The sequence below is a fragment of the Coptis chinensis genome, chromosome 7, assembly GCF_015680905.1.
Source record: "Coptis chinensis isolate HL-2020 chromosome 7, ASM1568090v1, whole genome shotgun sequence".
Classification (NCBI taxonomy): domain Eukaryota; kingdom Viridiplantae; phylum Streptophyta; class Magnoliopsida; order Ranunculales; family Ranunculaceae; genus Coptis; species Coptis chinensis.
The window spans coordinates 72,180,812-72,324,990 of record NC_141462.1 but is presented as its reverse complement, the minus strand read 5'-3'; the positions used below and the strand labels follow the sequence as shown (position 1 = coordinate 72,324,990).

General features: G+C 38.3%; 8 protein-coding genes, 1 long non-coding RNA gene and 1 pseudogene across 10 annotated transcripts; 3 read left to right on the top strand and 7 right to left on the bottom strand.

The window, feature by feature from the left end:
• Positions 1-3,982: 3,982 nt before the first annotated feature.
• On the bottom strand, positions 3,983-4,384 carry LOC147488728 (uncharacterized). Its single transcript, XM_086574474.1, has one exon. The coding sequence runs from the start codon at positions 4,382-4,384 to the stop codon at positions 3,983-3,985; it is 402 nt and encodes a 133-aa protein (XP_086430600.1).
• A 19,973-nt stretch (positions 4,385-24,357) lies between these two features.
• LOC147488727 (uncharacterized) lies at positions 24,358-24,756 on the bottom strand. The gene has a single exon (XM_086574473.1). It carries the CDS (start codon positions 24,754-24,756, stop codon positions 24,358-24,360), a length of 399 nt encoding a protein of 132 aa, XP_086430599.1.
• A 22,249-nt stretch (positions 24,757-47,005) lies between these two features.
• LOC147488726 (polygalacturonase-like) lies at positions 47,006-48,457 on the top strand. Its single transcript, XM_086574472.1, has 3 exons — positions 47,006-47,164; positions 47,497-47,547; positions 48,242-48,457. Exons 1-3 carry the CDS (start codon positions 47,006-47,008, stop codon positions 48,455-48,457), a joined length of 426 nt encoding a protein of 141 aa, XP_086430598.1.
• Positions 48,458-58,222: 9,765 nt separating this feature from the next.
• On the bottom strand, positions 58,223-59,299 carry LOC147488725 (uncharacterized). The gene is made up of 2 exons (XR_015201613.1): positions 58,751-59,299; positions 58,223-58,538 (listed from the first exon to the last, which is right to left on the bottom strand). It is a non-coding gene; the product is annotated as an uncharacterized LOC147488725 (long non-coding RNA).
• A 4,621-nt stretch (positions 59,300-63,920) lies between these two features.
• Positions 63,921-86,684, bottom strand: LOC147488722 (LEAF RUST 10 DISEASE-RESISTANCE LOCUS RECEPTOR-LIKE PROTEIN KINASE-like 2.4; annotated as a pseudogene). Its single transcript, XR_015201852.1, has 3 exons — positions 86,077-86,684; positions 85,938-86,003; positions 63,921-65,886 (listed from the first exon to the last, which is right to left on the bottom strand). The product of XR_015201852.1 is annotated as an LEAF RUST 10 DISEASE-RESISTANCE LOCUS RECEPTOR-LIKE PROTEIN KINASE-like 2.4 (transcript).
• LOC147488724 (uncharacterized) lies at positions 71,763-72,401 on the bottom strand. Its single transcript, XM_086574471.1, has one exon. It carries the CDS (start codon positions 72,399-72,401, stop codon positions 71,763-71,765), a length of 639 nt encoding a protein of 212 aa, XP_086430597.1.
• LOC147488723 (uncharacterized) lies at positions 73,863-75,182 on the bottom strand. The gene has a single exon (XM_086574470.1). The coding sequence runs from the start codon at positions 75,180-75,182 to the stop codon at positions 73,863-73,865; it is 1,320 nt and encodes a 439-aa protein (XP_086430596.1).
• A 469-nt stretch (positions 86,685-87,153) lies between the features above and the next one.
• Positions 87,154-87,519, bottom strand: LOC147488721 (uncharacterized). Its single transcript, XM_086574468.1, has one exon. It carries the CDS (start codon positions 87,517-87,519, stop codon positions 87,154-87,156), a length of 366 nt encoding a protein of 121 aa, XP_086430594.1.
• A 1,143-nt stretch (positions 87,520-88,662) lies between these two features.
• Positions 88,663-102,502, top strand: LOC147488720 (Pentatricopeptide repeat (PPR) superfamily protein). The gene is made up of 4 exons (XM_086570950.1): positions 88,663-91,558; positions 92,502-92,652; positions 101,925-102,009; positions 102,161-102,502. Exon 1 carries the CDS (start codon positions 88,700-88,702, stop codon positions 91,307-91,309), a length of 2,610 nt encoding a protein of 869 aa, XP_086427076.1. The 5' UTR covers positions 88,663-88,699; the 3' UTR covers positions 91,310-91,558; positions 92,502-92,652; positions 101,925-102,009; positions 102,161-102,502.
• Positions 102,503-134,007: 31,505 nt separating this feature from the next.
• LOC147488719 (uncharacterized) lies at positions 134,008-134,763 on the top strand. Its single transcript, XM_086574467.1, has one exon. It carries the CDS (start codon positions 134,008-134,010, stop codon positions 134,761-134,763), a length of 756 nt encoding a protein of 251 aa, XP_086430593.1.
• Positions 134,764-144,179: the final 9,416 nt, after the last annotated feature.

Here is a 144,179-nt window from a genome sequence, read left to right as displayed (position 1 = left end):
AAAATATAGCCTTAAAGCCTTATATGAGTGAAATATTTGAGTAATGACACAAGGGAGAAGTAAATTCCGAATAGAGAAATCACATGTCCACTTGCTTGATCACTATACCATATCCTAAGCGAGAATTTAGGCCCTTTTTGGATCGATATAGCTAGAAATTCAAACCTGCTATATGAAATTATTTTTCGCTAGTCGCCCCTCTGAGCCTTTCTTTAGCCTTTTCATAAACCACCATCCTTTACCCTTTTACAAAAACAAAATAAAAATAAAAACACCCTACCCATTTTTGAATGAGTCTGAGAAGTAGGATGAAATGAAGAAAAGAAAAGAGAAAGACCTGTGGAACACTAAGAATTTGTTAGTTGCTTCAAATAAGAAAAGAAAAGAAAGTTTTCATCCAAAGAAAAGAAAAGAAAATATATAAATAAAATAAAAGGTTAGAACTCCAAAAATAGAATCAAATAAGTCAAAAGCTAAAAGAAAAAGAAAAAAAAAATGGCTAAGGATATAAACAAAGTATAGAATCAAAGTAAGAACAAGGTTTTCTCTAGTTACATATTTTGAAAACTCTATTATCTCAGACTTGTCCTTTTGAATATCCATTTCCTTTCTTCTTAAAACCATCGCCTAATCCCCGCAACACCTAATAAAGACCTCTAGCTTAATTATGAATAGGTTAGTGTGATAGTTAGTGGCAAATGTGTTTGATCGACTTCTGGCTTCCTTGTACATCATTGAGTTTGTAAGGTAAAGTGTGCCCATTGCACACTGGAGTGAGCGAAACTTGAGTGGAAAAATCAGAGTGTTTTTGTCTTGACATATTTCTGAGGACCTACAAAAGGACGCTATTCCAAAGTTTCATAAACGGACTTGTTATTGCATTTCATAGCATAGTTCATTATATATATGTTTATCCATAAATTATTAATTATTATGCACGTATTAGCTTAGATTTCGAATTAATTATTTTGTTTTCATTGCTAGTGAGATATATAAATCTCTGAGAATAAATAAGGAAACAGTAATTTTTTTTTTAGTCGTTGTAATATAGATAAAGTTTGTGAGTACCTTCTCTGAAAAACTCTCACGAGGCTATAACGGATCCACTAGGGAATTCCTAGTGGTTTAAGGTCTTATTGCATATGGTCAATGCAATCGCACTCGATGAAACGAGATTAGTTATAACTCTATTTTTCGTCACTTATTTTAATTTCTCATATTTGCTTAAGGACAAGCAAAATGTTGTTTGGGGGTGGTTTGATAAGAGCCCAAAACTATAGTTTTAACCCTTTAATAATATTACATTTAGACCAATTATGCTTATAATAAATAAAAGTTTGTACTGTTTACGTACGTTTGTGTATTTCAGGTATTGGAGTTAAATATGTGAAAAAATATTTCACTTTTGCAAGAAAAATGAGTAAAGGTTAGTTGCTAAGAAGTTATATGATTAAAGCCCAAGTATCAAGGAGAAAAAGCCTTTTTAAAGTCCAGTCAAAGCTGAAAAGTCAAAGTCAACGCGGGCAGAAATAGAGCATAAAAGTCAACAGAACTTCCGCAGGTCGTATCTTTGGACTCAAACCTCAGAATGGGACCTACTATATGCCAAAACGACCGGCTCAGAAAGAGCTTTCTAATGGTTTAGACCTTGATCAAATCAGAGGAGCAAAAGTGGACGAAACTATTGTTGCAGGAATTTCTAATAGATAAACTATTTTTGGATTAATTTCTAATTTTTAGCATATTAAGAATTAATCAAGGTGGAATCAAATCCCCCTAATCTCTTCTTCTCATTCACATCTTCTCATTAAATTACCATAGAATAATTTAGAATATCTTAATTAGTTATTTTTACCATTTTAGTATAATTAAACCATTGCTCTCATTGATATTGTAGAATTGTTTAAATTAGAGAAATTGTTACGTCTAAGTAACTAGGAGTGGAACGAATCTTTACTCAAGTTATTACATGATAATCGAGAGTAGAAACTTTGATCTAAACTTTGATCTAAACTAGCTTTATTATTCCTAGCATAAATCATTATTCATAGGTAAGAAACGTTTATTTTCATATTATCACATACCGCCATCACTGATGATGGCTTTAGGGATACCAAAACGAGAGAAAATGTATTCCTTAACGAAAAACACAACTGTCGTATGGTCATTGCTATGACAAGTCACAGCTCTATCCATTTGGAAACGTGGTCCACGGCAACAAGAATATAAATAAAACCATGGGAAACGATAAAAAGACCCATAAAATCAGTGCCCTGTACATAAAAAATTTCCACTACCATACAAGGATTTAAAGGCATCATATTACGTTTAGTGATACGCCCAAGTTGTTGGCAATAAATACACTTCTTACAGTGTACTTGGGCATCCTTAAAAAGGGTAAGCCAATAAAAACCACATTAAAGAACTTTTGCTGCTGTTTTCATACCACTAAAATGGCCACCAAACGCTTTATCATGGCAGAAGGATAAACCCTCATTATATTCCCACTGGGGAATACAACGATGAATAATCTAATCCACACGATACTTAAAAAGGTATGGCTCATCCCAGTAGTATAACTTAACTCTAGCCAAAAAATTCTTACGTTCGCTTTTTGACCAAATATCAAGAATAATATTAGAAGCTAAAAAATTCACAGTGTCGACATACCAAGGTGCATAAAAAATAGAATAAAGGTGCTTATCAAGGAAAGAATTAGGTATGGACTCATAGTCACTATCAATGTCACTAGTTAGTCTAGATAAATGATCAGCAACTACATTTTTTACCACTTGTTTATCCTTAATTTCTAACATAAACTCTTGTAGGAGAAGGATCCATCAGATCAATCTCTGTTTAGCATCCTTCTTGGTGAGAAGGTACCTAATAGCTGCATGGTCAGTATACATTAAGGTCGTTGAACCAACCAAGTAAGGACAGAACTTATCTAAAGCATAAACCACAACTAAAAATTCATTTTCCGTAGTAGTATAATTTCTTTGAACATCATTTAAAATCTCACTAGCATAATAAATAATGGTGGACTTATCATCTAGTGTCTATCCTAAAACAGAACCAACAACATAATCATTAGCGTCACACATAAGTTTGAAAGGTTTAGACCAATCGGGAGGCTGTATAATCGGTGCAGATGTTAAAGCGGCTTTTAATGTTTCAAAAGCCTATTTGCAGTCAAGATTGAAATCAAAGATGGCATCTTTTAAAAGCAGATTAGTTAAAGGCCTAGCTAGTTTGGAAAAAATCCTTAATAAAACACCTATAGAAATCTGCATGGCTTAAAAAGGCTCTAATGTCATGGATAATGCGTGGTATAGGTAAAGACGCTATTTTATCTAATTTGGCCTTATCTACTTCTATGTCATCACTAGATACAATATGAACTAGAACTATCCCTCTTTTAACCAAAAAATGATATTTCTCCCAATTTAAAACCAGATTCTTTTTCTCACACTGTGTCAACACCTTAGAAAGGTTAGATAAGCAGTCATTGAAAGAGTCTCTATAGATAGAAAAATCATCCATGAAAACTTTCGTAAAGCGCTCCACCATGTCACTAAAGATATGAAGCATACACCACTAGAAGGTACTAAGAGCATTACAAAGGCCAAAAGGCATTTGTTTATAGGCATATGTTCCAAAAGGACATGTGAGGTAGTCTTGTCTTGGTCGTTAGGATCGATAATGATCTGAAAATAGCCAGAGTAGCTATCTAAAAATAGTAATAAGCATGACCAGCTAGACGTTTCAGCATCTGGTCTATAAAAGGTAAAGAAAAGTAATCCTTTCATGTCATGGTGTTTAAGTGTCTGTAGTCAATACAGATCCTACATTTCATAGGAACTCGTGTGGAAAAATAGTCACCATTTTTTTTTTGAAGTAGCTAGGGGTTAAGGATACCCCAACCTTTCATTAAGCCAAAATACGCAAGTACAATTTTCCGTCCTTATCCCCTTTGATCAACTCACTGAGTTTTTGATCCATGGGGTATAAAGAACGTAGAATCATTACATAAAGATCTTGTAGCTTTCGCTAGGTAATCTGCCACTTGATTACCTTCTTGAAACACATGCTTAAACTCAATAACTTCATACTGCATAGTCAATCTTTTGATATGGGAGACTAGATTCCTGCAGTACCACAGCGGTTGCTCTTTATTGCTCATGATCTGGACCACTCTTAGTGAGTTTAACTGAACTTGTAGCTTCCCTATCCTCATAGCGATACCACCTTCCATCCCTTTCTTGACCCCTAGCAGCTCATGTTGCAACACCGATCTTCTTGAGGAAGCTCCACTATACGCTAACAGTACCTCTCCTCTCTTGTCCCTTAGTACTCCTCCAAATCCAGCATTATCAGCTTGCATCGACCCATCAGCATTAAGAGTTACAGTGTCAGAAGGTGATGCATGCCACCTAACCTATTATTCCACCTTCTGCTTATACCTTACTTATATACCCAACTTCGACAGGAGCAAACACAGCACCGCATCTTCCTTTACTGATTCCAACATTTTCCCCAAATAGAGTTTCATTTTATTGAGAGCTCGTTGGCTTACCACTTCAGCAGTTGTATATCTTTTCTTCTTTATCCTCCAGTTTTGTTCATTCTAGATGGCTTGAACTGCCGCACTGATGAGAGCCCTCATTACTTCAGACGCCATGGTGTTTTCTCTACACATGCGCATGAGTCGATACCACTCAACATGGGATTCACGAATCAGTTCAGATAAGCCTATAGCCTTTTTTACTCCTTGCCACACAATTTTTGAATAAGAACAATCAAAAAATAAATGGGCCGAACTTTCCTCAGAGGAATCACATAGACAACATCGAGATTGACCAAGCACCTTTTTCGCCATTAATCGGTTCTGCGTAGGCAAAGCTCCAGAGAATAACTGCCACATAGTGAAGGAGTGCTTTGGGACCGATAGCTTACCCCAAACAAGTTTGAACCACTTTACCTTACTTCGCACATTCTTTATAGCAGCATAGGCAGATGAAATAGAGAACTCCCCAGTGCTCGTCGGGGTCCAAATAACTCTATCTTCATCCAGATATGAGTTTATTTCAGTACCCATAATCCACTTCTTAACATCAGACTCAGGTAACTCAGAGATGGTTCTCGACCAACAGCCATTTGTTATCACTTCGGCCACTTTTGCTTCCTGAGGTACAAGATGGGCTAGCAGACTTTTGGTTTGATTATCTAAGGAGAGAGGTCCTGAGCACCAGGGATCATGCCAAAAGCTCGTTTCATTACTAGTGGCTATACTATGTCTCACAAACTTCCAGGAAAGTTCCCGATATTTCAAAATCCCTCGCCAAACCCAGGAACAGTCCTGTGGAATCTTCATCGTCCAGAACTTGTTATGCTTTATATTATGTTCCCATGACCACTTTACCCATAAGCTGTCAGATCTTTGTGCCAATTTGAATACTAATCCACAGTACGCTGCTTGATTCCAACACTTTGGATCGATCAGACCAAGACCACCTTGTTCTTTCTCCATTCTGAGGGTTGCATGACTCGAGTGGTGCATCTTCCTTTCCATATTTGGTCCTGACCAAATAAATTTATTACAAATCTTCCCCACCTTTTCCAAAACTGTTTTTGGCAACACAAAAGTCTTTTCCCAATAAGTTTGAAATGATGACAAGACTGATTGGATTAATTGTACTCTTCTCGCTCTATTCAAATCTTTGTTCTTCCAGTTGGAGATACGACTAGTGATCTTCTCTATAAGAGGTAGACAATCTCTTATACCCAATCTTGATGTTGTCAGAAGAAGCCCAAGGTAGGATACTGGTGGTGACACTATCGAGATGTTCATGGCTTCTGCTAGCTCACGGCCTTCCTCTTCATACATACTTCCAGTTAGGAGAGTAGTCTTGTCATTGCTCAGACACAGCCCCGTAGCTTGAGAGAAAGCTGCTAAGACATCCTTGATGGACAGGATAGAGTTCATGTTTCCTTTATAAAACAGCAGGACATCATCAGCAAAAAAAAGGTGGGATATCTCCAGCTTTTTACACTTTGAGTGGGCCTGAATCGTGTTCCTCTGAAGCCCTTGTTGAAGAAGAGCACTCAACACTTCCATGACAAGAACAAATAGATACGGGGATACTGGGTCACCTTGTCCCAGCTCTAGTTTGCTTCTAAAAAACCCTTCCGATGTGCCATTAACCATAACAGAATATGAAGGAGAAGCATAACACATATAGAGCCAATCAATGAAAAGCGGCGGGAACTTGAACTTTTGTAGAATTGTTGTTAGAGCTTGCCAAGATACTGAGTCATATGCCTTCTTTATGTCCAATTTTATTGCACATCTTTTCTGCCCTTTCTTCCTTGAATACCCTCGGAGCAATTCATGGGCAAGGAGAAGGTTATCCTGAATAGACCTCCCGGGAACAAAAGCAGATTGGGATGTAGAAATCAACGACGCTATACAAACCTTCATCCTATTTGTTAGCACTTTAGAAACACATTTATATATGATATTACAACAGGCAATAGGTCTAAAGGCACTAACATTTGAAGCATTCTTCATTTTTGGAATAAGACATAGCATCGTAGCATTTATCCCTCCAGGTAATTTGCGTATGAGTAAAAATATACTTGATAGCTCGTATGAAATCCTCCCTAATAATTGACCAGCACTTTTTGAAAAAGCAAGCATTAAACCCATCAGGACCCGGTGACTTATTATCCTCCATGCCAAACATCGCCTCTTTTATTTCTGAATCAGATATATGGGCTTCTAACAACTAACTAGTAGCATTGCTTATCTCCGCCACCCTAATGTTATTAAGGAACTCAGTACCACATGATGCACTAGATGGCTTCCCAAGCAACTCTTTATAGTAGTTAATGAATGCTTCCGCTACTAGTTATCTTCCTTCCATGCTAACTCCTTGCTCATCTATAACACTCCATACATAATTTCGCCTCTTTTTCTCCTTTAAAGAATTAAAAAAGAACTTGCTACATTTATCCCCAAAAGCCATCCAATCTATATCTGTTCTTTGATAGATATCCGCTTCCTCAAGTCTGATCAAATCACATAATTTCCCTCGAACGAGGAACTCTTGTGCACTAAGATAAGGATCTGATGGGTTCTGCTGGAGTCTTCCTTGAATAGCATCCAACTCCTCTCTTGTATCCTTGACAAGCCTCTGATTATTACTGCAGACTGACCGTGCCCACCCTTTCAAAACAGTTTTCAAGCTCTTCAATTTCTTAGTTAACATAAACGTAGGGCAACCATGATCTGCTACTGTCCAGCATTCTTTTACCATCTCAACAAAGTCCTGATGAAGCATCCAGAAATTACAGAACCTAAACGGGGGATAACTTCGGGAGGTAGAGAGAAAAGACAACACCAACAGGCTATGGTCAGAGCAGCCTTGATTGAGGAATTCCACCTTTGTAGCCATCTGTATAGAAAACCAAGCAGAGTTGACTAGGCATCTGTCTATTTTTTACCACTTTCTAACACTGTCCCCTCCACTATTCCAGGTAAAGAAGCAACCTAATGCCGAGTGATCAACTAACCCGGCTACATTCAAACTATTGGCAAAAAAGAGGATTTCCCTCGGGTGCACAGCTCTATCACCTATTCGTTCATGAGAGAATAGCACATTATTAAAGTCCCCCATAACACACCAAGGTCCCTGCACACTAGCACTGATAGTCTTCATCTCCTCCCACAAAATCAATCTTTCATGTCTTTTATTGCTCGCATATATAATAGTAACAAAAAAAGAAAACCCATATTGGAGAAGGGTAACCCTACAGTGTATAAACTGACTGCCCTCCACTTCCTTTTGTACATTCAAAAAATTTCGGTCCCAAGCAAGCCATATTCTACCATACTCATGACTCGAGTAATTGTGTACCACTTCCCACGCTGGGCAAACCATCGTTGTTATACTTCGGAATCTATCCATCCTCACTTTCGTTTCCAGAAACCCCATACATGTTATATTTTGCTCTATAATAAACTTATTCATCTGTTTTGCTTTTGTAACCTCATTCAGTCCCCTAACATTCCAGCTACATATCTTAGTCATTTTATTTGAGTTAATGGTTCCTCCTCTTTCCCCTTCCTCTTGGTCTACCCTTACTCTGTTTCCCTAATGACGTTGCTTGCTTTTCACTTTGCTTGCTTTGGGCTCTAGTTTGTACAGAGGAACGCACTGGGGCATCCCTTACAGGAGCAGGAGTAGAGCTATTATCTCCAAATAACTCTGGTTCTGCATCAGAGAGGTCATCCTCCATGTCAACTAAAGCCTCAAATAAATTTCTCTCCACCTAAAACAGTTCTGCATCTGGGTGAGTCAGCCTTATCTGTTGAAGAGGAGTCACTAAAGAATTCTCTGCCAGTGTCTCTGCCAATCCTTGGCCATCTTCAACATACATACACTCCACTCTTCCAGGAGATACCGTATTAACTTGCCTGATCTCAGACTCTGCACTTTCTACCCTTTATGACCATATACCTTGCTAGTTTGTACTATCCCCTGTAGCAAATATAGCAAGATTTTCTTGGTTCTCAACAGGCCTCATGATCATCTCGTGGCTATTAGCAACCACCATTGCTAAAGGTTCCACATAACCCCCAACTACTTGTTTTGTCCCTCTAACCTCCTCCTGTTCTGTTTGGCCCTCAGCTGCATTTGGGTTACTCTGCACCTCCTCATTTTGGCTTTTTGTGTGCACCTCAGCTGCATTTTGTAGTGTAGTTCTTCTTCTCCACACCCGTGTAGTCATTCCCGCACATTTGTCCTCAGTATGCCCAAACCGGTTGCACTTACTACAGGACACAAGCTTCCATGGGTATTCAAGTGGTATTACCACCTCCCGATTTCCTGCCTTCACTTTGATAGATTCCTTATACACATGATTTACAGGAAACTCTATGCAAAATCTCACAAACGATAACCTTCTCCGTTTAGCAGTCGTATCATCCATAAACATAGGAGTTCCTCCAACCAAACTAGCAAAGTAAGACAACCCATCAAATGTCCACATCTCCTTTGGAACATCCATCAACTTTACCCAGACTGGAGCTAAGGCCACCTTATTTCTGTAATTATCTACCTCAACCGTCCATGGTTTCACAACAAACACTCTACCCACAATGAATACAGGCCCCTCTTCGAGTACCATCTGGCGATCCTCTGAACTCGTAAAGGTCATATAGAATAGCTCCTTGTCTGTGGTAATATCAAATGATCCTTTAAGCTTCCATTTTTTCTCCAGGAAATCCTTCACCATTGGATACGAGAGCCTCGAGTCCAAAAAATATCCCACCAGGTACTCATCCCATTGTTAGATACCTTGCTCAAGCAAATCTTATGGAAACTAAGCTACTTCTCCTACATAGATCGGAGTGTATTCTTTGAAAGCTACTGTCGCTTCCTGAGCCCCATTTCGACCGAACAGTGCACTCCAAGAATTAGTTTGTGCATTTGTTCGTACACCAGCAGCAGCGTTATTTAGTACTGATGACATCGGAGGAGGGTGTGGGTTACTCATAGATGCCATATAGAAACTAGACTAACAACCTTTCCCCTATTGAACTCTCACTATAAACCAGTGAAGGATTTTACCAATAGAGGGAGAAGAAAAACACGATGGTTTAGAAAACTCTGAATGTTAGATATGCACAGAGCGGCTTCCTTAGTTGAACTCACACTGTTACTCAGTGTAGGATTTCACCAGAAGGAAAGGCAACTTCTATCTCTCTGAATTCAAACTTGACGATTTACCAGAGAGATCGAACTTGAAAGATTACATAGGTGAGAACGAAGTGGTTGAGTTCCTTACCTGTTTCGGATAAAAAAGGAGGGAAGATTGCGATTAGAATTCTCACCTACTAAAATATGTTATATACGGTAACTTTGGAGCACTAGATACAGGAATTATGATCGCCCACTTAAGGTCCCCATTTCTTAGGAACTACATGAACGGGGCTTACTCATTCTCAATCGGAGATGGGATATATGATACCCGCATCGAGTAACTATAAGACTTCTTCCCTGACCACCTCTTTTATAGCAGACGATGTTGAGGTTCACGTGAAGTTTTTGTATTATCCTCTAAATGTATGCGATGTGTGCATACGCTAGGGTCAATCCCCTTAATGTCATCTAGGGACCAACCAATCGTGGAACGATGTTCCCTAATCACCCTAATCAAACGTGCCTCTTCATCAGCAAACAACTGAGAAGATATGATCACCGGATGACTACCATCCGGATCAAAATAGATATATTTCAACTCATCAGGAAGAGGTTTAAGCACTGGGGTAGGAGGAATGGGTAGAAAGGCTTCTGGAGGGTCTTTATCCTGAGTAGTAAAGACTTGTTTAGATAAGAGGTCTTCAAACTCAGAAGATGGAGCTATATAAGGATCTAAGATAGGAGTAGACTCAGAAAGGGCGTTGACTTCCTCTACGAAGGAGTCATCGTCGAAGTTGGAACTTCCAAAGGAAAGGAATTTATGCAACTGATTCTCAGGCAACGTGTTGTTAAAATAATCTTGAGCTAAGCTATCGATCATGCTAACTTCTCCATCGATAGTCGTATCGGGTAATTGTTGCATCATTTTGAAAACATTCACCTCAATAGAAAGATGTCCAAAGGACATGGACATCGAACCATCGCGGTAGTTAATGAGCGCGTTGGCGGTTGCCAAGAAGGGACGCCCTAAAATGATAGGAATAGAGTCATTAGCGACTTCTGTGTCGAGGATAACAAAGTCAGCTTGGTAGTAAAAATCTTGAACTTTAGCAAGCACATTTTCAACGACACCCTTGGGATACTTAATAGAACAGTCAGCTAATTACAACATCATTTTAGTTGGTTACATCTCATGTAGACCAATTTGTTTATATAGGTGATAAGGGAGTAAGTTAACACTCACCCCCAGGTCTAATAGAGCAGTTGTTGTGTGGGTATCTCTTAAGGTACGTTATATAGTAGGACGACCAGGGTCCTTGTACTTAACGATCCCATTATGTTCAGATAGAGTAGGAAATTGTTCCATTAAAAATGCGTCTTTTGGAATGTTTGTTTTCCTCCTAGTAGTGCACAATTCTTTTAGAAACTTAGCATGTTGTGGTAATTTTTTAATAGCTTCAAGAAAAGGTAGGTTTATCATTTTCTAACATAGCTAGTATTTGGTGAAAAGGTGATTTATCTTTATATTTAGCATATGGGTCAATAGGATTATTAACCTTATGTTTATCCTTGGCTGCTTTCCTCTTGGGTTGTGGTTTAACTAGTACCTCTACAGGTGCAGGATCTTCAATTTCTATTTCAGTATCTAGTAAAGTTTCATTTTCAATGACCACTTGTGGTGCATCAACGAGCATAGTTACGGCGTTATCAACCACTCTACCAAAACAGAGGGTGGTGACGGCATTTAACTTGCCTACGTTTAAATTTTCATTACTAGGATTATCGGTTACTTCAAAGGTTGTGTTTGGCATTTTAAGATTAGGTATAGCTTCACCTAGAAATACACCTTTTGGGTGGGATTTATCTTGGGTTAACTGTTGTATGGATTGGTGAATGGATTGTCGAATTTGTTGTTGAGCTTGCATGTAGGCATCAATATGATCCGGTTGTGAAGGTATAGTGGCCACAGGTGGTGTGACAAGAACTATCTCATGTTGATTATTAATGAGTGGGTTGTGATAGTTGTTATTAACCGGGACGATACCTCTATTATTATTATTATTATTATTATTATAATTACATGGTCCTTGTACTTGTCTTGGTGGAACTGTGTTGTAGTTGTTTGCTGGCCTAATATTTTGATTATTAAACCCCGGAGGTGTAACTGGTTGATTATTACACAACTGAAGTTGGAAATTTGTCTCCAAGGTGCGTTAGGAAGGCTATTAAAGGAGTAGACATTTTCCGGATGTGTGGGTGGTTATTCATAGACAAGAGGACAATAGGAGTCGGTATGCTCAAGACTAAAACATAAATTACATGGAAGAGAGTTGATGTTCATGACATGAGTAGGCTTATGGTAAACAGAAATGGCTTCTACTTTTTTTGTGAGGGATTCAATTAGAGTTCTAAGCTCAGGATCAGGTTTAACCTCAAACATACTTGCAGCCTTTGCTGTTGAAGAAGACGAAGCTGAGCGGGGGATATCGTTACCCAATTATTAGTATGCTAGGATTGATCTTCTAAAAATCTATAAACCTCTGAGGCTCCTTTACTAAGGAAACTACCCCTATTCATTATATCAAGAACCTCCTTATGGTGATGTGAAAGCCCCTTGAAAAAGGTACGAACAAGCGTGTCTTTCACAAAGTTATGATGTGGACACTCTATAAGAAGATCAGTGTACCGGTTCTAGGTCTCTGAAAAGGATTCAAGAGGGTTCTGGCGGAAGAAATGAATCTTTTGAATCATTTCATCTGTCTTTAGTGGTGTGTAAAACTGTTCCATGAACAAGTGAACAAGTTTGGCCCATGAGTCCACGGAATTAGGCTTTTGGGCAGTTAACCAAGACACCGCCTTGTCGGCTAGGGTGAAAGGAAACACCCTAAGTTTAATTTGTTTAGAACCTACGTTACGATGATGAAATATAGTGAGAACTTGTTCTATCCTACGCATATGCTGATAAGGCTTTTCATGGTCTAAACCATGAAAAACTGGTAACAAATTAAAAATATTCGGGGGAATTCGAAAATCCCCCACTGGGTCTGCAATAACGATGCATGACTTAGGGCCATTGTTTAGGGCATTGTAAAAATCAAAGAGAGGAGTCTCTGCTTCTTCAGCCATTGATGCAGGTGTAATGTGTGATATTCTAGATAGACATGTTCATTGACGTTTACAATAGATAACGTTAGATGGTTTTTTCTTACCAAACCTTAACCTTATGTAAGGCTAAGTCCAATATGAAAAAAACAAGAACAGCAGTCAAACAACCCTGATTATACTAGAATTAAACTCTTCTCACAAAAGAAACAAGGATTGAAAGAAGGAGAACCTGAATGCCTCCTTGGTACGCTTATGAATAGCGTCTTCAATATGAACTCACTATTTTGTAGAAGCTTGGAACAATGGACCAGCACATAATTTGAACTAAAATATGACCTGTAACTAACTTGGAAATCAGGCTTACTTCAGAGGGCATGGGCGCGCTTCAATTTAAGGTAACGAGGGTGCGTGCGCGCTCTGTAAAATTATTAGAAATAGTCTTTCACGCGTTATCCTGATTGATTGGGCCTTAGAACTAGAAAAAACACAAAACAAGGTTACTGGAGGTCAGGGCGCGTGCACGCTCTAATATCATGTAAATAGGGCGCGTGCGCGCTCCGAGTTTACAACTTTGAAAATTTCCAGTAAGCTTTTCGTGAGTCCAGGAGCTGTTGTGAGACCTTGTATTGAGAAACCTGTTTGCAAGAAATAGAAACACAGTCAGGAATCGAAGAATAGTGGCGGAAATAACCAAACACGTGCAAACAGTAGGGTGGATTGGATGGGTGAATTGGCCGAGATGTTTGTAGAATTGAAAAACTAATGAAATTTATTTCTAAAGGCAACTATGATGGCAGCGGCGCCATTTGATAAGATGAAAATAATACTTTTACTCTTACATACGCTAAAGACACTAGGAAGAAGTAAACTATAATTTCTAACTTTTGATATCAAAGTTCTACTCTCAATTAATCATGTAATATAACTAGAGTAAATAATTCGTTCTACTCCTAATTGCTTAGATATTAACTAATTCCACTAATGGTGAACAATTAAACATCATAAGAGTAATGATTTTCAAAATTGAACTAATATAGTGAAAACTAATATTGAATATATTCTAAATTAAACTAGGGCAATTAAATATTAAGTTGTGAATATGAAGAAGGAATTAGAGAGATTTGAATCCACCTTGATTAATCCCTAACATGCTAGTATAGAGTTTGTTGCAAACCCTAATCTTTATGTTTTCACACAAGGTTCAACATAAAGGTTAGGTTTTTATTATCCCTAATTATTCATGGTATCTCTAGCCAACTAATAATTAGCATAAGAGGAAGTTGAAACCTATTCTCATGGTGAATGAACTACCCTCTAGTCTAGGTTTATTTTAATTATTGCTAAATAGAAAAACTTAGAATTGAATCTCTTTAATACAACTACTCTATACTAAAATATCAAGTCTTCATCAAAGCTTCAATCAAACCCCTCTAATGGAGGTTTAACTATGAATCATTAGACTATCATGGAATAAATAATGAGAAGAAGAAAACGTAATTAACAGAATATTTGTATTAAAATAACTTGAAGTGTTTTAATGGTGGTTAGGCTAAGAACATAAACCCTAAAAATTGTATTGAACTAAAGAGAAGAGGTAGGAGAGAGATGGTTAGAGTTTTGCCTTAGTCCTATTTATATAGGAGAAGGTTAAGTTTACAATTTCATGTATAGGCTTTGGAGCTGTGTTTTGGGCCACTAAATCAAGCCCAAAACCTAATTATTTAAGTCCAAAATGTATTTCTCTATTGGAAATTGCTGCAACACCCATTTCATCCACTTTTACTACCCTGATTGGGTAGAGGTCTAGACCATTATAAATCGTTTTCCAAGCCGGTTGTTTTGACATATAGTAGGCTCAATTCCGAGGTCTAAGTCCAAAGATTCGGCCTACAGAAGTTCTATTGACTTTTATTCTCTATTTCTGTACACGTTGACTTTGTTTTTTCAGCTTTGACTGGGCTTTAAAAAGGTTTTTTCTCCTTGAAACTTGGGTTTTAACCATAAAACTTCTTTAGCAACCAATTTGACTCCTTTCTCTTGCAAAAGTGACATATTTCTTCACATAGTTGACTCTAAAACTTGAAATATACAAAAGTACGTAAATAGTATTAACTCTTATTTATTATAAGTATAATTGGTCTAAATATAATATTATTAAGGGGTTAAAACTACAATTTTGGGCTCTTACCAACCCCCCACATTTTGAAGCATTTTTGGATAGGCCCAAGACCTTTCCATACTTTGTATAGGTCAGTGTCTTTCCAATTATCTTGTGAGATAAACTATGATTAAACAGTGTCATGCATATGGGTCATAACCCCCCACAGTTCAATGGTTACTCAACCTAATCAAACTTATATGCAAAACACATTATACCGCAAACACTAAAAGAAACTACAACAATAATATGCACTCTTATGACAAGAATATACATTACTCAAGTCTATGATTATGGATTATATTAAACATAGTCATATTATATTCATTCTATCTATATGAAAGAAAATCCACAACTAATTCTAATGAATCTTAAGTAATAGAATAATTAGATGAAAAAGTTTTCTTCAAGATAATACCATTATCAATCTTCTTTTCATCGTTCAACATTCCAATTTTCATAGTGAGACAATCTACGCACTTGTACATCACCTTGTCTATTTATCCATAGTCAAAGAAAGATAATGCCTAATAAGACAATCCACAAGTGTTACATCTCCTTGTCTAAAATAATCACATGAGGATATTGTCTAATAAGACAATACATAACCTTACATCTCCTTGACTAAATTAGGTTTAGCAGGATATTGATTGTTTCACATATTGTTTCCTCTTGTAGACAACGATGTTCATTACTTAAAAATTATAAGACATATATGATTACGCTTCATGGCAAAGGTAAAGAATGCATTCATACCGGTAACATTGCGGTTCTGGAAAAGTAAATTTTAACTATACCATTCACAACAAAAGGTATACGATATTAAGCAAATCCAGCCACTGAATATGCAAAACAATAAAGGACTCCACCTCTTCTTCATACATGAGCTCAAGTAAGATAGAATATCATATCAACAAGACCTCAAGTGCAACCACAACATCTAATGGCTCAACCCATTAATATCTTCAACTAGAAAAAATTTACCAATAAACTATCATCAAGTTCAAAGTAAATCCACGATGATTAACATCTAAAACTAACATGCTACACAACATTAACATATGCTATATTAGATATAAGATACAAGTTAATTCATCTAATATGTATTCTCACAACATTACAATTATAACCATCGTATAACAACACGTACACTCAATAGACAAGGTAAGCAATTATGTATTGAATACATTATAATTACCAACCAAGATTTGAATGTGGTTTATATTAACTATCTTAAGGTCTCTCTTAGACCATCTGCATACATCTTCATATGTACAAAGAAAATTAATATCACACTTGTAAAGAAAAAAGTTGTTTTCTCATTTTGGTGTGAAGGGCGTGACCCGCGCTCCATTTACACCTGGGCAAGGCGTGACCCGCGCTCATACCTTTGGTGACTTACAAGCTCTTCAGCGTGACCCGCGCTCCACCTTATTTCAGCACAAATTTGCCTTTTTTCGGAAGTTTTCTGAAATAGTATAAATATAGGTTTTTTCAGTAGAAACCTAACTTTTCCAAAACAAAGAAAGAGACTTATAAGTGAGCAATTATTTGTGAGTTGAGTGTTCATTCTTTGTGAGTGAATTAAGAGACTTGTAATCTGTTACTACAGACATCTAGTAAAGCTTAGAACCCGTAGTGTGGACATAGGCAAATTGCCGAACCACGATATATCTCGTCTTGTGCTTTGTTCTTCTTTTACATTAATTGTTTTACTTTAGATACTTGTTATTTGATATTGAGAAGTGTTGGGATTACTTTGGAGGGTGTTGAAGTCTTGTCTAGTGAGAAGGATCAATCATTGTGTAGGATTGATCTATTGTAGTGGGTAACGTTGTTTCCGCAGTGTTATATTCACAACAATTGGTATTAGAGCGTAGGTTTACGACCTACGAATTTGTGTAGACAAGGTGTTCGATTAAATTCCTGAGTTAAAGTTTTTTTTTGGTTATTGTGTGTAACTTGAAAAAAATGGCTCCCAAGATGTCAAATGCTAAGTTCGAAGTAGAGAAGTTTAATGGGAAGAATAATTTTGGGATTTGGAGAATCCAAGTAAGGGACATCCTCATCCAACAAGGTTTGCATAAGGCTTTAAAGGGGATTAAATCCAAGGTGGCGAGTATGAGTGGTGATGATTGGGAAGAGTTTGATCTACAGGCTTGTTCATCAATCCGGCTGTGTCTTGCTAATGAGGTTATGTATAGTGTGATAGGAGAAGATACTGCTGCCGGCATTTGGCTCAAGCTAGAGTCTATGTATATGACTAAGAGCATGACTAACAAGATGTACCTTAAGAAACGTCTTTATCGGTACATGATGGTGGATGGTTCAACAATGCAAGAGCACATTAGTGAGTTTCGTCGATGCCTAGCGGATTATTTGAATGTTGGCATGAAGATGGATGATGATGATCAAGCGGCATGTTTAATATTCTCTTTGCCAGAAAGCTATAAGCATCTAATGACTAACTTTATGAACATAGAAGATGTAGATCTTGGCAAAGTTCAAACTGTGCTTCTTTCTTATGAGTTGATGAAGAAGACACGAGTTGAGAATAGCATTGATGCAGGACAGGGGCTAGTGGCAAGAAAAAATTTGTATGAATAGAATTCTACAAGCAATGAGAATTCTAGGTCCAAGTCAAAGAAGCCTTTAAAATATGTACAGTGCTACAATTGCGATGAAAAGGGACATTACGGAAGTAATTGTCCTCACCCGAAGAAAGAGAACAAGAGAGATGGTCAGAAGAAAGGTAAGGCAAAAATTGAGGCAAGTTATGTTTCAGGCTCTGAAGGGGATAAGTTCAGTCTTTGTGTGTCCACACAAGACTATATGACCGAAAGGTGGATTCTTGATTCCGGATGTTCCTATCATATGTGCCCGAATAGAAAGTGGTTTACTTCTTATGAGAGCATTGATGGTGGTTCCGTTTTGATGGGTAACGACGTTGATTGTAAGATGGTAGGAATTGGAACTATACTGGTCAAGATGTATGATGGTGTAGTGAGGACTTTAACCGATGTGAGACATGTTCCTAAGCTAAAGAAAAGTCTTATTTCTCTTCGTACCTTGGATTCCGAAGGCCACAAGTTTGTGGGCGAAAGTGGAGTTCTAAATATTGTTAATGGCTCTTCAGTTGTTATGAAGGGTCAAAAACTTGGAACCTTGTATACTCTAATAGGTAGTACGGTGATAGGCGATGTAGCAATGGGTGCATGTAGTAATGATTCTGAGCACTAAGATATGGCATATGCGTTTAGGGCATATGAGTGAAAAGGGTTTGTCTGAGTTGTGCAAGCGAGGGTTCTTGACGAATTTGAAGAAGCCAAGTATGGGGTTCTGTGAGCATTGTGTCTATGGAAAGCAGTGCAGAGTCAAGTTCAAGTCAAGCAAGCACACGACAATAGGCATCCTTCACTATGTGCATACGGATGTTTGGGGACCCTCCAGGGTGGCTTCAAAGGGAGGTAACCATTATTATGTCTCATTCATTGATGATCATACTCGCTATATGTGGGTGTATATGATGAAATCGAAAGGTGAAGTGTTTGAGACATTTAAGAAGTGGAAGGCAAGGGTTGAGAATCGCACAGATAGAAAGGTAAAGACATTACGGTCTGACTATGGTACTGAGTATACCTATGGACCTTTCCAAGAGTTTTGTCTTGCTAATGGAATTGCCGGACAATCGATACGATCGGTACACCACAACATAATGGAATGGCAGAAAGGATGAATAGAACCTTGCTTGAAAGAGCAAGATGTTTGTTGTCTAATGCCAGTTTAGGCAAAGAGTATTGGCGAATCACGATGTCCATGGCGTGTTACATATAATAGGTCACCGTTCAAATATATAGATTGCAAGACACCTTATGAGGTGTGGTCAGGTAACCCAGCTGATTATAGTATTTTGCGAGTGTTTGGATCGACAGCTTACTACCATGTGAGGGAAAGCAAGCTAGATTTTAGAGCTAAGAAGGCCATATTCTTAGGCTACGCAAATGGGGTAAAGGGATACAAATTGTGGTGTCTAGAAGACCACAAGTTCCTAGTCAGCAGAGATGTTACCTTTGATGAGACTTCTGTATTATCTTTCAATAAGCCGGAAGTAGCTGGGCAGAATGGTGAGTCGATAGAAGTTCAAGCTACTGAGCTTGAGTTGTCTGATGTAGCAGATGACTGATTAGATCATGATGAGGTACCAAATCATGGAACCACACAGCAACAGGAAAAAGAGCAAGAGCATCCGCAACTTGTAGTGGCTGACCCTAGGCCAAAGAGACAAATTAAATAAGTGCACAAGTATGGGCATGAGAAGCTGATGAAACACTATGGTCAGGTGGATTTAGTGGCATATGCACTGAATATCAAAGATGATAGGCCAGATAGCTTCAAGGAAGCTGTTAGAGATGCTCATTACAGAGATTGGTTGGTAGCTATGCAAGCAGAGATGGAATCTTTTGATAAAAATCACACATGGGACCTAGTTTTATTGCCAAAGGGCAAAAGGACTATCGGCAGTAAATGGGTGTTCAGAAAGAAAAAGGTCCTTCCTGAGTCCAACAGTACTGGGTACAAGGCAAGAGTGGTAGCAAAGGGTTTTCACAGAAGGAAGGAGTCGACTACAATGAGGTATTTTCCCCGGTAGTCAAACATACGTCCATTCGTGTGTTATTGAGTTTAGTTGCTCACTTCGACTTGGAGTTAGAGCAGCTTGATGTGAAAACTTCTTTCTTGCATGGGGACTTGGAGGAAGAGATCTATATGAGACAACCTGAAGGGTTTGTCGTTGCTGAGAAAGAAGATCATGTATGCAAATTAAATCGGTCACTGCATGGGTTAAAGCAATCGCCCAAGCAATGGTACAAGCGCTTTGACACGTTCATGATGTAACATGAATACACCCGAAGTAAGTATGATTGTTATGTTTACTTTCGTAGGCTTCGTGGTAATGACTTCATCTATCTCCTGCTTTATGTGGATGACATGCTTATTGCTTCCAAAAGCATGGTGGAGATAGACAAGTTGAAATCTCAACTTAGCTCTGAGTTTGAGATGAAAGACTTAAGTGGAGCCAAGAAGATACTAGGCATGGAGATTGACAAAGATAGGCAGAATCGACGGATAGTTGTATCTCATAAGAAATACCTTCAGAAAGTACTTTCGCGTTTTGGTATGGAGAATGCAAAGTTGGTTTCTACACCTTTGGATGGGCATTTTAGGTTTTCAGCTAAGTTCTCTCCTAGTTCGGTGGAGGAACAAAAGCATATGGCACATGTTCCTTATGCTAATGCAGTGGGCAGTTTGATGTATGCTATGGTGTGCACACGCCCAGACATTTCACAGGCAGTTAGTGTTGTAAGCAGGTATATGGCTAATCCTGGGAAGCAGCATTGGGAGAAAGTGAAATGGGTATTAAGGTACTTGAAGGGTACCTTGGATGTGGGATTAGTTTATGGTGGAGGCACTTGTTATGTCAGTGGATATGTGGATGTAGATTATACAGGTGATCTAGATAGACGACGATCGACTACTGGTTATGTGTTTATGATGCATGGTGCACCGGTTAGTTGGAGGTCTGTGCTACAGGCTACAATTGCTTTATCTACTACTGAGGCAGAGTATATGGCAGTGGCAAAGGCAGTGAAAGAGGCATTATGGCTTCGAGGTCTTCTGGATGATATGGGTATTGAGCAGAACAGTGTTGCTTTGCATTGTGATAGTCAGAGTGATATTCATTTGGCAAAAAACTAAGTTCATCATGCTCGGACCAAGCATATTGATGTGTGTTATCACTTTATACAAGATGTCGTTGAGGATGGTGATGTAGCACTTGAGAAAGTGGACATCCATGACAATCCTGCTGATATGCTGACTAAGGTTGTCACCGGAGTTAAGTTCCAACACTGTTTGGACTTGCTCCAAATCCTACATGTTTGATAAAGCCCTTTGTGGGCATGGCCCTTAGGGGCAGATGGACTGGAAGTTTCTGGATGGATGTGTTCTTGCTGAATGTGTTCGACTCGGTTTTATGTGTTAAAACCTCACTGAGGTGGAGAATTGTAGAGAAAAAAGTTGTTTTCTCATTCTAGTGTGAAGGGCGCAACCCGTGCTCCATTTACACCTGGGCAAGGCACGACCAGCGCTCATGCCTTTGGTGACTTACAGGCTCTTCAGCGTGTCCCGCGCTCAACTTTGCCTGGTCAAAGGCGCGACTCGCGCTCCACTTTATTTCAGCACGAATTTGCCCTTTTTCGGAAGTTTTCTGAAATAGTATAAATATAGGTTTTTTCTATAGAAACCTAACTTTTCCAAAACAAAGAAAGAGAGAGACTATAAGTGAGCAATTCTTTGTGAGTTGAGTGTTCATTCTTTGTGAGTGAATTGAGAGACTTATAATCTGTTACTCCAGACATCTAGTAAAGCTTGGAACTCGCAGTGTGGACGTAGGCAAATTGCCGAACCACGATATATCTCGTCTTGTGGTTTGTTCTTCTTTTACATTAATTGTTTTACTTTAGATACTTGTTATTTGATATTGAGAAGTGTTGGGATTACTTTAGAGGGTGTTGAAGTCTTGTCTAGTAAGAAGGATTGATCATTGTGTAGGATTGATCTATTGTAGGGGTAACGTTGTTTCCGCAGTGTTATATTCACAACAACACTACATCTAGTCAAACCAAATAATATCATTAATGATAAATAAAGCTCACGTATAACTTGCTGACTAGGTTATTAATAGTCAAAGGTTTAAGCTTAGGGATTTCCCTCCTAAGAATTAAAACTAGCATGCAACTCTAGGTAAGAATATCATCATATAATCAAACCAAAAGAATTGCAAGAGAGTTAAAGAGTACGATACATATCCGATTGAAAAATCGTATTACCACATTTTCCTCCATCCAGAAAAACAATCCCAAAGAACTGTGAAACCGAACTAGATCAGGACGAACTAGATATCAAGTCATATACCACTGTAAAGCTCTTTGATTTAGCTATCCAATCCAAAACGCGGATTGCAAAACCGAGCTTTGAGATGAAAGTTATAGCATTTTTCGTAACGTGTGACGGAGCAGTCCAAAAGACGAACTTTGATGCTTTCTTGATTGAAAGACCCATATTTGACTCTCACAAACGTAGGAGAAATATATACAATCATATAGGGTTTGATAAACTAGGAAAGATAAAAAAAAAAAACTCAACCTTTAAATAGTTTCCCTAGCAAAAACAAAATTATTAGAAAATTTCTAAAGCCATAACTTATTAAACCAAACAATAATTAAAAATAAAACACTTATCTTTTTTATTGTCGTCTGAAAGCACTATCCTTTGTTCCAGGCCGGCCAAATCCCAATCACACTATTGCTTGGCAGCCACATCAATCAGCGAAAGTAGTATGCCTTGCAACCAAGAGGTGTGGTTGCCGGCTTGCCCCAAACAAAAACTAAAGGTGGACATGGACCAGCAAGCAGGAATGCAAGGTCAACAGTTGGTTCGGGACTTCGCCAGCAATTTTTATATTGAGTTGGTAATTTGTTGTAGATATATATATCCCCTGTCATTAGCCCATAGTCTAATGACTCGAGCTCATTCTGCTGAGAAGATCGAATATCCAGTCTTAGAAGAATTTCTGTTCGGCATAACACTTCACTTTAACAAGCCAGAGGCCTGAGCATTATCAGTGGTCATCCCAGTGTAATATATACCCAAAGATTTAATCCATGTATCCTCCTCAATCAGCAGGAAAGTACCGGAAATTAAACTTCGTAAATAAATATTGGTTTTTTGACTTGCTGGGATTTCAAAATTTTCTAATTAGTAAACTATGATTGGAGCATATTCAAATTATTGCCGGCCTGGCTTGCAATCTATGTTCTGGCCGGACGTTGTGAGCAATCATACATCACCCCCCAGTTTAGATCTTGGCTAGCTCATTTGCAGCCGATTGATACTTTTGAATACCTAGTTCTTAACGAACTTGGGAAGCAAGTTTTGATCCTAATGAAATACGTGCTCCGTCCCCGAGAAGGATTTGGAGTTGTTCCCCTATATATATATATACACACAACCAAAACTCATGGTTTCATTAATTAAAAAACTGCTTCCCTAGCTTCAACTCAAAATCCCCTACTTTCTTCATATTCAACACTCATGCTTCGTCATAGGCTTTGTTCATCATTGAAGAACAAACTAGGTTTTACCAACTATACCCATCTCACTAATATTACAATAAACAATTTGCGTGAACATCTCCTAGAAGGTGACAGTATTGCAATTCCAAAAGGTTATATTCCAATTTACGTGGACGAAGGAGATGAAGAATGCTTCAAAAGATACGTAGTTCCGCTCGATTACTTTGTGGAGTTCCAAGAATTATTAAAGAAGACAATGGAGGAGAATGAGGAAGACTATTTTATGGATATCAAGATTAATGGACCAATTGTCATATCTTGTACCACGCAAGTATTTGAGCACACACTTAAGCTGTTGATCAAGTCTAAGAAAATAAATTAGATAATAGATGGACATACCAAGAGATTGAGGAATTGCACAAGGTGAATTATAGATTCAACTTGTTTGGGGGACTGCCTTAGGGATTTGCGTAGTCCAAAATCTACCAAGATCAAAATTAATTTTGTGTTGAGAAATTTTGTAGTCTTTAACTTTCTTGATTAATCAATGTTTGACTTTCGCTTGAATGTAATATATGAATTGGATCCTGTTCTTAAATATCTTTTTGGCAGTATAATTATTAGTTTCGATATGTATGTGTTCTCCCGTTATTTTATCCACTTTTCTTCAAATTTGCTAGTTTGATACCTTGATCGAGCATGGAGGCATGGACATACTAGCAGCAAGCAGTGGCGGAGCCAGGAATGTAAGTGAGGGTGAGCCACCCATAAACCAAGCATTAAAAAAAAAAAAAAACACTAATTTTTTTTTAACTAAAAATTCAAACCCGGTCACAAAACAAATATATTTCGAACATAAAAAAATCATATAAAATAATTGCAATAAATGTAATATAAAAAAAATAAGAAAAGAAAAAATAATTCAATCTAAACAAATACTTATTCATAGTTGTCCTCGGCGCCCTTCTTTTTTGTCATCCTTCTTCATCTTTTGGAAGCGTTGCAAGATCAACTCGGTATCAATACTATCAAAAACTTTTTTTTCAATGTATGTTATTAAACAATCATTCAACCATTCATCCGCCATCCGATTACGTAAACGATTCTTTATGATATTCGCCAACTTAATCAACAAATACACAAGTAGGTACACAGTGTCTTTCTTTATCTCAACCATTATTTTGGCTAGGCTGCTAATTCCGTTTACTTTACCAAACTTAGTATTGGAACGCACATCAATGATATAATTCTCAAGCTAATCCGCTAATTCCATCTGATCTATCTCTGAAAAATCATCGGGATAAAGTCTAGCAAAATGGATCAACTTTTGCTTATCGAAAGCAGCAAACGACTCACAAAGATCAAGACATGCCATGCAAAGAAGTAATTCTGTGTTTGCTTCATTAAACCGGTCGTTTAACTCTTGAAGTTGCAAATCAATACAGTGATAGAATAATCCAACACGATAGTAATATAAATTGGTACTTCCTTCCGCTCTTCGTCGATACCTCCCTCGAGCCACATACCTCTCTTCCATATTTGGAACAACCACATCATGTTTGGCACATAGTGAAGAAACTTCAATCAAGAGACTATCCCACCCATCATCTCTCATCGTCTGTAAGTGTACCTTTGTTATTTTAACAAGAGCCATAGCATTGACAATGTCTTGGTCTTCACGCTGCAAAGCCTTTGACAAATCATTGCTAATTCCTAGTATCACTTTCATCAAATGCAAATTTAAGATAAATTCAAAAGACTGCACTGAACTCAATAATCCGTAAGCCTCACCTCTTTGTTCCGAGCTTGAACTATTTTCCGCTACGTTATCAAGCACATCAACTACTGAACCATAAGTGGTTATCATGCCAAGAAGTGTATAATAGTGTGCGCCCCATCAAGTGTCACCAGATCGTTTAAGACTAGTCTCTTGATTCAACCCTTTACCACTTGAAATTTCTCCGCTTTGTAAGGCTGCAACAACTCTAGCCTTCATTGCTTCGCGTAACATATCTCGTTGCTTAAATGATGCTCCAACAATATTTACCACATCAGAGATAACACTAAAAAGATTAGCAGTTGACTCATGGTTCTTTGTAACTGATACAAGGGCTAACTGAAGCTGATGAGCGAAACAATGAACATAAAATGCAGACTCATTCTCTTTTATTATAAGTGTTTTTAGGCCATTCAAATCACCTTGCATATTGCTGGGCCATCATACCCTTATCTACGCAGTCTAGATATGCTTAACCCATGCTTAGTGAACAACTCATCAATTCCCTTTTTAAGTGTTACTGCACTAATTTCCTTAACATGCACAACTCCAAAAAATCTCTCAATCACGCAACCTTTCTTGTCGACATAACGCAAAACAACTGCCATTTGCTCTTTAATTGATATATCACATACTTCATCGACTAAAATAGCAAACAATGAATTTCCATAATCCTTTAAAATAGCATTTGTAGTTTCCACAGCAGCTACATTCACAATCTCTTTTTGTATATCAGGCGAGGTCAATTTCCAATTTTTAGAAGAATTATCAAGAACGTTCTTAATGACTTCGTTATGATCTTTCAAAAATCGTATAAGTTCAAGAAAATTGTCTTTACTGATCGACTCCTCTAATTCATCATGGCCATGGAAATCTAAACCTTGTCTCAAAAGAAACCTAATACAATCAGTTATTGCAGTTAGATGTATTCGGTAATCCCTTCGAACTTGGTCAGATTGTCTCTCAAGAAATGTTTCGATATGCTGCTCTTGATTTAGCAATGCTCGTGCTGCCCTGTAAGCAATATTATGAGCACTATTTGGTCCTCCAACATGCTCTTTTAATTTGGTTTTCCTTTCCCAATTAGTAAACCCCTTGTAAGAAAAAAACATATCCTCCTCCTTGTGCCCCCTGATCAGATTTAAAGAGATAACAACAGTGACAAAACGTGGCATCTTTATGAATACTATATTCCAACCAACTAAACTCTCCATACCACTCTTTCCGAAAGCGACGGTTCCTCTTGCCTATTGTCCTTGGAGGAAAAGTATGATTAGGCTGGCAAGGACCCCTAAACAAATATGTTCTTCTCACTGAGTCACGATCATTAGGATGATAATATGAAATCTTGTTCCTCAATCCAGGGTCTCCCGGAAGACTAGACAAGTCAAGTTCTTCACGATTTCCATGTTGAACCCACTTTGACGTAGGTTGTTCAACACCACCATCCTCAGTTTATTGGTGACTTCGCTTTGAAGAGGATCCTACTTCAACACTAACAACATGATATGTGTTACTAGCTGGTTGAGCGGGCAACGGCTTTTCTTTGATCAAATACTTTAGCATATCTATTTAAACAATTAAAATAAACCACCAATCAATTTAATTGAAATTGCACGAATTAAAATAAACCACCAATAATATTCACAAAATAAAATAATAATCACAAACATATAAATAATATAAATAATATGGTTTAGGAATCAATACAAAAAGACGACAAAAAATTAAATAATATAAGGGTTACCTAGTTACCTCCACAAAACCGGTAGGTGTAAAGTTGTTTGTTTGGGTAGAAAAGTAGAAGACTTAAATTTTAATATAGGGTAATAGAGAATGGAGGAGAAAAGAAGTAGAGTAGGTGAGAGGGATTTTTTCTTTCTATTTTTTTTTAATAGATACATAATGGTTTCTGTTTGGGTTTATATATGGGTGGATAAATACGAGATAAAGAGGAACACAAGTAGTATTGGGTTTTCTATTTGCTTTTTGGTACTATTTGCTTTAACCGAATCAAATTTGTACATCAAGTACATCACATGACATCAGCACATCTCTTTTGTTTCCTCTCTCATAACTCATGAGCACATGCCACTTTTCTTTTTCTGTTTTGTCTTTTACCTGTTACCACTTAGCAACTATAACTAGTTTTTTTTTTTTTTTTTTGGATCAGGTGAGGGTACGCCTACCACTTAGCAGTTAACAGCCATAACTAGTTTTTTTTTTTTGTTTGGATCAGGTGAGGGTACGCCAGGTGTATGCTGGGCCCCCCTGGCTTTGCCACTGGCAGCAAGCACCAATATTATTTAAAACTTCATAGGTCCAATATGTGTATCTACCAGACTATGTGGATAATTCAACTTATTGGTTGCAAGGCAGGTTTTTTTTTTGGTGGTTGGAACTTGGAACCAGACCCCGGCCTGGAGGCCACCACCCAGGCCCGTCAGAGACAGATCCGCATGATCCCACTTCACGAGACTGAGACCTCATGGGGGGTATTTTCTTGTATTGCATCGTATCGTATTGGAGATTGTTTTTTTATGATTATGTTGTTGATTTGAATGGTGATGCCACCTTGTTTTCAATGCTTGTACGTGTTATTGCCTTTGGCATGAGTGTTAGATTGTGGAATCTCAATCACGCATATTGACACTGAATGTAATAAGAAATATCAGCGATCGAGGTATATAACCATTGCTTCTAACCTAACCTCATCCAAATGATGCCAAGGTAAATAAATTGTATTAGTAACATTCTACTATACCTTACCTGATGTGTTATGTTCTGAATATCCAAATCGAGTTTTACTTCTAAATGAATGTTGGTAGTCAACAAAGTATTAGACATGGGTATATCCATGTGGTGAACAATAACTACACTCATTAATAGATGTACACCATTGGTAGAAATCCATCTAAAACCATCAACAGCCAAGGCAATTGATACCTTGGCCCAACCAATCCTTTGGCAGGAACTTGATTGGTGATCATTTATTAGAAGTAACGCCTCAGTTTCTTTGTTATGTACATCGTATTGATTATTCAATGAAGTTCAAATGTAGCTTAGGCAAAGTAGTGAGTTGCTTAATTGCAAAAATCTGCTCGCGTGTCTTTTAAATTTTCAAGTAGGTCAGAATAAGAACCTTTAAATCTATCAGTTTGATATATCATTAAAGTTGAGCTAGGTGGGTAGGACATATAAGCAAATAACATGACAAATACACTCTTTTTATGTTGTATATATATAGTGTTTGTTTTTTTTTTTACAGGCCACAAATGATGTTTTTGCTTTGGGGATCACTCTTGAGCTTCATCAAGTTTTCATACTACACCTTAAGTTGTTATGTTTATGACAACCATATGGATTCTCTGATGAATGGTACTTTTGGTTATTTTTTATGATTATACCTTAGACAAGCTTGTCCAAAGTTTTTCAGTTGGTTAGTGAGTTAATGAATTCATTTGATATATTCGTTTGTTTATATTATTTATTTTTTTCATTTTGGTTTTTGTAGGGTCTGGAGATTCTATTGGTTTTTGTGGATCTAGAGTTTCCTACTGTTTTCTTAAGAAAATGTTATCCAAGTAACTTTATAGCTAGTTTCTTACTAGATGTAATTTTTACTTTTACTCATATTTGACTTATAAAATGACTTTTATATATCTAAGTAAAAAAATTTGTACTCTTGCAATACTTGTGTATGTTATTAGATTGCTTTTGTTAATTAATATTGATTTTTATGGGATACGATGGTTATGCGATTGTTTGGGAAAGATAGTATTTGAATGTTGTCATAATTAAATGAAAACAATATAGGCATATTTTTTAAAATTTTGGGTACAAATAAACATGTCGGCCAATTGCAAAACAGAGTAAGAGATTGGACATGTGACACACTGTTTAGATCATTTTGCCACGGTTTTGTGCAATATTATGTCGGTTTGTTCAATATTATTTTCACTCTTCAATTTTACTCACAACTTCAAGAATCTTTTTATTTAATAAGTTAATAAGATCAAATCTCAAGAAGGTTTTAATTTTGTTAATTATTACTTTAGCAGCTAGTATTTGAAGCAGATCTAAAAATATTGAGGTTAGCTGTCAATATTTCTTTTTCCATATAATGTATGGTGCTAGTTAGTTTTGGAGTATACTCGATCATTATGGGTATGAAGTACTTAAAACAAACAGAGAAAAAATAGTTAAAATCGATCTGTAACAGAAAAATATGTATTAATCTATAAAAGCTAACAACTAGATACTAGCCTGCCCACCAAAAAAAGGCAAACAAAAACAGTTGGTCTGGTAAAAATAGTTATAACTTAAATAACTCCTTCATAAATTTATCAAATTTTAACCCAGCGTGTTCTAAGTTGAGTACTGAGGATCAATATAAATATTATACCATTCCATATATTCCCTCCAAACTCAATTTGAAGAAAAATGGCCTTGAGCAAGAATTGTGTATATGTAATATGCTTAACATGTTTGTTTGCTTACTCGCTAGCATTCACTTTAGCAAATGCAAGACATAATCCATCTCCTGCCCCGGAAGTTTATTCACTAACTACGGCTCCAGCCCCAAAAGTTGATTCACCAACTGCAACTCCAACTCCTACCAGAGATGGTTTGCTAGGAGCTTTTGACGTTACAAAGTATGGAGCTGCGGCAGATGCCAAGACCGATAGTAAATTAGTGAGTTTTATAATCTCTGAATAATAAGAGAGAATTTATCAGGGTCTTTTTTAGTAGAACTTTATCTACGTGGGATAATAGTTCATTCTCTCACAAGGTTGATCCTCAAAGTGCATTCACATATATATTACCGAACTGTACAATTGTGCATGTGCTTAAAAAGCCAAATACCAAATTAAAATTAATCTAGCTTAATAGTGAGCACATTTAACAAAAAGAAATATACTTCAATACTTCACCACTAAAATTAAACACAAGCTTTTTCAATTTCTTTGTAGGCATTTCAAGCTGCCTGGACTAATGCATGCAAGCACGCTGGGGATTCAACCTTCATTGTTCCTAGAGGAGAATTCTTAGTAGGCCCAGTATCTTTTTGTGGACCTTGCAATAAGTCCCTAAATGTTGAAATAAGGGGAACATTGAAGGCTCCTCCAGATATGAGTGCCTTTGAGGACTCAACCTGGCTTGAATTCAGGGACTTGTCTTCTATTAATATCACTGGAGCTGGTACTAGAATATTGGATGGCCAAGCAGAAGCATCCTATGGACGCTCTGGTTGTCATAATGTAGGAGGAAAATGCAAAAATTACCCTATTGTAAGTAAAGTTTATATCTCTAATCATTACACCGAAACATCAAAATGGTTGGAACACCCATTCCAAATATCTTGCCACACTCAATGGCCAATTTACATCTAGGGATAATTCATGGTAAACTGACAAACTGTTGTTATTTTCCTATAAAATGACACAAAAGAAATAAAGTAAATACAAAAACACCAAAAGATCACATAACAAAGAAGTGGTACTCCCCGAAATGCTACGCCACACACCACTTCTATTAATATATTTGTGTTACTATCATCTTTATATACTAATTTTGGACTGATCCTAAGAAATATTGCTTATCAACTACATGTGATTTGCAGACTCTGAAAATCTTCAAAGTTTCAAGAGGTACGATTAACAATATTGCATTGGTAAATAGTAAAGGCTTCCACATTAACTTCTTAATGAGCAACGACATCCTTGTCCAAGATTCGAACATCACAGCCCCAAACAAAAGCCCAAATACTGATGGCATTCACATAAGTCAGTCTACAAATATCAATATAACGTCTTCTACAGTTGGTGTTGGTGATGATTGCATCACCATTGGACCAGGCAGCTGATAAGTGCTCAAAAAGTGCTATTTAACCCTCGATTATGCCTCTTGTTTAGCCATCTTAGTGGACTAATAGTATTTATAAGTTGTGTTTTAAGATTCTACAGGTGAAAAAGAGAGTTTTGTAGAATATTAGAGAAAATGGGGTAAAACGAAGCAATTCGGAGCATTAATGATCACATGGGAGGTCCGTGGACAATCATAGAGAAGGCCAAGGAATTGGAGCTATTAAATATGCGACTTGGACCTATTTTAAAGTCTATTTGGAAGCCCAAGGCCAAAGGATTCGTTGCTTGGACCAAAGCCCGCAAAAGAGGATAGAAGGATAGAGCAGAAGAGAGAAAATCGGCTTATGCGTCTGGGACGCATGGATCGAGCATCTAGACGCATTGACTGCATCTGGGACACATAGATCGAGCGTCCAGACGCATTGATTAAGTCTGGGACGCATGGATAATGCGTCCAGACGCATGAATCGACATTAATAGCCAATTCCTTCTCGGTTTGAAGACGGTCGGACTCTCGAAGAAACCTATTTGTATTAGGAAACAAATGACGGTTTGGAATGCTTCTAGAACTCATTGTAACCCCTATAAATAGAGGACCTAAGTGCCTCATGTAAGGGGCCAATTCACTTATATTCTTGTCTCCCAGAACTTGAGGCGCAGAGAGATTAATAATAAAAGATCGGTTTTAACTAGGAAGTCTTAATAAATTAGTCTTTCTAGTCTTATGTTCTTCAACTCTTCTTCTTCTCGTTCTCTTCGTGTTCTTCCTTCTATATGGAAGGCTAATCTTCTCCTTCAAGGGAGGAGATGAAGCCGATCTTAAGGTTTAATGATTCTTCTAGTTCATGGTGTTCTTCAATCAGGTTAGTTCTTTATGTTTGTAGTTATTAATTCCATTGCCCACACCAGGGGATGGAAGTATAGAATAGGGTTTATGTTTTGCAATATTAATATCATGCTAGTGTTCTTTACTTTTCTTCTAGTAGTGTAATTCTTTAGAGTTAGGGAAGTATTCTTTGTGTTGCCTTAGAAGGGGTAGCTCAGGGAGTGGCTGCCTAGGGGAAGTATTCTTTGTGTTTTGCCTTAAGTGGTGATTCATTGAATGGCTGCCCTATTAGGAAGTACTCCTTGATGTTGCTCTTGGTAATACATTGAATGGCTGCCCGAGCTTACATAAAAGGAAAGAAGATATTAATAGCATAAACATAAGAACAACCTTAAGTAGAGTTAATTGTTAACGATGTTTCATCCAAAAGGGCATCGGCACTTTCGCCGATTGCCTAATTGTAGTCTACTTGTAAGAACAACCATGAAGCGTAAGGTCATAGATTAAAAGTATTGGTGGATTCTAATCTCTTGAATTCTCTCTCTTATAAATTCTCAATAGTTTAGTTAGTTTAGCTTAGTTTAGCATTAGAATCTACAATCTCTACAACATTAGTTTTAATCCCTCAAACCCCTTTCCAAATTCCTGTTCTTCACATAACATACACTTAAAAGTGGAACGATACCCTACTCATCCTTTACTTAGTGAAGGATAATTAGGTTTTGATACGCTTCTCTTTTGTTCAACGATCATCATCTATCTACATCATCCATACACCATCTAAACACACAAAAAGAGGTTGGTCAAATGGCGCCGATGCCGCTTTAAGTTGTTTATGTTTAACGTTTTCTTTCAAGATTAGAATTTTGGATCTTGAGGTAATTTTAGCCGCATCATCCATCCTTTTAAGAAAGAAAGAAGCTTGAAGGACATCTCAAAGACAAGATCTACCATCCAGGTTAGTCGAATCTTCATTCTTTTTATTGCTTTCTTAGTATAGTTGCATCATAGTTTAGTTTTATTGCTTTCTAGTATAATTGCATTTAGGATCTTTTCAACAATTGAAGTTGTAAGCCAACACAAAAAATATCGACTCTAGTGTTTCTTGTCCGAATCTTGACAAACGGACTATCGCCTGTAGGCGTGGTACTTAAGCAATCCAAGTGATTCACCATAACCCTAGAAGAGATGACTTTTAGACAACGGGCGAGATACTAGCTGCAAAGCCCAACCCAGTTGAAGAAAAGTAGTTTTACATTCTAGTATAATTTAGAATAGTTGCATAGTAGGATAGTTTTTTTTGTTATTTTTGCATAGAATTTTCTAGTGTATGCCCCGTCGTCCATATCATCGTCCGGTAAGAACACAACAGTGGACAAGGTTTAACAACCGACTCACAAGAATACTAGACGAGATTGATACAATGGCCGCAAGCAATGATGGAGGTGTTTTGGACACCAATAATCCTGAAGCTATCCCACCCATGCAAGCACAACAAAGGAAGAAGCTGAGCGACTTCTATTCGCCAATTATTGGAGACCCACCCAGCAGTATTGTTTTTCCATAGACAAAAGCTTATCAATTTGAACTTAGAGCATCAGTAATCTCTATGCTTCCAAAGTTCAATGGTTTAGACAATGTTCAGCCTTATGTTCACATGAACAAATTTCTATCAGTCCTCAGAACTTTCAATAACCAGAATATCAGGGATGAGAGTATCAAGTTAATTCTTTTTCCACTCTCACTCGAAGGTAAAGCATCCGAATGGTTAACTGCACAGCCGATCAATTCAATCAACAACTGGGAGAAGTTGAGAACAAAGTTTATGAACAAGTTCTACCCACCCCGTAAGACATGCCATGCAGCAAGCCATCGCAATTTCAAAGGGAAAGTGATCAAGAATATCATCAAAGCTGGAGAAATTCAATAATCTGCTAGTCTCATGTCCACATCATGGTTATGATAAGAGCACACCGCTCATTTTTTTCTTTCGAGGACTTTCTACTATGAACAAGCGGATGATACTGATCAATGCATCAAGGTAAGTTTACATCATTGGATGGAGAGGAAGCCTACAACTTTCTCGAAATTTAGTGAAGATACTCAACAATGGAGTACTAGCAATGAGGACGTAGCTAGAGTGGAGGGTGCCAAGAAATTTGGCAACCAAATTCAAGAAGACCCAAATCAAGCAATGCTATCAATTATGGCAAACCTATCAACGGGACTTGAAAATCTAAACAAGAAGTTTGATCGGTTCTCCATGAATCCTCCAAAACCAAACAATTTCCAAGCTAAACCTCACCATCCAAGCCTTGTTATACCATTTGTGAGCTATGTTCGATGAAGGCCACACCAATCAAGAGTGTTCAGATTATCTCGATACTAATGCAGAGGCATGTAGTATCAACTCTTTAGGAAGAAATAACCAGGTTCAATCGGGGGACAAAATTATTGGAAACCACAAAATACAAATCGAGGAAATTTTCCTCCGTGATTCCAAAATCACCAAATCGGTTCGAAATAACCAAGATCGGTTCCAAAACCGCCAAAGAACCATACGTAAATCAACAATCATACCGAACCCGGCAATACCAAGCCAACACAACAAACGAGAGAGTTAGTACCAGATCTTATGAGTGGATATATTGCCCTACTGCCTCTGTCTAGCAAAGCGGTTATCCCAATAACCGGAAGAAGCTATCACCACCATTATCAATGAGTGAAACAGACAAATCAAAGAACCCGAAGTTGGAGAATAACTTTAGTGTCATTCAAGGCCAGATAGGGCAAATCGCTGCCGCCTTGACAGAAAGATCAAAAGGAGCATTACCAAGCCAGCTGGAGCCAAATCCGAAAGGAAGAGGTGTCTTGCGGTGGATAACCGGAGATTACTCGGTCGAATGCCCAAGTTAATTCGTCACCACTCGAGGTCGCAAGAAAGTTGATAACAAGATTGTCTATGAACCAGAAAAGATTCTGTGGAGCCTAAGGTAACTCATGTCCCCACCATCCCACCCAGTTCTAACATCCCAGATATATCTAGTGTTGTGCCACCCACCGGAAATGCTGAGAGAGAAGTCAAGGAACTACCGTGGAAGTAAGTAAGAAGAAGCCATCACGAGTGTCTCCACCTCGCCACCCACTATTTGTTACCAAGCCAACCGGCCGAAAAGAAGAGAACCAATATTGAAGAATCCAAAGACCGCTTCCTTCAAACTAGTGAATACCGAGGAAAGAGATGACCCGATACAAGGAGATTTGCAATGTATTTCAGAATTTACGATTAATATCCCATTTCGACCGCCATCAAGCAAGTTCCCTCGTATGCCAAGTTCCTAAAAGATCTAGTAAAGAAGAAGACCAACATTCCGAAAAGAAGCTTTTATCGCCAAAGATGTTCATCGTACCCTCTGAATCTATCGGTTGTGGAAACCGAAAGATCCCGAAGTCCAACTGCTACATGCGCAGAATGGAGATTCTTTGGAGGAACAAGCTTTACTAGATTTGGGTGCCGCGTGAATCTTCTACCATATTTCGCCTCACGAAAGTTGGGCTTGAAGGATCTAAAACCGACCGATGTTACTTTACGGTTGGCGATAGATCAATGAAGATACCTAGAGGACTCATTGAAGACGCGTCAGTCAAGATCGAAGACTTTTATTATCCGTTGATTTCATAGTATTAGACACGTAACCTACATCCGGTAGGCGATACCAATCATTCTAGGCGCACCATTCTTGGCCACCGCAAATGCACTCATCAACCGGGTCGAAACGGTAATATGACGTTATCCTTTGGTAATATGAGAGTCGAAACCAATATCTTCCATAATGCTACGGCAACCACAAGAGGTGTGTGTGCGTGAACGAGGTTTGTATGATTGAAGCGTTAGCACAGGATTATCTGACTCATTCATATCCTGCTGACAAGTTGTCGAAAGCTCGGACAGACTCAGACTGTGAGGAACTTAGTGTTGAGGCAATGCCTGATGGACCATATAAAGAGCTTAAGAAGGAGCCGCCTAAGCTAGAATTGAAGCCTTTGCCGTCTACACTCAAGTATGTTTTCTTGGGAGATTTGGGAACCTACCCAAGAGTCATTGCATCGATTTGATCGCAGAGCGAGAATCCGTGTTAGTAGCACTTTTAAAGGAACACAAGTCAGCTATAGGTTGGACAATTGATGATATCAAGGGGATCAGCCCTATGATAGTTCAACATAGGATTCATCTGGAAGAGGATTCCAAGACTTCTAAGCAAGAGGTTGTCAAACTCCTTGGCGATTGACATTATCCACCTTACGCTTCGATGGGTTAGTCGATGGGTTCCAAGTTGTGGCGAAGAAGTCCGGAACCACGAGAATCGAGAATGAGAACAATGAGTTGATTCCAAACCAGAATTCGACCGGATGGAGAGTTTGCATCGATTATGAGAAGTTGAATAGCGATCGAGGAAAGATCATTTTCCATTGCCTTTCATCGATCGGATATTTGAAAGATTAGCCGGACAAGCTTCCTACCGCTTTCTTGATGGTTACTTTCGGGATACTTTCAGATCCATATTCACCCCGAGGACCAAGAGAAGACATTCACATGTCCTTTTGAGGATTGTCTCATCATCTCTCCTTAGTCCTTAAACGTTGTTGCAATACCAACTTAGTTCACGAAACTGAAAAGTGTCACTTCATGGTAAAGGAAGGGATATCTGAAGGAATTCTAGTAGATCGAAATTAAAATGTCTACATGAAGTAAGCATGTTGTCGAAAGATCGGTTTTGAAATGGAAACCTAAGTATTCCCCACTGTTAGTTTATGGGATTTACTCCTGTTGACCTTCAAAGGAAGATTATTTGTATGGCTCGTGGGGGGTTCGGTAAAAGTCCATTTGCACATAAGAGGAGAGTCGTAAGCTAGGTTGTTTGTAAAGAATTGTCATTCAAAACTTGTCCCGGTTCACGACCATTAAGAGAAAATTGTTGGTACAAGGTATACTTTTGTCAATCACATCTTTGAGAGAGATCGGAAGAATTCCTACAAAGTGGAACCTAGTGGGTGGGAATACTAGTCTTGAGGATCTGACTATAAAGGACTCAAAAGTCTTGAGGATCTGACTTTAAAAGACTCACATTACGTCTTGGGGATCTGACGTAAAAAGACCTAATAATTTGTTTCTTGAACTAATTCTGATATTCGGCAGCAATGGTAATATCCTACCTTTTTCTCATCCATTTCATTTACTTCTTTATACATTGAGGTCAATGCATGCATAAGTAGGGGGAGGGTGTACTTGAGAAATAAATTTCGAAAATTAGTTTTCAAAAACTAAAATATTTTTGTTTCTATATCAGTAGCATGATATAAATGAATTTTAATGATGAGTCTGGGATATAGATTCTATACTGCTTAGTGCTGAGTTTGATAGATAGTTGATATTATTTATTTCATTACCGCTTAGACTATTTATTATGCTCGGACATAGTTCTTATTGATAGAATTTTTTATCAAGGCACCACCATAATACTTTGTCAGTTTTGTGTACGTTTGCTAGAAGAGAGATTTAAACCCCTAGTAAACTGAAAGTAGAATTTTTAGACTTAGCCCGTGAGACTTGAGCTTTATACTCATTTTTTGGAGAGTTCTTACAAAAAATCCGAGTCTTAGTGACTCATCATCTTTCAGTTCTTTATGTCGTTGTAATATAGTCTCATTATTCTTTAATTTGGTTAATCACGAAGTGACATCAACTGGGGAGATAGCCATTAGGTCTTGTAGTCTATTCAAAACAGAGTATCATACTGATAAGTCAAGTAGTGAACCCATTCAAATTTTTTTATCCCACCTAGTAGGACCATCATGTTAAACCCTTTTGAGCCTTACAATAAGCCATTTTCTTTCATAAAACCCTCTACCATTCACCCTTCACCCAACTCCAGACAAGAAGTATAGCCAAAATCTTTATCAGCCATACCCATATGTTTCTGAGAATACGAGGGGCACAAGGAGGAAGAAAGACCAAAAAAAGGAAGATTACAAGGAAATACCAGAGAGATACAATGAATCCCATCATTCTGTTCAAAGTGAAAGAAGCTAGTGGAAAACAAGCATATCCAGTACTAATCAAGGATATACCACTGAGTTTAAAAAAAAAAAAAAAAAAAAAAAAAAAAAAAAAAAAAAAAAAAAAAAAAAACAGAATGGATGGAAAAGCTAAGATAAAGGAAGAATTTTCTCTGCAATACAGAATTTGAAGAAATCTTCCAAAGAAAGAAGCAAAACCCTTAGTGTTTTCAGAAACAACCTTAGAATCCTTTTTACCTTTCCTTCATAAACCAATACCCAAGCCAAGTTACAACCCATGACTTATCATTACAGTATGGTACGAAGTCTAGAATAGGTGAGAGGATGCTAAAGTGAAGGACCCGACACTTCATATGTGATTGACATTCTCTCCATGAGACTAATTTTATTCAGAAGTCTGTTTTTCAAGGTAGTATGTGGGATGTTCGTATACATTATTCTTTTCCCCACATACATGAGGTAAAATAGTAGACCATCTTCTGAGAGATTCTTTTCTGAGAGTATGACCGGTGAGGATTGAAAGTCGAGATTATCTACCTATGGTAAACTAGGGATTCCGTTTCTTGGATAGGAGAGTATAGGAGATTGACTAAGTACACACATAAGCCTTGATTGAGAATTTTGTCAATTTTTACTATCTCCCATCATAATCTATGAGTCTTTGCAGAAATGTAGTTAGCAATGGAGACTGTCTATTGGGGTAAGCACTAAGTGGGTAAGGAATTTCTCTCTCTGAAAAATACTATCATTCTTAAACATGATATTGATTGATTTTGTGGGTATATCACCTGAAAACCCTCATGAGACTATAACTCGTCCTTTTTGGGGAACTTAAAGGTTTAAAGCCTTGTTGCATATGGTAAATGCAATCGCGATGCCTGCGAAAGTGAGTTAGGATTTTATTTTTGTTATTAGGATATGATTTTGATCACTTATCTATTTTTTATCTTATTTGCTAAGAGACTAGCAAAAGGCTAGTTGGGAGTTGTGATAAGTGCTCAAAAAGTGCTATTTAACCCTCGATTATGCCTCTTGTTTAGCCATCTTAGTGGACTAATAGTGTTTATAAGTTGTGTTTTAAGATTCTACAGGTGAAAAAGAGAGTTTTGTAGAATATTACAGAAAATGGGGTAAAACGGGCAATTCGAGCATTAATGATCACATGGGAGGTCCGTGGACAATCATAGAGAAGGCCAAGGAATTGGAGCTATTAAATATGCGACTTGGACCTATTTTAAAGTCTATTTGGAAGCCCAAGGCCAAAGGATTCGTTGCTTGGACCAAAGCCCGCAAAAAGAGGATAGAAGGATAGAGCGTAAGAGAGAAAATCGGCTTATCGCCCGGGACGATGGATCGAAAGCATCCGTGACGCGATTGATCGCGCCCTGGGGACGATAGATCGAAAGGCCCATACGCATTGATTAAGTCTGGGACGATGGATAATGCGCCCGCACGCATGAATCGATTAATCGTAGCCAATTCCTTCTCGGTTTTGAAGAAGGTCGACTCTCGAAAGAAACCTATTTGTATTAGGAAACAAATGACGGTTTGGAATGCTTCTAGAACTCATTGTAACCCCTATAAATAGAGGACCTAAGTGCCTCATGTAAGGGGCCAATTCACTTATATTCTTGTCTCCAGAACTTGAGGCAGAGAGAGATTAATAATAAAATATCGGTTTTAACTAGCTGAGTCTTAATAAATTAGTCTTTCTAGTCTTATGTTCTTCAACTCTTCTTCTTCTCGTTCTTCGTGTTCTTCCTTCTATATGGAAGGCTAATCTTCTCCTTCAAGGGAGGAGATGAAGCCAGTGCTTAAGGTTTAATGATTCTTCTGGTCCATGGTGTTCTTCAATCAGGTTAGTTCTTTATGTTTGTAGTTATTAGTTCCATTGCCCACACCAGGGGATGGAAGTATAGAATAGGGTTTATGTTTTGCAATATTAATATCATGCTAGTGTTCTTTACTTTTCTTCTAGTAGTATAATTCTTTAGAGTTAGAGAAGTATTCTTTATGTTGCCTTAGAAGGGGTAGCTCAGGGAGTGGCTGCCTAGGGGAAGTATTCTTTGTGTTTGCCTTAAGTGGTGATTCATTGAATGGATGCCCTATTAGGAAGTACTCCTTGATGTTGCTATTGGTAATACATTGAATGGATGCCCGAGCTTACATAAAAGGAAAGAAGATATTAATAGCATAAACATAAGAACAACCTTAAGTAGAGTTAATTGTTAACGATGTTTCATCCAAAAGGGCATCGGCACTCGCTCGATTGCCTAATTGTAGTCTACTTGTAAGAACAACCATGAAGCAGAAGGTCATAGATTAAAAGTATTGGTGGATTCTAATCTCTTGAATTCTCTCTCTTATAAATTCTCAATAGTTTAGTTAGTTTAGCTTAGTTTAGCATTAGAATCTACAATCTCTACAACATTAGTTTTTAATCCCTCAAACCCCCTTTCCAGTCCTGTTCTTCACATAACATACACTTAAAAGTGGAACGATACCCTACTCATCCTTTACTTAGTGAGGGATAATTAGGTTTTGATACGCTTCTCTTTTGTTCAACGATCATCATCTATCTACATCATCCATACACCATCTCAACACACAAAAAGAGGTTGGTCAGCAGCAACAATATCTTTATCTCGAAAATAATTTGTGAGCCAGGCCATGGTATTAGGCAGGGTTCACATACTCACACACGTCTTATTTAGAATAAACCTGAGTATTGCTTTTGCTAAAATATTGTGAAGCTTTTGAATAAAAATTATTGATATTTGGTATAATTGCAACGTAGGAAGTTTGGGCAAGTATCAAAATGAGCAGGATGTAAGCGTGGTGCATGTACAAAATTGTACATTAATAGGCACTGATAATGGGGTTAGAGTCAAGAGTTGGCCAGGATCACCCCCCAACAAAGCTAATAATCTCACGTTTGAAGACATCATAATGACCAACGTCAAAAACCCTATTATCATTTATCAAGAGTATTGCCCGGGGAAGGGTTGTGAAACTAATAAGGTACACCATTTCGTTAATCTGCATATATGTAATCTTTTTGAGTATATATTTATGACTAAAAGAGCTGAAATTGCCATATAAATTACTCTCTTTTTTTGTCCTTTGCAGCCCTCACAAGTGAAGATTAGTGATGTTCTTTTTAAGAATATCAGAGGCATCGCAACTACTAAGTCTGAAGTTATTTTGGTGTGTAGTTCAAGTATGGCGTGGGAGAACATTGTACTTGCCAACATCGATCTTAAATATATTTTGCCAGATGGACTTGCAACTTCAACTTGCAACAACGCGAAAGGAATCTCTATTACTTGCATGGAAAATCCACAACCTTGCTCATAAAGCCCTTCACGTTATGAATTCACCATCAATATATCAAGAGTGTGGCCCTTCTTTTTTCTCGGCACCTCTAAGAAAGACCATCGTTGGAAAAGAACACTTTTGGTCCAACTTGATTAGGAAGAAAAAGTTTTGTTCCGTTGAGCGTTTGCTAATACAAAATTACGAATACATATAAATAGTGGTCTTAAATGGTGGTTGTGAGAGTAATTAGCCACATGTATTCAAGTAGAATATATAAAGGAATATAGAGTTTGTGTTTCGTTTCAATTTCCATAACTTTATCCTTCAACTTCTAGCTCATTGATTGAACATTTGAACTGCACAAGCACCGCAACCTCAATTTAGAGGGAGATAAACTGCAAAACTACTAGATTGCTATATATATTTATAGGAAGTATTCTATTCAATTTCTTTAGAGATCTATCAGTGGGGTTCATGAACAAGACGTGCTACTGAAATGGAAAAGAGGAAATATTCAAAACCCCATACATGTCATAACTAGCTTCTAATGAAAAAGTTGAACGTATGAAGCGGCTAATCAACAAAACTCCCAAATTGTAATTGGCTAGGAAATATTTATGACTAACAAAACTAGGTTTCATCTGTGGGTTTACATCAAAATATATTGGTAAGAATATACTGTTAAATTGGAATACTAAACTTCATAATTTTAGTGGTTAGGTAGATCTTTTCTACACTACTATTATTTGTATTGAAATTATGCTTTTGTTCTTGATAATCTCTCTGTAATGTGAGAATGATTTTTTCAAGGACAATAAAGAAAAAGAGGAAGACAACATAAATAAAATTGGCAAGAGTCAACTATAAGCGGACAAACATGCACTGATCTTCGGAGCAGACAGCATAATCAAAAACTAAACATTGAACATGCGGCGAAAGGAACATATTGAAAGTTGAATCATGTCCTTATTACTAACACCATGAAGACACCAAACTGTGTCTTCAAATTGAAACAAAGTGCAACATTGCCTGAACTTGGTGTTTCGTGGTTTTAAAACAGACCAAGATTCCATCAGCTTCTTTGCTTACACGTAAGATCTCCTAATTTGATCTTCTGGTTCAACCAAAAATTTGACAAAGGTAAAGAGATGATAAACAACTTAAATCTACTAAAATCGAATAGCGAGTAGATAATATGAGCGAGCTATGGGATCAAATCCCAACTTTGCTTAGCTTAAAATTCATAGCCAATTATGTTTGTACTGGTCTAATATTTGGGTAGTGAGGAGGGTACGTTAGCCAGTGCGTGTGGTAGCAGCAGCCTTCCCATCAAGAATCCTAGATCAGCTCCAGCCATTGTCTTGTATACTGTCAACTCATTGTAATTATTTAACAAAAATTCCTTTTTCAATTTTCAAGTCGTCTTCCCAACTGGTCAAGGACTGGATTAATTACTTTAATCCATGCAACATTTTTGAGTCGTCTATAACCGTCTTTCATGCAACTTTAATCCATCCTTTTTCATTTTTCAAGTCATCTATAACCATTGTAATGGTCGATTTAATTCGGGTTTCCTTAAATCTCGGACCTGATATCTCGGTGAAAAAACAAATAGAAGACGCAATCTCTTATTCTCTTGGAATTCTTGCACACTCACTCCACGACCATTTCTCACACTTCCTAAATAATAGACTTCCGTTCACGCTCCAACTGTTGCACTGCTCTTCTACTCTGGTTACTTCATTTTCTTCTTAGCCCTTCCAACTATTGAGTGGTAACAGTCTATCAAATTCAGTTCTTTAATTATTTCATTGGGTTCTAATATTTGGTTTTTTAATTTGGATATCACTTCCTAAACCTGCTATTAGGCTTCAATTAAGACGTTTTTGGAAATGCAGGTTTCAGTTTGAAGAAAGTTTGAAGCAATTGCCTAAATTTCACGTTTCAATAACTCCTGGAATAACGTTAATGCTTTGGTTTACAGCGATATACTGCTTTTGGGTTCTTGGCTAGCTTATTGCAATGTTCAAACTTACGACCAATCACTAATTGGGATTACAATGAATTAATTATATGTTTTAATTGAATTACATTGGAGTAAGTTTTTTAATTTAGATAAGGTTCTCCCATTAGAAGAAAGAAATGTATAATATGAAAAAGGAATTAGTTTAGTTGAAGTGTTTGGAGTGACTTGTCAAGAGGACTAGCTCTTGCTCTTCCTTTATTGTTTGTTTGTTCCAAAACTTGTAGTGCTCGTATCTAATACCCCTGTATACATCATTTCCTCATGTGATATTTTGTTAGTGAGGCAGGAGGCTAAGACTACTGAGTATTAGTTTTGGAGCAGCAAGGGGGAGGGAGAGGGGGAGGGGGAGGGGGGTTTGTATATAATATATATCCACATAATTTAGACCTCATTTTGTTTTACAGTGAAGCCACCTTCATATCCAGATACTTCACATATAGAGGAAGTCTTTCTCAGTAATTTCTTTTACTTCAAACCATGAATATTATGGTCTTGGTTAGCAGGCCAGTAGCTTATTTTAAAAGGTAGGAGGAAGCGAAGCTTCTTGTCTGTACGCAGCATGGAGGCTACTGCTTCTGGAATGAATGAGGTAGGCCAAAAAGACTACTGCAACAACAATACAAGTCATGAGCGATAGCAAAACCAAGCTTATTGACCAAGGAAGGAAACCAAGCCGATACGATAGGTGGGCAAGGGTGACCTTGTGCTCATCCAATGCTATTGGGTCACTATACATTTTCTAATTGCTATCTATTTTTTTGTTCTCTTAATGTATTTTTCTACTTGTTATGTGTAGATTCGAGATCTCTGAACAGACAAGAATTTACATGTGAACCAACCGGTTGTTTGAAATTCTTAGTGTGTGTGTTTTCTTGATATTCTAAATTTATTTTCTTGTATTGTATCGTATCGTATCGTATTGGAGGATTTTTTTTTTGATGATTATGTTGTTGATTTGAATGGTGATTGCACCTTGTTTTCATTGCTTGCATGTGTTATTGCCTTTGGCATGAGTGTTAGATTGTGGAATCTCAATCACGCATATTGGCACTAAATGTAATAAGAAATATTAGCAATCGAGGTATATAACCATTGCTTCTAACCTAGTCTCATCCAAATGATGCCAAGGTAAATAAATTGTATGAGTAACATTCTACTATACCTTACCTGATGTGTTATGTTCTGAATGTCCAAATCGAGTTTTGCTTCTAAATGAATGTTGGTAGTCAACAAAGTATTAGACATGGGTATATCCATGTGGTGAACAATGACTACACTCACTAAGAGATATACACCATTGGTAGAAGTGCATCTAAACCCATCAACAACCAAGGCAATAGATACCTTGGCCCAGCCAATCCTTTGGCATGAACTTGATTGGTGATCATTTATTAGAAGTAACGCCTCAGTTTCTTTGTTATGTATATCGTATTGATTATTGAATGAAGATTAGATGTAGCTTAGGCAAAGTAGTGTGCTGCCTGATTGCAAAAATCTGCTCACATGTCTTTTAAATTTTCAAGTGGATCAGAATAAGAAGCTTTAAATCTATAAGTTTGATATATCTTTAAAGTTGAGCTAGGTGGGTAGGACATATAGTAACATGACAAATGCACTCTTTTTATGTGTATATATAATCGCCTTGGCTAGAGTGACATCCTTATTGTACATCCTATCAAAAAGTGCATTTCAACAATGAATTAGTGGTTGATTTTTTGTAGATATATTCTACCCACCATGGATTATATCCCTACAAAAAATTAGCTCAATCAAATATGTGGAACTTTGTCAAAAATAGTGTTTTAAGTTTGCAATTTTATCTAACGGTCTAGAAATAATTTTAAGTTTGACAAGGCTAGAAATATCGAATTGAGCTAATATTTTGTAGAGATATAATCCATGGTGGGTAGAATATATCTACAAAAAATCAGCCACTAATTCATTGTTGAAATGCACTATTTGATAGGATGTACAATAAGGATGTCACTCTAGCCAAGGCATATATATATATATATATATATATATATATATATATATATATATATATATATATATATATATATATATATATATATATATATATATATATATATATATATTTTTTTTTTTTTTAGGTCACAAATGATGTTTTTGTTTTGGGGATCACTCTTGAGCTTCATCAAGTTTTCATGCTACACCTTGAGTTGTTGTGTTTATGACAACCATATGGATTCTCTGATGAATAGTACTTTTGTTTATTTTTTATGATTATACCTTGGACTAGCTTTTCCAAAGTTTTTCATTTGGTTAGTGGGTTAATGAATTCATTGGATATATTCGTTTGTTTATATTATTTAATTTTTTTTTTGTTTTGGTTTTTGTAGGATCTTGAGATTCTATTGGCTTTCGTGGATCTAGAGTTTCCTACTATTTTCTTAGGAAAATGTTATCTACGTAACTTTATAGCTAGTTTCTTACTAGATGTAATTTTTACATTTACTCATATTCGACTTATAAAATGACATTTATATATCTAAGTAAACAAAATTGTACTCTTGAAATACTTGTGTATGTTATTAGATTGCTTTTGTTAATTAATATTGATTTTTTTGGGATACGATGGTGATGTGATTGTTTGGGAGAGATAGTATTTGAATGTTGTCATAAGTAAATGGGAACAATATAGGTATATTTTTTAAAATTCTGGGTACAAATAAACATGTCAACCAATTGCAAAACAGAGATAAGAGATTGGACATGTGACACACTGTTTAGATCATTTTGCCACGGTTTTGTGCAATATTATGTCGGTTTGTTCAATATTATTTTCACTCTTCAATTTTACTCACAACTTCAAGAATTTTTTTTATTTAATAAGTTATTAAGATCAAATCTCAAGAAGGTTTTAATTTTGTTAATTATTACTTTAGCAACTAGTATTTGAAGCAGATCTAAAAATATTGAGGTTAGTTGTCAATATTTCTTTTTCCATATGATGTATGGTACTAGTTAGTTTTTGGAGTATACTCGATCATTATGGGTATGAAATACTTAAAACAAGCAGAGAAAAAATAGTTAAAATCGATCTGTAACAGAAAAATATGTATTAATCTGTAAAACCTAACAACTAGATACTAGCCTGCCTACCAACAAAAGGCAAACAAAAACAGTTGGTCAGGTAAAAGTAGTTATAACTTAAATAACTCCTTCCTAAATTTAGCAAATTTTAAACTAGCGTGTTCTAAGTTGAGTACTGAGGATCAATATAAATTGTCGTTACTTCATGATTGTACCATTTCATATATTCCCTCCAAACTCAATTTGAAGAAAAATGGCCTTGAGCAAGAATTGTGTATATGTAATATGCTTAATTAACATGTTTGCCTGCTTACTCGCTAGCATTCACTTTCGCAAATGCAAGACATAATCCATCTCCTGCCCCGAAAGTTTATTCACCAACTACGGCTCCAGCCCCAAAAGTTGATTCACCAACTGCAACTCAAACTTCTACCGGAGATGGTTCGCTAGGAGCTTTTGACGTTACAAAGTATGGAGCTGTGGCAGATGCCAAGACCGATAGTAAATCAGTGAGTTTTATAATATCTGAATAATAAGAGAGAATTTATTATCTGGGTCTTTTTTAGTACAACTATATCTACGTGGGATAATAGTGAATTCTCTCACAAGGTTGATCCTCAAAGAGCATTCACATATATATTACCGAACTTTACAATTGTTCATGTGCTTAAAAAGCCAAATACCAAATTAAAATTAATCTAGCTTAATAGTGAGCACATTTAACAAAAAGAAATATACTTCAATACTTCACCACTAAAATTAAACACAAGCTTTTTCAATTTCTTTGTAGGCATTTCAAGCTGCCTGGACTGATGCTTGCAAGCACGCTGGGGATTCAACCTTCATTGTTCCTAGAGGAGAATTCTTAGTAGGCCCAGTGTCTTTTTGTGGGCCTTAACTTGCAATAAGTCCCCAAATGTTGAAATAAGGGGAACATTGAAGGCTCCTCCAGATATGAGTGCCTTTGAGGACTCAGCCTGGCTTGAATTCGGGGACTTGTCTTCTATTAATATCACTAGAGCTGGTACTGGAATGTTGGATGGCCATGCAGAAGCATCCTATGGACGCTCTGGTTGTCATAATGTACGAGGAAAATGCAAAAATTACCCTATTGTAAGTAAAGTTTGTATCTCTAATCATTACACCGAAACATCAAGGTGGTTGGAACACCCATTCCAAATATCATGCCACACTCAATGGCCGATTTACATCTAGGGGTAAATCATGGTAAACTGACAAACTGTTATTATTTTTCTATAAAATGACACAAAAGAAATAAAGTAAATACAAAAACACCAAAAGATCGCATAACAAAGAAGTGGTACTTCCTGGAACACTACGCCACACACCACTTCTACTAATATGTTTATGCTACTATCATCTTTATATACTAATTTTGGACTGATCCTAAGAAAGATTGTTTATCAACTACATGTGATTTGCAGACTCTGAAAATCGTCAAAGTTTCAGGAGGTATGATTAACAATATTGCATTGGTAAATAGTAAAGGCTTCCACATGAACTTCTTAATGAGCAACAACATCCTTATCCAAGATTTGAACATCACAGCCCCAAACAAAAGCCCAAATACTGATGGCATTCACATAAGTCAGTCTACAAATATCAATATAACGTCTTCTATAGTTGGTGTTGGTGATGATTGCATCACCATTGGACCAGGCAACAACAATATCTTTATCTCGAAAATAATTTGTGGACCAGGCCATGGTATTAGGCAGGGTTCACATACTCACACACGTCTTATTTAGAATAAACCTGAGTATATATTGCTTTTGCTAAAATATTGTGAAGCTTTTGAATAAAAATTATTGATATTTGGTATAATTGCAGCGTAGGAAGTTTGGGCAAGTATCCAAATGAGCAGGATGTAAGCTGGGTGCATGTACAAAATTGTAAATTAATAGGCACTGATAATGGGGGGTTAGAGTCAAGAGTTGGCCAGGATCACCCCCCAGCAAAGCTAATAATCTCACGTTTGAAGACATCATAATGACCAACGTCAAAAACCCTATTAGCATTGATCAAGAGTATTGCCCGGGGAGGGGTTGTGAAACTAATAAGGTACACCATTTCGTTAATCTGCATATATGTAATCTTTTCGAGTATATATTTATGACTAAAAGAGCTGAAATTGCCATATAACTTACTCTCTTTTTTTATCCTTTGCAGCCCTCACAAGTGAAGATTAGTGATGTTCTTTTTAAGAATATCAGAGGCACCGCAACTACTAAGTCTGAAGTTACTTTGGTGTGCAGTTCAAGTATGGCATGTGAGAACGTTGTACTTGCCAACATCGATCTTAAATATATTTTGTTAGATGGACCAGCAACTTCAACTTGCACCAACGTGAAAGGAATCTTTATTAGTGGCATGGAAAATCCATAACCTTGCTCATAAAGCCCTTCACGTTATGAATTCACCATCAATATATCAAGAGTGTGGCCCTTCTTTTTTCTCGGCACCTCTAAGAAAGATCATCGTTGGAACAGAACACCTTTGGTCCAACTCAATTAGGAAGAAAAAGTTTTGTTCCATTGAGCGTTTGCTAATACAAAATTACGAATACATATAAATAGTGGTCTTAAATGGTGGTCATGATAGTAATTAGCCACATGTATTCAAGTAGAATATATAAAGGAATAAAGAGTTTATGTTTCATTTCAATTTCCATAATTTTATCCGTCAACTTCTAGCTCATTGATTGAACATTTGAAATGCACAAGCACCGCAATCTCAATTTAGAGGGAGATAAACTGCAAAACTACTGGATTGCTATATTTATATGAAGTATTCTATTCAATTTCTTTAGAGATCTATTAGTGGGGTTCATGAACAAGACGTACTACTGGAATAGAAAAGAGGAAACATTCAAAACCCCATTACATGTCTTAACTAGCTTCTAATGAAAAAGTTGAACGTATGAGACGGCTAATTGACAAAACTCCCAAATTGTAATTGACTAGGAAATATTTATGACTAGCAAAACTAGGTTTCATCTGTGGGTTTACATCAAAATATATTGGTAAGAATATACTCTTAATTTGGAATACTGAACTTCATAATTTTAGTGGTTAGGTTTATCTTTTCTACACTACTATTATTTGTATTGAAATTATGCTTTTGTTCTTGATAATCTCTCTGTAATGTGAGAATGATTTTTTCAAGGACAATAAAGAAAAAGAGGAAAACAACATAAACAAAATTGGCAAGAGTCAAATATAAGCGAACAAACGTGCACTGATCTTCAGAGCAAAGTGAAAAGCTAAACATCGAACATGCGGCAAAAGGAACATATTGAAAGTTGAATCATGTCCTTATTACTAACACCATGAAGACACCAAACTGTGTCTTCAAATTGGAACAAAGCGTAACATTGCCTGAACTTGACGTTTCGTGGTTTTAAAACGGACCAAGATTCCATCAGATTCTTTGGTTACACGTATGATCTCCTAATTTGATCTTCTGGTTCAACCAAAAATTTGACAAAGGTAAAGTGATGATAAACAACTTAAATATACTAAAATCGAATAGCGAGTAGATATATGAGCGAGCTATGGGCTCAAATCCCAACTTTGCTTAGCTTAAAATTCATAGCCAATTTTGTTTGTACGATTCTAATATTTGGGTAGTGAGGAGGGTACGTTGGCCAATGCGTGTGGTAGCAGCAGCCTCCCCGTCAAGAATCCTAGATCATCCCCAGCCAGTGTCTTGTATACTGCCAACTAATTGTAATTTTTTAACAAAAATTCCTTTTTCAATTTTCAAGTCGTCTTCCCAACTGGTCAAGGACTGCATTAGTTACTTTAATCCAAGCAACATTTTCCAGTTGTCTATAACCGTCTTTCATGCAACTTTAATCCATCCTTTTTCATTTTTTAAGTCGTCTATAACCATTGTAATGGTCAATTTAATTCGGGTTTCCTTAAATCTCGGAGCTGATATCTCGGTGAAAAAACAAAAAGAAGACGCAATCTTTTATTCTCTTGGAATTCTTGCACACTCACTCCACGACCATTTTTCACACTTCCTGAATAGTAGACTTTCGTTCACGCTCCAACTGTTGTGCTGCTCTTCTACTCTGGTTACTTCATTTTCTTCTTAGCCCTTCCAACTATTGAGTGGTAACATTCTACCAAATTCAGTTCTTTAATCGTTTCATTGGGTTCTAATATTTGGTTTTTTTAATTTGGATATCACTTCCTAAACCTGCTATTAGGCTTCAATTAAGACGTTTTTGGAAATGCATATTTCAGATTGAAGAAAGTTTGAAGCAATTGCCTATATTTCACGTGTCAAGAACTCCTGGAATAACGTTAATGCTTTTGTTTACAACGATATATTGCTTTTGGGTTCTTGGCTAGCTTATTGCAATGTTCAAACTTACGACTATCGATCGAGATACCCAATCACTAATTGGGATTACATTGAATTAATTACATGTTTGAATTGAATTACATTGGAGTAAGTTCCCTTATTTAGATACGGTTCTCCCATTAGAAGAAATAAAGGTGTAATATGAAAAAGGAATTAGTTTAGTTGAAGTGTTTGGAGTGACTTGTCAAGAAGACTAGGGCTTGCTCTTCTTTTATTGTTTGTTTGTTCCAAAACTTGTAGTGCTCATATCTAATACCTCTGTATACATCAATGCCTCACGTGATATTTTGTTAGTGAGGCAAGGAGGCTAGGACTACTGAGTATTAGTTTCGGAGCAGCAAGGGGGAGGGGGGTTTGTATATAATATATATCCACATCATTTAGTGTTAAATTGCATGTTAATGGTGATGCTAGGAGAGTTGTGACATTGATAATTGAGATAAACCAAGAAGAAGAACAATGAAGAATAATATAGATTGATTGATTGAGAGAGAGATTGATTGATTGATTAGGGTTAGAGTGATTGTGAGTGTTTGATCTCTACCCAGAGTTACATATTTATACTAACCTATGGAGATGATAATAGAAACTACTAGATATGGATGTCCACACTTATAGAAACGTGGGACTTTACATATATGACATATTCTAATACTCCCCCTCAAGCTGGAATGCCGCATACTTGCAAATAACAGCTTGAATGGCAGAAAGAAAATATAAGAATACAGCTTCCCCTTTCGCATAGAACTGCCTTTAGTTGAAGAACTCAAACAACTGTTGAGATGAGACGTTCTGGAAAGTGAAACTGTCAATGTAGACAATGGCGTAACCTAAAAACTGAATTAGAATAGTGCAGTGATGATGTGATTGCAACCTGAGAGATGAATCTAAATAGGGCAGTGATAATGTGACTACAACACGAGAGATGAAATAGGGCAGTGATAATGTGACTGCAACTTGAGAGATCGATGAAAACTGAGTACCTGGCATCATTGTGAAATCGGGCTTATTCTGAAAAGGGCGCGGGGTGCGCTTGGAATTAGCCTAATAAGGGCGCGGGGTGCGCTCTTGCCTGACTCGAAGTCCAGGCACTTGAGGGTAAGGCGCGCTTGGAATTGGGCTAAAACGGGCGCGGGGAGCGCTCTTGCCTGAGACAATGTCCAAGCGTTTGGGTGCGGCGGCGCTTCAGAAATAGGCTAATGAGGGCGCGTGGCGCGCTCAAGGTATTTCTGCAAAAATAATAAGTTTCTGAGTATTTGGCATCACTGTGGCATAAAAGGAATCAAAACCTGAAAAGCTGAACCATCAACGACAGCAGCATATGAGAAGCTTCTCAATAAGAAGGCAAAAACAGAAAGCCGGTGAAACACCATAGAACTCAAAACCATGACATGAAAGGGAGTCAAACCCTTATAAACGAAAGAACTTATCAACCAACTAATAATTAGGAATTCTACCAAATCATATTAGTTGTGATGAGGAGAAACTTCTAAAAAATACAAAAAACTGGACCTGATATGTTTAGGCAAGGCCGCAGGTGCGCCTTGAGCAAGACTAAATCGAGCGGATGAGCCCCATGCAACAAAACTGAACAGCTAGCTAGTGCGACAGACAAAAAGGATGGTGCAGGCGCGCCTTGACGAAGGCTATTCTTAAGCGTGGCGCGCCTATAGCGAGACAGGAGGATACAGAGAGAAGGACGCGGGCGCACCTTGACAAAGGCTCATCTAGAGCGTGGGCGCGCCTATACCGAGATTTCGAAACAGAGAGATTACAAAGTCAGAGAGATTGCGGAACTTGAATGCTGACTTCGAACCATGGAGAATAATGAGACAAGAGATTGCAAAACTTTGAAAAGTGTCTTGAACATGAAGATGAACAGTACCGGTAAACAGTACCCGTGAACAGTTCTGGTGAATAGTGCCAGTGAACAGTAAATCCATCTAGAGAAAGATTGAAACTTGAATTAAGATAGAAAAACTTCTTCTTGTGAGAAAGATTGAAACTTGACTTGAATTCTGAAAATTGAAAGAAAAAAAAATTTGATTTTGATTTTGATTGTTGTTGAGGGATTCCTCTCCTAGCATACCACTAAACTTTTATTTGAATTGAACTTGACGCTCTGATACCATGTTAAATTGCATGTTAATAGTGATGCTAGGAGAATTGTGACATTAATAATTGAGAGAAACCAAGAAGAACAACAATGGAGAATAATATAGATTGATTGATTGAGAGAGAGATTGATTGATTGATTAGGGTTAGAGTCATTGTGAGTGTTTGATCTCTACTCAGAGTTACATATTTATACTAACATATGGAGATGATAATAGAAACTACTAGATATGGATGTCAACACTTATATAAACGTGGGACTTTACATATATGACATATTCTAATATTTAGACCTCATTTTGTTTTACATTGAAGCCACCTTCGTATCCAAACACTTCACATACAGAGGAAGCCTTTCTCAGTAATTTATTTTACTTCAAACCAGGAATATTATGGTCCTGGTTAGCAGGCCAGTAGCTTATTTTCAAAGGTAGGAGGAAGCGAAGCTTCTCGTCTGTAGGCAGCATGGAGGCTACTGCTTCTAGAATGAATGAGGCAGGCCGAAAAGACTACTGCAACTAGAATACAAATCTTGAGCTATAGCAAAGCCAAGCCTATTGACCAAGGAAGGAAACCAAGGCAATATGATAGGTGGGTGAGGGTGAGCTTGTGCTCATCCAACGCTATTTGGTCACTATACATTTTCTAATTGCTATCTATTTTTCTATTCTCTAAATATATTTTTCTACTTGTTACATGTAGATTCAAGATCTCTTAACATACTGAAATTTACAAGTGAACCAACCCGTTGTTTGAAATTCTTAGTATGTGTATTTTCTTGATGACCAAAAAATAGAGTGTCATTAGATATGGTTACATATACTAAGAATTAACCACATCTGGTGTACGCAACAATGAATTAAAAGTTTTTTGGCCATCAATTTTGTGAAAAATTTAGAGATGGATTGATTTTTGGATATCATACTTCTAAAGAATTGTAAAATGAGACAATGAAAATATTATTGAATCACTTAATGATTTACACAGTTCATGTTCTATTTATACAAGTGTTCCTACAGTTAGTTACAAACATAACAGATTCAGTTAGAAACCGTTATAACAAACTTTGCTGACTCATCAGTCTTCAGTTTTAGTTCTTCAATCATGCTGAGTTGTCTCTACCATTACCTTCCCTCAAGTTGAAGGGAGATTCATGTACTGAAAGCTTGAAAATTCGTTCCTAAAATCTTGTTCTTGAAAGCCCTTTTGTAAAGACATCTGTAATTTGATCTCTTGTACGTGCATACAAACTTGATATCTAATTGTTTGCTAGTGACCAATTCCTTGACCTTGCATGGAAGATAGGATTACTGGAAAGAGAAATCGCACTGACATTGTCACACCATAACACAGGTACTTCTTGTAAATGTATATGAAGGTCATCCAGAAGAATACAAAGCCAATATATCTCTGCTGTTGTATAAGCGAGTCTTCTATACTCAGACTCAGTGGAGGATCTTGAAACTTTTGTTTGCTTTTTGGCACACCAAGAGATCAAATTTGGACCAAAGTCAACACAAAAACCAGTTGTTGATCTTCTATCTGATGGGCTTCCAGCCCAATCAGCATCAGAGTATGCAGTGAGAGTAGGTGAGCCAATAGTAAAGTAAAGACCTTTATGAATTGTACCTTCCAAATATCGAAGAATTCTTTTTACTGCTGTCATGTGATGAGTAGTAGGAGTTTGCATATATTGGCACACTTGATTTACAGAGAAAGAAATATCTGGCCTGGTCCATGTAAGGTACTGCATTTCTCCAACTATAGAACGGTATTCTGAAGAATCTGAAAGTAGTTCACCATTGTAAGGATCAAGTTTGATTGAAGTAGAACATGGTGTCTGACAGACCTTTGCATCAAGCATCTTGGTTCTGCTGAGTAAGTCATATGTGTACTTCATTTGAAAGAGAAAAAGACAATTGTTGTTTCTTTTTACCTCCATTCCCAGAAAAAAAAATGAAGATGTCCAAGATCTTTCATTTCAAAAGCAAGACTCAACTATTTTATGAGAAGTTGACAATATGAATTGGAGCTGGTGGTGATAATGATATCATCCACATATACCAGAAGATATGTAATGATATTTTCATGAAGTTTAATAAACAGAGAAGGATCTGCTTTAGACAATGAGAAACCAAGATGTAGCAGTACTGTAACAAGCTCCTCATACCAAGCACAAGGTGCTTGTTTTAAGCCATATAAAGATTTCTATAACTTACAAACATGATTAGGTTTATCATAATCAATAAATCCTTTTGGTTGTCTCATATAAACTTCCTTTTTTAGATGGCCATGCAGAAAAGCATTGGTGACATCAAGTTGTCTAATGTCCCAATGTCTTTGAACAGCTATAGCAAGAATCATCCTTATTGTAGTAGGCTTAGCAACTGGACTAAAGGTTTCACTGTAATTAACTCTATAAGTTTGATGAAAACCTTTTGCAACTAACCTTGCCTTGAACTTGTCTATCTTCCCATCAGCCTTTTGTTTTATCCTGAAAACCCATTTGTTTTCCACAATGCTTTGTCCTGATGCAGGTGGTACTAAAATCCATGTTTTTGTCTTCAAGAGACCATTGAATTCAGTGGTCATTGCATCTCTCCAGTGTTTGTCTTTTACAGCTTAATTATAGGTTGTAGGTGTAGGTGGTAGATTCTGAAGTGTAATAGATAAGGCTAATGGAAAAGAATGTTTTGAGGTTATGAGTGTTTTGGGTTGAAACACACCACATTTTGATCTGGTGTTCATTGAATGAGAATTGGAATTTGATGAAATTGAAATGTCAGAGCAAGAAGAAATAGAATGAATAAGAGTAGAATTAGTTTCAGTAGGAATAGAAGATGTAGGAACACTAACAAAACTATCAGATGATTTAGTATGAGAAGGATGAGGTACTTTACTAAAAAGAGGAATAGTAAATGAAGTAGAAGTTTTGAAAGGAAAGCTTGTTTCATCAAAGACATGTCTGGATACAAAAACTTTTCTTGTAATAGGATCAAAACACCTATAACCTTTTTGAGTTAGACTATAACCAATAAAAACACAATGTTTACTCCTCATATCAAATTTATTTTTCACATATGGTCTTAGCCAAGGAAAGCAACTGCAGCCATAAGTCTTTAGAAATGAGTAATCTGGGTTATGATGAAACAATTTTTCCCAAGGGGAAATATTTTGAAGTGTAGAGGATGGTCGTTTATTGATGAGAAACACAGAGGTTTGAATGATTTCTACCCATAGTTCAATAAGTATATGGGATTAGGAAAGCAGTGTTCTGAAGACTTCTAAGAGGTGTCTATTTTTCCTCTCTACCACACCATTTTGTTTAGGTGTGTGAGAGCAAGTGAATTGATGTTTTATTCCAGACATGGTAAGCAATTGAGAAAACTTTAAACTGGTAAATTCCCCTCCACAGTCAATTCTAATGCATTTTATTTTATCACTGAGTTGTTTTTCAATAAAAGTTTTGTATTCAACAAACACTTGGAAGAAGTCTGATTTAGAAGCAATGGGATAAAGCCAACAGTACCTTGTATAACCATCAACAATTGTTACAAAATATCAAAATCCACTAACAGATAAAATTGGAGCAGGACCCCATAAGTCAATATGTAACATATGCAGAGGAGATACACTTTTACAAACAGATGATTGAAAAGGTAATTTGTGACTTTTTCCTAATTGACAGTCATGACATAGAGATAAACTTCTACCGGAGTCTTGAGCAGTAGCTTGTTGGTTTGAAGAACTTTTAACAAAGTTCATTTGAGTTGATGACCCAGTCTATTGTGCCAAGTTGATTGAGTAGCTTTTGAAGTGAAGAAAGCAACTGGAGGAGACTTGGTGATGATTTGAAATGGAAATAGATAGAGTCCATTGTCAGTTTTACCTCAGAGAAGAATCCTCTTCCCGATGCATTGTCCTTCACAAAAAATCCATATGCATCAAAGATTAAGGAACACTTGTTATCTTTCACAAACTTATTCACTGATAGGAGGTTATGTGTCATTTTTGGACAATGAAGAATATGATTCATGGTGAACATAGAATTAGAGTTTTTAGGCATAATCATAGATGAACCAGTATGTAAAATAGATATACCTTGACCATTGCCCACCATTACTTTCTCTTTTCCTTTGTAATCATCCTGAAGAGAGAGATTTGAAATGTCAGGTGTCACATGATGTGATGCACCTGTATCAACATACCAGTTTGTAGGAGCATTTGAAGATGATGCCTAATTGACATAAGGATTCTCAAATGATGATGGAATAGAGTTGAAAGAATATCCTTGAGACTATGGTGCATTAGCTAAAGTTGAAGCATATGAAGCTGATGGTGAAGAGTTGTTGTAGTTTTTTGAATTAGTGATTTGAGCCAACATAGCAAGTTTGGCTGGTGGAATCTTGCCTTGATAGTTATGAGACATTCTATAATGACAGTCAATCCCCAAATGGCCAGTTTTACCACAAATCTGACACACAGGTCTATTGCTATGCTGAAATCCACCACCATTCTGATATCCACCGCCATTCTGATAACCACTATTATTCTGATAACCACCACTATTCTGATAACCACCACCTCTACCAACATTATTATAATTTGCTCTGCCTCTCCCTCTATTGGCATTGTAATTGGGATTGTAGTTGTTTCCTTTGTAGTTTCCACGACTAGTATTACCACGTCCACAATTTGAGTTGTAGTTATGATTTGAATCCCTCATTGAAGCAAATGCGTGAAAAGTTTGTTCACTGACCAAAATGGTTTTATGCATTTCTTCTATGTTTATTTCTTCACTCATAAGCAAACTATACAACTCATCATATGAAACTTCTTCTCTCCTAACTCTTATAGATGTTGCAAATGGTGCATAATCACTTGACAAACCTCTCAATATATGAAAAACAACATCTTGACCAGATAAAGGATTACCTGCAGCTGTAAATGCGCCAGACACTGTTTTAATTGTGTGAAGATATTGAGCCATGGTTTGATTTCCCTTCTTGATTGATTGCAACTGATTCTTCAATTGATTGATGTGAGATCGAGAGATAGTAGCAAAATGTCTTTCTAGCATAATCCAAATATCCATTGAAGTAGGCATGCCAACAACATAGGCAAGTAAGTCAGGATATATAGTGGCATTTAGCCAAATGAGAAGTGTTTGATCTCTTTTTATCCATTCTTGAGTACTCAAATTTCCTCTTTCATCTGTGAGAAATTGAGGAGGACATGGTTCTTAACCAGTAACCAAATTGAGAAGATTGAAGCTTGGTAGAATAGGCAAAAAGATTGATTTCCAGAGAATATAATTATCTTTGTTAAGTTTGATTTGAACCAGATTCGTGATATTCTGTATTGCAAGATTTGGTGAATTTGACGAATTTGTCATCAAAGAAGATGAATTTGTTGTTGTTGTTTCAATATTGATAGGTATTTGATTGAGGTTGTTTGATTGATTTGTAGTTTTAGGTGGTGCCATTTTTGTTTTGATTGAAGTTTTGATGTTGGTTTTGAAGCTTTTGAAGAAGGTTTAATGGCGGATTTGAAGGTTTGATTGAAGGTTTAATGGCAGAATTGAAGCTTTCAGCTTATTGGATCAAGAAATAGATTACAATCGTTTGGTGTAATGCTCTGATACCATAAAGAATTGTGAAATGAGACAATGAAAATATTATTGAATCACTTAATGATTTACACAGTTCATGTTCTATTTATACAAGTGTTCCTACAATTAGTTACAGACATAACAGATTCAGTTAGAAACTGTTATAACAAATTTTGCTGACTCTGCAGTCTTCAGTTTCAATTCTTCAGTCATGCTGAGTTGTCTCTACCATTAACTTCGTCATGAAAAGGTTGTAACGCAACAATTTTAACCACATTCAGTGCCATATTTTTTACTCCAACAATCGTTCCCGCATTTCCTTCGTGCACCAAAGTAAGAAAATTTTATTTGGCACAATGGTACACACTAAAATGTCAACAGGAACAAACAACACAGGAACCAAAATTCAGCCTAATTTCGACATAGGCCAATTAACTTAAACTTTGTGCGTAAGTGGTTCTAAACTATTCGTAGCCATGCTGGAACCATTAACATAAAATGCAAAACTTCAAGAACGGGAAAAAAAAGGGGAAATAACTTGGAGTAGCGCATCAAAGATCTTGTACAGTTCTACTAACCTTCTCGTATATCATTTATCACAAAAATTCTGTATAAGATCCATAGAAAATACACATGTTGACTCCAGAAATTAGCTAGAACACTCGACCGGTTTGATTTTCCCACAAACCGACTGCTCGAACCACACAAGCGGAACCAGCCACGATTAAGGCAGCAAAAACCGTAGGAACAAAGAAATCGATACTAGACCTTTTAAGGAGTTGAGCTGGAAAACATAAGACCTCTCCAGGAAGATCTAAAGGCACCCTAACGTAACCATCAATTTTACACATTTGTGAGAATGAGGATGAGGGCGACACGGCATTTACAAACGCAATCTCAGGTGAAAATGAAGCAAAAGCCACAGTTACTGTTAACATTACCGACCACATTGCTGTGTACACTAGTATAGATCGGTCAGCATTGATTCGACGTAAAACCAAGGGTACAAAACAGAATGGCATTTCCATATGAACATATGAATAATGTAAGTGGGTTATTATGCTGTCTTGGTTGAGGTTTAAAGAGAGAAAAGAGAAAGCAAAAATCAGGACTTAGCAAGCTAGTTTGGTGGGAATGTAGTTTGAGTTGGTGATCAAAAAAGAAGGAAATGGAGGTGGGGGTGGAAGGACTCGTGTTGAGTAAACAATACGAATAAGTCATGGTCTATTTATGTGGTGGCAGTTACTGCTTGCAGTTTGCAGTTTGCATAACGATTACTTCGTGAAGCGAATTTCCCTCTCCGGCTTGTTACACACTTGCGCAATGAGGCCCAATTCACTGATCCAGCCCAAGCCAAATCCAAACTTTCAGCCATTCTCAGGAGACAGTGGGTTGGACTTTAAGCCCCGGATTTTCGATCTGGCCCATAGAATAAAGGCCCCCATGTCCATTAAGTAAGTGGTCAATGACATTCCGACGTTTTAAGTTTGCAAGCCTCTGGATTTCGACATTTAAGTTTGATCATTGATCCATCTCTACACTATATGATAGCCGGGTCTTTAGGTAGCATTCTTATCAACCGAACAATGTATTTTTAATCTCTCTATTTTAAGATTTTATAACCACCTCCTTTAATTATTCTAATCAACTCCCTCTTTTTTAAACAATTTACAAAAAACTCCTATGATAGCTGGGTCTTTAGGTAGCGCTCTTATCAACCGAACAATGTATTTTTAATTTCTCTATTTTAAGATTTTAGAACCACCTCCTTTAATTATTCTAATCAACTCCCTCTTTTTTAAAGAATTTACAAAATACTCCCTCACTTTAGTGAAATTAGAATTTAAAATAATTTAGCTTCACATTATTTAAAATAATTTAGAAAACCTCCTTTAACCCCTCCTAATGTTTTTATATTATTTTTTAGATTAGAACTAGAATTCAAAAAATCATATTATCCGAGAGATGTTAAAGTCCCTGTTGAAACGTCGGCTGTGACGGCTGACAATTGTGATATTCATGTCTGACACCCATTCTGTTAACCGTATGAACGTTGCCTGTACGACCCACATCTGGGAGCAAATGACCAATAGATATAAATCAATAACAGTAATACTGCTCATAAGTCTGCAATGTAACTAGGTCAAAAGCTACTAGCCAACTCCAATCAACATTTCTTTCGATGACTTTATATAAGGTCATGTCCTTAGCCTCTGATACATGGGCAGGCGGATCAGGGGGGATACCAAAACATGGTGTGAGCTAGCTGCCTGTAACATATATCCCCTAAATAGCACTACATATCGCTCCCGCAAGTGAATACCATCCTCCTATGATAAATGAATTATGTATATCTCAGAGTCATTCGCGTCGACGTGCACAAATGTCCGTGCCATCAAGGTCTCCAAACAATAGAAGCCTGTGTGCTAAGCTCGTTCTGGGTTCAGACATAATTTATGTTATGACTGATCTCACTGGTCAGACGAGCTCGACGAGGTCCGTGCCAAACCCTGAGCCTAAGCCTCTCATCAGTACGGTGTACTCTATGAGGATAGGATTTGCAGCACAAAAATACTCATAAAACCATATCTCTAAGAGAATGACAAACCCTCCAACTCATGCAATTCAGGATTTTCTGGTGCCTCTTAAAGACCCGGCTATCATATATGGTGCTACGCATCAGTGTTTTTTCAAATCTTTAAACCTGTCGCTCTAACATCTCTCTGATAGTATGATTTTTTGAATTCTAGTTATAATCTAAAAAATAATATAAAAACATTAGGAGGGGTTGAATATAATTTGAGTGACGTGAATGAGATTTTCTAAATTATTTTAAATAATATGAAGCTAATTCTAATTTCAAAAAAATGAGAGAGTTTTTGGTAAATTGTTTAAAAAGGAGGGAGCTGATTAGAATAATTAAGGAGATAGTTCTAAAATCATAAAATAGAGAGATTACAAATACACAGTATAGCCGGGTCTTTAGGTAGCATTCTTATCAACCGAACAATGTATTTTTAATCTCTCTATTTTAAGATTTTAGAACCACCTCCTTTAATTATTCTAATCAACTCCCTCTTTTTTAAACAATTTACAAAAAACTCCTATGATAGCTGGGTCTTTAGGTAGCGCTCTTATCAACCGAACAATGTATTTTTAATTTCTCTATTTTAAGATTTTAGAACCACCTCCTTTAATTATTCTAATCAACTCCCTCTTTTTTAAAGAATTTACAAAATACTCCCTCACTTTAGTGAAATTAGAATTTAAAATAATTTAGCTTCACATTATTTAAAATAATTTAGAAAACCTCCTTCAACCCCTCCTAATGTTTTTATATTATTTTTTAGATTAGAACTAGAATTCAAAAAATCATATTATCCGAGAGATGTTAAAGTGACAGGTTTAAAGACTTGAAAAAACATCGATGCCTAGCACGGTTTGCATACTTGTTTAATTTAATGCTACCAAAGGATTGTCAAAATTTTGATTTTGACATTGATCCAATCACAAATCACAAATCACAAATTCACAATGTCAAGGACAAGTTCAACTAGGGTTTGGTTTAAGGTGAGGACCAGACTTAATCCGATATATAGAAAACTAGTACAGTAGTACTCCATGCTTTGAGACGTTTGAGTACTTTCCAATACTGTACAATATATTTCTTTTCTCGCTTTATTAGAATATGTCAGTATTAGAATATATCATATATGTAAAGTCTCACATTTCTATAAGTGTGGACATTCATATCTAGTAGTTTTCATTCTCATGTTTTGGGTTACTTCACACCCAAGATAGGTTAGTATAAATATGTAACTTTCAGAAAACTCAATCACTCTAACCCTAATCAATCTCTCTCTCTCAATCAATCTATATTCTCCATTGTTCTTCTTCTTGGTTTCTCTCAATATATCAATGTCACAACTCTCCTAGCATCATCACCACTAACATGCAATTTAACACGCTTTGACATTAATATACATTTTGTTTACATTAATGTACTTCAATCCTACTTAGCAAAAAAACCAAGCATATCAAGATTATGACAGAACGATTATGTAAAAAGATTCAAAAATTCTATTGAACAAACAACTTTGAACAAACAATTGTGAACAAACTGACGTGGCAGTGAGACATTCATGTTGTAATGGGAGTTGACAGTGCGATATAATAGTGCAACACCCATGCTGTAGAGGTAAATAGTAGGATTTGATAGGGCAACACCCATGTTGTAGAGGTATATGAACAAACAACTTTGAACAAACTATTCTGAACAAATTGACGTGGTAATGCAACATTCATGTTGCAGTGTCAATTACCATTGCCATATGGATATTGTAGTGTCAGCTCTCATTGCTATGTTGCACTGCTTACTTATGCAATATGAATGTTGCACTATCAAATCTCACTGCAACATGAATGTTGCACTGTCAAATCACACTATTTACCTCTGCAACATGGGTGTTGCATTATCAAATCTCACTGCAACATGAATATTGCACTATCGAATCCCACTGTTTACCTCTACAACATGGGTGTTACACTATCAAATCTAACTCTGCAACATGTATGTTGCACTATCAAATCCTACTATTTACCTCTGCAACATGGGTGTTACACTATCATATCGCATTGTCAACTCCCACTGCGACATGAATGTTGTACTACCACGTCAATTTGTTCAAGTCATGTTGCCCTATCAAATAGCACTGCAACATGACTGTTGCACTGTCAACTCCCACTGCAACATGAATGTTGCACTGCCACGTCAGTTTGTTCACAATTGTTTGTTCATATAGAATTTTTGATAGCGGGCGGAAACAACACTCTTAATAAGAGGATTTTTCTCCATCCTAAAAGCATCAAATACATTATTTATGAGTAAGAAGAAAGAATTTTTCTAAACCAAGTCAATGTGTCATATAATTAGATTTTTAATTTTCTGAATTCTCCCTTGATTGTATTGTGCTTCTCATCAGTTTTACATAAATACACTTCGATTCATGATATCATTTTTAACAATCATATCAGAGATAATCCTGCTGAATATTATGTTCTAAAGCATTTCTGGAATCAGCAGGTCGCAACGCATTTGTGTCGGTCTTTAGATTCAACAAATTTTGATAGGCTATATATAGGACCTTGCATATACCTACTATTGTTCAACTTCCCAAACTTTGGCTGAAAGTAAGAATTGTAGTTCTGCATATCGATGCACAAGCCAGTTCGGCCATTGTCCTCGGTCAGTCTTGCCTTTGATGATATATTCTGAATAAGATTGTTTGGAAACTCATTGGCAAGAGAAGATCCAACATGAGAAATATCATTCATGGAAGTCCTCTGCTTACCCTGATGAAGCTTTGATAGGATAGGGCGCCCAGACGAGTCGACGCCATCTGTTTTTGTTTCATCACTAGAGACTTCTTCACGGTTAGTTTTTGTATAAGCAAACTTAGTAATTAATTGGATATCATATAGAAAAAACTCTGTAGGAGAAAAGGTTGAAGCTATTTATTGCTTTCTTGAAAGGGTTAACCAATATTACCCCCTAGATGAGCCAATTAGGATTCCCCTCACCCCCACTAGATGGAAAATTAGGGTCTCCTCCCTAAATACACACAAAAAAAAGTCAAATTGAATTGACCGAAATTTTTTTTGTGTGTATGGGGGAGACCCTAATTTTCCATCTAGTGGGGGGAAATCCTAATTGGTTTATCTAGTGGGGGTAACACTAGTTCACCCTTCTTGAAAATACAACTTCTATTGTTGTTTTTACGTTGTTATTAACATCACACTGATGATTTTTAGAACTCACGGTGAAATTAAAGGTGCACGATTTTTCACTTTGTTAAATACTGGAGTTATTTTTTGTGGAGATATTTAATATAGTTAGGAGATCATCGCCACAAAAAATTAGCATCATTTAAAAATTTTAAGTGTTCATCACGAGTTTGTCTATCTGTCAAATTTTTGTCCCAAGATCACATCCCTTTATAAAAAGACTTACAAACATATACAGTGCTAAAAATTCGATCATTTTAGTAACTCATGTATCTACGGATCTACCAATGTGTATTTCCATTTTATTTAGTTCATAAACTCTGACTTCAAAAATAACATAAATGGGATTTATTTCACCTTAAATACATAGTGCTAGAAGTTTTCATGGTGGATAGATTGGAATAGAATACTCTAGGTCACAGTCGTAGGACTCCATTTTTTGCAAACATATATTCTTGATGACCAAGATTCCAACCAAGTGTAATTCCAAATAAGAAAAACTAACTGCAAGAGAGCATACCGTTCATTAGAGGCAGGAGAGGCTATTGAATGTGGCCATGAAACAGCCGGTCTGCTTTTTTGGAAACCACCTCTCTTGTTTATGTTATTAGGAAACGGATTAGGAGGAGGTGGAGGTTGTGTTTCCCCCTCGAGAATCTTGACCACAGTACTCATAGGCGGTCTATCTTCGGGCATGTGTTGAGCACACCATAATGCAACCAGAGACAGTATTTTTGCTTTTTTCCTGTCATTCTCCTCAATGCCACAGTTCTCCATAACTTTGTCTAGTTGTCCTTTCTCAAACATCTCCCAAACATGTCCAGGAAACCACTATTGGCTCTGCCTATTCAAATTTCTCCTCCTTCCCAAAATTTTAAATAACATCATGCCGTAACTGTAAATATCACATTTATAAGTTACTGGCCATGATGGTATGATTGGTATCCACACCTCTGGGGCAGCATAACCAGGAGTTCCTAACTCCTGTCAGAGTGACATGACTCAAATCCCTATTAGAGAGTTTAGCCAATCCAAAATCTACAACCTTGGGAGAAAGATTCGAGTCAAGGAGCACATTACCAGCCTTTACATCATAATGAATTATTGGCATAGGACAAGTCTCATGCAAATAAGAAAGCCCTTTTCCTGTCTCAATTGCGATACCATACAACTTCTCCCACTCTATGTTAAGATGGTTCTCATATAAAACCATATCCAATGATCCATTCTCCATGTACTCATAAAGTAGTGCTTTCATGTTGGCATCAAAGCAAAACCCATAGAGTCTAACCAAGTTTCGATGGTATGTTTTGCCAATTGTGCTCATTTCAGCCATAAATGTCTTTTCCATGACATCCTGCATGTTCTCTTTCAATACCTTGACAGCTACTGCCACACCATTAGGTAATTGACCTTTGTAGACATCTCCATACGCACCAGAGCCTACTTGACTAGAGAAATTTAATGTAATGCTCCTAAGTTGCCCATGTGAAAATCGTTGTAGGTTGGCTCTTGCTAGTTTACTTAGTATCATTTGAATTGATTTTGAGTTCTCATTGCCTTCTTCTTTCAAAATTTTCAAAACTTTTAGACTTTCAATCACTTTCTTGTTAAGCTTGTACCTTGCATTAAAATTATTTGAAAGACATCCTACTTTAATTTCATTTAACTTATTTTGTAGTTCATCTACCTCTTGTCCTTTGTCATCTACATTTTCAGCCACTTCTCCATCTCCTGTGCCCCTCTTCTTGCCACTTTGCCTCTTAGATCTTTAAGACCGGCCATATCTGCTGATAAAGCTTCCAAGTTTTCTTCAAGTCTACTAGGATTCTCCATTATCACACGTTTATACAATATTGTAATGAATAGTTGTTCAACCGCGGCCAAGTAGAAGATGGAAGAAAGAGTGACAACAATGACTTGAGCACGTCTGAGAAAACGGAAAAAAGTTAGTAGAATTTTTCTTTCAAATAAATTAAAGAACGAACAGAAAACATATATTAAAGAGAAATCTTTTTGCTCAATTTTCGGCCAACAGGTCATCCAATATATATTAATAGCTTCAGCACCTACTTCACAACAAGTCATCCAATAAATAAGTAACTGCTTAAGTGTATAGCCATCTCTTGTTGGTTATTTTCTAGAGTCATGTCAACTAACTTTATAGTTTTGCAAAGACTTAAGCATAAACCTCTTCTTATCAAAGACTTAAGAGATTTAAATTAATACTGCTCGATGGATCACTTCTTGGGATAATTATTCCAAGTAAAGGGGTGTTGGACTTACATGTAGAAACAGTTCTCTTGAAGTAATTGTATACTCAAATATCACAACCTCCAGTCTTGCAACCTCAATCACTTACCTCTCTATCTTCTCTCTTTTCTTTTTTTCTCTTTCTCTCTCTCTCTTTTTTTCTCTTATATATCCTCTAACCGCTCTCTCTACTCTAACCGCTCCATCTTCTCTAACCGCTCTCTCTCTCTCCCACGATCTCCTTTCATGTCCCACGTCCGCAATTTACCCACCGGTCTCTCTAGATGCTGCATCCCAGCTATGTGCTCCTGTCCCTTCCTTCCCTTATTCAGCATTCCTTTAGGCCCCGATGCTCCACAGATCTCGGTGCCTTTCAGTATTCCGCGGCCTTTTTATGGTTCGTGGACTACCCTATGCTCCCTCTCCTTCCAACCTTATGCTGCCCCGGTTCATATCACCTGTCATCTTGGTGGTCATGAACTAGGTTGATATAGATGCCCCCTCTCGGTCCTCAGACCCTTGGTTCGGGGGCCGAGATACCCTCTGTCAACTGAATCCGCTGTGCTGAGTATTGTATCCTTTCCATGCCAGCGCATGTCCTCTTCTACCTGCCATGTGTCACCCCAACTCTGTTTGCGTGCCCTACACGCATCGCGTGCCCCGCATGCTCCTATAGCTCATGATGGCCTGTAGAAATTGACGCCTCGTTCTTTACCCCTCCACGTGTCTCCCACCCGTTGGTCCCTCATTCTGATTCCTCGTCTTTCGCACCAAGGAAATTACCTTGGTATCCCTAGCGCTTCGAACCCAGTTTAAACCCTTCCTTTTCTTCCTAACCCATTCCATTTTCTCAATTCACCTCTCTCCTTTTAACCTACACTCTTCCTTTGTTCTTTTTCGTTCAATCATCTTTTCTTTTCCCACTCCTCTCCTTCCTTCCGGTGATATCTCCACTGCTCTCGCACCAGCTTGCAACCCTACCTTCTCTTTGCCCACTGTTGCTTCGTGAACAAGGTTTGTTTCCTCCCTTCTCTCTTTCACATCTTTACTATACATTTTTGCTTTGTTGTCCACTGGTAACCCTTGGATTCTTCTTACCTATGCCATTTGGATCTTTCCTCTTTCCATTTTCACGATTCGTACTGTTTGCACCATGTCGGCTTCTGAGTTGGCAAGCTCATCTGCTACCAGATCCCTCAGATCTAGGTCCCCTTCCTCTAAGTCCAGTAGCCCTATTGTTGATAAGTTTGAGTCCGCGGCCTCAGACTCGAATGGCCCTACCCCTGTCCCCTCCACCTCTGGGAGATCATTTAAACTCCCTCCGCCCTCCTTCACACTATCGCCGACCCAATCTAGCTGCGGTCAAAGCAGCTTATGATATCCCGAACGATGTGGTATTAGAACATGTGTCTGGGGTTACTCACTTCCCTCACCTGGTCAAACCTCGACTGGGAACTCTTGTCGTTACGGTAGGTCAGATAGTGACCAGTCTGCATTTTCCCTTGTCCTTATTAGACTTAGAAGTTTGCAACCATTTCAACATTCCACCATGTCAGGGTATTGGCAATTTCTGGCGTGTTATGTATACCACTAACTTCTATAACAAAACCAACTCTCCCAAAATCCAACTCTGTGACATGATCGCCCACTATTACATAAAGAAGAGTACCAAATTCGGGAATATAGGCTACCAATCATTCTGTAGCCGTCCGCGGAAGAAGTCCTTTATTCTCAACATCACTTCTTCCGACAAAGTGTGGCACCACTATCCGATGTATGTGTCTGGGAGCTTCCTGTCCACTGACATACCTACTGAAGTCTCTCTAAGACATTTACATTTTCTCCCGAGCGGTAAGTGTAGTCAGACCGCCTATGTTTCTTCTACACATTCTCACCGCTAATGCCATGTTATTTTCTTGGGCACAGGTTGGAGACCAGACTCGCACTCCTAGCTATAATCCGATGTCTCTTTAGCCATCTTCTAGAAACTCTGCGACCTAGGTAGTGATCAATGTGACGTTCTAGGCATCGACCCGGAGAAAGGCACACCTCTTCTTCTGGATCCGTCTCTTAAGGATTTTGGCAAGTACCAGGGTCCCCTTCTACCGTCTGCCTCCTCCCAAGAAAAGGTTGCCCAAAGCTTCCCCACTCCCCCCCAAGGCCAAGAGGAGGGGCTATACCAAGAAGATTTCTCACTCCCAAGCTGCTGCCAAAAGGGTTGCGGCCACTCAACCACCTCCTCACACCGCTGAGACCTTTCCGAGCAGCACCCACGGTGCCCCGGCCCCTTACTCTTCCCTCGCCGATTGGGAGGACGATTTTGAAGCTGCTGGTTCTCCTCTACAACCCCCAGATATGGATGCCACCAAGCTGAAACTGTGGGACAATGATGAAGAAGAGGGAAACACTGATTATGGGCAAAGAGCCCGCCAGCTAAGAGATGCAAAACCATGGGAACTTCCGCTACCCCTTCTACCCCAGCACCAATATTACCGCGACCCGTGGCTTCTACGCGTCACCCAGGCAAGGAACCTGTCCCAGTTGGAACTGAAGTCTGGCGTCCTGACTTCAGGGCTAGGGATCGTGTGGTCACCACCCGAGACTCAGCTCTGGACAACGCTGCGGTGACTGCCACCCTATTCTTTAGTCCCCATCTTCCCCGTGACCAAGCCTACGGCAACTCTGGGACATTTGCTGCCCACAGCGTTGCCATCTACACCGGCTGGGAGAAGGTATGCCTCTGTCCCCTATTACCTTGGTGTTTTTTTGTAGATAACATACTTAACAGCTCATTTGTGTTCAGCTAAGCTTGGATGTAGGCTACGTCATCCGCGTTCTAACGAACACCCTGGACACCCTAGAGGTGGTAAAACAGGAGATTAATGGGCCTAAAGTCTGGAAAGCGCGATATGCGCATCTGGAGAAAGACTGCGATGATGCACATCTCCCAGCTCTCAAATCCCACAAGCTGCACCAGATCGCGGAGGAGACTTTCCGCCAACAACTATCTGAGCTACAGGCCAAGATGGAGGGCGAGAAAGCAGCCCACGAGGAGGCAGCCAAAGCCCAACTTGAGCAATCGTTGAAGGTTGCATCTGATCGTTTCCATGAATTGGCTGAAAAGAAGATAGCCAGAGAATTACAACGTCAGCTTGGAGATCTCACCACTACTGGGAGACTCCTCCCCTTGCCCTCCTCCGCCCCTATTCCTGTTGTTGGTCCTTTTGCTGCCTCCTCGCCGCCACCTGAAGGAGATCTCAATGTTGTCTCAGAGGCCGATGACACGGTGGTGGTAATATCTGAGGGCTCTCCTAAAAAAGAAATAGCTGAGGATCCTAATTCGTAGGATGCGACTGATGAGCAGTAGTTTGGAGATCTCTTTTTGTGTATTTAGTTGGGCCATATTTTACTCTCAAACATTTTGTATGCATACTCTATGTCCCGTATTTCTGGGTGATCTCAGCGAGCTATCACTTATGTTTTGCTATTTTAACCATTTGGTTCCCTGTAGTTTGTTATCTCCTTGGCAAGGTGTTTTACCATATTGCATAACCGTTTTCACCCCTCACTGCAATTACCCTATCTTAAACTCTTGATCACGAAGATACTTGGGGGCAGCTCAGTTTGCCCCTACTTTGGTTTCTACTTGGGGCAGCTCAGTTTGCCCTTACTTTAGTTCCGGACCTCGTCGTCCGCAGAGGGGCCTCACCCCGCTATCTCTAATGTACTCCTAATTGAGGGCAGCTCAGTTTGCCCCCAAGTTGGATTCGGACCTCGTTGTCCCATGAAGGGCTCACCCGCTATCTCTCGATGTGCTCCCGATTGAGTGCAGCTCAGTTTGCCCCCAAGTTGGATTTGGACCTCGTTGTCCGTGAAGGGCTTCCCGCTAGGCTATCCATCCATGAAGCTGTATGGGAGCGGCTCAGTTTGCCCCCAAGTTAGATTTGGACCTCCTCGTCCTTGGTCAATTTCTCTGCACACTTGCAGTTAACAATGCAATTCAACATGTAGACACAGTGGTACTCTATTCATTGATAAATTATGTAACATAAACATCATCATAAAATGTCACTACATCACAAGAAGCTGCTGCCTCTGTCATTGATTCAAACATTGTACATATTGTCACTCATGGAAACTTTTCAACATTTTGATGTTCCAAGGCCTCGCGATGTCTTTTCCCTGTGGTGTCTGCAGCCGATAGGTTCCTGCACTCCCTTTTTCTACCACAGTATAGGGCCCCTCCCAGTTAGGCCCTAATTTTCCGCCCACCTCCTTTCTGGTTGCCGGTGTCACTCGCCTCAGAACGCGATCCCCCACCTAAAACTGTCACGGCTTGACTCTCTTGTCATACTGTCTTTGCAATCTCCTATTATATTCCTCCAGTCGGATGCGTGCTGTGTCTCTCATCTCCTCCGTGAGGTTCAAATCTGCGGCCAATATAATCTCATTGACCCCGTCTTCCACCGCTCTTGTTCGGGTTGTGGCCGCCACCATCTCTACTGGAATCACTGCTTCTACCCCATACGCCATGGCAAACGGTGACTCATGAGTGGATGTTCGTGGCGTGGTTCGATATGCCCACAGCACATGATTTAACTTGTCCGCCCAAGACCCCTTTTTATCCTCCAATTTTTTCTTCAAATTATCCATAATTGTCTTGTTGGAGGATTCTGCATGCCCATTCCCTTCTGGGTTATAAGGAGCCGCGAATCCTTGTTTTACTTTGAATGCCTGGAGGAAATCTCGCACCTTCCCACCTGTAAACTGAGTCCCATTATCGGCAATTATGGTATGTGGCAACCCGAACCGGCATATTATATTTTCCCACAGGAATTTCTTCACCTATTCCTCCTTGATCTGTTGGAGCGCCACACCCTCTACCCACTTGGTAAAATAATCAGTCGCTACTAGCAGATACCTTCGTTTACCACTGGCCATCAGTAGCGGTCCTACAATATCCAGTGCCCACATTGCGAACGGCCAAGGACTACACACCTTATGCAAAGGCTCAGCTAGTGCATGTATCAGTGGTGTAAATCTTTGGCATTTCTCGCATCTCTTGGCATACTCGGTTGCTTCTCTTTTCATGTGTGGCCAGAAGTACCCCTAGGACAACACCCGATGCGCAGTCGTTCTTCCTGCCTAATGGCTCCCACAGTCCCCCTCATGAACCTCTCCCAAGACCTCTTACGCCTGCCGCGACCCTAAACATCTCAATAACGATCCGCTGACGTTCCGTCTGTACAGGTCTCCATCCATTAAAGTGTATCTTTGGGATACCTGTTCCATTCTCCTTCTTTCTTGTTTATCCTCAATCTCTATCCCCAACAAGAAATTCTTTATGGGTTCTATCCATCCTGGCTCTTCCTCCGTGGTCACCCTCACCTCTACATTCTCGGAGGTACTTGGCTTGCTCAACACCCTGACCTCAATTGATCTACCCTCAGACCCAGGAAGTACCACGGCTACATACACTAATGCGTCAGCATGTCTATTTTTGCCGCGTCTTAAATGAGTGCATCAGATCTTACCAAACTTACTCACCTTTCTCTATAATACCTCCAAGTACTTCGCCATCCTGGGGCATCGAGCAACGAATTCTCCATTCATCTGACAAATCACCAAGTTGGAATCGGAATACACTGTCAGCTCTCTCACACCAAGGTCCGCGGCTAATTCTAGCCCAGCTATCACCGCTTCATACTCTGATTCGTTGTTAGAAGCCACAAAACCCAACTTCATCGACAATTCAAGGCGATTATTCTCTGGGGTAACTAATACCACTCCAATTCCGTTCCCAGTGTTAGTCGCGGACCCATCTGCGAATACCCTCCATCCATTCCTCATGTCCCAAGGGTCTAACAAATCCTGGCTGACCTCTCCCTCCCACTCCATGATTAGCTCTTCCCCCCAAGTTGGGTCTTCGGCGGGGAACTCTGCCAAAAACTCTGCCATAGCTTGTGCTTTTTCCGCTGTCCAGATTTGATACTTAATGTCATATGCACTCAACACCACTACCCATTTCAACATTCTCCCTGATTTGTCAGCCTTCAACGCTTGTTTGAGAGGCAAGTTGGTTGCCACGACCACAGAGTGAGCATCGAAGTAAGGCTTCAATTTCAATGCTGAAAACACCAAGGCCAACGCAAACTTCTCGATCCTGCTATATTTGGTTTCTGCATCTAACATTGTTTTACTCTGGAAGTACACCTGCCTCTCTGCCTTGTCCACCACTCTTATCAACACATAACTAATTGCATATTCTGACACCCCCAAGTATAAGTACAACTTTGCCCCTTGCCCTAGTCGCGACAAGATAGGAGCCTTTCCTAAATAAACCTTCAACTCTTGGAAAGCTCGTTCGCATGCATCGGTTCACTGAAAGTCAGTTGTCTTCCTTAAGAGTAGGTATAACGGTCCACACTTGTCCGATGACTTGGAAATGAACCGGTTAAGTGCCGCGATTCTCCCCGCTAACCTCTGAACCTCCTTCACGTTTTGTGGTGACTGCATTTCCACCAACACCCTGATCTGGTTCGGGTTAGCTTCGATGCCGCGGTATGTGACGATATATCCCAAAAACTTTCCAGATGTCACCCCAAATGTGCACTTCTCAGGGTTCAACCTCAGCTTATATTTCCGCAGTATAGCGAAGGTTTCCCTCAATCCCTCCAGATGCTCCTCTTCAGTCATGCTCTTCTCTACCATATCATCTATGTATATTTCCATACTCCTCCTGATTTTGCATTCAAACATTTTCTCCCCTATCCTTGGAAAAGTTGCCCCTGTGTTCTTAAGTCCGAAAGGCATTCGGGTATAACAGTACACTCCTCCCTCTATTATGAATGTGGTCTTCTCCTGGTCCGGTCCGTACATTACCACCTCATTATACCCCCATCGAGGTGTCCATGAAGGAGAAAAACTTAAACTCGGCCGTTCGGTCTACCAGTTCATCTATCTGCGGCATTGGGTAACAATCCTTCAGGCACTGCTAGTTGACATCTATGTAATCGACACACATCCTTACCTTCCCATTTTTCTTGGGAACCGCGACAATGTTTGAAAGCCATTCGGTAAACTGACACTCGCGAATTATTCCGGCGGCTTCCAACCTCTGCACCTCCTCTCTTATTCCTTCTGCATACTGCGGTCTTACTCCTCTCATTTTTTGCCTAACGGGTTTGGCACCTTCTCGCATGTGCAACCTGTGACATGCAAACTCTGGATCCAGTCCAATCAAATCCTCAATAGACCAAGCAAAAACATTGTTGTTCTCTGTTAACAAAGCAACTAACTTCGCCTTACCTTCCAACCCTCTAGCAACTCAGCCCCAACAGACACCAGTTTCTCTTCTTCCCCCTCACCCAGATTCACAGTCTCACTCTCATCTAGTGTCTTTCCCCCCACAGACCCCTCTTCCTTAGACATCACGGACTGTAATTGCTATGTCGGGGACTTGCCCTCCCCTTGCATTCCCTTCTCTGGTGCGTGGATCAATTCTCTAACCACCACCTGGTGAATGTTTTGAGCTGCGACCTGGTCCCCTCTTATCTCATATGTTCCCCCATTGGTCGGAAAGCGGATCACTTGATAGTACGTGGATGGAATTGCTTTCATTTCATGGATCCATCTTCTTCCTAAGATTGCATTTCATGGATCCACTATCATGAAACAAGTAAACACAGTCACCGGTCCCGCAATTACGGGTAACAGTAACTCTCTAATGGGCTCGGTCATGCTGCCATTGAATCCAAACAAATTAGTCCTTGGGGGATTCATCTGTCTCTTTTCGATGCACATTTCCTCCATCACCACCCTAAACAACAAATCCACCGAACTCCCACAGTCTATCAAAACCCTTTTCACCATATAATTACCCACTGCTACCGTAATCACCAATGCATCTTCGTGAGGCGCGGTTACTGCTTCTAGATCCTTTGGGGTGAACTCTATCTTTTTGTCTCCCATGGCGGACCTTGGTACTGGTCGCCGAACACACGAAACCTCATTTATCTGCTGTAAGCTGGCAATCCTTCTTACTTTGTCCCTGTGAGCATTCCTCCCCATCGTCTCCCCACTAAATATGACATTGATTGTACCTAAGATTCTGGCCACTGCCGGTGCTCTTTCAACTGGGTGTACTTCCTTAATAAATTCCCTTAACAACCCTTGCTCTATCATTCTCTTGATCAACCATCGCAACACGAAACACTCATTGGTGGTGTGATTCCTGATCTGGTGATAAGCGCAGAACAACTTATCTTCTAATTCCCTAGGTATGTTTCGTGGACCTTCGTAATACTGCATCCTTTTAATCAGTGGCAAGATTTCATCCAATGGTTTATTTAACGGTGTAGACTCTACGTCGCGATATGGTTTTCGTTCGCGGACCTCCCTCCTAACTTGGTCTCTGTCTCTCTCTGATTTACGTGACTCTTCCCTATAAGATCCCCCCTCTCTTGTTGTAGCTTTACCTCTATCTTTCCGGTTCTCCTGTTCTACACTCTGTATTGACTTATCTGCCTTCCTAGGCTCCTTAGCATTTCTCTGTAACATATCCTCATAACGGATGTACTTCTCAACTTTCGGATATAACGCATGCAAAGTTGTGACCTCGATTTTGGATACAGATTCGTGGACTCTGGTTTCCGGCTTCAGTCCATGCTGGAAAGCGATGACTGCGGTGTGCTCGTCTAAACTTTCCACCCTCAGAATCTCCTCCTTGAATCTACATAGGAATTCCCTAAGCATCTCGCTGGACTTCTGTTTGACATTAAACAGATCCGCAATATCCACTACCCTCCTTTTCTGGTGAATAAAATGGTCTAAGAATGCCTGCTCCAACTCTTCGAACTTGGTTATACTCTGCAAAGCCAACCGATAGTACCAGTCTGACGCTCCACCCTTCAAGCTGGCAGGAAACATCATGCATCGGAGTTCATCATATTTGCTCTCTTGCCACAGCGGCATCTACTACCTGAAATGGTGCAGGTGGTCTGCAGGATCACCCTTCCCGTCGTATCTCTTGAATCTTGGTTGCGCGAACCTCTTGGGCACCTCGGCATTCCAGACTGCATCAGCCAGCGGATTCTGATTGATCCCCGCCACCACCTTCTTCACCACCCCTTGACTTTCCCTTTCCGCCACCCGATTCATTTCTCTGTCCTTTTCAATCATCGCTTGGACCATCTCTATTATAATGCCTTCTCCCAGATTGCCTCTTGGCCTATGACGCGCTTCCTCATGCTGGCCTTCCACTTCGCTATTCTCTGGCTCTCTTATCTCCTCCTCTCCCTGTGTGGATCCTCTTTCTTTTCTCAAACTATTATTCTCATTTCTCAGCCTCCCTATCTCCTCCTGCAACAGCCTGGTTGCTTCCCCCGCAACATCTTGAACTTCCTCTTCCACCTCTTCCATCTCTTCCATCTCCACCCTCATAGTTTCGTCCCCAACTCCCTCAGCCCTCACTTTTTTGGGTCTCCCTCTTATTTTCTTCGCTATTGTTGCCATTCTATACCCTTTTCTTATCAATCACTTGATCATAAGCCTTCCTCTCGTTCCCCACAGACGGCGCCAAATGTATACTCAAATATCACAACCTCCAGTCTTACAACCTCAATCACTTACCTCTCTATCTTCTCTATTTTTTTTTTTTTTTTTTTTTCTCTCTCTCTCTCTTTCTCTTATATATCCTCTAACCGCTCTCTCTACTCTAACCGCTCCATCTTCTCTAACCGCTCTCTCTCTCTCTCCCACGATCTCCTTTCATGTCCCACGTCCACAATTTACCCACCGGCCTCTCTAGATGTTGCATCCCAGCTACTGTGCTCCTATCCCTTCCTTCCCTTATTCAACATTCCTTTAGGCCCCGATGCTCCACAGATCTCGGTGCCTTTTAGTATTCTGCGGCCTTTTTATGGTTCGCGGCCTAGACCCTATGCTCCCTCTCCTTCCAACCTTATGCTGCCCCGGTTCATATCACCTGTCGTCTTGGTGGTCATGAACTAGGCTGATACAGTAATGGAACTGCTATCTGAAGGATTTGGTCAAGTGACATGCTCTGAAGCAAAATCTAGAGTGCGTTTGTTCTGAAGGAAAGACTATGGAAGGGAAAGGAAAATAGGTGTGGTCCACCTTTTCCATAGTTTTTTGGCTGTTTGTTTGCCCATGGAAAGGAATAGGTCATTCCGTATGGAAACAAAACTAGGGGAATGGAAATGGTTTTGTGGTCGTGCCCTACCCCTAAAAAAATCGCGGAAAAAAAAAAAAAAAAAAATGGTGAACCACTTCAACAAAAAAAAAAAGAGGCGACAGCTCAAGCCACCACACCCTTCTTCTTCTCTTCTCATCTCTGACACCACTCAAACGTCATACTCTACATTAGGTACTTTCTTCCTCTCCTGTCTTTCTCTTTGTGGGATAAACATATTTTTTAAATATACAATTTTTTTCTTATTATTAGTAATTAATTAACTTTATAAGACCAATCATTTCGACAGACATTTTCATGTTAGTTAATATTATATATGTTGTTCTTAATATTTATCTGTTAATCAATTGTATTAATATTAACTCCTTGGTAATATTATATGTTTATTTGTTAATTAATTGTAACTCTGTTGATCAATAACGACTGTCTTAGGAATATGGATGACTACGAAATAGCTGTAGTCTTTTGTGTAATTGTTGCATATTTTGTAATGTCACGTATGCTTGAGAACATGCCTATTGATAAGGCGCCACGTAGAAATCGAGACTACGAGAGACATCTAGCTCTAGAGAGGTTGTATTCAGAAGATGATAATAATTGTCATAAAATACTCCGGTTGAATAGAATATGTTTTAATACCTTATGTGAACGACTTCAAGAAAGAGGTTTGACTGCTAGTAGGTGGGTTTCTGTGAAAGAACAAGTGGCAATGTTTCTTTACATTTTAGGCCACAATACACGTATGGGGCCTACTGCTTGGACTATGATAAGGTCACAAGAAACTATCCACTGATATTTTCATAGAGTTTTGCAATCTGTATTGAGGCTTGGTAGGGAATACATAAGATAGGCACGTCAAACGAACTCCCCAGCAACAGGAAGTAATATGAAGCCTTGGGCCATGAGATATTTTAAGGCAAATCGAGTAAAATACTTACTCTTAAACCTAGCTAGCATTTGTCTTAAAGGTATAAAGTTAGTCGTAATTATATATATATATATATATATATATATATATATATATATATATATATATATATATATATATATATATATATATATATATATATATATATCCTCGTTTTATAGGATTGTGTCGGTGCAATTAATGGTACTTTCATACCAAAAATGGTAACTATAGCAAACCAACCACGCTATCGCAACCAGAAGGGGAATTTAGTGCATAACGTTCTAATGGCTTGTACATTTGATATGAAAATATCATATGTATTGGCCAGATGGGAGGGTTCTGCTCATGATAGTCGGATATTGAGAGCTGCTCTAAACCATCCAAGGGAGAGCTTGTTTGTTCCACCTGGTAAATATTACTTAGTTGATGTCGGTTACCCACTTACCCCAGGCTTCTTAGTTCTGTACCGGGCAACAAGGTATCATTTATCTGAAATTGGAGAAATGGCGGCACGGAACGAGAAAGAGTTATTTAACTTTAGACATTCTTTACTGGGTAATATAGTCGAGCATACTTTTGGACTTCTGAAAAAACAGTTCACTTATTTGAGGGTAACTCCTTTTTACAATGTGGATATACAAGTTGATTTAATCATAGCTTGTTGTATACTACATAATTTCATACGAGAGGTTGATCTATCGATGTTGGTGGATGGGCGGATGAACCGGATGTGGAGGAACCTAGAGATATGGGTAGCCAAGCTCAAGATTATAGTGCACTGAGGCCAACTAATTAATGAGTGGAAGTTGTTCAGGACCAACCTTACTGAGAGCATGTGGAATGAGCGTCATATGTTTCAAACACAAAGAGAGTGATCGACCACTTTTATGTTTTTTAGTTATTTATATGTTGTATTTGTTTTTGGGTGGTAAGAATATGTACTTGCATCTAACATTTATGCAAAGTGTGAATTGCAAATGCTATGGTTTGATTATATGTTGTTGATTAAAACAATGAAATCTAAATTTTATGGATCTTTTCAATTCCTATGTACTATATTTTTTAATAATTTATATTGTGGAAATAAATATGTGTTATGATCATATAATAATTTTAATAGGGATGGCAACACAAGCAACACCTCAAACACCACAAGCACTAGTACGGGATCAGAAAGGGAGACTAGTTTGGACTCAATCTATGGATGATGTCATGTTAGAAGTTTTCTTGGAACATCTTGCGAAGGGTTTAAGGGGAACTGGTGGATGGAAGAAAGAAATCACATTCTTCCCTGTCACTGAGGCAATAAGAGATCATTTGGGTTTTGCTATCGATATTGAGCACGTTGAAAACCAAATCAAGACAAAGAGGGCTGCGGTTAAATCATTCAAAGATTTGAGATCTTTTTCTCATAGTGGTTTTGGTTAGAATCTGGATACAATGATGATAGAAAGTTATGCTTCAGTATGGGCAAATGCAATTAAGGTAAGAATGTTTGTGCGAACAAATTTTTTTAGTTATTGTAGTATAGTGAGTACTTTAATTATTTGATTCTTTGATAACATAGTTCTTTGAAATTGAGAGTGAGAGGATTGCAGTTGAGGCTAGTAAGAACAATGTTCTAGCCCTCACTTGGGACCAAATTTGTTTAGCCATTGATTAAATTGATGTGTTGGATGAAGAATAAAAGATTGCAGCTATGGAATTGTTTTCACAAGATGGTGCTGAAAACCTAAAAATGTTTTTTTTCTCAAAATGAGTACCAACAAGCGTGCTAGTTGGTTATTAAAGAAACTTGGTGATAATTGACTGGATGGGTTCTCAAGTCTTTTGTGGTTGTTTTAGATATACTTTGGATATGTTTTCATGTGTTCTTTTTCTTTTTATGATGGAGTGTTAAAGTCTTTTGTAGTATTTCAGATCCATTAACTATTTTGGATGTTTTCAAGATTATTGTAGTATTTTATTATTGTTTTTTTTTTTTTTTTTTTCGATGGTATATTGTTTTAGTGAATGCAACAATAGTTTATGTGTTTGAGGGAGTTCTCTATTATTATTGTTAGACAATATTATATATGAGTTTTAGTTTTAGTTTTTTTTATTGGCAAGCCTATTTTAAATGAGATCAGTAACTCTTTAATGCTGGCGGGGTGGGTTCGATCCCCAGACCTCTGGTATCATCACCCAAAGGTTTTACCGACTTTGCTAGTCGGCACCTACTATATGAGTTTGCAAGTGTTTATACTCCTAAAACAGGGGAGTTTTTTTTTTTTTTTTTTTTTGGTTCTATATGCTAAATTCAATTTAATTTACAAGTTTCATGTATATATCTGCAAAATGAAAAAGGTCATGCCATTTGTTTTTTATTTATTTTTTCAAGAGCAATGAGTTTTGAAGAAAAATGACAAGTAGTTTGGAGAAAAATGATAAGTAATATGGATGAATTATTCATGTTTCCAGCTTTCTTTTCCTTTCCACAGCTTTTGCATAACAAACAGGATTATTCCTTTAATTTCCTCAATTTTACTTTCCTTTCCACGGTTTACCAAATAGACACATATTTGAAACTCTTTCCATTTCATTCATTTCCATAGTGGACCACTTTCTTTATTTCCTTTCCTTTCCATTAGTAAAATTTTAACAAACACACCCCTAAATCCATCTTGTGTATTGAAAGAGCAATAGAGAACAAGCTGCAGTTTCTGCTTTCAAAGGGACCTCCTTCCTTTGGGTATCAAGGGACAACGGCTAGGTCGTGCAGAGTAGCGGCAGGCCTCACACGGAAAGGAATTTTTATTCTAACTTTCTACGACAATGAACTTTGTAGAGGATTCTGCAGCTATATAAGGTTCATTCCTGGATCAAGGTGTTACACTTAGAGTGAGGCAAGACCTGATTTTGTAGTTAGCATTCTATGGATTTGCTTAAGACTTGTGCATTATGTATTTGAAGAGAATATGAACTCTGTTGTTGTATCTTTGATTTCCTCTTTTTTTTTTCTTTCCCAATTTCGTGGGAGGGATCTGTAACAAAGCCATAAATCTGTTCTTTAGAAGTTCATACTTTGTTGGGGCTTTTCAAATTCCTATCTTGCCAGGGTGTGCCTCTGGCCTGTTGGGTTGTTAGAACCGTCGAGCTTTGCTCCAGTGTCTGTATGCCACGTTTACGATTTTTCAATCTGATGAAGAGTGCGCACCCTACGCTCATGCCTACCGAAATTTTTCACTGTTTCGGCCCAAGCCCATTTTCTCCCCTTTTTTCTATGTACACCTATATAAAGGAAATAGATTAGGGTTTTGAGATAACTTTTTGAGAGATTCATTTCTTGGGTATTGCGGGAGCTCTATTGAGCTAGGGTTTGAGTGAGGCCTCTTGTTCTTGATTCTTGATATCTCTTGTAAACTCTCCAATCTTTTCTATAAAGGAAACTCGGCTCTTGTGTGGATGTAGGTAACATTTACAGAACCACCTAAATCTTTGTGTCTCTTTGCATATTTACTTCCTTATTTATTGTTTGCTTGCTATGGGTGATGATAAATTAGTGGCTTTGCTTGTTTGAGTTTGTTGTGATAACTACCAAAGTCTTGGGTGGGTAATTTCCTTGGTGTGAGCTCCAAGTTGAAATCATTTGGGATAGAAAATAACTAGATTGAGGTGTGACTTTCTAGTGAAATCTCCCAACAAGTAGTATCAGAGCAACAGTTGAATCATTGGAACAAGGTGTGTGAGAAAAGTTTCCATCTTTAGTAGAAAAGGCTAAGTGTTTGAAGAAATTCCTTTGAGAGAGTCTCTACCATTGTGTTGGTTTAAGTGGAAGTCATGACAACCGAAAAGGAAAGCTACAAGATAGAGAATTTTGACGGAACAAATTTCAACTATTGGAAGATGCAAATCGATGACTTACTCTATCAAAAGGATTTGATGGAAACATTGATATGTGAGAAGCCCGATGAGATTCCACAAGACAAATGGGATTTGCAAGATAGAAAGGCATTGGCCACAATCCGATTAAGTCTCTCAAAGTCGGTAGCCTTCAATATTAAAACCGAGAAGATGGCGAAGTCTCTCATGGAGGCACTTACTACGATATATGAACAACCCTCGGCCGCGAACAAATTCTATTTGATCACCAAGCTATTTAGTATGAGAATGTCGGAGAGGACCTCCTTCAAGGATCACCTAAATGAATTCAACCAAACTAAGGACCAATTGGAGTCGGTTGAGATTATATTTAGTGATGAGGTGCTAGCTTTGGCGATACTTGGACAATTGCCTCCAAGTTGGAAGGCTTAACTATGGCGGCTATTAGTGGCTCTGCGGGAATGACCAAGTTGAAGTTTGAGCACGTTGTTAGTATGGTACTAACCGAGGAAATCCGGAAACAGGATTGTCCTTCATCTTCGGGGTCAACTTCAGGGTCGGCATTGAGCACTGAAAGTAGGGGAAGAAATTCAAACAGGAGTCGTAGTAAGAAAAAGTGGAGGGGGAGATCGAAATCTCAAAGCTGATTACAAAGCGTTGAACACAATCCTCGAGACATAAGTGAAGTTGTATGTTACAATTGTGGTAAGCATGGCCACTATAGTAACAATTGCCCGGCACCAAGAAACAACAACAACATTAATAAGAACAAGAAAAAGAATCAAGAAGCTAATGTTGTTGAGATGGTAGATGATGCTTTGATATGTTCGATGGAGCATAAAAAGAAGTCTTGGGTACTTGATTCCGGCGCATCTTTCCATGCTACCTCACATCGAGAGTTCCTTGAGAACTACACCGAAGGTGACCTTGGAACGGTCTTTCTCGGTGATGACCAACCTTGTGACATTGTCGGCAAGGGTGACGTGCATGTCAAGATGAATGGCTCGTCATGGTTATTGAGGGACGTCAGACACGTTCCAGATTTGAGGAAGAATTTGATTTCTGTGGGGCAATTGGCAAGTGAAGGATTTGTTACAGTCTTCACCGGTGATACTTGGAAGGTCTCGAAGGGTTCAATGGTTGTTGCAAATGGTAAGAAAGATGGTACTCTCTACATGACTGCACATGGTTGTGAGTCGATTGCCGTGGCACATGGCAAAGAGGATCCGAATGTTTGGCACCGCAGACTTGGTCACATGAGTGAGAAAGGAATGAAAATCCTTCACTCTTCTGGTAAACTCCCAAAGTTACAGTCGACTGAAATTGTGTGAGAACTGTGTATTTGGAAAGCAGAAGCGGGTGAGTTTTCAGAGAATGGGTCAGACTCCGAAAGCTAGAAGGCTTGAGTTGATTCATACAGATAAACCGGGGCCACTAATGTCTCTTCACTTGGCAGAAAGTCATATTTTGTGACTTTCATTGATGACCATACTAGGAAGGTGTGGGTCTATTTCTTGAGACACAAGTCAGAAGTATTTGAAGTGTTCAAGACTTGGAAGGCCATGGTTGAGAATGAGACAAGCTTGAAAGTAAAGAAGCTGAGATCCGACAATGGTGGAGAGTATGAGGATTCAGGTTTTAAGATGTATTGTGCTGACAATGGCATCAAGATGGAAAAGACTTTGTCAGGGACACCTCAGCAGAATGGGGTTGCAGAGCGGATGAATAGAAACACTGACAAAGAGAGCTAGGTGTATGCGTACACTAGCAGGCTTGCCCAAGCAGTTCTGGGCAGAAAGTGTTAGCACAGCAGCTTACCTGATCAATTGAGGACCATCAGTACCTTTGGATTTTAAGATTCCAAAGGAAGTGTGGAGCGGGAAGGATGTGAACCTTTCCCATTTGAAGGTGTTTGGTTGTGTGTCCCATGTTCACATTACTGACCAAGCTAGAAGCAAGCTTGATGCTAAGTCACTAAAGTTCACCTTCATCGGCTATGGCGGTGATGATTTTGGGTATCGCTTTTGGGATGATCAAAATTGGAAAATCATTCATAGTAGAGATGTTGTATTTAATGAGAAGGTGATGTACAAGAACAGAGATGAAGCACAAACCAAGGAATCGGGTACAGAGAGCGGCACAGAATATGTTGAGTTGGAAGACTTTGATGTAAGTCGTGGTATAGTGGGAGCCCCACAGTCAGAGGATGACATTAGTAGTGACTCAGAGAATAATGAGGATACTACACCACCGAGTCCATCTCTACCTCGTGCCCCGAGGAAGACATCCAGGCCACATGTACCGAGTACGAGATATCCACCCTCCACCTATGTGAATTACTTGCTACTTACTGATGGTGGTGAGCCTCAATGCTATGATGAAGCATTGGAGGCAAGTGATGCAAGCAAGTGGGAGCTTGCTATGCAAGATGAGACGAAGTCCCTCATCTTTAATGGCACGTGGGAGTTAGCCAAACTACCCATGGGTAAGAAGGCTCTACAGAACAAATGGGTGTTTAGAGTCAAAGAGGAACATGATGGTTCCCAGAGATACAAAACGAGGCTAGTAGTCAAGGGTTTTCAGCAGAAAGCAGGCATTGACTTCACAGAGATATTCTCCCCAGTGGTGAAATTGAATACCATTCGGTCAGTGTTGAGTATTGTTGCAGCGGAAGATTTGTATCTTGAGCAGTTGGATGTTAAAACTGTCTTCCTCCATGGTGACCTAGTTGAGGAAATTTACATGCAGCAACCAGAGGGTTTCATCAAGAAGGGTAAAGAGAATATGGTATCACGTGCTCGAAATAGCTTGTATAGTTTGAAACAATCCCCAAGGCAGTGGTACAGAAAGTTTGATAACTTCATGCAAAGAAATGGCTACTATAAGTGCAACGCTGACCATTGTTGCTACTTCAAGAGGTTCGACTCCAGCTACGTCATCCTGTTGCTATATGTTGATGATATGTTAGTAGCGAGTTCTGATATGTCAGAAATTGGGAGATTGAAAGAGAAGTTAGCAAGTGAGTTCTCTATTAAGGACTTGGGTGTAGCGAAACAGATTCTAGGGATGAGGATCAGAAGAGATAGGCAGAAAGGTATTCTGGAGTTGATTAAGGCTGAGTATATTGAGAAGGTATTGAAAAGGTTTAACATGGGTAGTGCGATACCAGTTTGCACACCTTTGGCAGTCCATTTCAAGTTGTCCAAGGAACACTCTCCCAAGACTGTTGAGGAAAGAAACTTCATGGTTAAGGTACCATACGCCTCTGCCATTGGAAGTCTTATGTATGCCATGGTTTGCACGCGTCCGGATATAGCCCAAGCAGTGGGAGCTGTCAGTAGATTTATGTCTAATCCTGACAAGCAACATTGGGAAGCCGTGAAGTGGATATTGAGATATCTGAGAAGTACTACAGAGAAATGCCTATGTTATGGAAGGGTTGTTGTGAACCTGCAAGGGTATATGGATGCCGATTTTGCAGGAGAAGTAGATCGCAGAAAAAGCACTACTGGTTATGTCTTTACAGTATGTGCAACTGCAGTGAGTTGGATTTCTCAGTTACAGAAGATTGTTGCTTTGTCTACCACAGAAGCAGAGTATGTGGCCGTTACAGAGGCAAGCAAAGAGATGATATGGTTACAGGGATTGATGGAAGAGCTTGGGATGAAGCAAGAGAGAAGTGTGTTACCGCGATGATACCGATCGAGTGCTATACATCTTGCTAAGAATTCCGCCTTTCATTCTAGGACCAAGCACATTGGTCTCCGGTATCATTTTATCCGATCTCTGTTGGAGGATGAGGTTTTGGCACTTGAGAAGATCCAAGGGAATGAGAATCCAGTGGATATGTTGACCAAGACCGTGCCTATTGAGAAGTTGAAGTTGTGTTCAACTTCGGTGGGTCTACTTGCTTGAAGACCATGATGGATGAGCCAAGTGTTTCATTAGTAAAATGGATTTGGATTGAGTTGTTACAATTGAGATGTGATGTGCATGAAGAATCTCGAAGGTTCCAAGTGGGAGATTGGTGGGTTGTTGGAACCGTCGAGCTTTGCTCCGGTGTCCGTATGCCACGTTTACGATTTTTCAGTCTGATGAAGAGGGCGCACCCTGCGCTCATGCCTACCGAAATTTTTTTGTTTGTTTCGCCTAAGCCCATTTTCTCCCCTTTTTTCTATGTACACCTATATAAAGGAAATAGATTAGGGTTTTGAGATAACTTTTTGAGAGATTCATTTCTTGGGTATTGTGGGAGCTCTATTGAGTTAGGGTTTGAGTGAGGCCTCTTGTTCTTGATTCTTGATATCTCTTGTAAACTCTCCAATCTTTGCTATAAAGGAAACTCGGCTCTTGTGTGGATTTAGGTAACATTTACAGAACCACCTAAATTTTTGTGTCTCTTTGCACATTTACTTCCTTATTTATTGTTTGTTTGCTATAGGTGATGATAAATTAGTGGCTTTGCTTGTTTGAGTTTGTTGTGATAACTACCAAAGTCTTGGGTGGGTGATTTCCTTGGTGTGAGCTCCAAGTTGAAATCATTTAGGATAGAAAGTAACTAGATTGAGGTGTGACTTTCTAGTGAAATCTCCCAACATGGCCTTTCCCCCTTGGTCTACCCCTGCTCTAGAATCTTTCTGATCTGTACCTATGCATGCGTGTCAGTGTGTGCATTTAGGTTTCTTTTAATTCTTGAATTGTGCGTGATCAGTTCTCAAAAGAAAGCAGTAAAACAAGCTTTTACCTGGATAGATCAGCAAGTATTCAGTCAATAAGTTCCACCGCTTTGTCTGCTCTCATTTCCATGTACCTGTAAAACTATGAGACATTATAAACAATTCAAACTCAATAGTATTGTAACAAGTCGAGGCCTGCATTCTTACCAAATAATGACATGAAGGTTGTTCGTTTGAGTTTTCAACTTGGAAGGCCGGTCTTAATGTGATTGGTGTGGTTTGTTCTGAAATTGGTTGAGAAATCGATGCTTATTTTCTCTAGGTTTTTGTTTGGCAGAAGAAATGAAGCGTTCTGAAGTTCTATTTAACAGCAGAAATAGGGTTAAACAGATTAGGTTTACAATGCTAAAAGCCTATAACCAAGTTGTATGGAGTTCTAGAGATTTAATATATATAGACATTGCAATAAAACAAAACGACAGCGCAAGGCAATGATCATGCATGTCACCTAAACCTTCTTTTGTATTTAAAATCGAAATGCAACAACGCGGCTGTCCCAAGCGCGTTGAACCCCACAAAAGGCCAGCGGAATCGGTTGTTCAGATGGAGCAATCCTTCTATCAAATTTAAATTGCTTAAACGAAGCACACCAGATCGAAGACTTCCCAAGTCAATAATTCAGTACAGTTTACGTTTATCAAAGTGTACCATTTTCTTAATACAAGTCGCCTAGCCTGTGGACTTTATTGTGATTACAGACTTAGATATCACATTACTTGACTAATTAAGATTATACTTTCACATGGTTTATTTCATTAATCATTATCCAGTTTAACCTGAGTCATCTAGAGCTCTCTTATATCATTATATCTGCACAATGGAAATAAAAATGAGTCTTTCTAAACTCCAACTGCAGAGTACAAGTTCTTAGAAATTTTTACTCTTAAAAAAGTTTAACTAGAAGTCCAAAGTCTCCACAAATATTCAGTTTGACTTTGTATACCACGGAAATAAGAAAGGTATTTCATCGCCACAGAAAGTGGCAAGAATATTTTAAACCGTCCAACTAGATCTTCTATGTGAAACCTGCCCAAAATTTTAAGAATTTTTGAAAGTGTCGAACTAGAATATTTCTTAATTTCGTTTCAACTTTTCACTACACGTTGAAATGCAAATTTTCGAATAAAAAACTGGAATCCACTAGCCAAACAATTGATCATTGGAAAAAAAAAAAGGAAATATTCTAGTAGTTTAAAGTGGTACGAAGTATGATTGTATGAACACTCAGCCAGTCCTGTTTTCCAACAAGCCCATGGCTCGAACCACGCATGCTGAACCGGCTACAATCAAGGCAGCAAAGACTGAAGGAATAAGGAAGTCAATACTAGACTTTCTGAAGAGCTGAATAGGAAAGCAAAACACCTCTCCGGGAAGATCTAACGGGACCCTCCCATAACCATTTCCTTTACACGCTTGAGAGAACGAAGATGTCGGGGATATTGTGGTTACAAAGGCAATCTCAGGTGATAATGAGGCCACAGCCACGGTTACCGTTAACATTAAGGACCACATCGCGGTGTAGAGTAGTATTGGACGATCAGTAGTAGTAGTGATTCTACGTAAAATTGAGGGTAGAATGCAGAAAGGCATGTTTGTTGGTTGTAGACTTGTAGTGGTGGAGAATTAAGGTTAGTGTTTAAAAGAAGAATAGGAGAAATATAACTAGAGAACCAAGATCACAACGACTTTTGTGTTGTGAAAAAGCAGTTGGGTTGGTGATCAGAACCGATGGAAATGGAGAAGGGACTCGTGTTGATCGAGTAGTATCCATTACGAAAAAGTCGTGTTTGTTTAAGCCTTTGCATGAAAAACACAACAGCCCCGTGAATCCAGTTCTCGTAATTGATTGGATCATTAAGCCAAATCTGTCTTTGATCCAACCCAGGCCCAAAACTACTACCCAACACAAAACAATATGGATCATTAGGTTTATGCCTTCTGGCCTTCGGTTAAGAGTTTGTCGTATATATTTAGACCTACAATCATTCCACAACAAGTATGCAGACTGAGCTACACATCAGTTGTTCAATTTTCAAACCGGTCTTTCAAGATCGATAGGTAGCATGGTTTCAATCGATTCTGATTGTGTTGAATAAAAACAGTGGGGGGCTAATTGAAAAAAGGGAGAGGGGAGTGGTTTCTAAATTATTAATAAAAAGAGAGCTGGTTATAATTTCAATGAGGGAGGTACTTCTCAATTAGATAAATAGAGAGATTAAAATTTGCCTGTTCTATGGTGAGAGTTAGTTCCGGAAAACCCGGCTATCATATAGTGTAGAGATGACGCGCAATCAAAAGAAAGAGTTGAAAAGGAATAAAAAGGACAAAACTAATAATAATTTAGGGCTAGAAATTAGAGGCAAGAATCTTAAAAATTGACATGGGAAAGCTGCTGCTTGTTCTTCTCGTTTTCGTCAGACGCAGGCTATATATGGCGACTGTTTCGATATGCCACCTGGTATCAAGGATTTCCACATAATTGCGGATGTAAATGGTTCATCACCTCAGTGTTTTATATCTAACTCAAAGTTTCATCACCTCCAATCTGTTCCCTTACTAACACATGACATGATTGCACCAGAGCTTTTTGAGGCAGTAAGCTAGGCAACATTCTTGTAGTCAAACTTTTTTGGGCTTTAAATGTACTATTGGGCTTTGAAACCCGGCCCTTTATGACCACCAAGTCAACTGACTCCAAACCCAACTCATTTCTTCTTCTTCACTTTCATTTTCAAACACAAATGAAAAAAATAAAAACAACAAAGAAAAAATGAAACTCCTCCGCCCCACTTTCTCTCTCCAACATTTCCACACCAAAGACGAAATTATTTTCATAAAAACAGTAAAAGAAATAATCCAAAGTAAAAAAAGGTGGACCGTTTCATTAACCACCCCATTAATTTCCCAAACCTTAAAACCCCATCACGTAGAAAACATCCTACTACAAACATTAGACAATGCAAAATTATCATTACGTTTTTTTAACTTTCTAGGCTTACATCAAAATTTCCACCACTCAAATCTATCGTTTGCCATATTAATACATTCATTAGTTAATAGTAATCTTTATTGGCCTGCTTCATCAATTGCACATTCATTTATTTATAATAACAATGGATTAAATGTCAAAGAATTGTTTGAACTAATGTTTATTGCTTTTAACAAATGTGGGTTTGGGTATGAGTCGAGTTCAGGGTTTGATGTTTTGGTCCAAACTTTTGTTTTGAATAAACGAGTTTTCGAGGCGGTGTATGTTGTTAAGGCAATGAGAGGGTGTGGATTAGTACCTGAGGTGAGGAGTGTTAGTACTGTGTTGAATGGGTTGGTTAGGGTTAGGAGGTTTGAGATGGTTTTGGATGTTTTTTATGAGGTTTATAGGATTGGGGTTCGTCCCGATGTGTATGTTTATACTTCGGTTGTTCGGAGTTTTTGTGAGTTGAAGGATTATGTTAGGGCTAAGGTGATTGTTGATGAGATGGAAATGAATAGTGTTGTAGCTTGTAATGTTTTGATTCATGGTTTGTGTAAGAATGGTAGAGTTGGTGAGGCTGTTGAGGTTAAGAATGTTTTGGGTTGTAGAGGATTGAAGGCTGATGTTGTTACTTATTGTACATTAGTTCTTGGGCTTTGTAAAGTTTTTTATTTGGATTTAGCAGTAGAGATGATGACGGAAATGCTTGAATTAGGTTTAGTTCCGAGCGAGGCTGCTTGTACTTGTTTAGTTGACGGGCTAAGGAGGAAGGGAAGGACTGAAGAGGCTTTTGATTTGGTTAATAGGTTGGGTAAGATTGGAATTATACCGAATTTGTTTGCTTACAATGCTTTGATCAACTCTCTTTGTAAAGAAGGCAAGTTGGATGAAGCGCAGTCACTGTTTAGAAAGATGAGGGAGAAAGGTTTGTCACCCAATGATATCACTTATTCGATTTTGATTGATTCGTTTTGCAAAAATGGGAAACTTGATGTTGCGTTCCATTTGCTCGATAGAATGATAGAGGAAGGAATAAAGCTGACTGTGTATCCCTACAATTCTCTCATCTGTGGGTGTTCTAAATTTGGGAATCTTAGCAAAGCAGAAACTTTGCTTGACGAGATGGTAAAAAAGGGATTAGCGCCAACTGTTGTAACTTATACATCGTTAATTAGTGGATACTGTAGGGAAGGAGATTTGAATAACGCTTTCAAGATATACCACCTGATGGTTGAGAAAGGCATATCGCCCAACACTTACACCTTCACTGCACTCATTGGTGGTCTTTGCGATGCAAATATGATGGTTGAAGCAGATAATTTGTTTAAGGAAATGGTGGAACTGAACTTGACTCCAAATGAAGTAACCTATAACGTTTTGATTGATGGGTTCTGCCAGCTAGGAAACACTGTCAGAGCCTTCGAGCTGCTTGATGAAATGTCGGCTAAGGGTCTTCTACCTGATACGTATACCTACCGGTCTTTGATAAGTGGTCTATGTTTGACAGGTAGGGTATCTGAAGCCAAAGAGTTCATGAATGATCTTCATGGAGAGAATCATAGACTGAATGAGATGTGTTTTTCTGCACTCTTGCATGGATATTGTAAGGAAGGGCGGTTAGTTGAAGCCTTTGGTGCTTGCAAAGAAATGGTGGAAAGAGGAATTGGCATTGATCTTGTTTCTTATGGTGTGCTTATCTGTGGTGTTTTGAAACAGAAAGATATGGTACAATCATATCGGCTATTAACTGAGATGTATAAACGAGGATTTAAGCCTGATAAGGTAATATACACGAACGTGATTGATGCACATTGCAGATTAGGAAATGTCAAAGAGGCCTTTGGTTTATTTGATAAAATGGTTAGGGAAGATTGCATACCAAATATTGTAACATACACTGTACTTGTACATGGGTTGTGTGTGGCTGGCTTAGTCGAAAAGGCGGAGTTGCTTTGCAAGGAAATGCTGGTTAGGAACTGCATCCCCAATCAGGTAACATTTGGCTGTTTTCTTGATCACCTCACTAAAGAAGGAAATATCGAGAAAGCTGTGCAGCTGCACAAGACAATGATCAGTGGGCTCTTGGCAAATACTGTCACTTATAATATACTAATCCAGGGTTTCTGCCTAGAGGGTAGAACTCAAGAAGCTTCGCAGCTACTTCTTGAAATGTTAGGTAATGGTATTACTCCTGATTGTATCAGCTACTCGACTCTCATATACTGGTACTGCAGAAGTGGTGAGCTGCAGGAAGCTCTAACCCTATGGAACACGATGTTGAATAAGGGACTGAAACCTGATACATTGGCGTATAACTTTTTAATATATGGTTGTTGTGTCAATGGGGAGTTGAGTAAAGCTTTTGAACTGCGGGATGAAATGATGAGAAGGGGAATGAAACCAAATTGAGTTACATATGGTGCCCTTATTCACGGAACTTGTTTGATGAGGAATTTTCATTTTCGGGCAGTTAGTGCTGTTTGCAAATACCAACTGTAGTTCATATACTTAAAAGACGGAAAGAACGAACGTGGCTTTTATCAATGTTCATTTCATTGGGTGGGCACTTCTCCCAGGCAGGATGTAGCTTAAACGAAGATCACAAATATCCATTTATCGGGTTGTGAGCATTTTTGTTTGGATGGAACAACCAAAAAGGTAAGCACACTGAACCACTTTCGCGGTTACTTGTTTTGGAGTATTTTACAATGACAAATTTTTACTGGGAAAAACTATCCCATTACTGAGAGATGGTCAATGACAAGCGAATCCCAGAACCTCGTCTTTACTTACCCTTATCTGTTGAGTCCCACCTCTTTGCGCATTCAAATGGTTTCTGTTATTCTCGAAATCTAGGTACCTTTACATTTCCTGTTTTTTTTTTTTGTAGGTCGCTGTACATACATTTCCTAAAAAGGCCCAAGAAATTTATATCTTTTAAGTCAAAATCCTTCCATATCTCTCTTCCATCTCCTCCTCGACCCCCCGTTTCCTTTCAGTTTCAAAATATATTTCACATATATCTGTATATATATTCCATTTATCCGTGGTTCAATTTGTCTATCTAATACTATTGTCTTTTTCTGTTTGTAATACCTTATTGTAATTACCCTAGTAATTCCATAAACGTGGACGTGAAGTGTTCATGTGTATATCTGGACTACATTTTGAGTAATAGTTGGTTGGTCAGCCTGTAGTATCTTTCTACTAATATTGGCTTTCTTGGTGAACTTATCGTTTTCTCTCAATTCATTGTGTTTATGTATGATCCTCATGCAATATATTTTCTTTTATTGTCAGATAGAAGGCGAAGCTAATTGAGTCCTTTCCTTCTTTCTCTCGTCTTGTCCAGCTATTCTTTTTCTTCTTCTCTTATTTAGTATGTTAAATATAATTTAAATTCCATATCTTCCTTGCCCCTATCATTTGGCTGATTGCCACCTCTTAGCCTCTGCAAGAGTGATTCTATTCTATTATTCCTGGAAGCTGGGTCCTTATGATATAACATACAGGAATTTATTTTTCTTATTTGTGTTTTACTTCTTATGACCAGACTTTTTCTTGAATTTCGGTTTTAATACTAAATTTCCTTCTTTTACAGTGTTTGCTGCACTTCTGGTGATGGTAGCTGCTACCTAAAGAGACTAAGAAATACTGGACGCACTGTTTTTTTTTCAAAGTGTACCAGAGCAGTACAGAAGTACTTGGTCTTCTTTCCCACGGAAGTACATGAGATTTTGAAAGAATGTTGGGTAAGTGCGTGTAGGTTATTTTTAAGATCTAAATTTTATCCCTCTATTTTCTTATACTCTATGAGCTCAGTGGATCTGTTCCCTCAGATATCTGATATTCATAATACAGTAGGGTGACCTAACTTCACAACTTTACAATGTTATAAAGCACTTCTCAAATGCTTGATTTCCTTGCCCAATAATCACTTTCTTCGCAATAAATACTGGGTTTGATAGGATATTAGCAATGTCCAAAAAAAGAAGGTAATTTCCTTTATTCTTTGGGAAATCTATGATCCCTTGTTTTATTAGGAAATCTAGGATATTTTTTGTGGATATTATCCACTGACCATATGTACTGGAAGTGTTCATTGATTCTTTAGATGAGCTAAAAAACCACTTCAAAGAGTAATCTGAAAGGTTTGGGTTGAAACATGTATTGCTTTCGAACTTAGCTTTGGTGTGATTGACCAATTAGAGATGGTGTTTAGAAGATTTGTGTGGGGAAGTAGTGAGGAGAAGAGGAAGATTCATTGGGTTAGATGAGATAGGCTTGGGTGCAAGTATATATATGCCATGGGGGAAACATTACTAGCAAAATGGTAATGCTTTGCTAGTAATGGAGAAGAAAAAGAACATCTTTGGAGGAGGATAATAGTAGATAAATACGGGGAAGGGGAAAGTGAATGGAAACTAAAGCAACCTCGGAGACTTTATGGTATCACACTATGGAAGAGCATCATGAAAGGGTGGGAAATATTTTCTAAAGGGGTAACTCTTTTACCGGGTGAGAATAGTTCTATATCTTTTTGGCATGATACATGGCTTGGAGAGACACCACTATCACACTCAGGGGTGTTCACGGTTCGGTTCGGTCCGGTTTATAATAAAAACTTGGCCCGAACCGAATTGATCGGTTCTATAAAATAGCAACCGAAACCGAACTGACAAGTCACTAAAACCGATTAAAAACCAAACCGAAATTCAGTTCGGTTCGGTTATAACTTTCGGTTTTTGGACTTTGACAACAACTTTTTACAATTAGTCAGCGGCCCACCGATAGACCCACAAGATGGAGCCATCCAGAGCACCTATTGAGGCCCATGCCTCAGCTACTTTATTTGTAACTTCCTTTTAGCGTTATTTTTGGCTTTTTTAAACAATATGGGACTAAAACAGTTTGTTGTTCCAACTTGTCATTATCACTTTCTCTTCTTCACCAAATTGCAACCCACCAATTTCTAACCCAACACCCATTTCTTTCTTTCTTTTAATACACCATTGTTTTTCCCAATCTCACATAACTTCTACTGTTTCTTTTTTCCATTACATCTAATTCCAATCACATAGTCCATTCTCATCACTTTGGTTGGTAATGTTAATAGTTTGTCAAGTTTTTGAGTTTTGGTATAGTTCCATTCAATTCAATTTTATGAACATGAGATGACTTAAAAGTTAATTGCTCAATCCATGCTCTAATCTACATTTCATACGAAATAGTAACTATGAAGTTTTCTCCTTCACTTTCCATTTCTAACCAAGTTTTAATGGTTGATGAGTTGGAATCATAGTTTTGTGAAGTGGGTCATTGTTAGAATTTGAGAAGTTTGTTTTAAATACTTCTAAAACTTTTAGAATTCTTCATGTCTTCATTTTGGATTTATTTTATAAATCAAAATGCTTTTGAGCTAGAGAGAGGAGGGATGCAGGAGTGTGCAAGGTGAAAGAGAGAGTGTGAGAGAGTTTCTTGAAAGTGAAACTCTTACCATTTTACTTTAGTCCCATATTCAACGCATATGCCCATCAAAAAATATTGGCCCATGTATATGTAGATGTTCTTAGGTAAAAGTTATGAGTTGGGTGTCTAAGTTGCTGTGCTGACTAAGTTTAGAAGTCAACATTTATGGGCAGTCAAAAAGAGAAAAATTTAATAATGTGAAATAAGATTAATCTCGGTTCGGTTCGGTTTATAACGGTTAACCGAGGTATGAAACCGAAAACCGCACAAAAATAGTCGGTTTTTAGTATTGAGAACCGAAAACCGAACCGGTTATATTAGAAACCGAAAAAACCGGCCGGTTCGGTTCGGTTTTTCAGTTTTCGGTTATTTGTGGACAGCCCTAATCACACTATGTGAACAATATGCCGCTATCTACGGTATTGTGGTGAACTAAAATGCCAAGGTAGGAGATTATGCTAAAAGGAGCGTGAATGTGAATGGGATGGAATGGGAAATTACCCTGAGAAGGAGGTTAAATGATTGGGAGGCACCTACTTTCGTTAGCTTATTGGGCACTATTTATCAATAGGGGGATAAGTTTGGGGAAAAAGATGGGCGCCTTTGGAGGTGGGATAAAAGCAAAGTTTTCACAGTGAAATCGATGTATGGGGGTCCTTGCCAAAAATCATGTGAGAAGAGTGCTGAAACCTAAAGAGATTTTAGTGGATTTTCCATATAGGAGGATTTGGATGCCTTCTATTTCTATTCCTTTTAAAGTGGCATTCTTCACTTGGATGGCGTTTCTAAGGAGGGTTCAAACTGTAGACAAGCTAATCTCTAAAGGAATGACTATTGATAATAAATGCTCTTTTTGTGGAGGGATTAGAGAGGATGTGGATCATATTTTTATTTGGTGTTCTTTTGCTACGAGGATGTGGGAGGTACTTTTTGTGTCATTCAACAAACCTAGGACACCGCCGATTAGAATTGAGGATGCATTTGGTGGGGATATTATAAAACATGCTCTATCGCCGAAGTTAAGATGGATGGCGGAACACCTTTCTAGAGCAATTATTTGGGTTCCATGGAATGAAAAAAATTGGAGAATATTTGAGCAAAAGACCAAGGAAGCATTTAAAATCTTGTTGGAGATCAAAGAAGTACTCTACAATTGGTCTAGGGGAGTGGCCGATTTGAAGACCTTAAGATTTCAAGACTTTGTGTGTGATTGGGATAACATTGTATTTTGTACTTGAAGGGTATCTTATGTTTAGGGTGTGGGTAATTTTGTAACTTAGCATCTTGCTAAATGGGGATTAACCTTTTGTAACTTTGATTATGATTTGGAATATATGAATACTTTTTACCACTCAAAAAAAAAAACTGAAAAGGAAATTAAAAAGGAAAGTTGGAAAAGGACTTAACGGGACGTCTTCATTTGGTGTGGTGGCATGGCTGATCACGTCATGCTGGTGTCATAGCATGGCAGCATGTGCCTCGCTGCCTTCACATTAGAAAGAGGTAGTGAAGACTATACAACCTCATCCTTGTGGCTGTTTGTAACATCTTGTGGGCCATTAGCGGGTTAAAGCTGATACAAACCTTCCATCTTTCTTGGAAGATACAATATCTTGACGGCTATGCCTCTTGAGTTGTTCTCTGAGTTGGTTCTAGACCTATATATTCTAGAATCTTTGTTGATGCCTAAGAACCTCACTAAGCTTAATTAATCATCTTCTTCTACCTCTTTCTCGTTTCAGATATGCTAAACCATAAAGCATATTGGAGGGCAAGAAAATAGTTTATTTTGGATTCAGTTTAATATCGGTGAAAAGGTCTAGAGCACACCTGAGATAGGAGAGGTGGTAAAATTAAACCACAGAAGAACAAAAGAACCTAAAGGGAGGCAAATTTTAGATTGTTGTCTCATAGCGAATGAGATTATTGACTCTAAGCTCAAAGAAGGGAGTTGGGGTGTGGTAGTGAAAGTGAAAGTGGACACGATGAAAGCTAATGATTGCATCTTGTGGAGATTATTTGATTATGGGATGGAAAGAATGGGTTTCGGAAGTAATTGGAGAAGATGGATCCAGTTGCGCATCTCAAATGCTCGCTTCTCTATTCTCACAGATGGGTCTGGGTCTCCAAAAGGTCTTTTCAAAAGCACTAGGGGAATTCGGCAAGGAGATCCTCTTTCTCCATTTCTCTTTATTAAGGTGACCGAGGTTCTTAGCAAGATGACTACTATGTTGGTCGAGGAAGGGGTTTTTTAAGAATTCAATGTTGCACCAAGAGAAGATGTTTTGGCAATTTTACACTTACAATTTGCATATGACACCATGTTCTTTTTGGAGGCATCGGTGGAAAGGGTGAAAGCGCATAAGACTTTGTTACTTTTGTTTGAGATGGCTTTCAAGTGGAAAAGATTAATTTATCCAAATCCAAAGTGTATGAAGTAGGAGATGTGGAGAACTTGGAAGAAATTGCTCATGTATTGAGTTGTGAGGTAGATTAGTTTCCATCCACTTATATAAGATTAAGATTACCGCTGGCGCTAAAAATAAACCAAATAGCAATATGGACCAAAGTACTTCAGAGGGTTTCTAGTAAGTTAATGAGGTGGAAAGCAAAACTTTTACCTCAAAAAGGGTTAATAACCATGCTAAATTTAACCATAAGCCAAATTCCTAACTATTTCCTCTTTCTTTTTCCTATACCAAAGGTGTATTAACCAACTTAAGAATAGAAGGTTTGTGTGGGGTAGTAGTGAGGGGATAAGGAAATTACTTTAGGTGAGATCGGAGAGATTTTGACTTACCAAGAAGGAAGGGGGTTTGGGATGCAAATGTTTAGAAGCCATGAATGAAACGTTTTTGTCAAAATGGTTGTGGAGGTATGATGAGGAGAAAGAACATCTTTGGAGGAGGGTAACTGTAGATAAATATGGGGAGAAGGAGGGTATGTGGAATTCAAAAATTCCAGTGTCCTTATGGTATTACTTTATGGAGAAGCATAACTAGTGGATGGGTTCAATTTAAGAAAGGTCTAAGATTTTAACCGGGAGAGCTACTATTTTCTTTTGGCATGATGTATGGATAGGGGAAAGATTACTTAGGGATCAAGTCCCTACTATATTTATGAGCTAGCAACCAACAAGAATGCAAGAGTGGCGGATGCTATGAGTAGAGGGGAAAATGGAGTTGCTTGGAATTTGGTGTTGAGAAGAAATATGAATAGTTGGGAAGTCAATGTGTATACTAATTTTGTTGTATGTATTTGCCAAAATGGGGGTGGTGCATGGGGAGGAAGACAGTAGAGTGGAAATAAAACAAGGACACCACTTATTCTGTGAAGTCATTTTATGGGGTACTAGCAAAGAGTAAAGCAGAAGAGAAGTTAGAGGCCGATGAAGTCATTGTGAATTTTCCATACAAAAGGATTTGGGTGCTCAATTCCATTTAATTGACATTCTTTACTTAGATGGCCTGTCTTAGGCGTATCCAAACCATTGATACACTTAATGCAGAAGGGATGGTGCTCATCAAGGAATGTGCACTTTGTCGGGCGGATGAGGAGGATGTTAATCATCTTCTAGTTCGTTGTATCAAGGACACAATAGAGTGGAAATAAAACAAGGACACCACTTATTCTGTGAAGTCATTTTATGGGGTACTAGCAAAGAGTAAAGCAGAAGAGAAGTTAGAGGCCGATGAAGTCATTGTGAATTTTCCATACAAAAGGATTTGGGTGCCCAATTCCATTTAAATGGCATTCTTTACTTAGATGGCCTGTCTTAGGCGTATCCAAACCATTGATACACTTAATGCAGAAGGGATGGAGCTCATCAAGGAATGTGCACTTTGTTGGGCGAATGAGGAGTATGTTAATCATCTTCTAGTTCGTTGTACGGTGGCCAGTGTATTTGGGAATTGTTTTAGGATACTATGTCCATTGTCAGAAAATATTAGTGAGGCCGTAGTCTCGGACAAAATTATAGAGCTAAGTGGATAGTGGATCGCTTACCAAAGGCGGTAGTGTGAGTGCTTTGAAATGAGTGTAACAGGGGGATTTTTGAAATCAAGGAGAAGGCTACCCATAAGATTATGGAGGAAGTCAAGGAAGTGGTATATGGTTGGTCTCGGGGAGCCTCATTGCTTAAGAAATTTAGATTATATACGAAGGTGGGAGAATATCATAATCTAATTATTTTGGTTAATAACTGGCTGAATTGAAACCGACATCTTGAGTTGTGGTATCAATGCAACTAGTCTTAGTCAGTGGCTGAGCCAAGGGGCATCGAGGGTATGCCCTGGCTCACCTTGGATTTTAGCCAAAAAAAGTGCTTTGAGAGTTGGTAAAACTAATAATATTATTTGCCACTATTATGCCATGAATTTTCTCTTTATGCATTGAATAAGGGCTTTAATTAGTTGTAAAAATGAGAACCATGAAGGATTATTTGGTCAAGGTAATATTTCTGTTGTTGAGTCTGATGGCTGCATCAAGAAACATATCGCTTCACTTGAACTGAAAAAATTAGAAAAACTGTACATGCAAAGAGGGTTAATGATATGGTAAGCCCCTCATATTATATGCTTGCATGCTTCTTTAATTGTTAGAAACCATGTGGCATTTATGACAGGTGACATTTCACAAGTGACTTGTCATAGAGGAAGAGGGAAATTGGAAATATGGTGAATATATTGTTGACACTTTGCTTAATAATTAATAAATTGAATAACATAATGAACAAATATGTGCAACTAACAATCTCAAATTTTTAATTTACTATTTTTTCGATAAATACTAATGATGTTATTTAGTTTAATTTACTTGGGCTAAACTAGATTAACTGGTTGCTAATCCTATGAGTTGTGTGTGACTTGTGACCCTATTCAACACTTAAGAACTAGGAAATGTCCATTACCTAAAAATATTAACATATTTTTTTATTTTCAAATATTGACAAAATAAATTAATATTTTCAAATATTGACAAAATAAATTAAGAATGTTTGTTTTCTTATATATATATATATATATATATAGACTCATTATCTAGAAAATAGCTACTTAAGTTAACTTAAAATAAGTACGTAATTAAAAAACTTCACCTAGAAAATGAATTTATTCATAATTTTTTGTGGTTATGATATACTCACCATAATGATCATCTCTTCAAAATTTCAGCTCATTTGGAAACCTCTTATATATATAAAAAATGATTGCAAAAATTTGACATTTCTGGACCATTAGATTTCTTTTTAAAAATGACAACAATTTTTATCTATGTTAGAGGTTTCCAGATAAACAGAAATTTTGTGAAGACGATCTTTATGGTGAGTGCTTTATAACCACAAAAAATTAGGTTTGAATTCATTTTCTAGGTAAAGTTTTACTTACGTATTTAGTTTAAGTTAACTTAAGTAGTTATTTTTTAGAGAAGGACTATATATATATATATTAATATATATAATATTTAACTAAAAGAAAACAAACTAAGCTCATGTAGTTTTGTACACACAAGTTGAGTGGAGCTGAAAACTTGTAGTGCTCGCCGACTCACCCTGAAACAAATCCCTGGCTCCGCCGCTTGTCTAAGAATCTAGTTAAGTACTAGTTATCTTGTAAAACTGTAACAATATTTATTTAATGTAATGGAATATAACTTTTTTTGAAAAAATATAAAAAAATTAAAAAAGCAAAAAAGAACAAACAAAAGGAAGTATGAACTAGCAAGTGTCATGAGAAAAAGGTAGCAATGCAATGACACCACAGAGCACTGGCCTGGACCTTTTAGATAGGACAGTGTAAACATAAACCACAGAAGAACAACAGGAAAAGAACCTTACAAGGGATGAATTCGGAGTCATGACAGACAAAAAAGTGTTAGTGCATGATACTGTAGGCCACTCATCTGGACCGAGGAAAGTCATGCTCTGATGCTGTCACATCACGGAGCTCACTATTCCATTATTCCACAGATAAGTATGTTGTACAGTGATATCACTCTGAGTCGTGGTATTCAAACCCCACAAGATGGTAGCGGACTCCACTATCAAGGACACAACAAAACTATGAAATACTGGGGTGTTTTTCCTTTTCCACCACTATCACCATGCACCCACCCGGCCACCTGTGTCACCACGACTTTTTCTTCTTCTGTGAATGCAGGCTTTAAACAACCACTGAAACTAAAAAAATAATAAATAAGAAATAAGGTAAGAAAGGTGACAACACTTTTGACAAGTCAAGAAAGTTAAAAAAAAATAGGTGTTGATACCGTCTCGTGGTTCTGATACAGTTTTGGCATGATGTGGTAACTATTCTTACGAGTCTTTCATTCCTTTAGACAGGGATGAACAAGTTGTTTTCCTGATTTGGTGCAATAGCGTTTTATTTATAGGCTCTGTGTATATTATGGGGGACTTTTTCTTTGCCAAATAAATACTTCTCTGTAATAGGATTTTAATCCCTCTTTTGTACTCCGTTTTCCCCTTGTTATAAAAGTTGGCTGGAACATCAGGACAAGAAATAGTCGGTACATATAGGTCATCAGAAACATATGAAGATTGGTGGAAGTAATAAAAAAAAATTATTTGAAGGTAGAAACTTGCAAATTTGCTTCTTAATTACTAAGAAAACCTGAAAAAAAGTTAGTGAATCATTTCTTCATTTGAAAGAAATTGAATTATTAAGGAGGATTGGGATTTAGGGAAACCACAGTGATGATGACTTGGATCGAGTAAAAAAAATAATTGTTAAACATTCAATTTTGATGTGGCTTGGAGTATTAAGGTTCTTTCTTTCTTTTCTTTTTCGTTATTCGTTGTTCCTGTTATTGTTATTGTTGTTGTTGTTGTTGTTGTTGTTGTTGTTGTATACATTTAAACTTTATACTGCCTTTGTGGGAACCCATGGGCATAAGTTTTCTTATAAAGACCTGTTCTTAAATAGTTTATGGCCAACAATGAGTGGGACTCTAAGAAAATTAATGTTGGCAGTAGAGGATCCGCTGCATCTTTAAAACATTATGAATGTGTTTGGTACTTTGGTTCATCTAATTAGGGGCAGCTTTTTACTTTTACCATTTATCACCTAGTGCACTGTTTATGAAAACGGTAAATAAGTTTACTTTATTTGAAACAAGTTACTTTCCCTAATACGTATATCAGTATATGTTTAAAAGCTTCTCAAATCTTTGCCCCCTCTGGTTCATCTTCTTCCTTATATTCTCTAACTTTATCTTGCTTTCTAGAATCTGGATTGCATGAACGAAACACACGCTAGATTGAATTATGTGGAGTCTTTTAGTAATGCTACTGCAAGTACTAAGAATTTTTATACTACAACCATATCCAATTCTGTTCCACTTGGAAGGGGACTGATCACTGGTGTGCTTTCTTTCTTGGTACTGTTGTACTTGTACTGCTAGGACCATGTATAGCTGATGTGACCACATACTTGGATCTTTTCCTGTCTTGGAATCTTGTGAGTTATTTATGTGTTTTACAGGAAATCTAACCCTTGGTACTTTACCTTTGTGTTCCAATGATTACCTCCTTATATTACAGGATAGAAGCAAAAAAGCCCCAATGGAGTTGATCAATGAAGTTCCACCCATTCAGGTTGAGGGCAGGATTTTTGCTTGTGAAGGAGGTAAGTTCATGGTTAATTTTCCTTGCAACTCACAACATTTGGCATCGATCATGAAACTAATAAACTGTGTGTGGAAGCTATACTTGTTGAGGCCCATGTGTTTAGTTCTAGTGCCTTCTGTTTGACACGTGTCTACTTTTGTTGATGATAGACAACAACCCAGCACTTGGATATCCAATTGAGTTCATATGCCTCGACTTGGAACAACCGGTCATCCGCAAGTACTGTGGCCTTCGTTATGTGCAGGATCATCATTACTAGCAAAGTGATGGTATTTGTAGAAGGTTCGTAAAGAACAAGAATCTCAGTATCTTGGTTTCTGCAGTTCTCAAGAAGTGTACTCGTATTTACTTTTGACTTTTTGATAGCCACTGGCCTTGTGTCAATTGTAACCTGCCCAATAAGATCAAGGAATTAACTGAAAATATGTTTGATTTCATTTGTCTGAGAAGACTTCGATTGCAATTCTTACCAATATTACTTCTTCGTAATCTGAATGTATGTTTTGTATTGCAGTACCCCTTGCCTCATAGGTTAGTTCAATTGCTCTGCCTTTGCATTTAGACAATTGAGGTAAAGTCTGCATTTGGTCGCCAGTTTAGGATTTTGTAAGTTTGAGTTGATCATTGCCGTTGGTGGTCTATTTAGTTGAATGGATGTCTGACACATACTGCACTACGATGAAACAACTTTGATGCAAATGGCATCCATACAGAGCACGGCATAAAATATCTAACATAGTCCTAAATATCGGTCATGCACTACTGCCCCCGTGAAAGTCGCATCTATTTCAAATTTTACTTCTTTTTCCTTTCCTCCACTGTCTCCATTTAGATTGAATTTTCTTTGATAGCACCTGCCGACAAATTAAAACTCTAAAAACTTACTACCAGCAAACCTTGACGAGGTAGCCTCAACTTCTTAAGTACTTGAGCAGAGAAGATGCTCTAGCATATCACTATTTTCTAGTGTTCATACTTCAGTCTTTACTCTCTAATCTATACCGTACTTCACCACCTCTATTTCGTGGGATGTTAAATCAGAGTCCACGCTACTAATCATATTACAACGCTGCTAAAACAGAAATCTGTAAAGCCAAATTGCAAAACTCTTCATCATTCCTAAGAGCTAACTGAACATGCCTTGGTATGATCCAATTCTTCTTCAGGAAAAACTGTTGTAAATAGGAAATCTGGGGATACAAGGAAACTGCTTTAAGACCATGGACCTCTCTTGTTGTTATATAAAAGAAGGCACTCAGAAGCGTTCTTAACGACTAGTCAACTACACACAAAATCCCCAAACCCCACTTTCGTAAGTGCAACTCGTGGTGAATTTAGTCAAATTAAATTTAGCACCAATCTTATTCAAATAAAAGCTGCAAATATTCTTGCTGACATGCATTCCCCATATGAAACTAAATGGTCTCTTGTGCGAAGTGTCATCTTCAAAGCTAGATTTTGCATCTAAAAGTTTCTCCAACTTTTCTAAGTGGCCTGCGCAACATTTTGTAGACAAAAGAAAAAGAAAAAGAAATCATGATCCTAAAAGTTATTATTCTTTTGTTCTTCACTAGTGGTGAAAATGAGCTCAATCGACACAAATTTAGGGGAAAAAAATCCCCTCTCACATTAAGATAAAGACTAGTATACTGCTATGCAGTGGGGGCTTATTAGAAGACATAGCGCGCACGCGCTCTAACATAGAACAACTGGAGTGTGCACACGCCTTCCATTCCAGTATCGCAGCTTGTACCATTTGTTTCCTATTTGTTTTAGGATTTCTATTCACGAAGATAGAAACAATGTGTACATATTAGGAACTTGTAATCTCTATATAAATAATTGTGTAAATAGTAGAAATCAATCAAGTAAATATTCTCTCAAATTAATCTCTCTCTAATTTATCATGGTATCAGCCTAATTTCGATCCAAACCCTAACCCTAACCGCTCTAAGCTTCCGCCTCCTCTCAATTCTCAATGGCCGACGCCTCAAACACAAATAATGACTCTCCTCCAGTTCCGATGATCCTTTCTTTGTACACCACTCAGATAGTCCCACGGCTATTCTCGTCTCTCCTCTGTTATCCGGTGACAATTATCCGACTTGGTTACGGTCTATCTCTAGAACCCTTCGAGCAAAAAATAAGTTTGGTTTTGTCGATGGCTCTGTCACACTTCCTAGTACTCCCAAAGAAAAATCCAAGTGGTCGCGATGTGATGACCTCGTTGCTTCATAGATTCTCAATTCTGTTACTCTAGATATCCGTGGAAGCATTCTCTATGCCAACTCTGCATCCGAAATCTGGAAAGATATAGGTGACCGTTTTTCACAAACTAATGCACCCAAGGTCTTTCAACTTAAGGATTCCGTCACTCTTCTCAAACAAGACAATCGTTCGGTATCTGTTTACTTCATTTTGCTTAAATCTTTATGGGATGAATTAAATTCTTTGTCTACTATGCCTGTACTTGTAGTCATGCATCTATTTTTGCCAAAAATATTGAAGACGGCCGTTCTATGAAATTCATGCAAGGCCTAGATGCTCGTTTTCAATCTATTCGCAGTCAAATTCTCTTAATGGATTCTTTTCCTCGTATGTCCAAGATTTATTCTTTAATCCGATAGGAAGAGAAGCAACAAGAGATTCATGCACTCTCTCTTCCTTCTGCTCCAGACGTTGCTGCCCTGAGTACCCACTTTCAAAAGACCAACTGGGTTTCTTCTTCTAAATCAGGCCCATCTAAACCTCCGCGACCTGACAACACTAGTTCGCGAATGACCTCGAAAGTGCACGCCCTCGATCTGGGGCAAACCGGACGGCGCGCGTGCTCATCCATTCTGCAATCACTGTAACCGCGTTGGACATCATATTGGTACATGTTACAAACTGCACGGTTATCTCCCCAAGCTTGCTCAAACCAATTCAGTTGCTACGGACTCCAATTCTCCTGTTTTCTCCACAGAACAATACAACCAACTTCTCAATTTGCTTGATTCAGATAACACCACTTCACAAATAAACCTGACAGGTATTTCTCTCTCGTGTTTTTCTAAATCCATATGGATCATTGACTCTGGTGCTACCAATCATGTCTGTTCATCATTACATCTGTTTTCTTATTATCATACTTGTTTAACACATTCTACTCTTAAACTTCCGGATGGAATAGACCATTTAATTACTCATGTTGGTAGTGTTATTCTCTCTCCTCTATTGTATCTTGACAACGTTCTGTTTGTTCCCATTTTTCATTTTAACTTGCTTTCCATTAGTGAACTAGTCAAGTCTCACCCTATCTCTGTCACGTTCACTAATGATTCTTGCCTTTTTCAGGACCAGTTATCGAAGAAGAAGATTGGATTGGGACGGCTTAATGGGTGACTCTACCATCTCTAACTAGCTTCCGTTTGCTCATCCCACAACTCCACCACCAATAATTTATGGCATTATCGTTTAGGGCATCTCTTTTCCATGCATTTGCAGATTTTAGCTAAGCAGTTTCCTTTCATTTCTAGTTCCAATAATGCTACTTGCAATGTATGTCCGCAAGCTAAGCAAACACATTTATATTTTTCTCATAGTTCAATAAAAACTATTAAACCTTTTCAAATTATTCATTGTGACATTTGGGGTCACATTTTCATTTACCATCCTATTCCAATGCTCATTTTTTCTTAACTATTGTCGATGATTTTAGTCGTACTACATGGATTTATCTTATAATTGTCAAATCGGAAACTGTCATGCATTTACAATCTTTTTTTGCCATGGTTCATACTCAACTTCATTCTACAATACGTTCGCTTATATCTGGCCATAGCAACATTGATGACCATTTTCATGAAATCCAAGTCCTTCGATCCGACAATGGATTCGAATTTATATCCCATAACATGCAACAATTTTTTTCCAAATATGGGGTTATCCACCAACATAATTACGTTGCTACTCCCCAACAAAACGTTGTTGTTGAAAGAAAACATCATCACTTACTCAACGTTGCACGAGCATTACGTTTTCAAGCTCATCTCCCGTTATCCTTCTGGGGTGAATGCATTCTCACCACAGGCTATCTCATTAACAAAATTCCTAACACCTTGTTAAATGGCAAATCACCTCATGAGCTTTTGTTTACAACACCTCCCACTCTTTCCCATCTTCGTGTTTTTGGTTGTTTATGTTTTGCTCACAATATTTCTATTAAAAATAAGTTTGATCACCATGGGAAACCTGACATCTTCATTGGTTATCCTTATGCTCAGAAAGGTTATCGCATTTATGATTTATCTTCCAAGAAAATTTATACTTCCCGTGACTTGATTTTCCATGAGAATGTATTCCCCTATCAACATTTATCTTCCCCACCATCACATCTGCCAGTTTATCCCTTACCCATCCCAGACAATGAAACTTTCGACATTCACTCCTCTCCTGTAACTCCAATAGACGGAGCGCGCACACGCTCGGATCCAACACAAATCGAGCGTGCACGCGCCCTCACTCCTGTAACTCAAGTAGACAGAGTGCGCGTGCCCTATGATCCAGTACAGACAGAGCGCGCAGGCGTCCTCCCTCCTGACAATCTTCCAACTCAGTCAGCTCCATCACCTGCAATTTTGGAACTCCCTCAGCTACCACACCTCGATCTACTAGAGTGCGAAACCCCCCACCACTTCTCATCAAAGATTATCACTGCCCTACTCTCACCAAGGCACCTATAGTCCCTCGTTCGGCCAACCTCATCCAATAGGACTCTAAGGTAACACGATCTTCCACTCCATATCCTATGGCTTTCTATGTTTCTAACACTAATTTTTCTACTTGTCATAAAGTTTTTTTTGTCTAAAGTGTATTCTTCAGTTGTTCCTACATCTTTTTTTCAAGCTGTAAAAATCCCAAAATGGAGAGCTGCTATGGCTGAAATTGCAGCTTTGGAACAAAATAACACATGGACTCTTGTTCCGTTATCCCCTCATCTTAAGCCTATTGGTTGTAAATGGGTTTTCAAGATTAAATATCTTGCAGATGGATCTATTGAGTGTTACAAAGTTCGTCTTGTTGCCAAGGGTTACAATCAGATTGAAGGACAAGACTATTATGACACTTTTGCACCTGTTGCTAAATTAGTCACTGTTCGATTACTTCTCTCCATTGCTGCTATCAGACATTGGTCCCTTCATCAGATGGATGTCCACAATGCCTTTCTCCAAGGCGATTTGGATGAAACTATCTACATGACCTTACCTCCTGGCTTCTCCAAACAGGGGGAACACAGGATCTGTCGCCTCAATAAGTCCTTATATGGACTTAAGCAGGCTTCTCGGCAATGGTTTGCCAAACTATCTACCACTCTTGTCAATGCCGGCTTCACTCAGTCTAAGTCTGATTATTCTCTATTCACTCATATTCGTGGTTCTAATTCTACATTTGTTCTTGTTTATGTGGACGACATTTTAATCACAGGCAACAATCCATCTCTCATTCAGAACTTGAAGCAATTTTTAGAAGAAAAGTTCTATATCAAGGACTTGGGACGTCTTAAATATTTCTTGGGTATTGAGGTAGCTCGATCCAAAGAAGGATTATTTCTTACACAGCGCAAATGTCTTCTGGACATTCTGTCTGATTATGGTACCACTGGTGGTCGTATTTCTGAGTTCCCTATGGAACAAAACATCAACCTCAATACCAGTGATGGCACGTTACTTCAGGATCCTACTGTCTATCGTCGCTTGATTGGGGGTCTCCTATATCTCACAATTACACGATTAGACATCACTTATTCTGTTAATTATCTCAGCCGTTTCATGCAGTCCCCACGGACTCCACATCTTGATGTTGCTCATCGTATACTCCGCTACTTTAAAGGTTCGATCAATAAAGGGATTCTCTTACTCGCTACTAGTTCTTTACACATCTCCGACTTCTGTGACTCTGATTGGGCTGGCTGTCCTGCCACTAGTCGTTCTACTAGTGGTTATTACACTTTTCTTGGTTCTAGTCCTATCTCCTGGAGAACAAAGAAACAAAGCATTGTATCCAATTCTTCTGCTGAAGCCAAATATCGATCCATGGCTACCCTTGCGTGTGAACTTCAATGGTTGAAGTATCTTCTGCATGACTTAGGCATCTCTCACCCCTCTCCGATGACCATGTTCTGTGACAATCAGGCCGCATTCCACATCTCTCATAATGCATCTTTCCATGAACGAATGAAGCACATCGAATTGGACTGTCATTTCTTACGCGACAAGATACAGGCCAAGTTATTATCTCCTACGTTCATTCCATCCTCAGATCAGGTGGTTGACACCTTCACTAAACCTCTCGGCAAGGACACCTTTCTAAGATTAATTCGCAAGTTGGGAGTTCTTGACATTCACTCTCCTACTTGAGGGGGAGTATTAGAAGACAGAGCGTGCACGCGCTCTAACATAGTACAACTGGAGTGCGCACGCGCCTTCCATTCCAATATCGCAGCTTGTACCATTTTTTTCCTATTTGTTTTAGGATTTCTATTAACGTAGATATAAACAATGTGTACGTATTAGGAACTTGTAATCTCTATATAAACAATTGTGTAAACAGTAGAAATCAATCAAGTAAATATTCTCTCAAATTAATCTCTCTCTCTAATTTATCCGGGTGTGAGCGGAGAGGGAGAGATTGAGAAGGCGTGGGGAGGGAGAGGGAGAGGAACGAAAAGAAGAGAAGAGATGAGGAATGAATACAGACAAAAACCAACCAAATTACTTTTTGTCCACATACTCCCCCTCGACCCAGAACGTTCACTCTGCTCACTTGATTACAAATTCTGCCAACCAAACACAGCACTACATTCTATAATGTAACCACATATGCAAGCCAATTATACTAACCAGTTATAACATATCTATCAACTCCATAAAACATAAAATGTGAGCCATAAAAAAAGATTACGACCAAAAAATAGAACGTATTTTGGTTTTGGTTCAAAAAATGCAACGTGTTTTGATTTGGTTTCAATTCATACAATCCGTCCAATTTCTCTAACACCATGCTTATGTGGACTGTTAGTTGTATCCCCAAATCTAAAATGTCTAGACATGGCAGTATCAACCAAAAAAATCGTGACATGTACTAGAAAAAAATAAAATAAAACCAAAACAATGGACTTTCCCGCTCTTCTTCTCTACTTAAACATCTGCAAATGAAGCTCTAAAAATTCAACAATGGTGTTTCCCCAAAACTTCAACATCTCTCCACAAAAGGTGCAACAATAAATGAAGTTGTGTTAGAACTCATTTCCTGTTATAATAGAGTCAACGATTTCACAAAACGTAACACTCATTTCGTTGATTCTCAGTAGAAACACTCTCCTCCGATAATTAGAACAACCTGAACGCGAAATTCACAACTAATGATTCATCTAATTAATTCCCAAACAAAACAATGCGTCTTTACCTGTAAGAGGTTGTTAGTAGTTTCGCCTATAGCAAAAAGAACAATAATAGGTCTTTCTTCCCAAAAACTCAAAATCAAACTAGCAATTTTCTTGATCCTCTCCGCATTTGCAACTGAAGAGCCTCGAAATTTCTTCTCCTCCACATTATCATCATCAATGTTATTATTATTATTTCCTAACTCAGCTATAATTTGTTGGGAGATTTCACTAGGAAGTCACACCTCAACCTAGTTAATCTCTATCCCAAATGACTTCTACTTGGAGATCACACCAAGGAAGTCATCCACCCAAGACTTTGGTAGTTATCACAACAAACTTTAATAGAGCAATAAAGGCTACTACTCAATCCACAAGCAATTAATAGCAAGTAATAAGTATAAAGGTAAATGCAAAGAGACACAAAGATTTAAGGTGGTTCAGTAAATGTTACTTACATCCACACAAGATCGAGCCAAGTTTCTTTTATAGTAAAGATTGGAGAGTTTACAAGAGTTAACTAGAATCAAGAACAAGCAACCTCACTTAAACCCTAGCTTAATAGAGCTCCCACAATTCTCATGAAAATGAATCTCTCAAAGTTATCTCAACCCTAACCATAAGTTTCCTTTTATATGTGGGGAGAAAATTTTGTGAGAAAATGGGCTTGGGCTTTAGACCGAAATTTTAACAAACTGTCAAAATTTTGGAATATCTTAAATATAGGTGGTTTTGGCCAATGCCCACAAGTCGTGGGATCAACTACGACACGGTACTGTCATTCAAGCATGTTTGTCAGACACCGGAGCGAAGCTCGATGGTTCCATAACCCAACAATCTCCCACTCGTAACCTTCAAGATTATATGTGCTCATAACATCTCAATTGTAACAACTCTATCCAATTCCAATTTACAAATAAAACACTTGGCTCATCCAACATGGTCTTCAAGCAAGAAGACCCACCGAAGTTGAACACAACTTCAACTTCTCAGTAGGCACGGTCTTGGTCAGCATATCTGCCGAATTCTTACTCCCTTGGGTCTTCCCAAGTGCCAAAACCTCATCCTCTAACAAAGATCGGATAAAATGATACCGAAAACCAATGTGTTTAGTCCTAGAATGAAAAGCGGAATTCTTAGCAAGATGTATAGCACTTTGACTATCACTGTGTAACACACTCCTCTCTTGCCTTATCCCAAGCTCTTCCAACAATCCTTGTAACCAAATCATCTCCTTGCTTGCCTCTGTAACGGCCACATACTCTACTTCTGTGGTAGAGAAAGCAACAATCTTCTGTAACTAAGAAATCCAACTCACCGCATTAGCACCTATTGTGAAGACATAACTAGTAGTGCTTCTTCTACGATCTACCTCACCTACAAAATCGGCATCCACATACCCTTGCAAGTTCACAACGCCCCTTCCATAACATAGGCATTTCTCAATAGTACCTCTCAGATATCTCAATATCCACTTCACGGCTTTCCAATTTTGCTTGCCAGGATTATGCATAAATCTACTTACAGCTCCCACTGCTTGGGTTATATCCGAACGCGTGCAAACCATGGCATATAAAAGACTTCCAATGGCAGAAGCGTATGGTACCTTAGCCATGAAGTTTCTTTTCTCAACAGTGGTCTTGGGAGAGTGTTCCTTGGACAACTTGAAGTGGACTACCGAAGGTGTGCAAACTGGTTTCGCACCACCCATGTTGAACTTCTTCAATACCTTCTCAATATACTCAGCTTGAGACAACTCCAGAATACCTTTCTGCATATCTCTTCTGATCCTCATCCCTAGAATCTATTTCGCTGCACCCAAGTCCTTCATAGAGAACTCACTTGCCAACTTCTCTTTCAATCTCCTAATTTCTGACATATCAGAACTCGCTACTTACATATCATCAACATATAGTAATATGATGATGTAGCTGGAGTCGAACCTCTTAAAGTAGCAACAATGGTCAGTGTTGCACTTATAGTAGCTATTTCCTTTCATGAAGTTATCAAACTTCCTATACCACTGCCTAGGGGCTTGTTTCAAACCATACAAGCTCTTTCTGAGCCTACATACCATATTCTCTTTACCCTTCTTGATTAAACCCTCCGGTTTATGCATGTAAATTTCCTCAACTAGGTCACCATGGAGGAAGGCAGGTTTAACATCCAACTGCTCAAGATGTAAATCGTCCGCTGCAATAATACTCAACACTGACCGAATAGTATTCAGTTTTACAACTGGGGAGAATATCTCTGTGAAGTCAACACCTTCTTTCTACTAAAAACTCTTGACTACTAGCCTCGCTTTGTATCTTTTGAAACCATCATATTCCTCTTTGACTCTAAACACCCATTTGTTCTGTAGAGCCTTCTTGCCCATGGGTAGTTTGGCTAACTCCCATGTGCCATTAGAGATGAGGGACTTCATCTCATCTTGTATAGCAAGCTCCCACGATCATAGCATTGAGGCTCGCCACCATCAGTAAGTAGCAAGTAATTCACATAGGTGGAGGGTGGATATCTCTTACTCGGTACAGGTGGCCTGGATGTCTTTCTTGGGGCACAAGGTGGAGATGGACTCGGTGGTGTAGTATCCTCGTCATTATCTGAGTCACTACTACTATCACTCTCTGACTGTGGGGCTCCCACTATACCACGACTTACATCAAAGTCTTCCAACTCAAGATACTCTATGCCACTATCTGTAACCGATTTCTTTGTTTGTGCTTTATCTCTGTCCTTGTACATCACATTCTCATTAAACATAACATCTCTACTACGAATGATTTTCTAATTTTGATCATCCTAAAAATGATATCCAAAATCATCACCGCCATAGCCGATGAAGGTACACTTTAGTGACTTAGCATCAAGATTGCTTCTAGCTTGGTCACTAATGTGGACATAGGACACACAACCAAACACCTTCAAATGGGAAAGGTTCACATCCTTCCCGCTCCACACTTCCTCTAGAATCTTAAAATCCAAAGGTACTAACGGTCCTCTATTGATCAGGTAAGTTGTTGTGCTAATACTTTCTGCCCAGAACTGCTTGGGCAAGCCTGCTAGTGTACGCATACACCTAGCTCTCTCTGTCAGTGTTCTATTCATCTGCTCTACAATCCCATTCTACTGAGGTGTCCCTGGCAAATTCTTTTCCATCTTGATGTCATTGTCAACACAGTACTCCTTAAAACCTGAATCCTCATACTCTCCACCGTTGTTAGATCTTAGCTTCTTTACTTTCAATTTTGTCTCATTCTCAACCATGGCCTTCCAAGTCTTGAACACTTCAAATACTTCTGACTTGTGTCTCAAGAAATAGACCCACACCTTCCTAGTATGGTCATCAATGAAAGTCACAAAATATAACTTTCCACTAAGTGAAGAGACATTACCTGGCCCCCAGACATCTGTATGAATCAACTTAAGCTTGCTAGCTTTCGAAGTCTGACCCATCTTCTGAAAACTCATCCGCTTCTACTTTCCAAATACACAGTTCTCACAGAAGTCAATTTCAGTCGACTGTAACTTTGGGAATTTACTAGAAGAGTGAAAGATTTGCATTCCTTTCTCACTCATGTGACCAAGTCTGTGGTGCCAAACATTTGGATCCTCTTTGACATGTGCACAGCAATCGACTCACAACCATGTGTAGTCATGTAAAGAGTACCATCTTTCTTGCCATTTGCAACAACCATTGAACCCTTCGAGACCTTCCAAGTGTTATCGGTGAAGGCTGTAACAAATCTTTCACTTGCCAATTGCCCCATAGAAATCAAAATTTTCCTCAAATTCGGAACGTGTTTAATGTCCCTCAATAACCATGGCGAGCCATTCATCTTGACATGCACGTCACCCTTGCCGACAATGTCACAAGGTTGGTCATCACCGAGAAAGACCGTTCCAAGGTCACCTTTGGTGTAGTTCTCAAAGAACTCTCGATGTGAGGTAGCATGGAAAGATGTGCCGGAATCAAATACCCAAGACTCCTTCTTATGCTCCATCGAACATATTAAAGCATCATTTACCATCTCAACAACATTAGCTTCTTGATTCTTTTTCTTGTTCTTATTGTTGTTGTTGTTTTTTGGTGCTGGGCAATTGCTACTATACTATAGTGGCTAGGTTTACCACAATTGTAGCATATAACTTCACTTATATCTCAAGTATTGTGTTTAATGCTTTGCAATCGAGGGGCTTGAGATTTCGATCTCCCCCTCCCATTTTTCTTACCATGACTCTTATATGAATTTCTTCCTCTACTTTCAGTGCTCAATGTCGACCTTGAAGTTGAAGGACTATCCTGTCTCCAGATTTCCTCGGTTAGTATCATACTAACAACGTGTTCAAACTTCAACTTAGTCATTCCCGCAGAGCCACTAATAGCCGACATAGTCGCCTTCCAACTTAGAGGTAATTGTCCAAGTATCACTAAAGCTAGCACCTCATCACTAAATGTAATCTCAACCGACTCCAGTTGGTCCTTAGTTTGGTTGAATTCATTTAGGTGATCCTTAAAGGAGGTCCCCTCTGACATTTTTATACTAAAGAGCTTGGTGATCAAATAGACTTTGTTCGCGGCCGAGGGTTGTTCATACATGGTAGTAAGTGCCTCCATGAGAGACTTTATCGTCTTCTCGGTTTTAATATTGAAGGCTACCGACTTTGAGAGAGTCAATCGGATTATGGCCAATGCCTTTCTATCTTGTAAATCCCATATGCCTTGCAGAATCTCTTTGGGCTTATTACTTATCAAAGTTTCCATCAAATCCTTTTGATAGAGTGTGTCTTCAACTTGCATCTTCCAATAGCCAAAGTTTGTACCATCAAACTTCTCTATCTTGTAGCTTTCTTTATCGGTTGTTATGACTACCACTTGAACCAAATAACGGTGGAGAATCTCTCTAAGGAATTTCTACAAACACCTAGCTTGCAACACAACTTTGGTGCAATACTAAATGTGTAGTCTTTTCCTCATACACCTTGTGTACTATGATTCAAATAACCTTTGCTTCGATACCACTTGTTGGGAGATTTCACTAGGAAGTCACACCTCAACCTAGTTATTCTCTATCCCAAATGACTTCCACTTGGAGATCACACCAAGGAAGTCACCCACCTAATACTTTGGTAGTTATCACAACAAACTTCAATAGAGCAATAAAGGCTACTACTCAATCCACAAGCAATCAATAGCAAGCAATAAGTATGAAAGTAAATGCAAAGAGACACAAAGATTTAAGGTGGTTTGGTAAATGTTACCTACATCCATACAAGAGTCAAGTTTCCTTTATAGTAAAGATTGGAGAGTTTACAAGAGTTAACTAGAATCAAGAACAAGCAACCTCACTCAAACCCTAGCTCAATAGAGCTCCTACAATTCCCATGAAAATGAATCTCTCAAAGTTATCTCAACCCTAACTATAAGTTTCCTTTTATATGTGGGGAGAAAATTTAGTGATAAAATGGGCTTGGGCTTTAGACCGAAATTTCAACAAACTGTCAAAATTCTGGAATATCTCAAATATAGGTGGTTTTGGCCAATGCCCACAAGTCGTGGGATCAACTACGACACGGTACGGTCGTTCAAGCATGTTTGTCCCACCGGAGCGTAGCTCGACGGTTCCATAACCCAACACAATTCTCCCTCCTTTATTATTATTACAACTCGCTCTCAAAACTCTCCTACTTTCAATTTTGGTATACAATAATAAATTAGAAGCCGCGACTGATGTTGAAAATTGAAGTCGGCTTGATTTGAATGATAATAAAGAACTTTGTTATTGTTGTTGGCTACATTTATATGTCAAATTAAATTCAAAGTTCTAAAAATTTGGATCATGTTTCTCTATGGAAACATATTTGTGAAAATCGGATCATGCTACAAATAGCCCTTTCAAATTTTATAGAAGACACAGTCACATTATCAAACCACTCACTGTAATTAAGAACATTGTTGAGTGAGAAACCAAAATTACTAAACACATAAACATAAAATGAAAACAATAGATATATTATTACCCGGTTATATAGATATAGATTGACTAAATTGATAATGCTTACAAAGTAAGTTAAAATAGAATTATAATGGGAAATCTAGTAAGTTGCTCTCTCTTTCATAAAAGACCAATATAGTACATAATGTTTTTTGTAAAATAAACAAAAATTAGTAAAATCCCTGAAGAGACTTACACTGGGATGATATATATCACGAAACATAAAACAATCCTTGTCATCCATGCCCAAATTCAACAAAGCATAGTTTAGTGATATGTAATTATATTAATTTGTATAATTTATTTATTTTTAATGTTTTTTATAAATGAATGCAGAGAAATTTAACATACCTAACATGCTGAGATTAGAAGTAAATGGGTGGTGCACCACAATGTTTGCCATCTCTTAAACGATTTCACAAATGTTTAATTAGTAACTAAGAAAACAAATTTGTAATAGCGCGGTCTGTCATTATATATTCATATTATATTTAAGTGTCAAACATCAATAAAGATTCACTAAAGAACTAGAAAATTCCTTGGACGAGTTCTAATAAACTATGCATTCGAAAATCTCTGTAATACCAAATCATGCGTGTTATAAATCTTCAAACATTAAAAACATTAAATGCAATCTCCAATATCCAAATACCACTACATACACACCCTTACACAAAAACATACGAATAATGACAGAAAATGAATATATGCAACTACCATGGCCGGCTCACCCGACCTATAGGCAAGTGAGGGCCTCACCTGTAAGAGGCCTTCACATTGCATAGCCCAATTTAAGTTTGGTTTTTATTTTTCATTTATCTACATCGTAAGCTCACATGGCCGTGTTTTATACATGCCCAAATATTTTATAACAATAGTAACATATTCATTAACTAATTGATCATTTAAATTTAATCAACTGCTAATACAAACAACATTAATATAATTTATCTCCCCGCCCCCTTGTTTTTTCCAATTATCATCATTGTCTTCTCAAAATATAAGTCGTTGATGCTTATACTTATTGTGTTTTTAGCAGACAATCGTATATCGATTGAGTAGTTTCAGCGAGGATTTGCGTTATTAAGAAAAGGATTTCAAAACATGCACCATTTTATATTTTAGTTTATATTAAAAAAAATGACCTCTTTATATTTTCGCATAAGGCCACAAATTGTTTTGAGCCAGCCCTAGCGATTACCTGAATTACTTAAGACAGAGGGATACAGTTTATTCCCTACCCAAAACATAACTGGGGTTGACTAAATTGAACACGTTTATAATGTACGTTGCAGTAAAGTTTTAGGAAAATAGTAGGTTGCTCTTTTTGATAAAGAACCAACATTACAAATTTACATTTTTTTTTTCCAAATATTATAATGCGTTTTTTTGTTAGTTTAGCCTATATTTTTTGAAGTAGATAGATGCTTATTAGGCTTGATAAACTAATTATCTTTAAATTGTTTATTACCTATAGTTCATTTTTCTACTCAATTTACAAGAAGAAAGCAAATGAAGACTTCCAGTCTTTTCCGCATGTAATAGCTCTTTTCAACGCTATTATGTGGATTTACTACACATCAATTGTACCTGATGTGTACCTGCTAGCAGTTCATTTTTCTACTCAATTTACAAGAAGAAAGCAAATGAAGACTTCCAGTATTTTCCGCATGTAATAGCTCTTTTCAACGCTATTCTGTGGATTTACTATACAACACTTGTACCTTATGTGTATGATAAGCACCCAAAACTATAATATAAAACCCCGTATAGAGACATAACATTTTGGTTGATTATGTGTTTAATAATCATAAAATAATCGTATTTTCGTGTTTTTACAGGTTTGAGCAATCAGCGTTAAAATGAGGATAAAGCCAATAGTATTTAAGTACGAAATAGTGTGTCTACGTAAAGCTTTCCGATTTAGCTCATGAAAAGCTAAATGAAGCCCGCATAAAGCCCAGTAACTCCAACGGGATGATTCCAAGTCAGAACGAGATTATGTACAGAAAAGCATCAACCTTTCGGAGCTCATACCTCTTGAACCTAGACTCCGATTCTGGCAAGTAATATGCCTAGACAATCAGTGCGACAAGCTCTATCTTAAGCCAGATTTTGCAAAAATTGACTTGTGGACCCGCCACTAGAAGTAGCACATGGACTCACATTGCGGGCCCACAAGAGGGGATGAGTCATCAATAATCATGGAGAAAGTCAAGACAAAAGTGCCAAATTATTGGCACAAATTGACACCTTACATATATTTATTACCTTGGTTAGACTTTTTTGTGCCAAATAGTGTTTAAATTTGGATTGGTTTGATTTGGAGATAAGATAGAATTAAATGTGAGTAATAGTGGGAGGTGAATCACGTGGGAGAAAGAGAGAAAGCTCTTGAAATGGGCTGATTTTGGAACCACTCTCATTCATTCTCATATTCATGCATGTTTCATTTTCTTAGCTTTTGTAAGTTTTTGTATTATCTTTAATGGTGGCAACACTTGTGTTCTAAGAAGAATAATTCTCATTTTCTTGAGTAAAATCAGGTCTTTTATATTTTTCTTCTTCTTCCATTCTTATATTATCCTAGCATAATTAACATATAATATCAATTCCCATGATCATGAACTAAAACCCTCCAAGGGGAGGGTTAATGATGTTCATGTGAGGATCAAGTTATGAATTAGGATTCCAGTATCCCTACTTAGGAAATTAGGACTCATTTGACCTCCTACAGATGATTTTTACGAATTAGGGTTGTGGTATTCGACGGTTGATTTTTATCACACTGATTTGGTGTTTGTTTTTTATAAGAAGAGGGAGATTGATGGTCGTAGGATTTTTGTAAAGGTGAATGGTAGTCAGAAGGAATTGACTACAGCAATGTTGTCTGAGATTACTGGCATTGAGCAAAGAGACATCATAGTCACAATGCAGGAATCTTAGTTTGGTGGAATCGGTCCTTTGATGACGAGACTGTATTGGAAGGACTGTACAACCCTGGGTTCGCATTGTGTTCGTCAAACGTCTCTGAAAAGGAACCAGTTGGCTGTGGCTCAGTGGGTTGGTAGGAATGTTATTGCCACCACGAAGATAAGTGACATCAATTTAAGTTGTTTGCACATTCTATGGATCCTTTAGGAAAAGAGGTATGGGTTTTGCATCCTTGAATTTTTGTTAAATGAGATTAGAGTAGTTGGTAAATTAACCGCAGCCTTCCCTACATTGATTACGAAGGTTATGTTGTACTGGGGATGTGTTCCAAAAACTGGTAGGGTTAAGTTAAAGTTGCATGAAAATGCACGTATTTATCAAGAATGTATTCAGACGGATTGGCATTTACCTGAGGTTTTGGGTGCTGAGATGGTATTGATAGGGTTATATACTAAAAGCATTACTTTTGTATTAACTCTAATTCTTTATATTTTGAATGAGAATCATATGGGCAAATGTTATGCATATTATATATGTTATTAGTTATATGCATGTGTCTAATCCTTTATGTTGTAGATGATATAGTGTGTGGTGACACACAGAAGATCATATCATCAGTACCTTATAAAGTATAAGTAAACGTTCACAATCTAGATGGATTTGGACAAACCATTGGTAAGGTTGTAGTACAATCTGGTATTAGTCTATCTTGATTATAGAATTACACTAGTACACTTTGTGTGTATTGAACAGGACCAAGTGAGGTTATTTCTCTTTATACTGACTATATAAGAGAACAAACACCTCTGTTATTATGGATGCTTGTCTTCTTAATCCAGATATAATAACGGGCACTTACGTGCATTGTACATTGCTTTAAATCATCAATGAGTGAGATTCATTTGTGAATCAACAAACTCGATTGATTGGGTAATGCATTGTATGTAAGGTGTGTTGTTGATTATAGAAGGAATATGTGACCCGCAGGAAGTCGGGTTGATGATGTCCCCTTGAGGAGCTCATAAGGATTGTCATGTAAACCCTGTAGGTGGATTTATTCCGACATGACAATGAGGTTGAGTGATACTACTCAAGGACATAAGAAGTTGATTGATGTAGTTGTCAGTAACTTGACTTAATCAATGGGCATTCGATATCTTAAACACGGGGAGATCAACAAGCATATAATATGGAGCCCATAAACGTAACACGTAATTTGGGATTAGGGCGGTAGTGCAACAATGGCCTTTAATGGAATAAGTCATTTGTTGACGGACTTGGGTCGTGTGTTTTGGGTGAACATGGGAAGCCCAAGCCCGTCAGGAGGCCCAACCCTAATTTCTCCTCATGGTCCCTGTTGTAGCCTATAAATAGAAACTTTTCTCTCCTAGCCGAATTCACTATTCATTATTTCATTTTTGATTGGAAAAGAGAGGCAAGGAAAGAGAAAAATAAATGGTTGGTAGATCGTTGCCCACATAACGTCCAATCTAATAATAAGAATACAACAGAAGATCAAGAGGTTGTTGATTCATATATCTTATATTCTCAGAGTTATCTTAGCCGATCTAAAAGTATGAATTTCTAACCAAACCGTGAGAAACACCCTTTATTCCGCTGGGTGTGGTGTTTCGCGGTTCGTAGTAAATCATTCGGTGCAACCATAATGGTTCCTACAGATATCGGATGAGGAAGACACAACATGTTTTGATGCAGGCGCTTTGGAAAGGGCTACTACGGATATAGACCGTGTCTCAGTACTTCATCGTGGCCTGCGAACTCTCCATAACGAGTATGAGACGATTCGTACAGGCCAACGTTCTCTGCGTGACCTCTGTGAGGCTATTCAGACTAGGCAAGGTACTATTATCCATAGCCAAGCAAACTTCCAGGCTAACGTGGAGACTCTCGTCCATAATGCGACTCTTGTCCAGGACGCAATCAGGTATTCCTTTCTTCCACACCTCACATCTCCTGTTAGAGGTTTATACTAGTATATCAGAATTGTTTGGAGTGTTGCATGTTTAGTTAAGCTTGACTTAGTCTTGCATGAGATTAAGGTCTGGTCGAACAAAAACACCTAACGTAAATACACAACAACAACAACAAACAAGTCTATCTAGTATACCACACACTACACCTCTAGCTACTATCACACACACCATACCTGACATAATGGCTGAAGAAAGAGAGACTCCTCTCTCCGACTTTTACAAAGCCTTGAGCGATAGCCCTAAATCTTGCATCGTTCTAGCAGACCCAGTGGGGGATTTTCGAATCCCCCCAAACATATTTAATTTGTTACCCGTTTTTCATGGGTTAGACCATGAAAAACCTTATCGGCATTACGCGTGGATTGAACAAGTCCTTACAACATTCCATCATCCTACGGTAGGTGCGAACAAATTAAACCGAGGGTATTCCCTTTCACATTAGCCGATAAAGGCGTCTTTGGTTAACTGCCCAAAGCCTAATTCAATGGACTCGTGGGCTAAACTTGTTCAAATTGTTTATGGAACATTTTTACCCACCCCTAAAGACGGATGAGATGCTTTCCAATATTCATTTTTCCGGACGTAATCCTCATGAATCATTTTCTGAGGCATGGAATCGTTTCACCGATCTCCTTATAGAGTGTCCACATCATAACTTAGCGAAAGACACGTTAGTTCGTGCCTTTTTCAAAGGTCTTCTACACCACCATAAAGAAGTCCTTGACATAATGAATGGGGTAGTTTCCTAAGTAAAGGAGCCTGAGGAGGCTTACAAATTTTTAGAAGACCAAACTAAACGGAATAATAATTGGGGGTAGTGATGATATCCCCGCTCGCCTAGTTCTTCTTCAACAATCAAGGCGCGGTATGTTTGAGAAGAAAACCGATCCGAACTTAAAATTTACTTCAATCTCTAACTAAAAAGTAGAGGCTATTTCTGCTCAACAAAAGCCTATCCCCGTCATGAATGTAAACTCCAACCCATGTAATTTCTGTTTGAGTCCAGAGCACCCTGACGATTATTGTCCTCTAGCTTATGAACAACAACCACCAGAACAAGATAATGTTTACTCTATTAATAACTATCCTATTCCTAACGCCGCTTTGAGACAACATCCCAACTTCAGTTGGAGAAATAATCAACAAGTAACACCTCCAGTGGTAATAATAATCAAAACGCGTTAGGCAAGCAAACAATTATAACCAAGCTCCACCTAGACAAGGACAAGGTCAAGGGAATTATAATAATTATAACAACCAAGCGCAACCACGACAAGGTCAAGCACAAGGTCAGAATAATTATAATAATTATAATACCAATAGAGGTATCGTTCGGTTAATAATAATAACTATCACAACCCACCCATAAATAATCAAGAGATAGTTCCAAATGCACCACCCGTGACTACTACACCTACACAACCGGATCGTATCGACGCCTTTATACAAGTTACCCAACAACTTTTCTAGACAATGACTCAATCAAACCAACAGATTTTACAATCCATAAATCAGGGCATACAACAGTTAGCCCAAGCGAAAGCCCAACCAAAAGGCGTGTTTCGAGGACAAGCGATACCAAACCCTAAAACAAAGAAACACGACCTTTGAGGTAAACGGTAATTCTAGTACGAAACTACAATCGTAGGTGACCTAAATGCCATCACCACTCTCCGCTCGGAAGAGTGGTTGATAACAAAGTAACTACGCCTATAGTTACCCCATCAAGATTACTCCACCCAGATATCGAACTAGATACCGCAATAGAAACCGAGGAGCCTACCACGGTAAAGGTACCAGTTAAATCACAACCAAAGAAACCGAAAGCCAAGGTTACACGACAAAGTAGAGCCATATGCAAAATATAGAGCTTAAACCACCGTTCCCTCAAAAATTAGCCATGCTAACCGGGATACAAACTTTGAGGAAATTAGGAACGCGTTTTCAAGAATCTAACGATAAACCTTCCTTTTCTCGAAGCTATTAAAAAGCTACCTAACCACGCTAAGTTTCTTAAAGAGTTGTGCACTACTAGGCGTAAGACCAACATACCTAAAGACGCTTTTAACCGAATGGTTCCCAACTTTATCCGAAAATAATGGAATTGTTAAGTACAAGGACCCCCGGTCGTCCCCCTCAGTAAAATGCACCTTAGGAGATTCCCACACGACGACCGCATTTTTATTGACACGGGGCGAGTGTTAACTTACTCCCGTATTATTTGTATAAACAAATAGGTCTACAGGAAATGCAACCTACAAAAATAACGCGTTGCAATTAGCGGACGTGTCAATTAAGTATCCTAAAGGTGTAGTGGAAAACGTGCTTGTTAAGGTTCGATTTCTACTATCCCGGCTGATTTTGTTATCATCGATACGTAAGTCGCTAATGACTCTGTATCGATCATCTTAGGCGCCCTTCTTGAAACGCCAATCGCTTTATAAATTGTCGCGATGGAAAGATGTCCTTATCTTTTGGCCATCTTTTCCGTCGAGGTAAATGTTTTAAAATGATGAAACAGCTTACCGGATTCGATGCGTAGATGGGGAGGTTAGCATGATCGAGAGTTTAGTTCAAGATTATTTTAACAACACATTTCCTGAAAACAATATGTACAAATTCCTTTCTTTTGGAACTTCAGATTTTGTAAATGACTCCTACTTAGAGAAAGTCAACACCATCCCGAGTCCACACCAATTGTAGACCCGCCGGTTGCTCCATATACTGATTACGAAGACTTGCTACCTAAGCAAGTCTTCATTACGCAAGATAAGGACACTTATGAAACATCAACGGACATTCCGTTCACACCAGTGCTTAAACCTCTTCCCCGAGTTAAAATATATTCAACTTGATCCGGATGGTAGTCACCCGATAATTATATCTTCTCGTTAACTAAGGATGAAGAGACATGTTTAATAAGGGTGATTAGGGAACATCGGTCTGCGATTGGTTGGTCCCTAGCCGACATTAAGGAATTGACCCTAATGTTTGCACTCATCGTATCCATTTGGAGATAACGCGAAGACTTCTCGCGAACCTCGGCGCTTGAACCCCGCCATGAAAGAGGTGGTTAGGGAAGAAGTCTTGCGATTACTCGATCGCGGGTATTATATACCCAATCTCCGATAGCGAATGGGTAAGTCCCATTCATGTAGTTCCTAAGAAATCGGAGTTACCATGGTGCGTAACGGGAAGGGGTGACTATGTTGTCACTCAAGGTCCTATGAAATGGAGAATCTGTATTGATTACGACGCGTTTAAATGCTATGACACGAAAGGATCACTTTCCCTTACCATTTATAGATCGGATGCTAGAACGCGTCTAGCTGGTCATGCCTTTTATTGTTTTCTGGGATGGCTACTCGGCTATTTTCAGATTATTATTGATATTGATGACCAAGAAAAGACAACCTTCACATGTCCCTTCGAACATATGCCTATAATCGAATGCCTTTTGGCCTTTGTAATGCCCCCCGGTACCTTCCAAATGATGTATGCTTCATATATTTAGTGGCATGGTAGAGCTTTATGGAAGTGTTCATGGATGATTTTTCTATCTATGGAGACTCCTTTACGAATGCTTGTCTAACCTGTCTAAGGTCTTGACACGGTGTGAAGAAAAGAGCCTCGTTTTAAATTGGGAAAAGTGTCATTTCATGGTCAAAAGGGCATAGTACTAGGTCATATTGTATCTAGTGATGGCATCGGTAGATAAAGCCAAACTAGATAAGATAGCGACCTACCTAAACCACGGACTGTCCGTGAGATTAGAGCCTTTCTAGGCCATGGGGGGTTTTATAGGCGTTTCATTAAAGATTTTTCAAAATAGCTAGGCCTTTAACTAACCTGCTTTTGAAGGATGCAATCTTTGATTTTAATTTTAACTGTAAACAGGGCTTTTGAAACCTTAAAAGCCGCCTAACCACTGCACCTATTATACACCTCGATTGGTCTAAACCTTTCGAACTCATGTGTGATGCTAGTGACTATGTACGTTGGTGCCGTCTTGGGACGAAACTAGATAATAAGTCCACTGTTATTTATTATGCTACTAAAACATTAAACGACGCTCAACGGAATTATACAACTACTGAAAAAGAATTCTTAGTCATCATTTATGCTTTAGATAAGTTTCATCCTTATTTGGTTGGTTCTAAAACTTTAGTTTTACACGGACCATGCGAGCCTTAGGTACCTTCTTGCAAAGAAGGATGCTAAGCGTAGATTAATCCGATGGATTCTTCTCCCGCAAGAGTTCACATTAGAAATAAAGGACAAAAGAGGGGTCGAAAACGTAGTTGCCAACCACTTATCTAGACTTACAAATGACGATAGTAGTGATTCCGAGTCCATACCGGGACTCTTTTCCCGATGAGCATCATCTATGCTATTTTTCATCACCATGGTATCACGGACATCGTAAATTATTTAGCGGCTGATGTTATGCCTTATAATTGGTCAAGAAATGAACGTAGAAGTTCTTGGCGAGTCAAGTTATACTACTAGGATGAGCCCTACCTTTTAAGTATTGTGCGGATCAGATTATTCGTCGTTGCATTCCCCAGTGGGAATATAATGAAGTTCTATCGTTCTGCCATGACAAAGAGTGTGGTGGCCACTTTAGTGGAATGAAAACAGCCGCTAAAGTTCTCCAATGTGGATTTTATTGGCCTACCCTCTTTAAGGATGCCCAAGTGCATTGCAAGACGTGTATTCGTTTGCCAACAACTTGGGCTAATCCGCTGGCGTAATATGATGCCATTAAATCCAATCTTGATAGTAGAAATTTTTTATGTTTGGGGTATTGATTTCATGGGCCCTTTCCCTGTTTCCCACGGTTATATTTATATTCTAGTTGTCGTGGACTACGTGTCTAAATGGATAGAGGCCCTAGCTTGCCGTAGCAATGACCATAAGACCGTTGTATTTTTTATTAAAGAATATATTTTCTGTCGGTTTGGCATTCCTAAAGCCATCATTAGTGATGGTGGAACACATTTTTGCAACAGAGTTGTTGCATCCCTAGTGAAAAGTATGGAGTTACACACAAAGTAGCAACTCCTTATCATCCACAAACTAGCGGACAAGTAGAAGTTTCTAATAGGGAAATCAAAAAGATTTTAGAAACAACAGTAAACCCTGATAGGAAAGACTGGTCGAAGCGTCTATCGGATGCCTTATGGGCATATAGAACTGCTTTCAAAACTCCTATAGGTATGTCTCCCTTTAGACTTGTATTTGGGAAACCATGTCATTTGCCCGTTGAATTAGAGCACCGTGCTCTGTGGGCTATAAAAAGCCTTAACTTCAATATTGATGAGGCGGGTGTCAAACGCAAGTTACAATTAAATGAGCTTGAAGAAATCCGTAGCGATTCTTACGATCTCGCGAAGGATTATAAAGCCAACATGAAACGTGTTCATGATAAACATATCTTGCGCAAAGAGTTTGTGGTCGGACAAAAGGTTTTGCTTTACAACTCCCGCCACATATTTTCCCGGGAAACTAAAACCCGTTGGTCCGGTCCTTTTCTCGTTATTGAAGTCACCCCTTACGGGGCAATTACCTTGGTAAATCCCAAGGACAACAGTACCTTTCAAGTTAACGGTCAACGATTAAAACATTTTCACGAACTTCTGTCCCCTGATATAGAGGAAGTCCTTTTACAGGACCCTATATATGAGGATTGACCCTTGTCATTGGTGTACTTCCTTTCACTTCCATTTAATGGTAAGTGCATCATTAAGGTAACCAGGCCCTCCCTATGGAGTGTGTGGCTGTAAGTACCGGATCCTAAGTCCACGGTTCACATAGTTCACGTTTTCCACTCTTGCATGTTTTCTCGGATTTTTGAGTCATGTTTCTCTATGGTGTGAATTATGTCTTTATTTGCTTATTGTAGTGTCAAAAAAAAATTAAAAAAAAATAATAATAATAATAATAATAATTGTTTTCATTTTTAGGTATAGATATATATCTAAACCCAGAGAACTAGCAATCCAACAAGTCTTGGGAATCTGACTTTAAACGACCCATGTTAAAACAAATTTTGTGTTTAAAAATTTGTTTGGGGGTGGGAAATCAGTCTTTCCATCCGGATTGCTCGAACTTTCTATTTGTGTTGCTTAGGTCCATTAGTATAGTTCATTGGGGTTGACGTCATCTAATTTAGTGTTCATTCGTTCGCATAACTTACGTCATGCACGCACTTCGAGGCATTTTCTACTATCTTATATGTCACCCACGGTCGGAATACAGTAGTTTATGGATCATTGGATTGGAAATTCTCTCCTGATCATTTTCATATCTCATTCGCAAAAATCGGACCGATAACGGCGGAAATTTAGTTTGAAGTTATTGCTTAAAAAATCGACGAAAGTCGAAAAATCGAATTGGGCTTGGGCCCAACTCGCGCGCACCTACAGCGCGCCCGCGCCCATCCTCCAAAACATTATCGCGACTTCATCTTCTCAAACCGCCGGCTACCATGGTTTAAAACAAACCCTAAACCAAATAAAAAAAAAAAAGGAAGAGCGAAAACCGAACTACACTCACGCCAAGTAATTCAATCCAACTGAAATCTTCTTCAAACCATTACCACAAACTACCCCAACAATTTTACAACTCCGAAAACAACCACCGTAACCACCACCGCCACCACCATTGTTTCTCGTTGTTTTTTATCAAACTCGCCTCCCCCACAGGCTACAAAAACCATTAGTTATCTAAGAAACTTCAATGGCGCTACGACGAAGAATGTTCTTAGAGCACGCGTTTGAGGCCGACCATTTCGCACCATTTTACGACGCCAATATGATTAAGAGGGATTGGAACAGACTGTGGTATTCGACAGAGGAGTTCTATCACTATGATTTGGTAGAACAGTTTTATAAGAAACGAGAATTGGAGGGAAATAGGATTTTCATTAGGATAGCAGAACGAGGGAGGAAGTAACGAGACGATTGTTGGTTGAACTATTAGGAATCACGCCAGTAACCAACCTAGATATTTATCATTCAGGGAATCCAAAGATACCGGAGTTCCTGCTTTGATGAAAGATACGGTCATAGAGGGTGAATACAATACGATATCTCATTCGTTAAGCGACCATTCTCGAGAACCAATCAACCGGACCAGAGCTCGGTGGATTGGTAGGAACGCCCCTCGAAAGACAAAGTCGGTGACATCGGACTTCGTGTTAATGCGACGTTCTCTGGATTTTGCAAACGAATGAGTGTAATTTCTGCATCCTCAATTTAATTTTGAATGTGATTAGAGGAGGGGAAAGAGCATGGCTTCTTCCCATATTGATCACTAAGATTATGCTCTCATTTAGAGCTGTCGCTAAATCTGCTCTTATTAAGATCAAATTGCATTCTAATGCAAGTATTTATAAGGAATGCATCCAAGAGACTTGGCCGTTGTCTACAGAGAATGAAGTTGAGTCGCATAATGAAGGGGAAGATATGACATGGTTGGTTGAGGATAATTTCGATAGTCATACTTCTAATTTAGAACGAATGATAATGTTTTAGAACCGGTTTTGCGATCGGTTATCGTGATCTGTGAAGATATCCGACATAGACAAATTGTACTTCGAAATAAGCAAACGAACTTTCAGACGAGAGTTGAAATGCTCGAAAGGGGTCAGGAAGATATCTTGTCTAACTTGGAGATTATCCACCGTAATCACCAAGCCCGGTATCGCGATTACTCAAGAGGCGAGATGGAAGCACGTAACGCTTGTTCAGGGATAGAGATGCTACGACGCGTGCCACTTTCGTGGATGAGTCCGTCTCACCGAAGTCCGAGAGGCATGAGCGTCGTCGCCGCGAGCCGATGGCTCTCAAGCCATTCTTCACCACAGAACCAGTCTCCATCCCAGGGACCATCTTCTTCACACGCCTAGGTGTTCACCATCAGTTGTGTCCTGTTATTTCATTGTTTTTTTTGTTTTGTTAGTGGAATTTTATTTCAGTAGTTAGATTTGAATATTAAGTTGTTTGTTTTCGATTGCTTGGATTTCATATTATTTTAATATAATTTATTTTGATCATCTTTCGTAAGGTTGTCTTGGAGTAAAAGTTGAAAATTAGGCCGATATCGGCATATCTATGATTTTTTTGTAGTGGTAGCATGATATGTAGTAGAGTTTAGAAGTTACTATTCTAAACCAAGTTTAAAAGATACCGGGTTGTTAGGAAATCAAAACTATGGTTAGTTTCCGTTTTGGGTTTGGCAGTTTTCTATTTCGAAATTGCCTTAAAACAATTTGGCAACTTGCCGATTCGTTTGGAAACCCGTAACCTATTTAAACTTTCATCAATCTACACTCACAACCCATACTACACCCCACAATCATCTCTCACCTTTCACTCCAAGCTTTTTCTCGCTTGTTTTTCTTGTAAACACTTTGTTTTACGCGACTTACGAAGCGCCCGCTTCAAGATGAGCGCGCGCTGCCCCTATACACCGCCATAAATTTTTTTCGAGGCCTAGCGCTTCAAGCAGAGCGACTTCGCCCTACAACATCAGAAATCGAAAAATCTCACGAAGCGCCAGCAGCAAGACCAGACCAGCCAAAACATCACTGTAATTCCAAAACCTCTGAGCGCGACTTCGCCTCTATACAAGCCGCCACGCCTCCCTCCCGTAAGCAATGGAAATTCCGATTTTCTCGAGGTTTCTTCCAGGTTTTCGCAGCTGTTCTACGAGTAGTTTTGAGATGACACCTCCTATAGTGATTCCCCGAAGCAGTCATTTGAAGACTTGATGGGAACCGATACCTATGGAGCATCGTTCATGGCGGATCGTCTGCGATTAGGATGGCGGCATCTTCCGGTGAGTGATGACGATTCTTTTTCACCTAAGCTAACTGAATTCTTCTATAATAATATTACTTTTTTTACCCAAGAAGGAGAACAAAAATTTTCCCTTGCTATTGATGGCACGACTATGGAATTCAAGTAAGCAATTGATAGCTTTGGTTTCGGGGTTGCCATTACGACCACCCTATGCACACGGGGGATATATGACGATAACTCATACCTATATGAATATGCCTATTTCCATGAGTATTATGGGGAGGGGTGTTTAAATATCATGGACCAAGACCAATATAACATCGCCTGAGTAGCCCTATCGCTGAATGTAGGCACAACCATGTTGTTCATCATGATGAACATTCTAGGGAACGGCAATTTATTCTGCCAATAATACCGCCGGTGTGGCGTTTTTCCTTGCTTTAGGCGAGGGACGCGTCGGGTATGACATTCCCCGAAGTTTTAGTTGCTACTCTGAAGCGAGGCCATACCTTGAGGCATAAGTACCTTCTTATGCCTGTCTTGGTTTGCCGCATTATCGCTTGCCTACCCATATTCTCATTACACCGCATTACCGCAGATTGGGAAAGGGTCGAAACCATGAGACCCACCAATCGTGGTAAGATCATTCTCGAGCCATGACTTGGCGGGATGGCAGGTGCAACCACATTTGGTTGCCCCTTACACCCCATCGCACAAGTAACACTAGAGAGGTTAGCACTAGTTGATGATACACGGCCGGAAGGCGTGGCAAGTTGTAATGGCATGGCGGATGCGAAAGAACCTCATATAGAAGAGGAGGATGACGAGTAAATGCTGGGGTGCAGGTAAGTTTTTAGTTAAGTTAGTGTCTGCTTATGTCCCAAGCAATTTCATTCTGTTAACCCCATAATGGGTGGAACTCTTATAGAGTTGTTAAGTCGGTTTTTTATATTACTATATTTGTATGTTTTAACCTTGTTTTGCGATGTTCCCGAATTTCACGCTTCAATGGTATTTTTCCTACCATCTTTATTTAAATGCTTTGAGGACAAAGCATGCTTCTTGTTTGGGGGGGGCATAGAAACACGTGTAATTAAGACATCTGTTAGGATATAGATATGTATAATATGCACTTGTTTTCTAGTTAAAATTTCAAAAATTCAAAAATATAAATAAAAAAGTATGTTATACACTTTGGAATATTGGTATTGTTTTCTTTCTCTATGCTCTTAACAATTTAGAAGTCTCACATAGCTTTTTGCATCGTAATAATTGTTAGAAACTTAGGTTAATATGTAGGTAATAATCTTTGCATCTATCTATAAATATATTACATGAGTATCTATGATTGTTAGCGATAAGTTTCAAATCTAGGCTAGAGTACTTATTCTACAAATCCTGTGAGAATATAGCCTAAAGTCAGATATGAGCCAAACATTTGAGAAATGACACAAGGGAGAAGTAAAATCCGGATAGAGAAATCACACGTCCACTTGCTTGATCACTAAACCATATCCTAAGCGAGAATTTAGGCCCTCTTTGGATCGATATAGCCAGAAATTCAAACCTATGAATTATTTTCCGCTAGTCGCCCCTCTGAGCCTTTCTTTAGCCTTCCATAAACCACAATTCCTTTACCCTGTTACAAAAACAAAAACAAAATTAAAAAAAAAAAAATAAATCAACCTACCCAATTTAGAATAAGTCTGATAATAGAATGAGTGAAGAAAGAAGAAGAGAAAAACCTGTGTAAACAAAAATTAGTTAGTTGCTTCAGAAAAAGAAAAGAAGTTTCCATCCAAGGAAAAGAAAAAAAAAAAAATATATAGAAATAAATAAAAACTCCAAAAAATAGAATAAAGGGAGTCAAAAGCCAAAGAAAAGAAAAAGAAAAATATGGCTAAGGATGGAAACAAAGTATAGAAGCAAAAGGAAATAACAAGGTTTTCTCTAAGTTACATAATATGAAGACTCTATTATCTCAGACTTGTCCTTTTGAATATCCATTTCCTTCCTTCTTAAACCATCTCCTAATCCCATGATACCTAATAAAGACCTCTAGCTCAATTAGGAATAGGTTAGTGTGATAGTAAGTGGCAGATGTGTTTGATCGACTCGGCTTCCTTGTTGTCATTGAGATTGTAAGGTAAAAGTGTGCCCACCGCACACTGAAGCAAAATAAACTTGAGTGGAAAAATCGAGTGGTTTTGTCTTGACATTTATGTGAGGACCTACTTAAGGACGCTTATTCGAAGTTTTCAGAACGGACCTGCTATTACATTTCATAGTATTACTCATTGTTATATGTTTATTTTAGATGATTGATTATTATGCATATATTAGCTTAGGGTTACATCTGGGTTATTCTTATGTATTTGCTAGTGAGATGTATAGATAGTTGAGACATGAAGGAGAAAACAATAGTTTTATTTCTTAGTCGTTGTAGTATAGATGAAGTTTGTGAGTACCTTCACTAGAAAACTCTCACGAGGCTATAACTCGTCCACTAGGGAATTCCTAGTGGTTTAAGGCCTTGTTACATATGGTCAATGCAATCGCACTCAGCGAGACGAGAGTAGATAGAACTCCATTTTTGGTCACTTATGCTAATTTCTCATATTTGCTTGAGGACAAGCAAAATGCTGTTTGGGGGTGGTTGATAAGAGCCCAAAACTGTAGTTTTAACCCCTTAGCAGTCATAATTTTAGACCAATTATGTGAGTAATAAGTAAGAGTTAATACTGATTACGTGTTTTTATGTATTTCAGGCTTCAAAGTCAATTATGTGCAGGAATGTGCCACTTTGATGAGATAAAGGAGCAATGGTTGGTTACTAAGGAGTTCGGTGATTAAAGGCCAAGATTCAAGAAGACGAAGCCTTTGTAAAGCCTGGTCAAAAGATGAAAAGTCAAAGTCCACGCAGGCAGAAATAGTGCACAAAGACAGCAGAACTTCCGAAGACCATATCTTTGGACTCAGACCTTGGAATTGGGCCTACCTTATGTCAAAACGACCGGCTCGGAAAGAGCTTTCCAATGGACCAAGCCTTGACCCAATCAGAGGAGTAGAAGTGGACGAAAAGTCTGCTGAAGCCAACTGCAGCTGAAGAGGCCTTTTGACTCGAAAGAATTGGGTTTTGGGCCTGATTCTGCGCCCAAAACATGGCTCCAAGCCCATGCACGATTTTTGGATCTGGATGTATAAAAACAAAAGCTTAGCTCTTTGTTAATGGTAGCTAGTTAGACCTAAATTAATATATAGAATTCTAGATCTAGTTTTATTAATTAATTAAGTGTTAGTTCCAATTCAATTCCTGTTCTAGATTAAATTCTTGAATCATTGTTCTTGATTGATTAGATAAATAAAATAGTTAGTTTGTCAATTTTGAATTTGGTTATTTCCATTCTAAATCTAATTTCAATTCTTGTTCTTATTTCATTCCAGACATTAAATTAGATTCATTATTGTTAGATTAAGTAAATTTCGAATCTTGATATTATGTTTAGTTATAATAATATGGGAAATGATGTTTTGATGAATCAAGGCTAAAACCTCCATTAGAGGGGTTGATGAAGCCTTGATGAAAACTTAGTAGTTAGTATAGAATTGGTTGTAGAATCTATTCCACTCTAGAAGGTCGTGTTTCGCCATGAGAATGGGTGGACGACCTCACATGCTAGTTAGTATCCGGTAGGAATGCCATGAACACTAGGGATTAGAACTCGAAATTCTCGCCGTAAGAACGTGAGAATTGAGATATAACATTCTACGCTAGGTCGTTAAGTTGGATTCGAGGTGGATTCAATTCCCCTCTAATTTCTTTATCTAGATTCAAACAATCGTATTTCCGTAGCTTTCGTAGATTAACTTTAGTTTATATTTTATCTTGTTATTTATTATATCTCGTTATTTAAATTAACGCGTCTTGTTAGCATAACATTTCGTAAAGCTCTCATTAGACTTAAGACTGATTTCTTAGACTTAGAAAACAATCCATGCTAGGGAACTAGGAGTGGAACGAACTTCCTACTCCACTTAGTGCAATTCGCATCGAGAGTAGAAGCTTTGATAATTGAGACTCGTAAAACAATAGTTTTAGTTTACTTACGGATTGAATTCATCGTTCATTTCGTAGGTAAACTATTCATTTTACAGTTATCACTGATTGTATTAGGTTTCTTTTGAGACAAGGTTTAGCTTTCCGTGGCCATGATGAATCAGAGGAGTCGATCAGTAAAGGCAATTTTCTTGAACTTATACGATTTTTGAAAGATCATAACGAAGTCATTAAGAATGTTCTTGATAATGCTTCTAAAAATCGGAAATTGACCTCGCCTGATATACAAAAAGAGATTGTGAATGCAGCTGCTGTGGAAACTACAAATGCTATTTTAAAGGATTATGAAAATTCATTGTTTGCTATTTTAGTCGATGAAGAACGTGATATATCAATTAAAGAGCAAATGGCATTTATTTTGCGTTATGTCGACAAGAAAGGTTGCGTGATTGAGAGATTTTTTGGAGTTGTGCATGTTAAGGAAACTAATGCAGTAACACTTAAAAAGGCAATTGATGAGTTGTTCTCTAAGCATGGGTTAAGCATATCTAGATTGCGTGGACAAGGGTATGATGGGGCCAGCAATATGCAAGGTGATTTGAATGGCCTAAAAACACTTATAATGAAAGAGAATGAGTCTGCATTTTATGTTCATTGTTTCGCTCATCAGCTTCAGTTAGCCCTTGTATCGAGTGCAAAATAACCATGAGTCAATTGCTAACCTTTTTAGTGTTCTCTCTAATGTGGTAAATACTGTTGGAGCATCATGTAAGCGACGAGATATGTTACGTGAAGCAATGAAGACTAGAGTTGTTGCAGCCTTACAAAGCGGAGAAATTTCAAGTGGTAAAGGGTTGAATCAAGAGACTAATCTTAAACGATCTGGTGACACTCGATGGGGCTCACACTATTATACACTTCTTGGCATGATAAACAGTTATGGTTCAGTACTTGATGTGCTTGATAATATAGCGGAAGATGGTTCAAGCTCGGAACAAAGAAGTGAAGCTTACGGATTATTGAGTTCAGTGCAGTCTTTTGAATTTATCTTAAATTTGCATTTGATGAAAGCGATACTAGGAATTAGCAATGATTTGTCAAAGGCTTTGCAGCGTGAAGACCAAGACATTGTCAATGTTATGGCTCTTGTTAAAATAACAAAGGTACGCTTACAGACGATGAGAGATGATGGGTGGGATAGTCTCCTGATTGAAGTTTCTTCACTATGTGCCAAACATGATGTGGTTGTTCCAAATATGGAAGAGAGGTATGTGGCTCGAGGGAGGTCTCGACGAAAAACGGAAGGAAGCACCAATTTACATTACTATCGTGTTGGATTATTCTATCACTGTATTGATTTGCAACTTCAAGAGTTAAACGACCGGTTTAATGAAGCAAACACAGAATTACTTCTTTGCATGGCATGTCTTGATCCTTGTGAGTCATTTGCTGCTTTCGATAAGCAAAAATTGATCCATTTTGCTCGACTTTATCCCAATGATTTTTCAGAGATAGATCAGATGGAATTAGCGGATTAGCTTGAGAATTATATCATTGATGTGTGTTCCGATACTAAGTTTGGTAAAGTAAACGGAATTAGCAGCCTAGCCAAAATAATGGTTGAGACAAAGAAAGACATTGTGTACCCACTTGTGTATTTGTTGATTAAGTTGGCGCTGATTTTACCTGTTGCTACTACTACTGTGGATAGGGCATTTTCTGCTATGAATATCATAAAGAATCGTCTACGCAATCGGATGGCGTATGAATGGTTGAATGATTGTTTAATAACATACATTGAAAAAGAAGTTTTTGATAGCATTGATACCGAGTTGATCTTGCAACGCTTCCAAAAGATGAAGAAGGGTGACAAAAAAGAAGGGCGCCGAGGACAACTATGAATAAGTATTTGTTTAGATTGAATTATTTTTTTTCTTTTCTTATTTTTTTATATTACATTTATTGCAATTATTTTATATGATTTTTTTATGTTTGAAATATACTTGTTTTGTGATCGGGTTTGAATTTTTAGTTAAAAAAAAATTAGTGTGTTTTTTTTTATGTTTGGTTTATGAGTGGCTCACCCTCACTTACATTCCTGGCTCCGCCACTAAATATAATTGGAAACCTCAGAGATGCATGCAGTGTGATTTGTTTGGGCATACTAATAGCATATGCCCAAAGATGCCTTCCAAAGCAGAGTTGCCACCAAAGAAGAAATTCGTTAGCACTTGGGTACAGAAGAAAGCTATGGAGGGGAATACTCAGGCAGTTCATGACCAAGATGAATTGGGTGCAAAAGAGGATGGTGAATGGCAGCAGCCAAAGAAACAAACATACAATTAGGGCTGCATTGGGAAAAATGGATGAGTTATGCAGTGGTATAGTAGAAAATATGGAAAAAGAACCTACACAAAGTCACACTCTTGGGGGAGATGGTGTTGTTGGGGCTAGTGGAAAAGAGAAGGAAGTAGCTAGAGATGGAAGTCCCAAAAAACAAGATGCCAATACAAAAGAAGCTACTGGTACAGCCAAACATGGAACTCAGATGAAAGGTGTAACTCTAAATGCACCCAAACCTACAGTGGCTACTAAGTATGGTCACTCAAGTCCCTCAACAAGGTTTAAATATCGATAAACCTAAGAAACATGGCCTTATTATTTTTGGTTTAGTTGAAACAAGGGTATAACATAAGCATGTTGATTAATGAAGTAGTAGTGGCTAGAACTTGTCCAGGATGGAGTATTGAGCACAATTACTCTTGTAATGAGCTAGGAAAGATTTGGGTTGTTAGGAATCCGCAAGCCTACAATATGGTGGTTTTGCACAAAGAGCTACAGAACATAACTATGGAGGTAACCTTATGCAACAATGAAGTTTTTGTACTTACTATTGTGTATGGTAGTAATAACATTTATGAAAGGAAAGCTCTATGGAGAAAGATACAGGACATGTCTCATAGCATCAAATGCCCTTGGATTCTTATGGGGGATTTTAACTCAATTCTTGATTCTCAAGAGAGAGTGGGAGGGCCTCCTGATAGGCAACAACATTTCATGGATCTCATGGAGTGTGTCCAATATGCATGCCTTATGGATATGAAGCAAAAAGGGAATTTTCTTACTTGGAGCAATAAGCAAGAAGCTGAGTGAGTTTACTATAAATTGGATCGAGTTATGGTTAACTCAGAGTGGCTTAATTCTTATCAAGACTATGAAGCAGATTTTATCAACCCTTGTGCAACATCGGATCACTCTGCCATTGTAGTCTTGTCACTAAAACTCAAAGGCGGAAAGAAAAAAGCATTCGGGTTCTTCAACTTTTGGGCATCTGAAGAGGGATTTATGAAGGTGATTGAGGAAGCATGGAGAATACCAGTAGTTGGCAACAATATGTATAGATTCATCAGAAAGATGAAACATGTTCAAGCAGATCTTATACAGTGGAACAAACTGAAGGTCGGGAATGTCATGACAAGGGCAGGTGAGACAAAAGAGGAATTGGATAGGGTGCAGACTATGCTACAATGATCCCCTTTGGATTCTAACCTCATTCAGGAGGAGAGAACCAATACCAAATAGTATGTGCAAGCTTCCAAGGCTGAAGAATCCGTGGAAAAACAAAAGTCAAGGGATCAAGATGTTATTCTAGGTGATGCCAACATAAGTTATTTCTTCAAGTCAGTGCAGGCTAGAAGAGTAACTAACAAAATCACGTGCTTGAAGGAAGAAAATGGCAATGTGATTGATGATGTAAATTAAGGATGCTTTTGTGAATTATTATAAGGGACTATACATACCCAAAACTATGGTGGATTTGGACTTCTCAGAGTTTAACAACATTGATAGGATGGAATGTTTGAGTACTAATGAGATATGAAGCATGCAAGCAGATGTTACAAGAGATGAAATAACTCAAACACTTTCAGAAATACAAGATGACAAAGCACCTGGTGGGGATGGCTTTAATTTTTACTTTTATAAAGTTGCTTGGAGAGTTATCAGAGATGATTTTGTCAAAGTTGTGGATAACTTTTTTAACTCGGGAAGGCTCCTTTCATAGGTGAATGCTACATGTCTAACTTTGGTTCCTAAAAATACTAATCATAGTTCTCTAGGTGACTATAGGCCGATAGCGTGTTGCAACGTAATTTACAAATGCATCACTAAGATCATTACGGCAAGGATGAAGGGTTCTTTTGATAGAATTATTTCAAGCAGCTAGTCAGCTTTCATTTCAAGGAAAATGATACAAGACAACATTTTGCTATCACTGGAGCTGATACACAACTACCACAGGGACACAGGGCCAGTGAGATGTGCTGCAAAAATAGACCTTAAAAAAGCATATGACTCCATTAGAGGGAAGCGGTTAAGTTTGCCTTGAAAAGGGTGGGGATGCCTATGAAGTTCATTGGATGGATCAAAGCTTGCATGGTACACCTAGTTATTCCATTGTGCTTAATGGGGCTCCATATGGGTACTTCAAAGGGAAAAGAGGGATTAGGCAGGGGGACCACATGTCACCCTACCTTTTTGTGTTGGTCATGGATTTGTTGTCAGAGCCACTAATGCAAAAAGTAAAAAAATGAAGCTTCAAATTGCACTATAAGCTAAGTGCAAAGACCCCATTATACACCCATTTATCCTTTGTTGATGACTTGATAGTGTTTATGAAGGGGGAGAAGGACACAGTCACATGTCTATGTGATGTTTTGGGGTACTTCAAGGTGTGCACTGGCCTAGCTAGAAGTATTTTTTTTTATAAAAGCCAGATTTTTTTCTCAGGAGTTGGAGAGAATATGTGTGAGGAAATCAATGACATCATACATGTGCAAAGGGGTATTCATCCAGTAAGATACTTGGGCTGCCTTTGGTGACTAAAAGGTTGACTCATGTCCATTGTTTGCCGATCATTGATAAGGTAACTGCTCGTATACAACACTGGAAAGGAAGTCTACTGTCATATATATGCGGGAAGGCTTCAGCTTGTGAAGACAGTGTTGAACAACTTGAGTGTTTACTAGACATCCTCTTTTCTATTACCTCAAAGAATTATACAGGTGGTAAACAACATGTGCAGAAATTATCTTTGGAAAGGGTCTGATGGTGACATATCCTACAGACTCATCAGTTGGGAAGACACCTGTTACCCATTCTCTAAAGGTGGTTTGGGTATTAGGAACTTGTATACTACAAACAAGGCAGCTAACCATCGACATATATGGCACATAGTTTCACATAAGAACACTTTATGGGTGCAATAGCTTGAAAGAAATCTGATCAAAAGTAGAAACTTCTAGCACTTGAAAATTCCCTAGACTACTCATGGAGTTTGAGGGGAATTCTAAAAGAGAGAGTTGAAGCACGAGACATAGTACAACATCAGCTTTGTAACGACATGAATACCAAGTTCTGGCTTGATCCTTGGCATCCTTCGGGCATCCTAAAAGTCTACTTCCCACAAGCTTTGTTGTATAACAGTACTTGTAACCTACAAGCTGAAGTTGGGGGGCTCATGATTGATGGACAGTGGCATTTTTCGCACTATATTCAAAGACATCTCCCTGATCTTATTTTGAGAACAGAAGAATTTGTGGGCTTTGATGGTGGGGATGATCAAATTGTGTGGACTGTTGCACAACATGGGGAACACAACATGAAGGAGACCTATGACTATATCAAGCAAGTTAAACAACTTATACAATGGCATGATCTTGTTTAGCACTCCAACAGAATACCACGACACTCTTTCATTAGTTGGCTAGCTTTAAGTAAGAACCTCAAAACTCAAAGAATGGAAGGTAGTGACTTCGGACATGTGCATATTATACTGGAGAGAGCAGGAGACAGAAAAACACTTATTTTTTTAATGTTGTTTCTCACAAAGTGTGTGGAGCCTTATACTGAGTGCAGCAGGTTATACAAGGCAGCTTACACAAACGTAGGCAGATGAAATTCAGTGGGTGATGATGGTGGGAAGTGGTAAAGGGTGTGCAAAGGATGTTATGAGATTAATGTTTAATGCCTACATATACTGGACTTGGAGAGAACATAATAGCAGAATTTTTGATAAAAAAGATTGCACCTCTTCGAAATTAACACAAGTGATTCTACATGATGTGAAGATAATACTAAGCTCTGTGAGTCACACCATGGAAATAGGACCCGAGAGGCAAAGGATCATGAGCATATGGAACATAGATGTACAAGTCATGCAGCAAAAACCAATTTACTGCAGGTGGGAAGGTAATGACACAGATGCATGTTTACATTTTAAACATTGATGAAACTTTGCAGGGTGATGAGTGATAAGTACTCAAAAAGTGTATTTTAACCCTCAGTTATACCTCTTGTTTAGTCATTTTATTGGACTAATAGTACTTGTAAGTTGTGTTTTATGACTTTACAAGTGAAAAAGAGAGTTTTGCCAAATATTAGAGTTAAAGGGCCAAAAAGGAGCAATTTGGAGCATTAAGGATCACATGGGATCTCATGGATAATTATGAAGAAGGCCCAAGATTTTGAAGCTATGAAAAGATAGGACTTGGACCTGTTTTAGAGCTTACTTTGAAGCCTAAGGTAAAAGGACCCGTTACTTGGATCAAAACCCGCAAAAGAGGAACGGAGGATGGAACAAAAGAGGAAAACAGACTCATGCGTCTGGGACGCTTGGAATTGTACTGTCCCATGTGTCCAGATGCATGGAACCGACTCAGTAGCTCCACCTATTAATGTTTTTGGAAACAAAGATGGAATCAGAAGGAGGTCGATATGTAATAGGAAATTAGGTCCAAAAGCCCATGTTTTGAGATGTTTCTAGAGCTCATTGTAACCCCTATAAATAAAGCACCTCAATGCCAATTGTAATTGTGAATTCACATTCATTCATTCTTGTCTCCAGAACTTGAGGCAGAGAGAGATTAATAATAAGATATATATTCGGTTTTCACTAGCCAAGTCTTAATAAATTAATCTCCCTAGTCTTATGTTCTTCTTTTCTTCTTCTTCTTCTTCTTCGTGTTCTTCTTTCTTGATGGAAGACTAATATTCTCCTTCAAGGGAGGAGATGAAGCCGGTGCTTAGGGTTTGGTGATTCTTCTAGTTCATGGTGTTCTCCAATCAGGTTAGTTATTTATATTTTTAATTATTAGTCTCATTGCCCACACCAGGGGATGGAAGTATAGAATAGGGTTTATATTTTGCAATATTAATATCATGCTAGTGTTCTTTATTTTTCTTCTAGTAGTGTAGTTCTTTAGAGTTAGGGAAGTATTCTTTGTGTTGCCCAATAAGGGGTAACTCAGGGAGTGGCTCTCTAGGGAAAGTATTATTTGTGTTTGCTTTAAGTGGTGATTCATTGAATAGCCGCCTAATTAGGAAGTACTTCTTGATGTTGCTCTCAGTAATACATTGAATGGCTACCCGAGCTTACATAAAAGAAAAGAAGATATTAATAGCATAAACATAGGAACATTCTTAAGTAGAAATAAGTGTTAATAAGGTTTCGCCCAAGAATACATCAACACTCGCTTGATTGCCTAATTGTAGTCTACTTATGAGAACAACCGTAAAGCAGAAGGTCGCAGATCAAAGATATCGGTGGATTCAAATCTCTTGAATTCCCTCTCATAGAATCAATCACTAGTTTAGTTTAGTTTAATTAGCGTAACATTAGTAATCCTCAAATCTCTATAACCACTTTTTTAATCCCTCAAACCCCCTTTCCAATCCTGTCTTTATTCACAATACAATTTAAAAGTGGAAACGATATCCTACTCATCCTTTACTCGTAGAGGGCTGGATAATTAGGTTTTGATCTCACATAGTTTTGGTCAACGACATCCATCATCCATCATCCTACAATTCACTCACATCAACCAACAAAACTAAGTGTGTCAATGAGGGAGGGTGGGCTGCAGTGATTAGGGATGGGTCTGGTAATGTAGTGGCAGCAACACATGGTAAGGCCAACTACAACTTCATTGCATACATTGAATTACAAGGGATAGATCATATCAATTCATTTACTTCATATTCATCTAAAAGCTTTACATCACCACTACACCAAACACCATACATAAAGAAAAATAAAACATAGTTAAGCAGCACTAGTAGTGAATTTAGTAATAGTCTTGGTACCCTCAGAAATAATGATAAAACATAAAATTAATAGTTTACCTACGAAATGAACGATGAACTCAAAACGTAAGTAAACTAAAACTTTCTTATGAGCCTATATTTTATCAAAGAATTCTACTCTCAATCCTATGAGATATAGTGGAGTAGAGTGATTCGTTCCACTCCTAGTCCTTCCGCATGCTGTGTTCTCTACGTATAAGTACTCTTAACTCTAAAGTCTAATGAGAGATTTACGAAGTGGCAACTAGACTACGATGCAACTACCCACAAGATGCAACTAGTCGATTATCAGAACAACTATGGGAATGCTACGTTGATTCTATGATAAGGAGTTAGAGGGGATTGATTCCACCTTAACTTCGACTTAATCCTACTAATCGGCGATAAATTCAGTAATCCGAATTGAGTTGCTTCACAGGACAATATGGTTACTCCTAATCCCTAATTACACATGGCATTTCTACCAATTCATAACTAGTATGTGAACGATTAAACCCATTCTCATGGTGAACTAATCATTTCTAGAGTGGAAAGGAAATTACGACGACTCTACGATAATCGAATCAAGCTTTCATCAAGGTTTCTCAACCCCCTCAATGGAGGTTTAGCCGAGAATCATCACGCTTATCATTCCCAATGGAATTCAAACAAGACATGATATAAAGATTGAAACTTTGCTTGTTTAAACCCAATTCAAAACTACTAATGCAATAATTTGAATTAAACTAATAATGACAATTACTTAAATCTGCAAATTGAAATTAAACAATTAATGGAAATGAAACTAACTTATGGAGAACACTATTTTATTAATCTAATGAATAATAAAACAATGATTCAAATACTAAATTAATAATCTAACTAATCTAAGTCTAGCTATCTACGTAATAAGGAAAATTAGATCTACACAATTGTAAATAACAAGAATCGAAATCGACAAACTAGCTATTTCATTAATCAAACTAATTAAGAATAATGATTCTAAGAGTTTAATCTAAAACAAGAATTGAAATGGAACTAAACTTAATTAAACTACTGAAAACTAGATCTAGAATTCTATAAATTTTTAGGTCTAACTAGCTACCATTAACTATCTACCATTAACAAAGAGTTAAGCTTTGGTTTTTATACTTTCAGATCCAAAAATCGTGAATGGGCTTGGATCCATGTTTTGGGCCAGAGAATCAGGCCCAAAACCCAATTCTTTCAGTCCAAAAAGGCCTCTTCAACTGCAGTTGGCTTCAACAGAATTTTTGTCTACTTATGCTCCACTTATTGGATCAAGGCTTAGACCATTGGAAATCTCTTTCCGATCCGGTCGTTTTGACATAAGGTAGGCCCCATTCCGAGGTCTGAGTCCAAAGATACGGCCTTCGGAAGTTCTCACGACTGTGTGTTTTTGTTTACGCCAGTAGACTTTTCAGCTTTTGATCGGGCTTTAGAAAGACTTTGTCTTCTTGAATCTTGGCCTTTAGTCATGGAACTCCTTAGTAACCGACCTTTGCTCCTTTATCTCGCTAAAGTGGCACATTTCTGCACATAATGGACTTTGAAGCCCGAAAATGCATAAAACACAATGTCGGTGTTAACTCTTAATTATTACTCACATAATTGGTCTAAAAGTATGATCATTACAGGGGTTAAAACTATAGTTTTGGGCTCTTATCAAACCACCCCAAACAGCATTTTGCTTGTCCTCAAGCAAAGATGAGAAATTAGAATAAGTGACCAAAAATGGAGTTCTAACTACTCGCTTTTACTGAGTGCGATTGCATTGACCATATGCAACAAGGCCTTAAACCACTAGGAATTCCCTAGTGGACGAGTTATAGCCTCGTGAGAGTTTTCCAGTGAAGGTACTCACAAACTTCATCTCTACTACAACGACTAAGAAATAAAACTATTATTTCCTTATTCATGCTCTAAATTAACTATACCTCTCACTAGCAATGCATATAGAGTAATCAAGTCGAAACCTAAGCTAATATATACATAATAATTAATCATCTACAATAAACATATATACAATGAGTAATACTATGAAATGCCTAGCAGGTTCATTTCTGAAACTTGGGATAGCGTCCTTAAGTAGGTTCTCACAAATTAGTCAAGACACAACACTCTGATTTTTCCACTCAAGTTCCGCTACTCCAGTGTGCAGTGGGCACACTTTACCTTACAATCTCAATAACAACAAGGGAGCTAGAATCGATCAAACACATCTGCCACTTACTATCACACTAACCTATTCCTAATTGAGCTAGAGGTCTTTATTAGGTGTTGCGGGGATTAGGAGATGGTTTAAGAAGGAAAGAAATGGATATTCAAAAGGGACAAGTCTGAGATAATAGAGTCTTCATATTATGTAACTTAGAGAAAACCTTGTTATTTTCTTTTGCTTCTATACTTTGTTTTCATCCTTAGCCATATTTTTCTTTTTCTTTTCTTTGGCTTTTCACTCCCTTTTATTCTATTTTTGGAGTTTTTATTTATTTCTATTTTTTTCTTTTCCTTGGATGGAAGTTTCTTTTCTTTTTCTGAAGCAACTAACTAATTTTTGTTTACACAGGTTTTTCTCTTCTTCTTTCTTCACTCATTCTATTCTCAGACTTATTCTAGATTGGGTAAGTTGAATTTTTTTTATTTTGTTTTGTTTTTGTAACAGGGTAAAGGAATTGTGGTTTATGGAAGGCTAAAGAAAGGTTCAGAGGGGCTTACTAGCGAAAATAATTCATAGGTTTGAATTTTTGGCTATATCGATCCAAAGGGGCCTAAATTCTCGCTTAGGATATGGTTTAGTGATCAAGCAAGT

Coding starts and splice junctions, on each gene's coding strand:
- LOC147488721 (XM_086574468.1), bottom strand. CDS start 87,519: ATGCCTTTCTGCATTCTACCCTCAATTTTACGTAGAATCACTACTACT.
- LOC147488727 (XM_086574473.1), bottom strand. CDS start 24,756: ATGGCTCTTGTTAAAATAACAAAGGTACACTTACAGACGATGAGAGAT.
- LOC147488719 (XM_086574467.1), top strand. CDS start 134,008: ATGTTACGTGAAGCAATGAAGACTAGAGTTGTTGCAGCCTTACAAAGC.
- LOC147488726 (XM_086574472.1), top strand. CDS start 47,006: ATGAGTGCCTTTGAGGACTCAGCCTGGCTTGAATTCGGGGACTTGTCT. Junction 47,165..47,496: donor AATGCAAAAATTACCCTATT/GTAAGTAAAGTT, acceptor TGTGATTTGCAG/ACTCTGAAAATCGTCAAAGT. Junction 47,548..48,241: donor TGATTAACAATATTGCATTG/GTAAATAGTAAA, acceptor TATCCTTTGCAG/CCCTCACAAGTGAAGATTAG.
- LOC147488723 (XM_086574470.1), bottom strand. CDS start 75,182: ATGCCGCTGTGGCAAGAGAGCAAATATGATGAACTCCGATGCATGATG.
- LOC147488724 (XM_086574471.1), bottom strand. CDS start 72,401: ATGTTAGATGCAGAAACCAAATATAGCAGGATCGAGAAGTTTGCGTTG.
- LOC147488728 (XM_086574474.1), bottom strand. CDS start 4,384: ATGCAAGCTGATAATGCTGGATTTGGAGGAGTACTAAGGGACAAGAGA.
- LOC147488720 (XM_086570950.1), top strand. CDS start 88,700: ATGAAACTCCTCCGCCCCACTTTCTCTCTCCAACATTTCCACACCAAA.